Source organism: Lepisma saccharinum, chromosome 9 (genome assembly GCF_977018435.1).
Source record: "Lepisma saccharinum chromosome 9, izLepSacc3.1, whole genome shotgun sequence".
Classification (NCBI taxonomy): domain Eukaryota; kingdom Metazoa; phylum Arthropoda; class Insecta; order Zygentoma; family Lepismatidae; genus Lepisma; species Lepisma saccharinum.
This window is the reverse complement of record NC_139237.1, coordinates 39,350,719-39,494,897: the sequence shown is the minus strand read 5'-3', so window position 1 is coordinate 39,494,897 and position 144,179 is coordinate 39,350,719. Positions and strand designations below refer to the sequence as shown.

Here is a 144,179-nt window from a genome sequence, read left to right as displayed (position 1 = left end):
CTAAAGAGTGTACAGAGAGGAAAAGAAGTGAGAGGAAACGAAAGGTGACAAAGGAGAGAAGACAGAGAAAGCAAAAGGAGAAGAAGAAAAGTAGAGGTGAGAACAAAGAGAGGATAGACGAGGAGAGACGAAGTAGTGAGAAGAAAGGGAAAATATTCGAGGAGAGATGAGGAGAATGGAGCAAAGATGCGATGAGAGGAGAAAAACGAGAGGAGTGGAGAGTAGAGTAAAAGAGAGAAAAAGAGAAGAACGAAAAGACGAATGCAGTGGAGTCGGAAATCTAAGACAGGAGAGAAGATAAGAGGAGTGGAGAAGAGTGGGGTGGAGAAAAGATGCGAGTAAAGTAGGGAAGGCGATATGAGATAAAAGCAGAGGATAGAGGGGAGAGAAGAAGTAGGAGAGAAGAACAGAAGGAACTGGAGACGAGAGGAGAGAAGGGGCAGTTGCAGAAAATATCGTCTCGGTATCAAGAATTGATGCAGTGATCAAATTATCGACATGAAACATTCAATAACATTTTGAAATGTATTAGATCGGTGCGAAATGAGTTTTGGCTGAGTTCAGAGCAAAATAAAATCTTCCACGTAAGATCTTTGATTTTACTTGCGATGATATCACTAAAAGCATGAATGTAATTATAATATTTATATGAATTATCCAATTCTGGGTTCGTTGAAATGCAGATTTTGTAATTTGATATTTTCCCTCCCCCCATCGTTAATTCAAAACTTAATCATTCCGTTTCACACGGTGTGGACAATGAACACAATGGGATATGTCTAAAACTTATGAACATTTTCTGCCACCGGAGGGGTTTGAACCTACGACCATTGATGTTGTTGAATGTTATTGTAATGTTTTTGTTATTGACTGTTTCATGTCGATAATTTGATCGGTGCATCAATTCTTGACGCCGAGACGATATTTTCTGCAACTACCTCTTCTCTCCTCTCGTCTTCAGTTCCTTCTGTTCTTCTCTCTCCTCCTTCTCTTCTACTTTTATCTCATATCATCTTCCCTACTGTTCTCGCATCTTTTCTCCACCCTACTCTTCTCCACTCCTCTTATCTCCTCTCCTGTCTTAGGGTTTCGACTCCACTGTACTTTTCTTTTCGTTCTTATCTTTTTCTCTCTTTTCCCCACTCCCCTCTTCTCGTCTCCTCCTCTCCTCTCTCCTCTCCTCCTCTTCTCTCATCTCGTTTTTCTCCTCGTATCTCCTCTTGCTCCATTTTTCTCATCTATCCTCGAATATTTTTCCTTTCTCCTCATTACTTTTCCTATCCACTTCTGTCGTCTATTTTCTTCCCAAATTTACTTTTCCTCTTCCCCTTTCTCTGTTCTCCTCTCTTTTATCACCTTTCGTTTCATCTCACCTCTTTTCCTTTCTGTAGACTCTTTAGCGATGAAATACTAGAAAACCTATTATTTTTTCTTTCAGAAAGAATTTTGTCATTTCCGATTTAATAGTGATATTTTTATAATTTTATACAATAAAATTTTTGTTTTAATTTCTTTCGCGTATTTCATAAATATCTATTGTGCATGTGGCAACCCTGGAATTGAGCCTAACTCTACAGGCAACCCACCAACTCCTTGTGTAAATTGGGTTGCCTAGTTCAAAATGTCGTTGTCCTAAAACTTATGAGAGACACTGTACAAGGAACAATTTCCGAATGGTGGTGTGTTTTGTACAAACACACACATTTACAATAATAACCTTGCAAAAACCTACATACCTAATAGTACATAGGACGTAATACCAATCTTTAAAGAAACGTATATTGTATTTGTGTGATTTTGTATGTTAATTTCCAAAACTGGCAAAAAAAAAAAAGTTTACTGTTAACAAGCATTCTTACGATGTTTACACGCATGCACAAGAAACAATTTTCTACTTGTTTTGTACCTAACCTAACCTACCCTAATACACACGGGAGTGCATAAGACGTAAATGCCAAAGTTTTTTTTTTTTGTATTTACTATTTACAGGAAACATTTTATGCGAAGTAACATATTTTAATTAGATTGTGCGATATTTTGTACTTTAACTTTAAAACTGGGAAGAAAAAAATAATAGACGCACAGGTACAGCAGTATCTTTACGACGTTGATACGTATAGATCTATACAAGGAACAATTTCCGAATGGTGTTACGTTTCGTACATACATAGAAAATGCACCATTTAATAACCTTGCACGAATCTGCATGCCTGAAGATGCATAAAACGTGAACTCAAGTTGTTGTTGTTTTTTTAACATTCGTATGCAATACACATGATCTGGTATTTGATTTTTCAAAATAACTGGCCTAAAAAGGCGAGCGGCTATACAGCATTGCACCTTGGGAAATACATGCTAACAACACTAAACCTGGCCTGCCTAACCTAACCATGAAGTCATATAACAGCATAAATAAGCATGTAAATAGGTTTGGCAAGTTATAATTTGTCTCGTCCTTTTAGGCCAGTTGTTTTCATAAATCAAAAACTATTAAAAAAACAACAGAAAAACATGAGTTCACGTTTTATGCATCTTCAGGCATATAGATTCGTGCAAGGTTTATTACAATGGTGCATTAGCATGTATTTCTCAATGTGCTTATGCTGTCTCCAGCCGCTCGTCTAAAAACGACCACAGCTTGTACGTATGTACAAGATATGTTTTCCGGGTTGATATTAGCATTTTTTATAAACAAATGTATTCGTTCTTGCACTGCACTAACATATAACATTGCACAAAACTGCCCATCTCAAAGTATGTACAGCCTGGAGATTATATTTTTTTAAATAAGAATAAAACATGCGTACATATATGTGAGCCTTGTTTTGTTGTGTGTGTGTGATTTCTTATCTATACATTTACAAGACATACAAACACGTAGGTTCAAATTAACAACATAACTTTAATGCCTGGAAGCCATTCACGTACATCTTACACACTGTGTTACTATAACAACCAATCAATAACATGCTATAGAATACAAATTCTTCTTCTTCCTCTTATCATGCGTCTATCATCTCCTCCTGGAGTCTCTTTTTTTTGTTTTAAGTTCTGGTCTCACCGTATCTATCAGGAGGTCTCCTAAGTCTATTCGATCTTCTGATTTGTGTGTGCCCAGCGTCTGTATATGGTTGGTTTTGGTTATCTCTTCCCTCTACATCCTCCGGTTGTCCTTCTGGTATCGATTCAAGGTTTGGATCAGGTAGATCTGTTGATGAGGGATTTGGTTCACACTCACGTTTTCGTAGCCACCTAACGTGTACCGTTCGTGTCGATCCGTCGAACAACCGCACTTTATATATCAGGCTGTTGCCAACTCTAGACAATACCATTCCTGGTACATGCTTCGGAGAATTTACCTTCGGGGTCTGCACCCAGACTGGATCATTCGGAAGATATGCAAGATAAGTTTTGTCAAGTCTCTTCCTCTCTACTCGGCCCCGCCGTGATCCAAGAAATGGTGGGCGATCCACTCGCCTTTCCCGTTCCGTCATATATTTTTGTCTCTTGTATCGCAGTTGGTCACTTTCTCTTGATTCAACATCCTTATCTCTCATTGCCTGTGTTCGAATTCCAGCTCTCTCTTCTCTCGCCTTCTGAGCAAACTGCCTCAGATGCTCTTATTTCTTCTCCTTTTCTTGCTGGTCAAGTTTCTTCTTCAGCTGTGCTCTCAAACCTTCACTTTCCGGTATTTTAGTATTAATATCTGCGTTATCATTTCGTTCGGACCCCGTATTTGTGAACAATGTGTTACATTGTGCTAACAGTTTTCTCCAACCCGGATGAATAATGTCGAGCCATGAACGTCCAATCAACGGATAACGCAGTTCTTCTTCACACAATATAATCGGCAATTTATACAATACATCATTCAATGATAAATCAACCAAGGTTTGACCTTTCAACTTTAACTTATCATTATTCACGCCTCGTAGCGTTAGTGAAGTACAATGTGTTCGCCGATGTGGAAACAATTGTTTGAAAGACTTGTTATTGAACAGAGTAGCAGTAGATCCAGTATCTACTTCACATTGTACAATTCGCTTATCAATACACAAATCAACTACGCACGGTGCTGCTGACACAAGAACATTAGTGCCATCTATAGCTTGTGCTCTTGGCTTGAAACTAACACTCCTTGCTTTTGAACGAGTGAGTGTTGCATCTTCCACTTGCGTATTTTCAGTGTTCGATGAAATAGTGCAAGTACTATCTTCTGGAGGATGAGAATCACTAACCTCAACGTGCAATGAAGACAAACCATGAAATTCGTTATGTATGTTTTGTTCAACAATAGCGTCTAAAGGTTTAATATTAGACGTAGATATTTGATCACTTGTAATTGTCTTACTCGTAACTCCACCATTATTTTTCCTAAACTTGCATTTTACATGCCAATGACCTTTCTTTTTGCAAAATGAACATATCGAATATTTTGCTGGACAATGTCCAAGATCATGCCTTCTGGAGCATCTATCACATATCTTTAGTGCTTTTATAACTTCTATTCCGAGGAGTAACAAAGTTATTTTCGCTTGCTTGCGAGGACTGGAAACATGGTTTAAATTTCTGTGTCCCAGCAAATGCAACTATAGTGTAAATCACCAACACTGAGACCTTCTGTAAACAAACGGTCTCACCGATTCGATGTATCACTCCGCGTCAGCTCATTCATGACCGCAATCATCTGCTGTTACACTCATATTTCGCCGCACCTATTCATTTTATATAAGAGCCTCTGAATGTGAGAAGCCGCTCTCAAAACATCAGACGAATATGCAGCCGCATACATTGTTACTCTCCAGGTCATTCTCTCTTTCATAACCCTTAAAACTGCAGACACTGACACACCACTGCACTGGGATACCAACTTAACCACTTCATTTACTGGTTTCTCAGGATACCACTGACAGAACGTTACATAAATATTGAGTAGAATCTGTTTCTCACCCCTTTCAAAGGCTGTTCTTGCTGGTGTTTTGATAACAAGCTCGGAGAACACTGAGACTTTCCCGCACGCATAGAACTCGGCATGTTATTTTTCTAAGGATAAGTCAGGCAATATTACCACAGATTAATATTACTAAGTTGCACTACTTCCTTGCTGTTCACATGATTATTTTTAGAAAATAACCAATGTTATAAAATATCATTATGTACACAAATCTCTAAGCTCATTGAAAGTTACAATGCATATTACTACAAAATATTCACACTTATCTTGCCTTGCCATGTCACCAAGTTATTTTACGAAGTGCACTATATTTGGTGGAACAAAAATCGTTATTAGGATGCTTGTCAAAGTTTCCAACCGCAATAAATTTACGAACTTTTTCTCTTGTTTTGATCATCATCGTCAATATATTTATTGGACTTACAGCAATGCATATGGCTGTTTATGCCCATTATATATTTTATTTACATAAGATACAATTTATATAAAATCTACAAACAAATTTCAAATACATTCCTATCTATATCATCCTTAGATATTCAGGGTGACTGGTAATTAGATGTATTCCCTGAAAGGGGTTAAAGTAGAGACAATTTGCAATAAATTTGACCATATGATACCCCGTCCGAAAATTAGTAGTTTTCGAGATAATCGAATTTCAATTGTTTCTTTAAAAAATGACAATTTTCCACATAAAAAGGTGAATTGAGAAAAAACTGCTTATTGTATGGAACTTATTTCAGCGTTTTCTGACAGCTAACAAATAAGTGGTTCGTTGAAAAAAAAGGTTTTCCCAAATAACAATCAAATGCAAGTAACGGGTGGGTCTAAACTTACAAGTGATGATTAAAAAATGCACTCTTAGTTTACTTAGCAACGTACTAATAACAAAAATGGTATGACACGAAGCGTACAAATTACTTAAATTACTTCCTTGTGTCATCAGCTATCCAACAAGGTACAAATGTTGCTAACATTTACATTTGTGTACAAGAAAAAATACTTCATTCATCTTCATGTGAATGGAATCAATGAACAATACAGTTAAAGAACATTACACGTCTTGCTCAAAGTGGGCACCTCCGTTACGAATGCAGGCACGCAGGTTTTCATGGTCATTTGGTCTCTTAACTCGTGATGTGATGGTGTCCTTGATGTGTTGACCAGCTGTTAAGATCCTCTCCCTGAGCTGTTCTTGCGAGTTTACCGGTGTCTTGTCATGTGGCTCCAAATATAAAAGTCGCAAGGCGTCAAATCGATCGGGGGATCGAGCTGGGCAGTCATCATGCTGATAAATCATGTCACGTCTTATAGCTAGAGTCACATCCTCCAACAACAATGCCATCCCGTTCCTCAAAAAATGTTCATAAGTGATGCCATTTAAGATTTGGGGCAGGAAAAATGGCTCGATCAAATGATTGTTGACGACGCCCATCCATACTTCTGGGCGTGCGACAGTGGCTGGATGAAAATTACCCAAAGAAATAGATTGGCCGAGGTGGCCCGATTCCCTGGCCGGCTTGATCCCCCGATTTCAAGCCTTGCGACTTTTATATTTGGAGCCACATGACCAGACACCGGTAAACTCTTAAGAACAGCTCAGGGAGAGGATCTTAACAGCTGGTCAACACATCAAGGGCACCATCACATCACGAGTTAAGAGACCAAATGTCCATAAAAACCTGCGTGCCTGCATTCGTAACGGAGGTGCCCACTTTGAGCAAGACGTGTAATGTTCTTTAATTGTATTGTTCATTGATTCCATTCACATGAAGATGAATGAAGTATTATTTCTTGTACACAAATGTGAATGTTAGCAACATTTGTACCTTGTTGGATAGCTGATGACACAAGGAAGTAATTTAAGTAATTTGTACGCTTCGTGTCATACCATTTTTGTTATTAGTACGTTGCCAAGTAAACTAAGAGTGCATTTTTTAATCATCACTTGTAAGTTTAGACCCACCCGTTACTTGCATTTGATTGTTATTTGGGAAAACCTTTTTTTTTTTCAACGAACCACTTATTTGTTAGCTATCAGAAAACGCTGAAATAAGTTCTATACAATATGCAGTTTTTTCTCAATTCACCTTTATATGTGGAAAATTGTCATTTTTTAAAGAAACAATTGAAATTCGATTATCTCGAAAACTACTAATTTTCGGACGGGGTATCATATGGTCAAATTTATTGCAAATTGTCTCTACTTTAACCCCTTTCAGGGAATACATCTAATTACCAGTCACCCTGTATAGATTACCATGTTATATCATTTTGTCTAAAAAAATGCAAGTTAAATATATTCAATTCGCATGCAAGAAAGAAGCCAAATTTATGGGAAATGATTACTGGTGCAAAGAGTTAACCATAAAGGTGAAGCAATAAGTAAAAAAAGGAAGAGCATTGGGTTTAAAGTGAGACGTCATTTGCGGTAGCGTATCCCATACTAGAAATTTGCCATTGTTTTACCTTACGTAATGAATCCTGTAACAACGCTGGATTTTCGTGTGGATTTTTTTACTTCTATGAGTTTGCAATGCTTTCTGCATGCAGGTGGTTTTGTTTACAGAAGGTCTCAGGGTTTGTGATTTGAACTTTAGATTAGGACTACATTCCTTTTCACGATGTGTGAACATTTGTGTTTCCCGTTCAATTAATTCCATTTGAAGCACAATATCTTGACATTTTGCTGGAGTCAATGTAGGTTCAGACAGTAATTTCTTTCTAATGGCGTCAGACCGAACGCCTACAATTATTTGCTCTACAATGGCTTCCTGTAAGTACTGGCCAAAACTACCTTTTAGTGCTTGTTGTTTAACACGTACCATAAATCGTGTTGCATCCTCGCCGCTTTCCTGTATGCATTGCCTGAACTTAAAACGTTCCACATATTTGTTTATTTTCTGGCCATAATGTTTAAGTAGATTATCCCTGAGGGTCGAATACGATTGCCGTTCGACTGGTTTAGGTGCTAGGATAGTCTTCAGCACTTTGAATGTTTCAGGTCCTATAACTGCGATCAGTATGGGCACCTTCCTGGCTTCATTAACATCATGAGCCAAACAAGACTGTTCAAACCTCGTTAAATAATCTTCTATTTCTTCCGAATCTGGCCGGAACTCAGAGAATAAATTCAAACCGAACATATTCATAATTGTGGACAACTTAATATCACAACATCGTAGACACAATCCGTATCACACTGATTTAAACTTTGTTCTTGTACAATTATTGTAATCAATACACAAACCGTGTAATCTTGGTTCTTACCGTAGAAATTGATCAAGCCGACACAATTTCTCCTTGCATAAACCTATGCTGGAATGATGATCGTCGTGTACTCTTCGTGACGTCTTCACCCATACTTCTTCTTACGAAGGATTACCAAGAATATCCTGTACGACTGCGCCATAGATGTAAGCCTTGTTTTGTTGTGTGTGTGTGATTTCTTATCTATACTTTTACAAGACATACAAACACGTAGGTACAAATTAACAACATAACTTTAATGCCTGGAAGCCATTCACGTACATCTTACACACTGTATTACTATAACAACCAATCAATAACATGCTATAGAATACAAATTCTTCTTCTTCCTCTTAACATGCGTCTATCAATATAGTAATACGGTACATTACTATTTGATTATTCCTTTTGTGCTAAGATGATAGAATTCTAAAAATGTACCTTGTACATAGAACCGTTGATTAACGATTTTTTTGTGTTTTTTTTAATACAAAAATTTAATTTTCATATGCATCGTTATTACTCAACCAACTTTCAATATTAATCTTGCACAAAAGCTGAATTATAATAAAGAGGAAACCTATAAGATGGTCAACGATGATAATACTGATACTCGCTATTCTCTAAAGAAGGGGTTACAGATTGATAAATTATTAACAGAAACGAATGATAAATTAGTAAGAGCAGATATGTCACCCTTGCACTAAAAAATTAAAAAATGTAACTTGAATTTGTTACGACTTCGTAAAATTTTGGTCACTGTTTAGTAGTGTTTAATATTAAAAAAAGTGACCGTATGTCTTACTGAAAGATAAGTCTAGGAATATTCTTTCTTTGCATTATGTTAATTGGAGTACGTAAAAAATAATTTGGAGAGTTTGTAAGAATAACTCCCCATTACTTCGAAAGATTACGAGTTTCATTGTAAAGGTAAAAAAGGTAAAGTGTTCCCCTGTGCATAGCACCACGCCATGAAGGCGTATAGGGGGTGTGGGGGTAACGCCCCACACTTTCTTGATCCGGTCGTGAGTGGGGGTGATGTGATCAGCATCACGCCCCTGACCGCCTTTACCCCCCAGGGTTTCCCCCAGGTACCCGTGGTATTCGACGCTGGGTGGGCGCCGGGACCGCTTCCACCGTTAGAAAAGTTCCCGGATTTGAACCGGCCGGGGATCGAACCCGGGACCTTTAGCATGGTAGTCAGACGCGTTACCGACTGAGCCACCGCGGCCACCTACGAGTTTCATTGTATCATATATAATACATTTGATATTAAATGAGAGTACGACACATGCATTACCTATTTCGATCAACTGTATCATTTTATTGCATGAAATATTTCGTTTCTTAAAATATATTTCGGTTGAAAAAGCATGCATTTGGAATTGTCAAGCACACATTAGCACGTAATAAACAAACAAAACAAAATCGAAAACACAACTTTCTCCAGTTTCTGTTGCCAGGTCGTACGGCAAGCAGGAGAAAGTTCCACCTTACAAGGCGGAGGATAAAAATGCTTGGTGCAACCCACCGCCGCCTAAATCTCCCGCCTGTCGTTATCCAGCACTTTGTAAAGTGGCGTATTGAGTGGCGATGGTGCAACCGGCCCTTAGAACATGTCCTATTCCTCAAAACCAGTCAAGCAGTCAGCCAGGCGGCCATGATTTCTACCTAGAAAGTCAGTCCATCACCAACTAGGGCATTCCAACTAGATATCCAGTTCTGTGTGACAGGGGCTTAAGCTAGCCTCAAAGCAAGTGCCTACACGTCATACAATTGGAAGTATGTGATTGGCTGCTCCTTTCGAGAAGGCGTGGTTGGCGAGGTTCTACACGTGGTGTCGTAAGAAACAAGGAAAGGATGTAAGTAACGGTGCCTGGACATTGGTATCCTACTCGGCGATCTCGAAGGGTAAAGTTGACCCCCTTTCTACTCCCAGATCACCCGACGTTTCTGTTGATGCAACAGATAATCAGCCAATTCGTGGGTTAACTCTGACTTTACTCTTACTCGCGAGTAAATCGACGTTGGTGCAAACGGGCATTAGTCGGGAAATGTTCGAAATTTCCCAGAGCTCTGGATGCATGTCATTTTCACCTTAAATGATTATTTTTGTATTTCTGGAATAAAAACTAACAATTTCCGATAAGTTCCAGACACTTACAATGTAGAAAACGTCGAGAATTAACGACTTTTTGAAATGACCATTTGGTATTTCCCGACTGCTCGGTATCCCGAAAAGTCAGCAATTTATTTCCCGAAGTCTGGATCGGAACGGGAATTTTTTTCCCGACCCCTGACACCCCTACAGTTACCGCACACTCATCTTGTGAATGTTGCTTCATAGCTCCCCCCGTTCAAATTATACTGTATTTTCCAAACTAGTGGAGGTTGAAAGCCATAATGCACACAACCAAAATTGACAGGGAAATCGCGAGGACTACAGTAAACGGAAGAATGGGCCAGTTCCGAACGTCGCAGGAGTTTAACACGTTAAACGAGTTATGATAACTGGCTGTCCCATAAGTGCTTCCGTGCGTTTCATTATGCTGTCCCAAAAGTCGCATTCCGTGCGTCTCGTGCAAGAACGAGATACACCAAACGCACTGGCCAGGAGGCTGGTTCGTTCGGTGAGAATCGTCTGCTCCTTGCAGACAAAGCGCGTGCTGATGGATTTAAACTGCACTAGTTCCTAAAATGTATTATAATTTTAACAGAGACCGACATGGAGCAACATGCACGAGATGAATATGCCTTGACCGTTCTTAGAATGTGATTAAATTAGTAACAGTGTCCACAGTAGAGTTTATTTTGCCATAAGGACAGTCCTTCCGCTGACGCCATGCGGAAACTTTCTCTAAACAAAACGCTGAGCCTGCGCTTTCGCCTAGAGTGTCCCATAAGTCTGTAAAATAACTGCCTTCACCAGATTCACAAGCCCAGTTATTTTCGTTGAATGCGTTCGTTTCGTTAAGACTTTTGGAACGCATCCAATATTCATCGTAAATGGGTACCATTGGCCTAAAAACTGTTAAAAGTTCGGTGTGTGCCATACACATTTTATCTGGCAACTCTGGGTCGCGCCAATACCGGTTGTTTTGCGATTTTCATCGCTTGTACCGTTGGTCGCTGGAAGGCAGAAAACTTAGGGGATATATACATAGATATATATGTACATATATATGATCTGTTGCAGAAAGCACTGCAAGGAGAAGGAGTATCTTTTGAACCAGTGCAACCGCGAAAATCTAACCACAGAATTGTGATGTAACAGAAATAATGGCTGGAATAAGTACACCCGATAACCTTCAATGTTGTCGACTTTGCATGTCGAGGAATAGTGCCACACTCGATGTATTCGCTGAAGAAGGAAAACAAAAACATATTTTGAAAAAAATACAGGACTGCTTAGCTGTCGTGGTAAGCTGGTCACTTGTCCGTTTGGGTACTATTATAGTATGGGCGAGACACCTCTAAATCATATATTTCGCACTATTTTACATTACTACCGTACTATTTTGGAATGCGGAACATTGCTATCGTACTATTTTGGAATGCGGAACATTTCCTAAGGTGAAATAGTGCATTCTAACTAAGATAATGTCTATTTCTTACATTTACGAGTACTTACTTTACTTTTTTCGATTCTGTAACACATTATGGCGGGCGAAAGCGTACTGGTTCAGGGCGCGTTGTGCGAGTGTTTTGTCGATTTATGCAGTGTTGCAACCTCGTTCGCCGGAAAATACCTACTTTGGTGCCCGGATTTGAAATTATGCTAATACGTCGCAAACCATTGACGTTAGCCCCTCAAATGGTAAGACTCTAGTTTACGTCCTTTTCCTAAGGAATACGTGTCATATATCGTTGGAAAGGTTATTTTATAAGGAATTCAACAAAGTAAATCCCAAGGCGAGAAAAACCGATGTCCGAATATGCGTGATTGAACGTACTGACGACATTTTTCGATGGTGAAGCACATATTTAGGGGTGAAATGAGTGCTAATGGAACCTAACCTAACAGGCCTAACCCAACCTCGTAGGCATACCTCGTTCCCGTGAATGATTAGACAGAAAGTGTAAAAACAAAAACTTACTTATCCTACGGAAGCCGCAGCGCCGGTTGTCTGCTAGCACGGTTTTGTATATGGGCAACAAGGAGTGCGCAAGAAAGACGTAAACTAGAGTCTAGCGCCTCAGACCATTCACGTTAGCCCCAAAAACCATTTTCCGTAAGGTTAGGTTAAGTTAGGTTAGGCAAGCATAGTTAAAAAAAAAAATAGGTAAGAATTGACAATATAGAGAAAGACTCCAATTTTGTTAATTTTTGCTAACTAATTTTGGCCTCCTAATCACGAATCTGGTGTAAAAAACCGGGGGTCACGTCTGGAAATTGTACATTTTGATGAAACATTGTTCGTTAGCCCCAAAAACCATGCATGGGTACCCACAAAACCATTCACGTTAGCCCCAGAAACCATCGACGGGTAGCCCCATGCACCATTCACACGAGGTTAGGTTAGGCCTGTTAGGTTAGGTTCCATTAGCACTCATTTCACCCCTAAATTCATCGAAAAAATAAGGTTTGTACTAAAATTGAACATCATAAATCATTTTCTTGTAAAACAACGGCGTGGTTGGAAACAATGATAGGAGATTACATTTTCATTCGTAAAACTACGCATATACACCTATATATAAAAAAAATTCAATCTGCTTTTTTTTCCAAATTTCCAGACGTGAACCACGGTTTTTTACAACAGATTCGTGATTAAGAACACGTCATGTTCTAGTGAAAACACTATGGGGTTACGTCATCTTAACACACAGAGCATTGTGCTCTCGTGCAGAAAGCAAATGGCGGCAGCAGCAACAGCATGTCGGACAGAGATTTTCGCAGAAAACAACATGTATTCGCATTAAAATGGATCAAAACTGCATTCACGAACTTCCACAACGCTACAGAAAATGATTTCCGTAAGTACTTTCTCCTGTAAATTTGAAGAAATCCGTATCACCTATACTATAATGTTACCCTACTTTGTTTGGTACCAGTTTCATAGATCGGAGACACATTAAAATCAGATATTTTGTGTTTCGCATGGTTCGTACTTACCAATTGTGTATTGCGGAAGATAGTTCAAGGTGCCATTATGCTTTTTACACAAAAAAACTACAATTTTTCGCATAGAGAATAATTTCTGTGACTCCTTTTTTCGCTTCCATAACACAGAATATGGCTGGAAATCTTGACTACCGTAGTTGTCATGCAGTGTTTCCAACAACCTTGACCAAAAAATACCTACTATCGTGTTCGTCACTTGTGCAAATTGTACATTATGCATGGGTAGCTGACGGATAGCCCCACAAACCATTCACGGATAGCCCCACGAACCATTATGCATGGTAGCTGACCGATAGCCCCACGAACCATTTCTGATAAGGTTAGGTTAGGTTTGGTTATGGCAAGCATAGTAAAAAAAAAAAAAAAAGGTTTGAAACACTGACAGGGGCTTACGTCATCAAACGTACACAGCATCCGGTTGTGGTAGTGCATGCAAATGAAAGCAATGGCAATTGTGCATTGGTGAGATATTTCTCTTGAAAAATACATAATTTCCCGGTCAAATATATTCCACGATGAAAGAAAATACCTCGACGAACGTTGTAAACCTTGGAGAAACTCATTTCCGTAAGATTTCTTCATTTTTACAGAAGAAACTGCTTACGGAAATCACTTTCTATATCATCGTTGAAGTTCCTCAATGTGTTTTCTTTCGCCGTGTATATATTTTTTAGCGTGAAATCTTTTTTTTTCTATAAAAATATCTCTCTGACATGCAATTCCTCTTGCTTCCATTTGCTTCTATACATCAAGGATGCAAGGATGGCCCGTGCATGTCATGACGTACCCCCCCCCCCCCCCCGGTCAATGTTTCCAAACACGCCTTTTTGTTGCAAGTTTTTTTATTTTTCGAAAATTCAAACTATGCTTGCCTAACCTAACTGGGTACTACTTTTGTATAGTGGAAACACCTAGAAATAATTTCTTTCACACTTTTTTACATTGCTAACATACAATTCTACATTGCGGAACATTTTTTTAGGTGTATTAATTATTTTCTAATGAAAATAATGTGTATTTTTTTAAATTTACGAGTACTCACTGATTTTCCTTTTCCCGGTTCTGTAACACACGATGTGGTGATAGCGTACTGGTTCATAGTGCATTGTGGCAGTGTTTTGTCGATTTGAAGTGTGTATGCAGTGTTTCCGACCTTCTTCACTGAAAAATACCTAATTTCGTGGCCGGATTTGAAATTATGCTAATACCTCGTTAGCCCCACGAACCATTGACGTTAGCCCCACAAACCATTCACATTAGCCCCACAAACCATTGCCGTTAGCCCCACGAACCATTTATGGTAAGGTTAGGTTCGGTTAGGGGTAACAGTTCTGTATGGGCACAACATATTTCTTCATTTTTACAGAAGAAACTACTTACGGAAATGAGTTTCTGTAGCATGTTGACAGTTTGTGAAGGTATTTTCTTTCGTCGTGGAATGTATGTGACCGGGAATTCATATGTTTTTCAAGAAAAATATCTTTCCGATGCACAATAGACGTTGCTTTTATTTGCTTCCTCTACGTGTACCGGATGTTGCGTATGTTTGATGATGTAACTCCCTGTCAATGTTTCCAACCATGCCGTTGTTTTGGAACAAGATTTTTAACTAGGCTTGCTTAACCTAACCTTACCGGAAATGGTTCGTAGGGCTATCCATGAATGGTTTGTGGGGCTAGCTCCAAAAAACATTTACGGATAGCCCCGTGAACCATTTCCGGTAAGGTTAGGTTAGGCAGGCATAGTTAAATTTTTTAAAAAAATTCTGTGCATTGTGTACAATTTACACACATGATGAACACGAAAGTAGGTATTTTTCGGTGAAGAAAGTTGGAAACATTGCATACCTACTGATGATGCACAACGCGACTCAAGTTGAGCCCGCCATATTGTGTGTTATACAAGCGAAAAAAGGAAGAACAATAATTACTGTTAATGTGAAAAATTGAAATTATTTTCGTGAAAAAAGCAACATGCAGCCTTGTTTCAATTCTTCCGGATTTTCTTTTATCTCAGTGAAGACCCTGACTTCCATGTTGAAGAAGCACGTTTTGATTGAATATGAGACAAGTATCACCATCTTTTCCAATAAAAGAAGGATAACTATCATCTTTACCTCATATGTGAAAACATGTTAATTGAGTAAGCCCGGTGACATTTTTAACACACTGGTAGGTTTTGTAGGTGTAATTAGTCCCCTGCTATGAATTTTGTTCATCATTCTCCATCACATGATTGAGCTAATTGAATTTCGACTAATTTTAATGATATGCGTCATCAGTGATTTTTTTAAAAGAAAAAAGAACAACATGCCTCAATGGCCCCAAAAATAAATTTTGTACCTGTTTGCATCCTGACTGCAACCAGAAAAATGTCAGTTTTGGGATTAAAAACAATGAACTGCCCTGACTAAATTGGTATGTATGGTAACCTTACTCAATAAGAGCATAGTGGTTAACATTGTCACCTTGTAATCAAGTGGTCCTTTGTTCAGTACCACAGAGGCACATTACATGGTGATTTAGATTCCCCACTTTAAAATAATGCACAAGCTGACAGGACTGGTGTTTAATCTGAATTTTGTTTTTCTTAATGGCAGGGAAATTAGCTGTAGATAAATTTTGGAAAATCGGATTGTAAACTATGCGAAAAAAAAGCTCCAGTCAAATATTTACTACTCACACTTACTTTTACAGCTATAGCTCGACCACAAGGAAAAAAACCTTCCGTCCAAAGCATTCGTGCAACTTTCCTGCCGTTATCGATGTTCGGGTCAGTGTTGCCAGGTCAGATTTGAAAAATTCGGGAGATTGTTCCTTGGGAAACCAGAAGATCTGCTACAAAATCTGATGATCTAATAGTAGCGGATGAACGACGTTCTTGGAGGCAGAGGGGCAGCATAGTCGTGTGCACTGGGGGGGGGGGGGGCAAGGGGAGTGGTGCTGGAGTGGCACACATTGTTTACGGTGTAAACGTCACAGATACTTTTGTAACAATGGTGCTAAACCCAGCACCGTTTGGCGAAAATATACCGAAGATCTCCATTTCAGGAGTGGACATGTTTCAAACAAAAGAAAGTAAACCGCCTGAGGGAACGACCAATATCTTTAATCTCCTCCGCATTTTCCGGTTAGAGGGTGCGTGGAAAACACCCTCAAATTTGTTCTTTCTCAGCACCGACACAAGGGGTTTGCGATGCCTCTATAGTCGCGAGGAATTTTTATGACAGAAAATGGTAGAAAATTGTTTTCACAGATGAAGCTAACGTGCCGCTTTTCGTTGTCGGCGATTTTCCACAATCTTTCAAGTCGAATGCTAACAATAACAAATCAATTTGTCTTCTGCTGGTGTTCGGTGTACAGCTATCGATAGGGGTGGGCACGTGTCCTACACCATAATGAGAAAATGCATTACGTATGTGAAATATATTTGGTAAATTAGACAGCATGTCTTACTCAATAATCAAGATAGTAACGCTTATGCTAGGGTGCCACCTATCCTCCCCATCTACTAGAAATACACACACACACCCACAAACACATACATGTATAACATAATTTGCCCACGCTATGAAGTCAGTGTTTCTACCTCGTAAGGCAAGAACGTTTCACTGTGTTTGTGTCACATCATCCATTTCATCAGTTTTTCATTCATCGATATTGTCGTACTTACCCGTACAGGCACAAAAGCGACGTAAAATAACTAAAATAGAAAAAGAGTTTAGGGTGGGATAAAATACAGCCATCTAAAAATAGTAACGTAGTAAATGTAATAAAATAATGTCCTAGCATAATTGAGTAGCATTTGACATAATTTCACAGTGCAAACAGCACTTTTCACGGCGGAGTGGAGTTCCACTCCACATCTCCCCTCCATGTTGAAGTAAGATGAGTAGGAAATGTGTTTTTAAGCTGGCTGTTGGAGATTCCATAGCAATAGTTTATTAAGGAATTCTCCTGAGAAATCAATAGGCCTGGCAACGCTGGCAGCGCGAATGTTGCTTCCCCCTGGCCTTTCCCGCACCCGCCTGCACGATGTGCTTCTGCGCAGGTTTTTTTGCTTGTGGTTCCACTATAATACAATCATCATAAACTGCATGCAAATTATTATTTTTAAATCCTCCAGTACACATTTTATGAAAGTAATGATTTGTACTTCTCATTCCAGATATTAGAGCATGATGTGCTTCCAAAAACAATTTGTTACCATTGTATGTACAAAATACAGAGTTTTACAGAATATAAGGCTGAAGTTATAAGGACTCAAAATGAACTCCGAACCTGCATTATGGGCAATACAAAGCAAGAAGAATGTACTAGTGTAAGTATTGTATGTAAAGATATCTGTTCGGTGGTAGGTCAGAGATAGGTAATTCACTCTAAGTTCACTTTTCATTTCTCCGTGCAGATTTTCTTCTCGATTGCTTTCGCCATATGTGAATTTATCAGAGTGAATTATCATGTAAGTAGTTCCTTTTTTACCCTTGTAAATTCATCATGCGTGTGATGTAAGCGTTTCCACTTCAGCTGATGATCATGATATACATGTGTGCATCCATGGGCACTCCCAAGTTATGGTGAAGGGGTCTCCTGCTATGAAGGTTGCTTGTTTAATTTTCCTTAATTTCCAATAAGGTAAAGTTCCCGTGCATATAGAGCACCATGCCATGAGGGCACATTTTGAGGTGATGTGATCATTGCCATGCTCTGACTGCCTTTACCTCCCAGGGATGCTCCCCAGGTACCCATTGATTTGAGGGTGAGTGAGCCCCAGAGCTGCTTCATTCAGGGACAAGTCCGGAAAAATTCTGACCTTAGGTCACTCACCCCTCGGAATCAAACCTGGGTTCCCCACGTGGCAGTCAGAAGCCCTAAACTGTAGACCACTACATCTCCTTCCAATTTGGGTCTTTGTATATTACTGTTTTGTTATTGCACTGAATTCTGTGTGCAAAGAATATTCACCTGAAGACAAGAGGTGCTGTCTCGAAGAGTTACAAGTCCATCACACTGGATAACGTCCAATTAACATTGCATACTAACATTCAAAATTAAATTATTATTGTTTTTAATGTAGCTATTATTAAAGGAACAGGTAAAAATTCTGCAAAGCATAAAGATACAACAGCATGCATTTATTATCTAACTTATGTCTAGTTACGATCACTAAAATTTGAATAAAAACTGCTGGGGATGATGAAAAGTAAAATCCCTGATTATTGTTTTAATGTGTGTTTTTAGTACTAGCAGTACGCATACATTTTTGCAGTCGCTGTCAACTATACAATCTCAATCTGGTCCTTTCTTTCATGTAAATTCTCTGGAATCAAACCAACTTCATGTTATACATCAGTAAACAAGTATTTCACTTATTTAATTTTGGACATGTTAAGTCTTTCAATGGGGCAGGGCTCTTCCCAGACTCCCCCTGTGTAAATAAGGTATTTATCAGGTATAACATAAACCCATGGCACGAGAGCAGCCCTTGATGGCAAAGGCCTACCTACCAGCTGCCGGTCTCACACTCCCATGTCACAGCAGAGGTTTGCAATCATCCAACCAGTTACGGGGTTACGTGTGGTCAGCATGATGAACCCCCAGTTGTTGTTGAAGATTCCCATGAACAGGTTACACTACTCATTTGTAGCTCCCAATTTCTTCAAGATGGTGTGTGGCTGCAGGCACCACACACTGGCCAAAACCTCTGGAGAAAAGTTGTTATGTCTCCTCCAGGAAACTCAAACGTGTGCATCACTCAGCCCGAGCCCAAAGTATGATACCTTTGCACGGCCACGGTGTGGGACGAGAACAAAGTATACCTTGTTAATATCATAAAGGAGCTCTTACAGATGTCAACTCATCCTCATTACAATCAACCTTGTGATGAATATTGTGCTACTAAAGACAAGAACAGTGGGAATTCTGCTTGAATTTTTCTCCATAGACGTGAAAAACATGGAAGTTTTATTAATCCAAATCCCAATGAATTTATACATCTTTATAAAATGCCCTGATGAAAGTTTTTCATAGTTTAGCTTTTATTGTTATTGTTGGGCCGACTGGTTAGCACATCGCGCTGCGATGCCAAGGGTCCCGGGTTCGAATCCCGGTCGGGCTTGGTTGTTTGTGAATGTCCATTCATCAATTTCATCATATCATCACTCATCCCCATCTTCGCAAATTTGCCAAGAGGCACAAAACGCAAAGTAAAATAAACTAAATCAAATCAAATCAAAAATTGTTATCGTTGGAGGGAAAGAATGCTACGTGGAAAATAAAACAATTCTCTGAATCCGTTTACTTTATAGTGTCCTCTGCAGAACAATCTATCTGACAGAACGAAGATTATTGCAGATAAGATATCTTGGAAGTTGATTAGGTAAATTTCAGTTTGAAATTCTTGTACAATTAAGTATTTTTTGTAGATTAGTATATCCCGTAAGATTTGTGGCTTGTGTTTGTGGATGTCTTTTCAGTCAGAGTATGTGAAATGACAAATGTAAACTCTGCACCTTAAATGTTTTAAATATTGGGTGTGTGCATAAGTTTGTAGCGTTTTATAACACGCGTTAACAGGAATACAATAATACAGGTGGTAAGTTGAAACATTGTTATTGTAGTCTAACAATAAACAGTCACAACAACACTCACTCAGTCAGTAATGCAGTCGCCTCTATTGTCAATGACCATCTGCGAACGTTGGGGAGGAGTTCGATGCCTCGCCTGTAGAACTGCTATGTTTTCAGTATATGGCATTAGCCCAGTACACAGCACACATTGTTTTTCAGTTGAAAAATCAGTTTTCAAGAGCAGCTTCATTAGGAAATACTTCCTACTGCCGAACATGATACTTTGGTTAAACTTGAAGAGCAGAATGTGCCGGAAATGTTCAAATTTGTCCACTTGAGACTCCATTTTAATTAGTATGCAAAAAAGACCAAATGTGCTCAGAATTAGAATACACAAACACAAAACTACAAACTAAGTAATAACAATGGAATAACAGAGAAGGAACTCTTTGGTAACACAGTGTTGCCAACCCATATAAAAAATGTTACGAACTTATGCACCGACCCAATATATATATATATCAAGGTGGATTGATTTAAATCAGGTTTGAAAAAAAAATCACTGATTTAAATCACTTTAAATAAATAACTTAAAGAATAATAATTTTGTAGATCTCATAATCATTTTATGGTGTTTATTAGGATCTAAGAAAGGAAGCAAGATATATGTACTGATGTGGTGAAGCTCATACGAACAGAAAAGTAATATGGAAACTCTAAACACACTTACATTTTTTTCTTTGATTGAAAATTCAATAATTTTTTAGGCAAAATAGCAAACATTTTGTATAGAAAAATACACATACTAATGTTAAACCATAAATAGTGTCATTATCATTAAACCATAAGTAATCATGGCAGTTGATATTTTGCAAACTATGATTTTAAAATAATTGCCAAAATTCAGCTACAGAGACTTAAAAAGAATATTTTAAGTTACAATTCTAGAGTACATCTAAAATGTTTTATTTTAACCAGATGAAATGTTACTGAAATTATTATATTTTCATTAACACACTTAACAAACATTACCATGCTAGGTTCTTTTATCTATATAGTATCAGAAACAGAAAAATGTATATTTACATATATTTTTTTATTTGCTTTAATCAAACTGTTCAAATATTTGACAGGGCTGTTTACTAGAAAATAGTCTTTCTGTAAGAAAAATATCTATATGTATGATGCTAATAAATAAGCAATTTTAAGTTTTTTAAAAATAAAAAATGGATAAAAATCATCAAAATTTTTTTAATAAAAATAACCACCCTGATATATACCATTTAATTGAATTGAATTTGAATTTTTCAATATGTCGGAATCACATGGACCCTTTATATTGTTACAAAAAAATGGTGTGTGGGTGGTGATATGTAAGGTTGAAATAGAGAAAACATCTGCGTGTATCCTCGAATTTTTAAAGTTGAACTTGAAAACCAGGAATTATACTTGAATTTTATCATGGTCCTAGAGTGCCCACTTTAAAGGAGTACAGGGAGAAAGAAATGGGCGAAAAGGAAAGGGAATTAGAAAGGCAGATGAATATGGACAGTGGAAAGAATAGCACACGAGAGAAAGAAAGACAAACTGGAAAAGCCGATACAAGGACAGAATGAGAAAAGGACAATTAGCCAAACGTTGCTAAGTGAAGGGAGTTGCCGAGGTGAAGGACATGGTGGAAGTCAATATAGCACAGCTCATGCTAGGAGTGTAAAAGCAATGAAAGAAGATAAGAAAAGAATGCATGCTGACGAGGTGTAGAGAAACAAAAGTGTTTATTAATAATGTTGTTTTTTTTTCAGCAAGAAACCAAAGACAAACTTTTAGGTATAGATAACATATGTTTTACAGTTCAATATCTTCTGCACACTATTTTTTTTAAACAAAGGATTGTTTTATTGCCTCACATAACTTTGTACAATAATGAAAATATTGACTTACCATCAATAAATAAATGTTTGATGGCTGCGTATGGAGGAGGCCAGATAATAATTTTATAAAGCCGTCGTGTGTGGCAGAGTGGTTAGCACAGAACACTACGATGCCAGAGGTCCCGTGTTCGAATCCTGGGCATGGGTGTTTGTGACTGTCCCTTCATCAATTTCATTGCATCATAAATCATCCTTATCTTCACGATTAGCCAAAAGTGGCAGAAAAGCGTAGTAAAATTAAGCCAAATCAACCCTCAATCAATAGCTTTAGAAAAATGAAATTCCACTTTTACTTTCGATATTTTGTAAGTAAATAGGTCAGTGTTTGGTCATTTTTATCATATTTTGGTGAGTTAAATGTGTAATTTTGACCACTTGTCTAGTTGCCACCCATGTGTTAATGCCTGATCATTTTTTTTCAGGTTCCTCTTACTGTCACCGTGTTACAACAAAGCCACTTGCAGCCAAGCACAAGTGTACAGTATACCGTTAAGATACCTGCGGCTAACCTCATATCATTGCCAAGTGAAGGGGTCGGACAGCTTGCTAATGGTGCAAATAGCCAAGGTAACATCACCAACCTTGAGCCAAGCAGCAGTGGCAACCAGGTGGATGATGCACAAGTAAAATCCGAGGCTCCCGATTCCCCTGAGATTGATGTGGTGTATTGCAGCTACACTCCTAACAGTCTGAGCAAGACGGAGATGAAGGAAGAACCGGAGCGCATGCAAGACGTGTCTGAGAACCCTGTAGCAGCATCAAGTAGTGGAGAGGCCTCAGGCATCAGGGCCCGGAAGTTGTCCATCCTTGTTGATGAAAATGGTGCTGTTACAAGGTAAGGAAGAATGAAGGTAGTTTTGTTTTTTACATCTAATTTTCATAACTTTTTTTTAATTCCATGGATCGTGTACATTGATAAGGGAAGACTTGGTCTGTCAATGCTAAATTCTGTGTCCTTCTACTGAGCTGAGTGAGGCTAATTACATCTAACAAATCTAACAACTGTAAAGGGAGGCACTGTAAGAATTTACTTCCACCTTGCAAATAAACTTCCAGTAGAGCTAATAAGATAAATAACTTACTTTGAAGCTGTAGGGTACAAAATTTGAATATTTTCTAATCAATGTCAATAGTAAGGGGCATATGTATACACACCAATATGCATTAAAACAGGCAAAATGTGCTCTATAAATTATATGAACATGTCATATAAAATGTGTATTATGGTCTAAGACTATCTCATCTATAGACCCATAGTGATATCGCTCACCATGTTCGTCACTCACATCTCCGAGATTAAGCGGGAAAAATCCAAATGAGAATGCAGGAAATGTATTTTCAAAGACTTGTTGCACCCCATAGCCTTGTAACAGTCCAACATGTGTTCTGTCAGTTCCTGTAATTGTCAGACCTGACGTTACCCAAGAAATTGTTGCATACATCTTTGAAGGCAAGCCAAGCTGCCTTCTCAGGTTATGTCTTTCATCAAGTCGCCCAATGAAAATACCTTCTTTAATTTTTGCAGTATTAGTCGCAGGAAATTTGGGCAGTATAAATTGAAAACCCCTGCCATCTTTGTCCATTGCTTCCACAAAATTCTTCATGAAGCCCAATTTTAGATGGAGCTGTGGTAACAGCACACTGGCTTTGTCAACAAGGGGTTCATGCGACACATTTTTTTCACCCGGATTGAAGCTTTCTCTCGAAGGTCATTGTGTCATTACGTAGTGGCCTTTCCTTGTCCTACTGTCCCAGTGACACAAGAAACAGCAATATTTTGTGTAACCAGCTGCATTCCCAGCATAAGCTCCAGAACTTTGAGATCACCACAGAATTTCCATTTGTGGTTTGAATAGCCAATAAATATACTTCAGTAGTTTCATATTCTCGTAGGTTGCTTTTAACTGAACAGAATGGGCCACTGGTATCGAAGGTTTCTCGTTTCAGTTATGCAAGAGAATAGCTTTGAGACTAGTTTTTGAGGAATCTATGAATAGGCGCCATTGTTCCAGATTCTGATTTCATTCCAAATTTTGTAGGCAGCCGATTTATGTCGTTAAAATATACCACACACTCTGCCATTGAGAAAAAGTGGAAAGACCAAGCTGCAGTTTACGGACTAATATACTAGTGTTTGGTTGTAGCAGGTTTTTTCCTTGAAAATGAGACCCAACTAATTCTGCTTGCCTTTTTGAAAGATTTAGATCTCTTACAAGATTGTTCAATTCTGCCTATGACAATGGCTGTGGTTCAGGCTGTGATGTAGATGGTGTGTAATCAAGATCTTCGTGATCTATTGGTTGGTCACTACCATCGTCTGTTTCATCTTCCAGTGTCCATTCCGCTGGTGGTTTAGGAACTGGGTGAGAATCAGAATGCAGAACTGGGTACATTGCAGATTCCAAATTTGGATATGAAACGGTGTGTTTTGATTTACTTGAGATTTCTGTTACTTTCGTTAAACAAAAGTAGCAATCTGTAATGTGGTCTCTAGGTTCCCTCCACATCTGTGGTACGGCAAATGGCATAGATGGGTGGGTTCCATGCAATCAGCCTCTTGAATAGCAAGAGTAACGTGAGCAACAGTTCTGTGGTGCCTAACACTTACCCTTATCTACCTTTAATACAAAATACAACTCGTATGCCCTTTTTGCCGAACGGGGAAATGGGAAGTCTTTGAGACTTTGTCGTAAATTCACCACACACATAACAGAAAAGGATTGGTGAATTAACACACTTCCTAGACATCGCTGAACACAAGAAACACGCGAACACGCACAAACAGTATTCTTCACGTTAGGGGTTTTGCACGACACACACTGCAGGAACAGACACTGCATGATCACCACTAGCAACTGACTGATGAAAATAACTGCAACTCCACTATACCTCAACCAAGTGGGTATCTATCCCTTCCCACTCCACTGTGGATCCCTAGAAACAGGCTGTGCTGATAAGCGCCGCGACAACAATAACATGCAGTCGTGCGCTGATAAAATTGCATTTCCAGATAAAAGTTTAGGTGATAGCGAAAAACTGTTTTCACTATTGTCATCAGGGCACTGAACTCCACAGGAATCACATGTTTTTTTTTTTTTTGTTCTACAGCAATTTTCATTGTCGCACAGTGTAATAAGAAACTTCGAATTTTGCATAGTTTCTAGGACAATTAGACTCTGCAAAAGTGTGTGGCATTTCTTCGGAGCGATATGATTTTATGTGCTGATATGCCCCTGAAAGAGATATTTCCCCCAATTGTAGTTTTTCATGGCTGGTAAAGTTGTTATAAGATCAGCACCAGTGGTCAATGTAACATTCTCTTAACAATCCTACTCCCTTGCTCCCACCTTCGAGCGTATACAATCAGTTATCATTTTAATGTGACAATAATCCTGGACATGTATATGTAATATATTCATCATGGTAGTTTCAGCTCAACAATAAAATGGAATTAACTCGTGAACATTTTCGTGCGATGATTTTTTACGATTTTCGACGTGGATTATCAAGACAAAGAGTGCATCGATCAACTTACTTCCACATTTGGCGATGAAACCCCATCCTTTGCCACTGTGAAACGCTGGTATAACGAATTTAATCATGGCCGCCATTCGCTCACCGTTGAGATTCGCGAAGGCCGTCCAATATCAGTTGTTGTTCAAGAAAACATTGATGCTGTGCAAAACCTAATTCTGCAAGACCGTCATGTGACACTGTGAGATTGAGGCAACCATAGGCATTAGTTCCACCAGCATATAAAAAATATATGATCATTTAGCTTTGAGAAAGGTATGTTCTCGTTGGATCCCACACAATTTGACAAAAACTCAAAAAAGACGCTCGCGTCAATTGGTGCAAACAAATGCTCAATAAATACAATCGTGGTGCTTCAAAAGACGTATATAAGATTGTAACAGGTGACGAATCATGGATATATGCATATGAGCCGGAACGTAAACAGCAGTCGACTGTATGGGTGTTTCAAGATGAACCCAATCCAACAAAAGTTGTTCGCGCTCGAAGCACATCGAAACAAATTTTTGCCTGTTTTTTTGGGAAAACTGGTCATGTGGCAACTGTGCCTTTAGAGGAACGTAGAACGGTCAACTCTGAATGGTACACAACAATTTGTTTGCCAGAGGTCTTCGGTCAAATACGGAAAACAAACAAACGCTGTCAGATCATTCTTCATCAAGACAATGCCAGCTGTCACATATCTCGTCTAACAACCGACTTTATGAACAGTCAAAAAATCGAATTGATGGGTCATCCGCCATACAGTCCTGATTTGGCACCCAATGACTTCTTCTTGTTCCCGAATGTCAAGAATAAATTGCGTGGACAACGATTTTCGTCGGCGGAAGATGCCGTTGTTGCTTTCAAAAACATATTATGGAGGTGTCTCAAGAAGATTGGAAAAACTGCTTTGACAAATGGTTCGAACGAATGCAAAAGTGTATTGACCATAATGGAGAATACTTCGAAAAACAATAAAGCAGTTTTCAATGCCAAATTCCTGTTTTTTCATTGTTAGGCTCAAAATATAAATAGTGACCCTCGTATCACTGTGTATTGGTTAGATAGACTAAACTACATTTTAACATGGAGTTGATGAGTATGTTCACTTACGTTTCAATTTCATGGCATCTTTCACTTCACAGTCTCTATTTGATCGGGCCTCCCCGATGGCACAGTGGTAACGTCATCACCTTGTAATGAAGGGGTCCCAGGTTTGATACCCGGTGGAGGCACATAGTGGTTCGGATCCCACTTTAAACTGTAGGTCCAGTCCCGATTAGTCTTACTAATCTATATTTGAGGGCCCACTACCACAGACAAATTACGGTTATACGTGAACTACTGGGCTTTGAGTGTATACTGCTCATTTTGCCTGTTCGAGTAAAGAAGCTCTCAATTCCTTATGCCATCTAGCATCGTCCGTGCAAACTATTTGGTGCTTGAGTGAAATCCTCTGTGCAGCTCTGTATGTTGTGATATGTAAGACATTGATGTTTCTTTGTGGTTTTGTTCCATCGAATCATAGTGTATCTTCATTTTAACCCCCCTCAAATAAACTGAGGGAGGGCGGAAGCAGTACAAAGTGCTGTCTTCATGTTTACACAACCAGTGAATAGAGGTGGGTGTACTTACAAGTGGTAAGATCTTTCTTCAGAGATGCCCAAGAATTAAGGCAGTTTTAAAAATTGTGGTTAAAGAAACATGAAAATGATGATAATTTAAAGAAAAACCATGTTCCTAACACAATAAAATTTCACACCTGTCCAACTGGAGTCAACTAAAGCAGTTTACCAAACTACTTTGTTGAGGTAATAGAAATGAGCGGAGAGGAAAATAAAACAGAAGAATCGGTCACATAATTCTCAGGTAGTTTTGCTTATCATTTGAATCAGGAAATTCAGGTACTCTACTGACAAGACCCCAAACTTTTGAATTACCCTGTTTGAATCACCCCCTTTTTTCATGGCTTAAGGCTTGACTGGACTTTTGGCAGCTGAATGGGCGAATTTTTAAAAATTTTCCTCTCCGTTCAAAAAACCACTGTCATATTCCAAAATATGAAAAAGCAATGATGTGAATTTTCGAGTAGTTTGCTGTCACTGGTATCTAGATATCGTAGAGAACCTCATATTCCTGAGCTACACTCACAAAAAACTACCATTGACAGGTCTGGATTTGAGCCCGAGACTCCTACCGTGGTAGCGTGCTGTGCTAACCACTCTTTGACACAGGGGTCGGCGAGTATCTTGGCAAATGAGGCTTATGTTTCTTCCACATTTCTTGCCGGGGTTCGCAATGTGGAATCCCCTTTCACTGAATTCTGTAAAATCTACATCTGAACTATGAGGGACCAGATCTTTTTTTTACAACTGTAGGTTGCAACATTGCAATTTTGCTGCACCAGCCTGCCTTTTTCTTAACAAAACCCATATGGCCCCCTGTAATTTCCACTTTCCCCAGAGCTCAAGTTGTCGCCGAGACCTCTAGTAACAATTTGTAAGAAAAGCAGTGTTGTCAACTTACCAAAATTCAGCTCTATGTACACTGAATGGACCAAATTTGCAGGGAAGTACAATAATCATAATTTTGGGGTAAATTTGAAAATTGAATATCTCCCTCTAGACTCATAATTGTCTCATGTTATGAACAAGTTTTAATTTTGATTATTTACATGTAAAAGTAAAACATCAGGAAAAAAATACTGGCTGAAAAGTAATTTTGAGTGGGAAAATTTACATTTTCAAAATACATTTGTTAAAAATAGTAAAAATAAATATATTTATGTGTCATTCCAGTATCTCATATTTTCATATGTATGCAAATGAACAAAAAAGACAGAACTGAATTATCATCAGTAGTTTACAAGAAATTTGTTAATTGCTGTCACATGTTGGTTTTACTTGAAACTATCCATTCTGAAGTGCATAATTTTGGTGGTTTTCATTTGAAACCTACCATCCTATGAAGGTTAATCCCTGGAAATCTCTGAAAGAAGGAATTATAGACATTACTAAAACATTGGAAGGAAGGTCCAGTATTTGACTTGTAAGTACACCTTTACACTTGTAAAAATAATACAACTGATAGTTTTCACTTAATTTTATTATTGGTTCTGGCAAATTTTTTGTTCCATGGAATATTTTCATTCTTTCAAACAATCTTCCTCAGGTGAGGTAATCATCATTGAGGAAGCCAAACACTGGAAATATTATGTATAAATAAAACGAAAAAGAACTTGGCATAGTCAATAATAAAAGTAAGAAAAATATCACTTGTATAATTCATTCTTAAATTTCTTTAAGTTGCTGTATGCTTTTGATATCTACTCGTACATTTTTCTCAAGAGCTGAATGATTTGTGTGTAGCCCTGATGTACCAAAATGTGCTTGCCTGTTGGGCCAAGCTGGGTGTGCCTAATTTGTCGCTTTATCACAAACCCATGCCTTTGGAGTGGAGGACCCTATTGTATTCCATAAGGTGATTCGATGCAGATGGGGGCCTCCCTCATGGCGCAGTGGTAGTGTCATTGCCTTGTAATCAAGGGGTCCCGGGTTCGATACCCGGTGGAGGCACAAATGGTTCGGATCCCACTTTAAACTGTAGGTCCAGTCCCGATTAGCCTTACTGTGCATAAAGTGGACTTAAAACACCAACTCGATGTGGATGGTTGCAAAATGACACTCACTGATAATAAACAAAGCTGTATTGACTAAAAGAAAAGATTAAATGTATGTACAAACTTGCTAATTAAATGTATGTACAAACTTGCTGCAATGCAACGTGATGGAGGGAATGAAATCACCATGCACACTCGGCCATATTGTCTCGCGAACTGACTGAGCGTCACTCTCTCTGTTCGAGAGTCAGCATAAAAACAAAACTAAAAGCCCCTAACATCTATAACAATGTCAAACATTTGAATCATGATCTGAGACAAGAGCAAAAAATAAGAATCTGAGAATTTACAAGATACATGTCATGAATGTTATAGCGATTGATAGAACAAGAAATTGTTTTTGAAACCAGCTGCTAACAATTAAATTGTAATTACCTGTTGCATTGAAGAGACTCTCAGGATATGAGCTGGATCAGTTCTGGATATGCTACCAAGCTTTTCTGAGTTAACCTCACTCCCATCTTCAGGAACTGTAGTGAAAAAATGGGTTTGAAACCAGTTTTATTTATTTATTTGGATTGGGTCTCCTTAATCTGATGACATGCTGATGATCTTAGTTGTTGTGAAATCCATTTTATACACTTCATTGATAGAATATTCTGATAACCATGATCTTTGTGAATGAAAATTGTTGGTGTTGCTTGATTTGGTTTGTTGGATGTAGGCTTCACCATGGGTACATGCAGTACTGTAAACTCAAGTTGCCTTCAGTTCTAGATCGTCCTTTGTATTTCATAGTGTGCTTCTGATTTTTGGTGACAGTTTGTTAATAGTCGTGATGCGTTTTGAAAGAATATGCCTGATGAATATCAACAGGTTTCCAGTCCGTGGAATGATAGCTATCTTCTTCTCTTCTCCAGCATACAAGAATGTCATTCTTAAAAAAAAAACAAAGTGAAAAAATCTTAACCACAACTCAATACAATTTTAGATTTCCAAAATATTTAATGTTATCAAATCCCAGTGTGGTCATATAACAATGTAAATTCACTATACATTAAAAATTAACAAAAATTCTTGACCACAAGCATAATTTCTTGACTTTTTCTTTACTTTCTTGACCTAGCTGTTGATTTCTTGACATTGTTGACTGATAGACACCCTGAAATAGCATTATTCTTAATTCAAATTTAACATTTCTGACACTAACGTTGTTATGGATCAATAATACCAGTCTGAGAGGAGTTCTTTGACCCTTCCATTTAAACTCTAGTGGGAGACATGTTTTTGTAAATAGATTTGGTTGTAAATTACCCCCTACTTCCAGTATACAATGGGGGAACCCCCGAATGTATCCTAACCGCCACCCGCATACATTCGAGGGTATGCACATGTCCCAGTGACTCTGTGATAAACTGGGACGGCAGTTGCTCATTTTACGGTTTCCCCGTTATTGTTACGCTCCATTACTTTATTTGAAATTTGCATTTTACATAAATCTGGAAATAAAAATTTGACAATTACAGTAATATTTAATAGCATAATATATAACATAAATATAATTTAGTATAATTACATTGGTATCAGTAAGGTACAATGTTAATACATCTATACCTTTCATTTTTTACATGAACCTTCGCTGGAATATGTTTAAAATACGATATAAGTATTGTGTGTATTTATGCATTGTTTAACATATACTGGATTTCATGATTCGAAATCTATAGTTTTGAGAGCTCACGCACCCTGCATGTTACAATTTTCTTGTTACAAATGGTGCATAGGGAGCCAGAGATCGACAGTAGATCAGCATGTTGTTTAAGGCCATTTATTTGAGTTATATTAATTCAGTTGGATGGGTATGCTTCACCTCGGAGGCTAGGTGTTCCGCTGTCGGTCTCCAGCTCCCATATTTTGAAGATAGTTTGATGTGATTATGTGCGGCCAGTTCCCATTTAGAATTGTAAAATGTGTGTAGTATTGTGTGTGTAGAAGAAAGTTACCTGCTGCCTTGTATATCTGTTTGCTGAAATGAATGCACTTCAGCAGAAAGCATTTATATGTTTTTAGAGTTTATTTACTGACGTGACACTTTGTGAAGTTTAAATTACCCTGTGAGTTATTCAATTAATGGAAAATTGATCAATTCTGCTGTAAATACATGAGAAGCAAAAATAGATCCCTTGATAAAGGGAGGAAACTTAATACTCTGGGACCCCTTGATACAGGAGCAAACTTAATATACTGAGGTAACTACATAAATGTGGTATTAGAAGGGATATTTTTATTTTATGTAATACGTGCAGTTTTAAAATCAAATTCAGGATCATATTCAAAATCTTTAAACTAAAACATCATTTTATATACAGTTTTTGATCCGATTTTTCACCGCTATAACACCAAAATTTTATTTTATTTACCACTTTTCAACCCAAAATTGACCCTGTTTTGTTCCCAATTTTTGCTTTTTAATTTACCAAAAGTACGTGCATCTACACGTGGTGCATTTTGAAGATTTATCTACCACCTGCCTAGAGACGTACCTCCGAAATTATTAACAGTAGTGTCAATGGGACCTTCCAACCCTGATATGCTTCGAATTGCTGAACTTCAAGTTCCTTTGCTACTAAAAGAGCTTCGATTGACACATCTTCACAGTAACTTGTAACGGCCCTGCGTGGTCGCCACATTTAACGACCCTGCGTGGACCCCAAATTATTTAAAATATTTTGTTAACAAGGCTTGGTTAAAGAAAGCATGCTAAATGCCCTGCGAGACAAATGCATTCAGTTATCTTTTGTCTAATCTTATGCACAGTAATTGTAGCTTAATATGTAACTTGTATTGTTGAATCTCTTGTCTTGTGCATAGATTGTAAATTCTTTACTGTAACGTTTTTAGTTTAGCACACAAGTGTTAAGATTGTGTGGCCGTGGTGGCTCAGTCGGTAACGCATCTGACTACCATGCTAAAGGTCCCAGGTTCGATCCCCGGCCGGTTCATATCCGGGAACTTTTCTAACGTTGGAAGCGGCCCCGGTGCCCACCCGGCATCGAATAACATGGGTACCTGGGGGAAACCCTGGGGGACAAAGGCGGTCAGGGGCGTGGTGCTGATCACATCACCCCCACTCACGACCGGATCAAGAAAGTGTGGGGCGTTACCCCCACACCCCCTATACGCCTTCATGGCGTGGTGCTAAGCACAGGGGAGCACTTTACCTTTTTTTTTTTTATCAGCAGAAAGCAACATAGTAGATTGATTGATAGAATAGAGGTAGTACAATACAAATGGTAAAAATTATTTGAAATACAAATGAATTTAATATTGAATGAGATTTGTGGATTAGAATTTATAAATGCATTGTATGATATGTAGTTTAGAGAATAACGCCAGAATACCGATGTTTGAATGGTAGCTGGTGTGCCAGCTAGGTGTTGTGAGTTTGTTTTGAAGCCATTACTCTTTTCATTTAATCCTTATGTCTTACTCCTGGTAATCGGACGGGGCGAATACTTCTCCGCTCTGTGGCCTCCATTCGTCCAGTGGAAACCACACATTGCCTTTGTCTGGAAACATTGGTGGGTGCTTCCTCCTCCTCCTCCCCTTCCTCCTCTGCAGGAGTAGGAGGCAAGGCAGGAGAAGCAAGGGGCCTTCCAGCAGTTCTTCTCCTGGTTTCCATGGCAGATTGGATCTGTGGTATGTGTATTGGCTGGGGTGGACGCCTTCGCTCTTGCTCGAATCTTCCCAACTCCTCCAAAGACTGCGAGTGTCTTGAATCTTCCTATCTGTTGCTTACAGAGCAGGATTGTTATATCATATGTTGGAAGTTCCCTCCTCATGTTTTTGATGTTCTCACCTGATCCTAGGCAGAAGAAGACCTTATGCTCTGGGGTGTCTTCCGGAGCTTTGCAGGCAATGCATTTTGTGGAAGTTCTGCTGCCTATCCGGTGTAGATGCTTGCCGTAAGGGCCATGGCCTGTCCAAAAGTGCATTAAGCCCTTTGTGGCATGAGCAGTTATCAGTTTGTTTTGACGTAGGTTTGGGACGAAGCCGAAGGTCCTTCTTCCATTCCGGGCAATGTCCCAGGCATCCATGAATCTTTCTCTTATCTCCCGTAGAGTAGGTAAGAAAATTCCAACACGTTTGGTAAGGTTTTCCTCGTCTCCCTTCCTAAACCAGTATTTGGCTGCCCTCCAGATCCAGTGGAAGGTATCCCGTAAGGGCAAGCAATGCCTCTGTAAAGACTGTTCCGAAGGCCCCCGTTATTCACAGAAGAATCCTACGTTGAGAGGCCCTAAGCATTCTGATGTTCTTTTTCAGTGTCAACCCCTCCATCCATGTGGATGATGCATATGTGGCTATTGCTTCATAAATTGACTTGGTATATGCTTCCATTATGCTGGAATTTAGATTAACTTGGTATGATGTCAACCTGGTGAGTTTTTGCATTGTCATTTCGGCTTTGGTAGTTATTTTTTGTATGTGTCTATCGAACTTTAATCCCTCACCTATATAGGTAGTTACCCCCAAGATATTCAAAATGTTCTGCTCTTTGAATGATAGAGCCAGATAGTTTTATCGATGGGTTTCTCCTGGTGCTAATTTTACCCTTTAGAAGCAAGTATTTTGTCTTTTCTGCGGATAGTTCTAGCTTGGCTTCCCTGTACCATATTCTTAGGGCCTCTAGAGCTTCATTTACTTTGTGCTCAACCTTAGCACGGGAGTCGTCTGCACATACCATAGCTACTATGTCTTCCGCATAGGCAATAACTTTTGTAATGTTACTGTTATTACTGAGATCATGAAGGCAGGTTTCTAGTTCAGGTTCCATAAATGAGGTCCAAGCACCGACCCCTGAGGGCATCCCTTAGTTGAAATTTTGGAGAAGGTTTCCTCGTTCAAGGTTAGTTGAACCTTCCTGTTCCTGAAGTAATCTTCTAGTAGTTGGATTATTGTTGACGGACAATTCAACCTTCTGAGGGCAAGGAATAGCCACGGCCACCATAGGTTGTCGAAGGCTCCGCTGATGTCCACAAATACTGCCACCACTATCTTCTTGTCTGGTGTTTGAGCCTCCTTCTTTAATTCATTGACTGCATCCTCAGTTGAGCGACCCTTCGTGAAACCGTACTGGCGGCCAGAGCCTCCAATCATGATCAGAAACTCCTGCAATCTCTTATTAATCATCTTCTCGAACAACTTACCCAAGGTGTTGAGTAGAAAAATCAGTCTATATGACTTCAGGCTTGTTTCGTCCTTCTTCCCTTCCTTTTTTATTATTACCAATCTTCCCTCTTTTTTCCATGGGGTAGGGAATTTCTTGTTTGCCAAACAGTGCTTGAACAATGCTGTTATGAAATGGATCGTTTTTGGCAAGGACAATTTAACGACTCCAGCTGGAATGCCGTCAGGGCCCGGTGCCCTGTTGCTCTTCATTGTAGCCAGTTCACGGACAACCTCCTCCGGTTCGAAAGGAACTATAGGTGTGTTGTTCGGATATCCTCCGTTTTCCCTTCTCGTCGCTACATTATTTTCATTGTCAGTTTCCTCCTCATTATCCGGAAGGAGTCCACTAAGGAGGGCCTTTCCAGTCTCTTTCGGATCTCTAGTGAGGGTGCCATCTGGTTTTCTTATTGTTGTTATTCCTTGGCTAGGTTTGACTTTTTTGGTCATGATTCTGTATGGGAGACCCCACTTATCCCACTCCAGGTTACCCTCTACACTTTTTTTCCATCTCTTCTGCTCGAGTTCTTTAAGCTATTTGGCATATAAGCCTTTGCTCTACGATAATCCTCGAGATATTGGTTCCTATTGCTTTGTATGACAGTTTTTTGGTATAACTTGCAGCTTTTCCGCATATTGGCTCTTAGTACATCCATCCTTGCCGACCATGGTCTGATTGGGATATTTTGTCCTCTTCTCAGTGTGAATGCTGCAATGTCCATTTGTAGATTTTTTGTGAGCAGGGTTGCCCAATCGTCAATGCTTCTCTCCGGTCCTAGATTTTCAGGAAGATTTAGGTTTTCGAGAAGGATGTTTGCATCCATCCTGCTCCAGTTGTATGTTATAGCTTGATCATTTTTGTTTTCCAGTGAGGTTCCCAATTTTATATTAAAAGATATCAGATTATGGTCGCTGGTGGTTACCATATCATATACCTCCCAGTTTTCTATGAGCGCTGACATTTGATTGTTCGTTAAGGTTAGGTCTATGTTGCTGCTTGTCCCTGCTCTTCCCCTGTACGTGGGTGGATTCCCTGGTAGGTTTTCAATGTTGAGATTCAATTCTGCAATGAGGTCAGTCATCTTCTTTCCGTTATCATCAGTCTCCTTGCCGAACCAAAGGGGAGAGGAAGAGTTACTTACTGTTGAGGGTTAAAAGAATGTGAAATTTATTATTTAACAAATTGCTGAATTCTTTCTGCACGTTCGTGATACTCCGCCGCTCTTATCGCGTTTCGGCGTCGGCAGCTAGGGGTGTTGTTTTTCCTTTTCTTTATTGGTTTAGGGTCCATAATTAGTTCTTTCAATCAGCCTTTGCTGAAAGAATTTTTATGTAGGACAGTCCTTGTGCGTGGCGTTGCACGTTCTTTTTCTATGTAAGCATGGTATGCATACTTTTTCTTGGTTTTCTCTTCTACACTGCTCCCTTTAATGGCCCTCAGATCCACATCTGTCGCAGCATTGCACCCCCCTGTAGTGCCTAGCCATGTGCCCGTAGTCACAACACGAGGCACACATTGGAACAACCAGGTAGTCTTTCATTGGAAAGGATAAGTATGCCAAATGTATCTTGTTTTGATTTAGGACGAGTTTTCTGATTACTGGATCAACCTCATACACACTGTGAGATACATACTTATTTCTCGGTCCTGTCTTGAATCTGAACTTGAATTTTGGCTTAAATTCCTCGAAGGTCATATTTAAGTTCTCTTCAATGCCGTTTAGGACATAGAATTCTTCTGCAATATCCTCCTCTTCTCTTCTAGTGGGAACCTCGTATGGGTCATTCCATGCCAAATCAACAAAAAAAGTGTCATTTCTGACTGACTCTGCAATGCAAGAGTGCAGTGTTGCAAACTCCCACTAGAAATGACCGGCTGAAAAAATACACTTATACTAATTAAATTGTTTTTCTTTAATTATCCCATAATCGTCCCAACTTCAAATTCAGTTATGTTATAGTGTAACCTTGTGTTAACAATATATTTCTGTTCCAAGGAAATTGCAGATATGCATCTTCAAAAGTTCAAGGTCCAAAGGTCAAAGTCGATGACCTTGAAAAGATTTTATTCTAAATATAGTGATGTGATACACCATTGGAAAGTTTATTTCATGTCCTTTCAAACAAGACTACAACCAGCTCTCTATGTGAATTAGGGTAAGAGCAATTATCCATGAAAGTCTTGTATTTTCGAGCCCCCAAAACTCCATAACTACGCCACACAGGAAGCTACAATTTCTCAGGATTTCATATCTTCATGAAGACTACCAAATAGTAGAGTTACAGAAAATTCTGAGATGGTTGGGTTGTGAACTTTGTTGATTTGGCATGGAATGACCTGTATATTACCATTAGGGGGTTGAGTTTTTTTTTGGTAATTCGGCGTTAAGTTTCTTTTCCTTAAGTTTTGTGTTTCTCAGGATTTTATCCACATCTTCACTGGTGGGTGTTTCCACAATAAGGGCTTTTGGAGTCGACCTTATGGCTTGGATTTTTTCCCCCTCCCTAACTGGGTTAACTGCCATTGTGAAGTTGTCCCAAATGGCTCTGACGTTTTGATCATCTTGAGCTGTTATGAAAACGGTGTGTTTAGGTTTGTTTGTGATTTGTTGTATCTGAGTTGCTTTTGCTCCTAATGGTGCAGGGGTGGCAAGCGTTTGGGCATATCTTTTTTGTGGGCCCGCATCAGGTAAGGGGTTGTTTTTGTTTGTTTGCTCCAGAATTAAGCAAGCTGTTCTCAGTGATTTTACCTCCGCTACAGTTTCCGTCTGGGTTTGTCCCATCTTGGCTAGGATTTCCAAAAATTGTGTTTTCTTGTCCGCCGTGATATTCTTTTCCTTGGCAATGAGGGTGGTGATATCCAATTGGAGTTTTTGGAAAGTTCCCAGGAGTACTTCTGAAGTGTCCGGGACGATTTGGCTTAAAAATGATGTTCCGCTTCCAGAGGGGGTGGGGGTTAGTCCTGGGGTGGCGACCCGTGCTGCATTTTCCTCAGTATACAGTAGTACCAGCATGGAATGGAATAATTTACCACCAACATTCACAAAAATTCATTGTATGAAAATATCATGGGAAAAAAAACCAAAGCTAAGGCCATGTCTGAATTGGCAGCAGATGTCACACCTAGAGCACCGTTCCATCCGGGGACTCAGCCAACCTCCGTTGTCCGAATTTGCGGCAGACGTGTAGTCGGAGGGGAGAGCAGAGAGGCGCGACAGATGCACGCTTGAACTTGAAAGGATAGGAGCAGGAGGGTAGAAAAATAAAATTGGAAGGAAACAGTAAACACTTACCACACAGAAAGATTTTCTACTTCTCTGCCTGGTTTTATGTTCAGTGTAGAAATCAAGATGGCATCATAGTGCATACGTCATATTCAGAAACATCTTAGTCCAAAATAGATGCAAAAAATTTAAATGCAAGACCTGCATGGTTTTAAACTTCATGGATCACTTCATTTGCACAGCTGCACATACGAGGGGCTATCAGTTTGCTCTGACCCTAACATAGAAAGAGCGGCAATAGGGTTTCAATTTTTTTTTTATTTTTCAACATACTCCCCTGCAACTCCAATGCACTTCTCCCATCGGTGCTCCAACACGTGGATACCTTGCAAAAAAAAAAAAATTCTTCCGACTGGTCCTCCAACCATGAGTCCACAGCCCTTATCACCTCAGAATCATCAGATAATTTTTGCCCACGAATGTCATTCTTCAAATGTTTGAACAAATGGAAATCACTGGGGGCCAAATCTGGGGAATAGGGTGAATGGGGCAACAATTTGAACGATGCATCTGCAAAAGCGGCCCTTGCAATGTGTGAGGTGTGGACAGGTGCATTGTCTTGGTGAAGGTGCACACCGGGAGTCAACATCCCACGCCTCTTTTTCTTGATGGAATCAAGTAAATTCTTGATTAGATCACTGTAGTAAGTGCCAGTGATAGTTTTGCCTCTTTGTAGATAGTCCACAAGAAGGACACCCTTGCAGTCCTAGAAAATTGAGGCCATCACCTTCTTGTCTGACGTTTGCACCTTGAACTTCTTCGTTGGTAGAGAATGTGGGTGTTTCCACTACATGATTTGTGATTTTGTTTCTGGGTTGAAGTGATGGACCCATGTTTCCACCATAGTTACAAATCGGGCAAGGAAATCGTCTATATCAGCACGAAACTTGTCAAGAAGTTATTTTCTGATGAGCACTCGGGTGTGCTTCTGATCTGGGGTGAGGTTTCGAGGGACCCATCTTGCAGCATTTTTTTTCATTTGAAATTCCTGGGTAATTATGTTTTGCACAGTGCCATATGACAGGCCACACATCTCAGCAACATGACGGATAGTGACTCGACGATCCTTCAGCAGAATATCGTGGACTTTGTTAATGTTTTCGGTCATAATTTTGTTAATGTTTTCGGTCATCATGACAGTTTTTGGTGCTCCACCTGCATGTTCATCCTCACGCGACTCTCTCCCACAATTAAACTCACGACAGCATCTCTTCACCATACTGTATGAAGGAGCAGTGTCCCCTAGTGTATCCACCATGTCCTCATGGATTTTGGATACCGTCCACTTCTTCACAAAATATTTGATCACCGCTCTCACCTCAGTTTTCTCCATTCTGGCACATTGACACAACTTCACTCAGTTATACCCCTGTAAAAAGAAAACTGTACACTACTCAGACTTGCAATTCAGAAGGATCACTAAACAATAACAAAATAAAAAATCAATGATAACGTCATTCCTTCTATGTTAGGGTCGGAGCAACCTGATCGCCCCTCGTATTTATGGTGAATAAAATTTCAAGATTTCAGTAGAGAAACTGGTCTAATTTCAGAATCAAGAGCAGTATATAAAATTGCATTTTGATATCAAAATGGTGGATACCGTATTTACTCATGTATATCCAAAATTTTTGCTCCAAATACTGTGGTGTGTATTATGCATGGAATAATTTGGACAGCCAACATGAAACCGTACAGGGTCATTCCATGATTTTGTCACGCATTGTTTTTTGATGCTAATGGAACCCTATCATGTTATGTATCGTTGTAAAGCTTAAATTCTGTAGTTTCTTAATATGGCAACAGTATTCCATTCAAGATGGCAACACTAATGTGCAGTGTGGTTGAAATAAGCTCATCACAAAATGAAGGAACATTCTGATTTTATGGTACTTTGGATGAAAGAAAAGATAAGGAAAAATAAAATAATAATTAAAATGTATTACTGGTCAAATAATATGACATAAATGGAGTGTGTAAATGCCTTAATGGAAGAAATCTTGTGCTGCTAACTGCTAGTTTGAGGGTCCTGAATGGAAGAAATCTTGTGCTGCTAACTGCTAGTTTGAGGGTCCTGAATGTGCATCCTATAAATGTTACGTTACTCATGCATAGGGTTACCAGATCGCTATAAGGGAAATGTAGGACATAATGTCCCAAAATGTAGGACACAAAACACTCGCAACAAATAATACACATTTCTAGAACAATTATTAATTTAAAATTGGCACTTTCAGGTTGTTTTTTTGTAAAAAATTTGATTTCTTAATGAATTCTTAAATGCAAAATTCCCAAACTTGTAATCAAAACTAAACAACACACTTCTTACTAGTTTTAACTGGTACTTCTTAGAGGAACGAATTTTTCTCAAACTTTCATGTTTCTCAAAATATATTTTTGAGAAACTGATGAACAGTCAAACTCTTTGAAAATACGTATATTAAACCACTCTCAACATTTGCACAGTGACCCAGCAATTACCGTAACTTGAAATGGTTCAAGAAGTTTCATCTGAGATAGTTTTTAGTTCAATAACTTTGTTCTCTCTACCCCTGCTTTACAATCAAAATATTGAATAAGAAACACCTTGTTCCATCAGTATAAACCCCAAGGCAAGAAATTTCGCTCATGCACCGAACAGTGACATCATCAGAATCTGCACCGCAAAAAATATTCATAAATTGCTTCCGTTTTTGTTATAGCAGGACAAACTTTTATTTTCTTTTTGGGCAATGACTAAATCAAAATAAATTTCACTATTGAGTTTGGAAGTGCAGTCCATATTATAACTTGAATGATTTTCTTTGTTCAACCGAGCCTCCCCGATGCTGTAGTGGTAACGTCGTCGCCTTGTAATCAAGCGATCCTGGGTTCGATACCCGGTGCAGGCACATACCATAGTGGTTCGGATCCCACCTTAATCTGTAGGCCAAGTCTCTATTAGCCTTTCTGTGCATAAAGTGGACTTAAAGCAACAATTCAATCAAGCTTTGTTCAACTGAAACACGTATTTTCCTAATTTATAATATGACGCTCAAAATGTAGGACGTGTACGATATTTTTCAAATTCCTCCCGGACGCCGGACATAATGCTAAAATGTAGGACATGTCTGGAAAAAACCGGACGTCTGGTAATCCTAGTCATGCAAAAAGTAAATATTTTGAAGTTTTTACTTTTATAAAAAGTAAAGATGGAATAAGCAAAACCACGTATAAAAGTAAAGGTCATGTCCCACAATTTTTCACTTTGTAATGTAATGTACTGACACACCAAGAAAAGCAGTGCCATTCTGGCAGAATTTGAGCATGCTCTTCCCATCACATTGGATGCGTATCAGCGGTATTTGTTGGGCGAAAAATAATGCTTTCTACTGTTACAGAATAAATAAGGTGGTTAAAGAGTGGGATGCTAAACACGGTGGAAGGAGAGGGGAGGTGGCATGGGTTGGTGACTTATTGTTTACACAAGATGATATTCTCCTCGTGGTCCATATAGCAACAGGTGACTCATTGAATAGGTATAATTTCATTCACTGTTGATCGGCATAGTAACAGCTTTATGACCCACAACTAAGAAAGGGAAAGCCATTTCTTGAACTTGCATTGTACCATGCATTACATACAAGATATAACTGTTTGTCACTTTTCCCTATCAAGAACTAGTGTGCACATTATACGTGCGTAAATACGGTATAACCCTAAATTTGATTTTAAAAACTACACATATTACCCAAAAAGTAAACAGTTCCCTTCTAATAGTACATTTATGTAGTTATCATAGTATTAAGTTTATTCTTGTATGAAGGAGTCCATTTTTCGTTCTCAAATATTTACAGTGGAATAATCAATTTTCCATGGCACAGGATAATTCAGACTTCAGAAAGTGCTGTGTCTGTAAATAAACTCATTTCATGATAAAACATAGTAGAAAAATGAACCTCACACCTTTCATTAACATGAAAAATGGACATCATAGTGTGTCATTTCACAGTTCGTGTTCCCGTCAAAAACGAAATAGGCATGACACTACTCCACACTCTACCCCAAAGGCACCTGGGCAAAACCTGAACACCACTTAATCTCAGGATCAACAATCACTGCCCATCCACACAAAACTCCAACTTCACCATTGCCACCCACACCAACATCTGTTTTGGTAAATGCTGTAGAGATCATACATATAAGTTATACATGCTATTGTGCCCCCAGACTCAACTTAACTGCTCAGTAACCTATCCCCAATGCCCTTGATTCTAACAAGATATTTCTGACATTTGTCCAACCACCCTCTCATCTAGCAAAGTACTTGTGAGCTTTTTTTTCCAGCCTTGTCATCTCTCATCTTCCATAATCTGGCTACACTGAAATATGATGCCATCTTTGTTTCTACAGTGAGCATGTGGCAAGCTGCAAAGTGTATAATCTTTCTTTTTGTGTGGTAAGTGTTTACTGTTTTGTTCCATACATGAATGTGCCGGGCCCTGTGGCTGAGTGGTTAGCACATCGTGCTGCGATGCCAAGGGTTCCGGGTTCGAATCCCGCTCGGGTTTGGTTGTTTGTGAATGTCCATTCATCAATTTCATCACTCATCTTTGCAAATTAGCCAAGAGGCACAAAACGCGAAGTAAAATAAACTAAATCAATCATCATACATAAATATGTAGTTAGGAGACAGTAAACACTTACTGCACATGGGGGTGTGCCAAATATAATTTTTTTTTTAGTAAAATTTTCATTTTCTTCTTCCATTGACTTTTGTTATTGTGAGGTAAGATGTGTAAGTTTCACCTCTGCGAAAAGCCCTATCATTCTGAGAAATGAAATAAACTATTTGATCTCTCTATGACAATTAGTTCTCAGGCTACAATTTTCTTATATGTTTTAAAAAAAAACCTCCCTGGAATGTGCTAGTCCGGAGAGGCTCTCGTCCACTAAAGGTTAATATAGAATTGGTGAAATTATGTTAGCTATTTTACGCATGTGTTTACAAAATTCCATTAAACTGATTTATCCATAATAAGTTTCAATGTGGTGATGGATCTGGCTATTAATAGATTGAGGCGATTGTCACTTAATAATTCCATTTTTCTTGTAGGTCACCGAAAGCAGTTAAACACTTAGATCCAAATTCATTCAGGCAAATCTCTGGAGTTGAACCTTGCAAATCAAGTGAACCTACAACAGGGTGCAAATTGAAAGCCAGTCCTGGAAGCTCTAGTCAACTAACTGTTCCAAACATGCTACCAGCTGATGAACAGATACAGTCTAAAAGGCCTGCTGCTGCAGAAGCAGTACCAGACGATGAGCGTAAGGCTTCTAAAAGATTTAAGCGAGCGAACACAGACCCAGAAGACAATCAAGGAAGTGCTGAAAGGGTGAAAAGTTTAAAGACAGTACCTTGTGACACAGTCCCTAGCAACAACCATGTAAAAAGTTCTGTTACACAAACGGTTAACAGTGAGAGAGGTGAAGCTATTTTTGCTGAACGTGAAGTGTTACATGATGATAATCCATCAGTACCTGCATCAGAACATGAAAAACATGAGGATATAAGTGTAGTGTATGAGAACATTATGACAGAAAAAAAATCGAAGATTATCAAAACACTTTTAAAGCAGGCAAAGAAAGTCAATAGTAGAAACCACAGGAAGAGGTTGAAAAAAAAACAGCGAAGCAGCAAACGCATGTCCACCTCTGTCAGGGAAAAACAGGTCAATAAGATTGAGAATACAAATAATGTGTCACTTTCCAGTTTAAGTTCTAAGTTCAATAAAATTGAGAATACAAATAATGTGTCACTTTCCAGTTCAAGTTCTAGTAGCGAAGCAAGAGTTAATAATGGACAAACTCAAAACAAATCACGCTGCGAAAGTGGAGAAGGCACTAGGACCTCTAAAATAGCTAGAAGGGTAAGCACAGAAGAGGAGACAAGTTTGAAACGTGCAGAAGTTTCAAGAAATGGTACCGGGAATTCAAGTAATAAAAAATCTCTCAAAGGTACTGGTAATTTCAAAAAGCAGCAAAGGCAGGAATCGAACAGCAAAGACGTGTCCATCCCTGTTAGGGAAAAAGAGTGCATTAAAATTTCAAAGAAAAAGACTGCATTAATTTCCAGTTCAAGTTCTAGTAGCGAAGCGAGTGTTAATAGTGGACAAACTCAAAACAAATCACGCTGTGAAAGTGGAGAAGGCACTAGGACATCTAAAATAGCTACAAGGGTAAGCACAGAAGAGGAGACAAGTTTGAAACGTGCAGAAGTTTCAAGAATTGGTACCGGGGATACAAGTAATAAAAAATCTCTCAAAGGTACTGGTAATTTCAAAAAGCAGCAAAGGCAGGAATCGAACAGCAAAGACGTGTCCATCCCTGTTAGGGAAAAAGAGTGCATTAAAATTGCAAAGAAAAAGGCTGCATTAATTTCCAGTTCAAGTTCTAGTAGCGAAGCGAGTGTTAATAGTGGACAAACTCAAAACAAATCACGCTGCGAAAGTGGAGAAGGCACTAGGACATCTAAAATAGCTAGAAGGGTAAGCACAGAAGAGGAGACAAGTTTGAAACGTGCAGAAGTTTCAAGAAATGGTACCGGGGATACAAGTAATAAAAAATCTCTCAAAGGTACTGGTAATTTCAAAAAGCCGCAAAGGCTGGAATCGAACAGCAAAGACGTGTCCATCCCTGTTAGGGAAAAAGAGTGCATTAAAATTGCAAAGAAAAAGACTGCATTAATTCCCAGTTCAAGTTCTAGTAGCGAAGCGAGTGTTAATAGTGGACAAACTCAAAACAAATCACGCTGCGAAAGTGGAGAAGGCACTAGGACATCTAAAATATCTACAAGGGTAAGCACAGAAGAGGATACAAGTTTGGAATGTGCAGAAGATTCAAGAGTTGTCACTAGGGGAGCAAGTAATAAACTATCTCTCAAAGGTTGTGGTAATTTCAAATTAAAGGAATGTTTTGTATTGTTAAAGAGGGATAAAAGAATTGAGAAGCTTGTATCAGAACTGCCAAATGGAAGCACATCTTGTCCGTTCTGTCACAAGATATTGAAGAGTGAATTCGCATTAAGGATCCACTTGTATATAACTAGCAGTAGCAATAAAACATGGTGTGGCCGATTTAGGAGGAGTTTGCACCTGTTAGGTGTGTAAAGGCAGCATTGCCAATTATATTAATTCATAGTAATAATTAACAGTTGCAAAAAATTATGTATAGTTACTGTACTGCAAGATGCTGTATCAACATAAAAGAGTAATTAATTTGTTTTAAATTGTTGTGGAGTTCCCAATGTATGTATATTTTGAATTTTAAATCGTTGCCAATTGTGGTCTCTATATGTTGTGTGGTGTAATACATATTCCTCAGCTTGGAATATTTGTATTTAGTAAAAATTTTAAAAAAAACTGTATTTCTTCATATGCCTTTCTTGGTTTTCTATCAAGATTCATAGGTAAAGAAAGCTTCTTGTTAATAAGACAATAATATTAACTATTTTATAATGCTTGTTTGATTTTTAAATTTTTTTCTTCTTCTTTAGATTAATTAATGGTCCATTATTCCTTAATGTAAGGAACTGGGTGCCCACAGTAGAGTTTGATTTGAATAGCAAAGTGCTTATTTAAACAGTAACTTTACAAAAGCTAGGTATAAGATTGTACCTTTAAATTCATAAAAATGCTAATAAATTGGCAAAATTTTGCCCTAAATTTCAAGCACTTTATGTACATATTGAATCGGTGAAAATATTGGCAATTTTACAAGTGCGCTAATCTGCTTATATTTTTTAGTGCCTGTAAGCAGTGAAAGTTGTGGAGTTGCTGCTCCATATTTTGTAAGCAACCCAACCTTCCTGGTTTGAAAACAATGAATCTTGGAGAACTCTACAACAATTTTGAATCCTCTCTGTGTTTCTGAGTACCTCTAATTTCTCATATTTCATGGGATTTATAAACCCAGTATCAAAATATGAAAGATAACTTTGTCGTGCGAGTAACAAGATATTTGTATTCATGTCTGGACAGAAGTATGATTGAAAATGTGAAAAATATTTAATCCTGTTGACTTCATTAACCTTTAGCCTGGTTTTAAACTAAACCACTACCATGTTGCAACACTTGATGCATCATTCTTGAAAACTACAGATAATAAATCATTTCTGTCCTTTTTGTTCATTTATATCCAAATGAAGATATGACATACTGGAATGACAAACAATTTATTTATTGTTACATACTATTTTTAGCATCTCAATTTTGAAAATGTTTATTTTTCCCTCAAAAAAATTGTTATGTAACTTATAAATGGGTATTATTCTTCAACCACTACTGTTTGTTAACATTTTTTTCTTTTCAAAATTGGGTGACAGGGAATAAATGTCCTTGATGAAAAGTCTTTTGACATGGTTCACTGCATATTTGGTCCATTCAGCATCCATAGGTCCGATACTAGAAGTGGTTTCCTTTATAGAGCGACCACAAGGAAAATAACCTTCAGCGAAAAGTCTCTGCGCAACTTCTCTTTCTTCCATTCAACTCTGGCCATAAGGAAGCATGCTCCACTCTACCCCTCCCCTCCATATGGGAGTGAGATGCGCAGGCTTTTTTGCTTGTGGTTTCATTATACAGGGGCATACTGAATACCGATTTTTGTGTAAAATTTATATTTTCTTCCTGATTCTTTAACTTTCATTATTGGGAATTAAATTGTATAAATTTCACTTGCACTAATAATCCTGTCATTCCAAAAAATCTAACCGTATTCACCTAGGGTTACCAGACGTCCGGATTTTCCCGGACATGTCCTACATTTTAGCCTTATGTCCGGCGTCCGGGAGGAATTTGAAAAATATCATAAATGTCCTACATTTTGAGCGTCACATAATATTAATTAGTAAAATACGTAACAGAAAAAAGTCATGCAAATTGCAAGTCTATAGACTGCGCTTCCAAACTCAATAGTGAAATTTATTTTGATTCAGTCATTGCACAAAAAGAATAAAGTTTGTCCTGCTATTAAACAAACTGGAAAACGGAAGCAATTAATGAACAAAGTCGTGGGACCACTTTCTGATAACATCACTGTTCAATGCCTGAGCAGAATTTCTTGCCTTAGGGTTTATACTGATGGAACAAGGTGTTGCTCATTCTTATTCAATATAATTTGATTGTAAAGCAGGGGTACAGACAACAAAGTTCTTCAGGGTGTCTGCCAGTCAAGAAAGTCATGGAAGTCAAGAAAAAGTAAAAAATCAACAAATAGGTCAAGACGTCACTAAGAGGCAATAAATTATTCTTGTGGTCAAGAATTTTTGCTATTGATTGGTTGATTTAGTTTATTTTACTTCACTTTTTTCTGTCCCTTTGGCTAATCGTGAAGATGAGGATGAATGATGGTAATATAAGATGGATGAATGGATAGTCATAAACATATAGGGACAACCGACACAAGCCCCACATAAGATTATATTGGCTGTGAGTCCAGACGCCAAAGCATCGCTTGTCTGCCAAACACAGTTCAGGATGAATTAATACGAAATAGCAGATCTAATTCTTTTAAATTCAGCTTCAGTTTTCTTCTTAACTGGCCCTTTGCTAGGGATTTTCATTAAATAAATATTTATTTTCTTAATTACTAATTTCCTACTTTACCTAAGTAGGATCTAGAAAAGTCCAGAAAAAGTCAAGATTTCTGGATGTATTATTTTGGTAGACACCCTGTTATTGAACTAAAAACTAGCCAAGATGAAACCATTTTAAATTACAGTAATTGCTGAATATTTGTTTGCCATTACAGGTCATAATTCAAATGTAGAGAGTACTTTCATTACCATCAACACAGACTCAGGAGAGAATTGTTTTTTCATAAAGTCTGTAATGTTTGGTATTGGTCCCTATAATTTCAAAGAGTTTGACTGTCCACTCTAACATCAATATATAGTTTGGCTAAACCTGAAATTTTGATAAAAATTGTCTCCTCTGAGAAGTACCACTTAAATCAAGTAGTAAGAGGTGCATTGATTAGTATGATTGCAAGTTTTGAAATTTTGCCTTTAAACATTCGTTGGGAAATATTTTTTTAAAAACTTAAAAGTATCATTTTCAACTATTTCCTAACGTGTTCTATAGAAATATGTATTATTTATTTATTGAGAATGTGTTGCGTCCTACATTTTGACTTAATGTCCTACATTTTGGGACAGCATGTCCTACATTTCCCTTACAGCGATCTGGTAACCCTATATTCACCTCTCTAAGACAATTAGTTCTCTTGTTGTTTCATTCCATGGAGATCAACCAGTAAAGAGGCCTTTTTTAACCTCGCATATTTTGATTTATTTGAAGTGTAACACAGGAAGCGCTGCCTGAGGTAGGAACCTACGCAATGTTGCAGATGTACACCTTTTGTTTTTCCAAAATTACCAGTGGCGCAAAAGTGAGATTTTGACCCTTTGTTATTTACACCTTCGTGTTAATTTTAAATTGCAATATTTCTGGCACCTATAGAAGTGGGACACTGCTGCAAAGATCTCGAACAGTTCTTTCACACAAATTTTTTTTGACAGTAGTGTAAGCAAAATTTGGGTAGCAATTTTCTCAAAAAACATGTCTTTTCATTATTTTTTTTTCAAGAAATTAAATGCCATATATACACTATTACTTAATAACTACAAAATTTGAAAATGAGATCTGGAGTTGTTATGTTAGGTTAGGTATTGTATGTTAACATATTTTGATAGATAAATTCCTATGATTCAAAAGTATCCAAATGCCAAATTTCAAATGAATCAAGAAATATGAGGTTGAAGACCTTGTTGATTTGGCATGGAATGACCCTGCTTTGATTTTTTTTTTCGGTATATTTTGGCTCATGCGTGAAAAGTTTCCATCCAATGAGGCTCCCGTCAGCTAAAGGTTAATGCTCTGTCACCACTTAGCATGAACGAACTTTTTGAGCCCAAGATCTAAAGAATAAGCAATGAGAAAGGTAACCACATCACTGAAATTTAACAGTAATTTGTAAACATTTTTCATTAACAGTTATACACATTTGATGCAAGAAACTTGTTTATGCCTTGTGCTGAAAAATAAATTATAATTCACTATCTATTTCTTATTTTTTAAGTTAATGTTTCACAAACTTCTCATTCTCTTCATTAGACCCAAAAGAGTTGGAAGAAAAACACTTGCATATTACATAGTTTTGTGAAATGTTACCTGTTAAAAGATAATTCAGTGTGTTGTAATTGTAATGGTGAACATGTTTGCTTTGAGTCAACTATTGAAACCATTCAGATGCTATTCTCATGAACTTCAAAACTCTTTTCCAGTACCATTTGAGTACAATATAGTTAGAATAGTCATTAGTCTGTTACAAAATGAGTGAGAATAGTCGTTAGTCTGTTACGAAATGAACTGAAAATATCCGTGATCACTGAGTGTTTATTTGATGGCTTAGTACAGAGTGATCGATTGAAGTGTAGACTACTGCTTCAGTGTTTGTACTATCAGCAAGTGTCTCAGATCGTAGAGTGTCGATGAAGCAAGCGCACAACAGTTTCCACAATTATTTTAGAAAGTGATTTACTACCCAGATTTATGAAAGGAAGTTTTCAAACTTGTCGTCTTTGATGCACACACATTTTTGATACATCTTTATTAAGACACCCACTAATGTAAGCTGGCGAGGGGCAGAGGTGCTAGACACCGGCTTTTACAGAGGTACTGACAGGACACTGTGAAGTGATAAGGGTTCTTGTTTTGTATTGTGTGGCCTGTTTATTAGCGGTAGGGTGGTTGTTATGTATTGTACGTATTGTTTTTCTAGTGTATTCAACCGCAAAGTGTGTTATGGCTTGGCAAATGTTTTCTACTGCGCAGCGTGTATTTAGGATTCATATGTGTTAACTCAATCAATACGTGAAGTTCAAAGGCGATTTGAAACAAGATTCCCGGGTGTAAAAGTTCCATGTCATAAATAAATCACTCTTTAAACTAGTTATAGAAACTTGCATGCTTGATTCACGGACAGTCTACAGTGCCAACATATGGCTGTGGGTGCCCTCATTTGCTGATAACGCACAAACACTGACGTGGCAGTCCACACTTGAATGGATCACTGTATTTTGCTCATTGATCAACCAATGCCAGCATGTGAACATCATTTACACCAATGCTTTCAAAAGAACATAATTCATAACAAGTGAAACTTATATGTTGTGCCCCTTTATTAATTTATTCAGAAATCATGCTGAATTTCACTCCATCTTCAATAAGTACTACACCCCAGTGCCCTATGACACTTGCTGCTGGTAAGGCAAATCACAAAGTTATGCTAGCAACACTTACTTGACCCACAAATAGCTTATCCGTGACTTTGCTCACTGAATGCCCAGGTACTTTACATGCTGATGATTCTGACCAATGCTTGTGGAGTAGAGTACTACATCGGACCACTTTCACTCGCTCAAACTCTTTCGAATCTCCCACGCTTGAGCGTGCTATGCTCAAACGAACCGCACTCGTAATGGAATGATTGACAACGTCCTGTATTTCGGAGCGTAATAAGCAGCACTGTCAACCTAAATCCTATACATGGAAGGAATCCACTCTATGCAATGACAATTCTAAATAATAATTCCATATATTATTATGTAAGGCTCAAATACAATATATGTAAAACTATGCAATATATACAGACTGAAACGTAAAATGGATACACATACTGACAGACCTTCCCAAGCAATTACAAATATCGTATCACAGTGCAACAAGTATTTTCTACGTGTACATCATTGTTCACTTGCCGAAAAGGATAATCATATTCTGCGAAATAATTAAATGCAGTTATAACATTCAGTCGAACATCATTTCAATGTGAAAATAATTGTAGAAACATAAAATGTCAGTGTAGGTAGTTTCAGCTCATAATCATCTATTTCATTTTCACATATCTCGGTATGATTCACAAAACTGCATTTTAACATGGAGATGATGATTATGTTCACTTATTTTTCAAATTTAACTTAGTCTTTTACTTCACGATCCATATTTGAGGGCCTACTACCATAGACAAATTACGGAAATACGTCTACTAATAGGGCTCGAGAGTTCAAATATATTTTGCTCGTTCGGTCATTTTTAGCTCGAGCATAAGAACTATCAATTCCAGTGACGTGCACTGAGGAGTAGCTAGTCTAGCAGAGATAGGTCAATCAATCTCAAATCTCTAATTATTTTCAAATCACAATATTTATTGTTTTGTTGAAGCCACAGTTCATATGCAACACTTTTTCTTCAAGCGTTTCTCATCCCTCGGTTCGTTCAGCAGCCTAGCTCGCTCTTTCTCCGCCTCACAGTTCCAGGTAGAAACAGGTTTTCGAAGGAAAAGGGAAGATTTCTGCCTCTACGTCCCTTGCCCCCTCGCCCCCGCTGCAATGGTTGAAAGCCCGTGCTTTCAGGTCCCCCAGTCTATCTCCTATAGGAAAGATAGGGTATTGGTTTCCCTTCGATTCCCTTGTAAATCCTCTAAAGAACTAAGGGGAAATTTTTCTTCAGTATTTATGATCTCTGTATTTACACTACTTTTTACACGTTGTACAATATGCATGTATAATATAGGGATGGCCAGATCCGGATCCTGGTGGATCCGAAATCCGGATCCGGTTGGTTCCGGATCCTAAAATTTTTCGGATCCGGATCCAGAACTTTCGGATCCGGATCCAGAATTTTCGGATCCGGATCCATTTTGCCATCCCACATGCGCTTCTTTGGAAAGTAAGAATATGTTTATAACATATTGTTACATGCTAATATATATATATATATATATATATATATATATATATATATATATAGTGCGCGCGTGCGTGCGCGATTTGTAATTAATTAATACACTTACAAGAGAGGTCTAAGTCTCCCCCTCCGATTTCCATGAAACTTGGCAGGTGTAGAGAGGCCCTCCCACCTCAAATGTCAAAATGAGGAGAAATTGAAGTGGGGATCTGACCCCGAAACCACGTAAATATGGCATAGGAAGAAACAGGGTGCATAGGGCCTCTCTATACACGTGTCAAATTTCAAGGGAATCGGAGGGGGACACAGGGGTCAGATAATCCCCACGTCCTCATCTTTACATTTGAGGCGGGTTTTGCCCCCTAAAACAGTTTTTTAGCCGAAACAAAAAAAAAACACGTATTTCTTCCTTTGGGCATCTCTATACACCTGCGAAGTTTCATGGAAATCGGAGGGAAACACTGGGGTCAGATCCCCACTTCAATTTGTTCTCATCTTGACATTTGAGGGGAGGTTGCCCCATGGAATAGATTTTTAGCCGAAACAAAAAAACACGTATTTCTTCATTTGGGCCCGTTTATACACACACCTGCCAAGTTTCATGGAAATCGGAGGGGGACACAGGGGTCAGATCCCCACTTCAATTTGTCCTCATCTTCACAATTGAGTGGGTTTTGCCCTGTAAATCCGTTTTTTAGCTGAAACAAAAAAACACGTATTTCTTCCTTTGGGCCCCACTATACACCTGGCAAATTTCATGGAAATCGGAGGGGGGCACATAGGTCAAATGCCCACTTAAATTTGTCCTCATATTGACATTTGAGGGGATTGCCCCCTAAAACAGTTTTTTATCCAAAACAAAAAAAAACACGTATTTCTTCCTTTGGGCCCGTTTATACACACATCTGCCAAGTATCATGGAAATCGGAGGGGGACACAGGGGTCATATCCCCACTTCAATTTGTCCTCATTTTGACATTTGAAAGGGTTTTGCTCCCTAAAGCCGTTTTTTAGCTTAAATAAAAAAACACGTATTTCTTCCATTGGGCGCCACTATACACCTGCCACGTTTCATGGAAATCGGAGGGACACAGGGGTCAGATCCTCACTTCAATTTGTCCTCATCTTGACATTTGAGGGGGTTTTGCCCCCTAAAACAGTTTTTTAGCTGAAACAAAAAAACACGTATTTCTTCCATTGGGCCCCACTATACACCTGCCAAGTTTCATGGAAATAGGAGGGACAAAGGGGTCAGATCCTTACTTCAATTTGTCCTCATCTTGACATTTGAGGGGGTTTTGCCCCCTAAAACCGTTTTTTATCTGAAACAAAAAAAAACACGTATTTCTTCCTTTGGGCCCCACTATACACGTGCCAAGTTTCATGGAAATCGGAGGGGGACACTTAGATAACCTCCCTTGTTAGTCTTACACTTTGTAATTATATAACAGTGCATATATTATAATGTTTTATTTTAATTTGTAAAACTGTAACTGTAGAAAAATTGTATAATTTTTGTATAACATTTCTATCTTGTTCTGTGTGTTAAAGGTTTCATCCTGGAATGGAATATCTCACATTTATGTGTGTTTCCGTTTCCAATACATTCGAATGAATACATATTCGTTTCAATGGCATTTACAAAATCACCTCTGACATTTTATGTTAAACAAGTAAGATTATTTTTTTGCACGAGTGTGTTAGCCGATGCGTAGCAAAGTATTTTAGGAACAACACTTGAAAAAAATTATTGTAGGACTAACTAATGAAAAATTTCTTTGTAATCGAAGATCATAATACCTTTTATGGTGCGGTAATATTATTATGGGTTTGAGATACGAAACTTGGATCCGGATCCGGAACTTTCGGATCCGGATCCAGATCCGAAACTTTTCGATCCGGATCCGTTTGGCCATCCCTAGTATAATATGGGATGTACTTTTATTATTTATGCAATTGGAACATCTTATGTGCAGACATACATTTTATGCTTTTTTTAAAATATGGAATATATAATGATTAAATAAAAAATATTTGCTCACGCTCTCTTGCTCTCGTTTTAGTAGTGTTTCATTTAAATATACTAATCTCTTGACCTCCAATAAGAAATGGATAAGCTAAACAATCTTAAATGCGGATGTATTTATTTGGGCAATTGAACGCCCGTTCTAATTCTTGTTGTTGGATTGGTTTATTTTACTTCACTTTTCTGCCACATTTGGTTATTGCGAAAATGAGGATGAGTGATGATATGATGAAACTGATGAAGGGACCTCACAAAGAACAATTCAGACCCGAATTCGTGACGAGCCACCATTCTTGTTCTTGTGTGTTGTAGTCTGCCTGCAGTGAATAATGAAAAAATTAGAAATGAAAAATGTATCCCAGAACTCAAAAGGCCAAATGAATGTCATTGAAGAAAGTAGAAAAAAGGTTAGTTTAAAGGCGTGTTTTGTTACCAATCGCTTATTCTAGCTGTATAGATTTAATCGGAATAAGTAGCTAAGAGCTTGGAAAGTCGTGACGGACAATCATAAACAGAGAATTCTAGGCTCCTGATTTCACAGTGCCCTGCAGATGCACTGGGAAGAAATTATTTGTATTTTCTTCTCTCTTCCATCGCTTTACCTAATTTCTGCCATGACGATGAACATTGAATAAATTAAACGGGTGAAGAGTGGTTGCAAAGAAACACTCATGCAATGGCCAGGGCTCGAGTCCGGATCCTTCAGTAACGAGATCATGAGATAGGGAAATTAGGGAAATCAAGCAATGCAAAATTTTTGAAAAAACATTAATCATATATAAAGATTGTATTTCAAAAATTCAATTGAAAATTACTACTCAGGAAAAATGCAGTTTGCTTTACCGGTACCCATGTATCCGAATGATTAGCGCCTTCCTCACATGTTTGTTGTCGGCCGACCTCCGTGAGGGAGTGCAAGTGGTCCCGGATCTGTACCCGATGGAGGTATATAGTGGTTTGGATCCCACATTAAACTATAGGTCTAGTTCCGATTAGCCTTTCTGTGTATAAAATGGAATTAAAACGTCAAATCAACCATCAAATCAACCAACAGCGTGCTACAACACCAGGAGTTCAGGGTTCGAACCCCAACCTGGACATGTTCCTTTATTAATTTTGTCGTATCATATTAATTTTGTCGTATCATCTTCGCGATTAACCAAATGTATCAAAAAGTTAATCAAATCAAATCATTCATTGATTGATTGTTTGATTTGGTTTATTTTACTTCGCTTTCCGCCATATTTGGCTAATCGCGAAGACGATACGATAAAATTGATGAAGGGACAAACACACAAAGATCACCCATTGCCAAGCCGAGATTCAAACCCGGCATCTCTGGCTCAGTAGTCAAATGAAATGGTTTTTGATTTTCGAAAGTGGGTGGAAGTTATGTGTACAATTTTTTTGTAGTCATTCCTAACTTTGCAATTTTTCCTGTATTTGACGTTCTTCTTTTAGGACTACTGGGCCCTAAAAGGGAGGGGGGGTATGACCCGTTTTGCACGCCACTCATTGCTACCCCAAGTGTCGACGTCACCGCACGTCACTGATCAATTCTGTATGCCATCTAGCATTGCCCGTGCAAACTATTTGCCGCTGGAGCGAAAAATGCTCATTGCAGCACTCTATTGTGGAGCATATTGCTGCAACTTGTTTTAAAACTTAACTTACAACCAAGTAATACTTATTTGTACATTTCAAATTTCAGAATTTGTGTTGGACAAAAAACATTTTAGCATTATTTATATCATTTGATAGTGCCTTGCCATTCTTTTCTTAACTTCTCAATTAATACAGTAAAGTGTTTTTGCTGTACATCAGACTTTGTGCCCAATAGAAGAAAACTCTTCACCAGTTTGTACTGATCAGCTTTACTGATCAACTTGTCTGTTACATTTCTTCCAATTCTCTGTATTTTTAAGATAACTGTATAACATACAGGCAGGCCCGTACCCAGGATTTTTTTGAGGTATTTAAAGGGGCACTCAGCACGCATAAGGACAAGAGACAGGACAACACACAGGATTATACTGGCCATAGGGCCAGTCGCCAGAGGCCTCATTTATCTGCAAAATGCAGTCCAGGGTGTACTACGTGGAAGTGAGGTTGACAATTGGGTGAACTACGTGAAGTTCACCCCTTACCCCCCACCCCTACCTAGATGTATCTGGTATACTTAAACATTGTAGAAATTTTATGTACTGACTCTTTTCCACTGAATTCGATGAAAATAAAATTTAGCATTCAAGGATTGTGGATAATAAAAGGACATCTTCATTGATATGTGTGTGTGTTTATTGTTCACATTGCAAATTAAAGATAACTAGGTGGAGGGACAAAAAAATGAGAAACTTTAAGACGACATTAGTTTCCTAATCCTTGTAAATTAACATGTAAGTGCTAGGTTTTATTCCCGACGAAAGGAGGTGAGAAATGGAGGAGAAATGACAGGTAGGTCTAATTTGTATGTTCCAGGGGCCTAGGGTGACAATGACAACCACCTTCGCAGCTACGGTGCCATTTCTTACTAGTCCAATTTGATATAATTTTAAGATCTTATCTATGACTGTAGAAGTACGTTTTCACCCCATGCTGTTACCACCAGACCTAGAGAGAGAACAGAAGATCTATGCAACATTCACCCACAGGCTGACATCGTTCTTTGTTATTTTTTCTTTGTATGTGTTTATGATGTTATTCTTAGTAAAGTATGTTTGAAGTCCAAACTAATTGCTTATCTTTGTTGTTATACCACAAACTCTTACCTTCAGAAAATTTTAATGGGGGCAAAATTTTAATAGAACAAGATTGTTGTTGGGAAGGTGGAAGATTCCCCTTCCGCCATGGGAATTCGTATCCTGAATGTGACCACCAACGCTATGGAATTATCTTTATAATGAAGAACATGTCTGAACTTGAATTAATCACAAAAAGAGGACATTTTCTCATTAAGACTGCAGTTCAAAAAAAGTCAAAAGAGGGAGTAAATATGGTGAACTGTCCCGACCAAATTTTAACATTTAGTAGCTTCGCATAAATGGTTATAAAACTAAAATTAGTAAATATAGTAGACTGCAGACTTCTGAAGTTGTCTCTCAAGAAGAAAATCTAAATTCTTGCAAAATCTTAAAAATTATCCATGTTATTTTTGTAGATTTGCATCAAAATATTTCATGGCTCGAGCCTCCCCCCCCCTCCCACCCCTGGGTATGGGCCTACATACAGGTCAGAAAGGTAGTTCCATGTTTGTCACATGGTGTATCCATAGTATTTGATTTGTGGGGAAAATAATGGCAGTTGCAAACCAACTGTTGAAAGTAAACAATAGTACTTGCTACATTTATTTTTATTGCTTTAAACTGCCCTCCATTTACATCCATAGGAGCGTCAGTGTGGAAAGTTGAAGAGACTACACAATGGTGTAGTGGTAATACTGCTTCCTTGTAAACATAGAGGTCCTATATTCAGTCACCAGTGGAAACACTGCACAATAGTTTGGATTCCACTTAAAACTAGATCCAATCCATATGCATCTTTGTGAGCTCTGTTCTGAAAAGTCGGTGGTATCAACTTTAAGGACCAGTGAGGTTTCGTTATGTGGATGCTTCCCATTGCAATGGGTGGTTTCTTTTTTTTTTACAAAGTATAAAGGCACCTATGCGTTACTGAAATCACATTCACAATCTCACAGACTCTCTGTAAGCAGTTGCTCATTGCAACTTCATCTTGCTGTTATGCAGTAAGAGCCATCTTGGATAATAACATACACACTGCTGACATAATTCCAGTGTGAGGTATATTCTTGGAAAGGCAGTCTTTCAAATGCTACTATTCTGTTTCTGGCGTATCAAATAGTGTCATACCTTGTGATTATTAGGTATGCGCAGACCATCTGATTAAGGAACAAAAAGCCTTGATGAAAGTTCAGTCGGAGAAAGAAAACTCATACCATCTCACTGTTTTATTATATTGATGGCTGCTAAACAGGGCATACACTGTATACTGTGTGTGAACCCACCGAAAATCACGATTCAAAACAACTGCACATAATTTATTCATTTCCAATGTGTGACCAATATATTCTACGACCGCATAGGTGTAACACAACTAGGCTAATGAATGTGCGAGTCTTTATAAGAAGAAATTATCTGCAGAACAAAGTGAGGTAGCCCAATTACATAGGAAATAAACCTGCCGTAGTTGCTTGGAACTTTCTTTGGCTTGAAAATACTTTATTTTTTAAAAAGAATAATAATGTTTAATAACAGTAATAAGATTACACTAACTTTCTTTCCTCCCTTTGCCTCCTGCCGTGTGCACACACCTATGCTTGTGATCAAATGTGTAGGCCCCTTTCTAACTTGCCCTGTAAATTAAGCATGGATCAACCAAGCTGGGTAGACACATCTCATTAGAATGAACAATGACAACCACTGAATTCCCTGTGAATGTCTTTTCATCACTTTGATCTAATCATCATTCTTCCTTATTGCTGTGATTAGTTGAATGTGGTAGAAAAGCAATGTGAAATACTGAATTATGATAGAATAGCAAAATATGAGGACCAACAAAGATGAAGCCAGTGTAGATTAACTTGGTTAAGAACATTTTGGGTATGGAGGAGGAGACTGAAGCAAAGAACCAATCTGCACTGTTGAGAAGACTAAAGCTACAGAAAAATGTTCATGTCATAGGAAGGAAGACCAATATGAAATATTTGCTGAGTATCCATATTGATCACTGTTGATACCAATAAGCAATATTTTACTGATCCAATATAAAATTATATTCCTAAATAATCCTAAATTAATGAATATGACCAGGAAATTGCAAGAGTTTTTGCCATAGGAAAAGGATCATGGTACATGATATATGTTTATATATAGAAGAACTAAATGAAAGAATTTTGCACTGTTTTACAGACAATTATAGTAGCTGGATTGGCAAAAGCATCAGAAGTTATACCACTGTATAAGCCAATACTGATTAATTTAATATGCCCCAGTGGCATATTCTCCATGTTGTTGCATTTACCACCGTAAAACAATTTTTATTCATATATCTCGATACATTCAGCTTTAATATATAGGCAATTGCTCATTATACAGTATATCATGAAAACTATTAAAACGAGCTTCTAAACTAGGGATGGCCAGATCCGGATCCTAAAATTTTTCGGATCCGGATCCGTGGATCCAGAATTTTCAGATCCAGATCCAGTACTTTCAGATCCGAATCCAGAACTTTAGGATCCGGAATTTTCAGATCCAGATCCAGATCTGGTACTTTTGCATTCGGATCCAGAACTTTCGGATCCGTTTTGCCATCCCACATACGCTTCTTTGGAAAGTAAGAATGTGTTTATAACATATTGTTACCTGCTAATATACATATATATATATAATATACATACATACACACATATATATATATAGTGTGTGTGTGTGTGTGCGTGCGCGATTTGTAATTAATTAATACTCTTACAAGGGAGGTCTAAGTCTCCCCCTCCGATTTCCATAAAACTTGGCAGGTGTATGGAGGGGCCCAAAGGAAGAATTACGTGTTTTTGTGTTTCAGCTAAACAAAACTGTTTTAGAGGGCAAAACTTCCCTCAAAGGTCAAAATGAAGACAAATTGATGCGGGGATCTGACCTCTGTGTGCCTCTCCGATTTCCATGAAATTTGGCAGGTGTATGGAGGGGCCCAAGGGAAGAAGTAAGTGTTTTTGTGTTTCAGCTAAAAAACTGTTTTAGGGGGAACCCCCCTCCCTCAAATGTCAAGATGAGGAGAAGTTGAAGTGGGGATCCGACCCCGAAACCACGTAAATATGGCATATGAAGAAACAGGGGCATAGGGCCTCTCTATACACCTGCCAAATTTCATGGAAATCGGAGGGGAACACAGGGGTCAGATGATCCCCACGTCAATTTGTCCTCATATTGACATTTGAGGTGGGTTTTGCCCCCTAAAACATTTTTTAGCTGAAACAAAAAAACACTTATTTCTTCCTTTGGGCTCCTCTATACACCTGCGAAGTTTCATGAAAATCGGAGGGGGACACAGGGGTCAGATCCTTACTTCAATTTGTCCTCATCTTGACATTTGAGGGGATTTTGCCCCCTAAAACAGTTTTTAGCTGAAACAGAAAAACACGTATTTCTTCCTTTGGGCCCCTCTATACACTTGCCACGTTTCATGGAAATCGGAAGGGAACACAGGGGTCAGATCCCAACTTCAATTTGTCCTCATCTTGACATTTGAGGAAAGGTTCCCCCCTAGAACAGATTTTTAGCCAAAACAAAAAAACACGTATTTCTTCCTTTGGGCCCCTCTATAAATCTGGCAAGTTTCATGGAAATCGGAGGGGGACACAGGGATGAAATGCCCACTTAAATTTGTCCTCATCTTGACATTTTAGGGGGGTTGCCCCCTAAAACAATTTTTTAGCCAAAACAAAAAAAAACACGTATTTCTTCATTTGGGCCCCTTTATACACACACCTGCCAAGTTTCATGGAAATCGGAGGGGAACACAGGGGTCAGATCCCCACTTCAATTTGTCTTCATCTTGACATTTGAGTGGGTTTTGACGCGTAAAACCGTTTTTTAGCTGAAACAATAAAAAACATGTATTTCTTCCTTTGGGCCCCGCTATACACCTGCCAAGTTTCATGGAAATCGGAGGGGGACACAGAAGTCAAATGCCCACTTAAATTTGTCCTCATATTGACATTTGAGGGGGTTTGCCCCCTAAAACAGTTTTTTAGCCGAAACAAAAAAACACGTATTTCTTCCTTTGGGCTCGTTTATACACACACCTGCCAAGTATCATGGAAATTGGAGGGGGAAACAGGGTCGGATCCTCACTTCAATTTGTCCTCATCTTGACATTTGAGGGGGTTTTGCCCCCTAAAACAGTTTTTTAGATGAAACAAAAAAACACGTATTTCTTCCATTGGGCCCCACTATACACCTGCCAAGTTTCATGGAAATCGGAGAGGGACACTTAGATAACCTCCCTTGTTAGTCTTACACTTTGTAATTATATAATACTGCATATATTATAATGTTTTATTTTAATTTGTAAAATTGTAACTAGAAAAATTGCATAATTTTTGTATAACATTTCTATCTTGTTCTATGTGTTAAAGGTTTCATCCTGGAATGGAATGTCTCACATTTATGTGTGTTTCCATTTCCAATACATTCAAATGAATACATATTCGTTTCAATGGCATTTACAAAATCACCTCTGACATTTTATGTTAAACAAGTAAGATTATTTTTGTGCACGAGTGTGTTAGCTGATGCGTAGCAATGCATTTTAGAAACAACACTTGAAAAAAATTATTGTAGGACTAACTAATGAAAAATTTCTTTGTAATCGAAGATCATAATACCTTTTAAGGTGTGGTAATATTATAATGGGATTGAGATACGAAACTCGGATCCGGATCCAGATCCGTAACTTTTGGATCCAGATCCGAATGGATCCGGATTTTTCAGATCCGGATCCGTTTGGCCATCCCTATTCTAAACCAGAATTTAAGTACATTATTTGAAGAACATATTTGCCTCATTCTGCATGGCTTTCTCACCTGGATCCAGGCTACCACAAGTATCACATACCCATTGGCCTATGCTCTACTGCAGCATCGTCCCTCTTGTTCCATTCAAGGACTCCAGGGTATACAATCTAAACCTTTCTCATTGTTTTCTGACTTTCAGGACAATAATATTGATTGTATATACTGATGCCACTCCAATTAGCATAGAAGTGCTCAATGATGGCTCTGTTCTCTTTGGATATCATTGATGTGAAGTTTACCCAATATTTTACATGCAATTTCTTGCCACTCTGGTGGCTCTTTTACTGTTATCAGATTACTCAGTTCAGCTTTTCTGTGACAATATGGCTGTTGTCCATTTTTTAAAGTGCCGAGTATGACCTGTTCCTGATTTATTGTACCGGCACATGTAATTTATAAACATTGTCATTTTAATGTAATGTATGTAAACACTGATTTAAATAAAACAGATGTGGCTAGCTGCCTTCATCTGATTCGGGGACCGCAGCCAATGGCTGGCGACACTCTGGTCACATGAGTGCTCCCATGAGCACTTGTGTGCTGATAGCACCGTCAGTCGAGCTGTGATCCGCGGAGCGGATGGACGCGTAAGCACGCTTCTGACTGCCAGATTTTCTCCATGATTGCATGTGGAGGGGGATCAGAAGTGAGTGGCTAATTAAGAACACACAGCCAGCATGATCAGTTTCACCACTGCAAAGAGCATTGGCAGGAGAAAACCACTTGTTCCTTCCTGCTTTCTGTGCCATGCTTGGCAGAGGCAGTGTTCTACATGAAGCGGATTTCCCTTGGTGCAGGGAAATCTAGTTTCAATTTTAGGTAAAGAGGGATATTTTATGAAAAATATAAAAATTGTCGGAAAATTTGAAGTTGTCAGATTTCTTTTTCTTCTGTATGACACATTATACCTTAACAGCGTAAATGACTGTAGATGTGTTCTGCCCATCAACATGAATCAATCCATCACAAACATACTGCCCCCTAGATATGCTCCATGTCAGCATGTGATGCAAATTTCAAGCGCTGAAGTGGAAGCATTCTCCAGATCAAGACTTCAACCTCCCTCTCAACTAAGCATCTGGGGCTGTGTTATATCTAACAGAGTTCAACCATTCCAGAAGTATTTAAAAATTGTGAAGAACTTACCGCACAATGCTGTTATGCTCATGGAGGGTTGCTATTGCCGAAATGATAAAATTTAAGAAAATATTTGATTACATTACATGTTTCTTAGAGAAGCCAGGAGAATGCACAACCTCTATTTCAGAAAAACATTAGCTATAATTCCATGTTTTATAACTCTCTCTCTCTCTCTCTCTCTCTCTCTCTCTCTCTCTCTCTCTCTCTCTCTCTCTCTCTCTCTGTGTGTGTGTGTGTGTGTGTGTGTGTCTGTCTGTCTGTGTGTGTCTGTCTCTCTGGTTGGTTGGTTGGTCTGGTCTGGTCTCTTGCCTTGTAGAGCAACATTAAAGCGATAAAGCTGATTTGATTGAAAACCCCTTTTTTGCAATAACTTTCATATCTCTACATTTTTTGCTACCTACCTAATAAAAGAGTTGTCCTTTGATGTAGGAATTTTGATAAAACATTAAAATGCTGACCAAGGCAAACTTTTATAGTATAAAAAATATACATAAAAACGTAACGTTTCCACCGTTTCGTCTGAAGAAGGTCCTATTAGAGGGTGGAAACGTTACGTTTTTATGTATATTTTTTATACTATAAAAGTTTGCTTTGGTCAGCATTTTAATGTTTTATTAACATGGAAACAAGGCTTAACAGTGTTACCATTAGAAATTTTGAATCGCCCTATATATAGAGAGAGATTGTTAAAAGACAAATAATATTATTTCATGGACTTAGTATGGTACTCATTTTGGTGCCACTGTTGAATTCTTCAACCTTCAAAACACAGGTGAAATGCTTGTTTTTTAGATTTTTGGCAGCCACATGACCAGCATATTTAATGTTATGTGATAAAGTGGATCTTTTTAATTTCTTATTTTCTTAATAGAGTTTTAAACTGCAACTTGCGTGAAAATAAAATGCAATGAATGATAAATAACTGTAGTGAAGTAACAAAGTTCAGGAATAGAAATTTTCACCATGCCTGCCATTTTGATACAAACAGGAGCTTAAAAACTTGGGGTTTGGAGTGTTTTAAATTCAGGAATGAATGCATTATGCACACCTCAAAGGGCATGTTCTCAGCTAGAATTGAAATATTCTATCACTCTTCCTTTCTTTCCAACCATACTAATTGAGTTGTATAGATGTCAAGCAAATAACCACCACATTAAATCAAATGTTTAACGTTAGAGAAACAGATACAACTCCCTCATGTTTAACGTTAGAGAAAAGATTTAGATATCATTCTAAAGTTCTTAAAATGCTCTACAACAATAATGTCATAACGTTTAATATTGCTTCATAATTATTAAATAATTTACGCTAAAATGTTAAAATGCAATGAAAATCTAATTTTATCCTGTTTTTGTTAATATATTTCAGACAATGTGTCGAATAGAAACAATATACTTTATTTTATAAATTCTCCAATCGATTCTTTTTAATTTGGTTGGAAAATGAAAGTTCTATCATTATTCTGTGAGAAGTTATACGAGCGTACGTGGATATTGTACATGCTTAAAGATTACACTACAAATTCTGACTGCGGCCATATTAATGACGTCGTATCTCCAAAATCGTAGCCAACGTATTTTTTGTTTGCTAGGTCCAAAATCCGCAAAGGGATTCTTTGGGACTTTTTGTGACAAATACACCTCAAGTAGTACTACATATTCCAGCAAGTTTTGTTTCATTTTTTTTTTGATGTCCAGGTTTTCCTCCAAAAATGCCTAATTTGACTGTACTAAAAGTATGGAATTTTGTAACTACACATAATTGTGTTGTGATTGGCACAGATGAGAATGCTACAAGATTAAGCTTTTCCATAACTGTAGCTACTCTGTTCTCCCACTCACACAAACAAACAAGATTTGTGATGATTCTGAAATTTTAGGACAGATTATATTAGTTTTTAATTTGCCTTATGTTTGGGTTATAGTTTTTTTTAAAAAAAAAGGATAAATCTGAAATGTTCTGACAGGGTAATCAATAATTAAACACTTTGTACACACCCTTCCTTCTAGGTTCTGTTTTGACGGTTGGGAACAAAATACCTCAGGAATCAGTGACAGCATCAGTCACAAACTTGTTCACCCATACCACTGTCAATTTTGCACGTTTTTGAGAGCTGTTGGCAACCCTGGCATAGAAGGATTTACTGAGAGGCAAAATTACGAGAGTACTTCTGGTTGGAAAATATATATTTGTAAAGATAGTTTTGAAAACTGCAACAAGTGTTGCAAACTCTTTTATTATGTTGACAGGCTTAAGAAATACTTCAATGTTGATTCCTTCAAAGAATTCAGGTGCAAAAGATGTGTCGGGGTGGCAGAGTCGACTCTCTACTGTTTGTTGAGTTTGCGGCCAAAGAAAGTGTCATTGTTCATGTGCAATGTGTGTTTGAAAACAACAGAGTGGAAAGTAAGCACAAGCACCAGCACCATAAATAAGAAATACGAGTGTAAGAGATGCATAATGGAATTCAAGACAAAAGATAGCCTGATGTTCCATATGGATCTGCATTTTCAATCAGAAAGTTGTAATGCTCAGCATGGTGGTCCGGACATGATGATTCTGTTGGACTCGCAACGAAAAGAACGATCTCGGCCCTTACCGTCCTCTGCCTCTCCAAGAACGGACATACTAGTTCGTTATATGTCGGACATGGTGTACAACTGTGTTTGTGGGAAATCCTTCAGGTTGCAGAAACAGCTGTCCAATCACAGAAGACATTGTGGTTTTGGAACTATGTACCATTGTGAATGCGGTAAAACATGTTACAATGAATTGGAATACAGGAGGCACTATAAAGTTTGTGATCCATGGAAACTATTTGGTTGCAAGTGTGGGAAATACTTTAAGAAGCAGCAAGAACTAGTGATTCATAAGCGCAAGTGTCCCAAAGCTGCATAACCATGCAAGCCATGGATGTATGAACAGTTCAGTTAATGATAGAAGTACCATCATTAACTAAAGCTTTGATCACAAAACAAAGCACAATTTTGTTTTTCATAGTTCATAATAATACTAATGAGTTACACTGTACCTTTAGTTAAACCAATTAAAGACTAGGAAAGTAACCAATTATTTCCCTGTGGATGTGTACCTAAAATGTTTGTAAGATTATGTAAAGAGGTTGTTTTTTCCCCAATTTTAGTATGGAGAAGTTTGTTCAAAAAGACCCATGTTTGACCATAAACATTTTTTTTTTTTGTTATATGTGAAAATTTACAAAACAGACCAGTGTTTGTAGTTGCAATATTTATAGCAGTAAGCATATTTATTTTATTTTGTTACCTTCAGACAACATACAGCCTCCAACGAGTGTTTGCAAAAATAATATACTAATTTATTTTCCATCAAACATGATAACTTGAAGTATAAGATCTTCAAGAAGAAGAATTTTGTAAAATATATTACAATAATAAAAATGTTTTGAAACTGCACATAAGTTAAAATCTATCTCCATATGGTATAAGATTAGTAATAAGATAACATTCAATAAATCACATGGATAGGCAAAGATAATGTTTTCTGCTAGTTACATAATTGATCTGCAGAATTTTTTTTTTACCCCTCTCATCCATTTCCATAGCATTTGCTTTCCAAGTATAGCTGCACCCATTTCCTACTTTCAGTCAATAAAATTTTAAACTCCTTCCGACAAGCATCACTTGAGCTATTTAACATAAGATGTGTTATAGATTTGTTCATAACTTCAGCACACATTCTAACACATTTTGGATTTATTGTTTGCATAATTTTGTTGGAGGTGAAATTTGCATAAAGTACAAGTAAGAAATAATATAGTCAGTATTTTGCTAATTTATGTTTTAAAGTTTATGATACATCATACATCAATTTTCCTCTTGCACTTAGACTTTTAAACCCACATGGAAGAACACTGAAACTACATTTCTATATTTTGCATCATTGTCATGTACAATCTTCCCTCAATTGAAAAGAGAAATACATTAGTGACAATTAATGCATAGCGATGCATTGCTAATAATATCAAAAACTTAGTATTGAATTGTGAATAATTTCATACATGAAATTACCACAAACAATATGTAATCTTCCATTTATTTTGCAGTGGCTTTGTCGTGAGGTGAAATTTTTATTTAGCTTTACATGTACTCTGAAATAAGGCTTACAGTATATGTAAAACAATATTGCTGATATTATGGTATATTTTTCAAATATCATCATAGCATTTACTTTGTCTAACATGTATGCCATACAGAGAAATGTTAGTTATATAACAAAAACATTAAGGAAAAGCCCAGTTACACTGTTTTCACAATGATCTTGTGTGATGAAGTAGAGTAAGCTATTCATTCAGAAGAAGAATTACTTGCATCAATATTTCATTTGGCAAACTAAACTGAACAAGCAACTTCTTGTGTGTCTTAAGAGGCCAGTATTCATACTTAAAATGTTTGTTATTAGTTTTTTATATGTAATATATTGTCATTTGTCACTCATTGATTATGTTTCAGTATCTGTTAATTTTACACAGAAAGTACATATTTATTAACAGACTAAATGCATGTTATATAGGTTGAATATGGTGTAGTGGTAAAGTAATAAAAACAATTGCATTGCACAAACTTGGCTGAGAAAAATGTATTTTCAAATGCATGGATCATGTAATGAGTCTTACCAAGTTTTTGTTACTTTAAAATTTATTTAAACAGTGATATATGTTTGTGTGTGGTGGACAAATTGCAGTAATATAGAACTGTTCAAATTTGTGCAAGTTCTGATTGGCATTGTAAAGTGATAAATATATATTTATCCAGTCATTATTTGATACTAAAATAAAAATCACAAAGTTCAAGTATAAGAAGTAATTTTCGTAATTTGCATTTGGTTATCAAGTTTTCAAATATTTTTTTTTATTTTAAAATGAAATTGAAGTAAGTAAAGTTTCCCCGAAAAGTGCAAATCTGTTACAAAAATTCATGCACACTGAATTAACCTATGAGAACATTAGCTTGGCAACGTGACCAATCAAACACACAGAATAAGATTGAGCATCTTATATCGAGATGCCATCAGCGACACTGCCATACTTGTTAATCTTTGTTTATTATTATTATTATTATTATTATTACCAAACATGGATAACTTTTGACACTGAAGAAAAATTGCAGAATTAAAAACTAGACTAGCAATATCTGATGAGTATGCAAACCACAAGTTGAAGAAAGAAGTGGGAAGGGATTCTCTGGGATACAGGGAAGAGATGGGGCTCCCCAATGGCACAATGGTAACGTTCCCACCCTGTAATCAAGGGGTCCTGGGTTCAATACCCGGTACAGTCATGCATGCATGGTTCAGATCTCACTTTAAATTGAAGGTCAGTTCCGATTAGCCTATCTGTCCATAAATTGGACTTAAAATGTTGATAAAACTACAAATAATATTGATGTCCTGCCTTCTAATGTTAGGGATGCAGATGCTATAAACAAAAAAACAATTTCGTTGAACATAAAACCAGAACAGCTGTTCGCAGCGTTGCCAACCCCTCAGCTACGAAAAGTGCTGTTCGAACTGTGAAATTATGCTAGAACTCCACCCAATTGTGCTAGGGCAGTATTATTATTATTATTAACAATATATTTTATTACTATTTTAAGATGTTATATTGTATCCCACCCTAAGATCTATTTATTTTAAATCACTATTTTTGCCTTTTGAGTAAGTACGACAATGAGGGTGAGAGAAGAACTGATTAAATGGTCTATGGACTATGGGATGGGAAAAACATAATTACATGTCCATATCTTACCAAGGGTCGAACTAGGGCATGCTCAGTAAATTTGTAAAAATACGTCACATATTTTTCCTAGCAGATGGGGAGAGGGAAGATGACATGACACAGTTAAGCGTCGTTACGTTTCAATTACTGTCGGGAGGGGGGGGGGGGGAGGTCGATGTATAATTCACAAACATCTTTCATATACTACTGCATTTTTTTGCGTTACATGGAAGAACGTATTAACCCATTCCCACCTCCAACAACACCCCGCAAGACACACACACTTTTGTGCTAATTTTTACAACTTTCAAATGCTCATACAATGCATTTCTATGTAAACTAACAACATTTCCAAATAAAAAAAGAAAGGGAAAAACCCGCATCTTTCCCATTCCTTTCTATATTTCTGAGCATAGGACTCCCCATTTCTGGTTTAAATCCCCACGGTCTTTTTTTTCCCTTTCGTTCGGGAGTTTCACAGTTACTTATTTTGCTCCTACTCATTTTTCGAAATTGTTCACAATATATTTTACAATTTTTTAAAAGAGCAGGAAATAAGCACTCGCAGACACACTCAAAAATACACTGAAAGACGCCGGCACGAAGAATTAAAATCATACGCAGGAACAACGCTTTTTGCGCTGGGGTTGGGGAGGGGGGGGGAGACGGCTTCCGCCTTCCGAAAATGTAAGAACCGAACACAAGCTGAAGACAAAGATGGTCAAAATTTGCCTACAAAGGAGGGCGGCACATGAGCTTTCTTTTATCAATCCAAGTTTCTACTAAACTTTCCTCCCGAAAATAGAGGCACTGCAAATAGCTGACTCCATGTGTCCGTGCTGAGAAAGGACAAACTTTTGAGGGTGGGCCGCCCACACCCTCCTCTTCGATTTTATGGCAGGAAGATGCGGAAGAGAATAAAGGCGTTGGTGGGGGACGGGATCCCTGGGCCAGTTTACTCTTTTGTTGGAAACATATGCAGTTACTTTTATTTTTACTTCAGAGATCTTCCCTTTGAGTTCAATATCTACCGACGGTTTCAGATTATGCTAGAATTGGCTGTTATCCAAACACAGGGTGCTAGGTGCCAAAGAAGGTTAAATTATTCTAGGGTTGGCATTGCGTTTTTGTTTTTTTAAAATCTAACCAAGTGATCTGTGGTGTTTCTAAATATCGAAACAATGAAAGTAAATACTAAATAGCAAATTAGTTTACCTTTACTACATGAGACTTATTTCCAAATATTGAATATTTTTTTTTTCTATTTATTAATTGCGTGAACCCATAGGATTCACACGTCAAAAATCTATTGGAATCGAACCCGATATCCACTTTATGCACATTAATAAGGCTAATCGAAGAAAATAGAGCATGGTGCCTTCTTAAACCAATTTCTCAACAATCATACTGTGAGAAGTACAGAATACTTTGGAAATTGAAGTAAAGTATAACTAAATATATAAAACAACTGATATTTTCTTAACTAAGGTTTTAATTCTTAATTGTTTTTTAAAAAAACACATAGAAATATTTTACGTTTTTACTTCTACATAAAAATAAATTAAAATATAAGTTGCACTGCCATCTATTGACGGTTTTAGTAAACACATGGATTATTTTCCCAGATGAATATAATATCATTATTATGTTTTGATTTTGATCTACACGTTATTTGTAGATATTCTGTGCAAAATTGTTTTATTTGTGAGGACGGACAGTGGCGTGCCAAGGATTTTCGAAAGTGTGGGTTTACGTATCTTTTATTATTTTGTAATCAGTCCTCATTTTGCCGTGTTTTCCTGCCTTTGCTGTACTTTTCTTAAGAACACTAGGCCAAAAGGGGGAAGGCTTATTTCTCCACTTGGGCACGCCACTGTGTGTGGGGGGGGGGGGGGGAGAACGAGAGCCCCTGGATCAGTGGCGTACGCAGAGGGGATGTAATGGGGTTACAGCCTGCTTTGAAATTTTGAGAAAATTATTTTCAAATCAAAGCACTGAAGAACTAGGGAAAATTCAGAGTGGTAAATGCAACCCCCCTTTAAAATAACCCACGAATACCGTTTTTTCGAGAGTGAAAAGTTATAAATATACCAAATATCTTATTGTGCACACCGCCCCCATAGAAAGCAGCTCTGTACTATCCATCTTTACAATTCCAGCCCCTCTCGCAAAAAAATCCTGCGTACGCCAATGCCTTGGATACTTCCATTGACCCCCCCCCTGGTATCAAATTCTCTGTACTCATTCCCATGTTGTTCCACTATCTACTTGGTATCTGGGGGGTGGGGGGTTCGAACCCGTCCGTCGATCATCCCTAGAAATTAGCATAGTTTATTTCACGTTCGAAAAAAATGTTTTGTCAGATCTGGAGCTCGTTACTTTTATTGTTAATTGAAGAAATAACGACCAGTTAATATTCGAACAGAATAACCAAAGTAAAAACAGCGTTAGATCGAGACAGTTAGTGTAAAATACAGCAACCAGGTCATGTTTTCATACTTTACCATTTGAACTAAAATAATAAATGGTTCTGCAGTTTTCAAAATTCCAAAAAGTGAGTTCTATCAGTTCTATGGGGTGAGGCGAAACAACAGAACTTTATTACTAAAATTTTCCCAAATATTTATATTTTTCTTGTACAAGTTATGCAGAAGTTAAAAACAAAATAAAATAGTTATGCATTTCAGTACACTAACTGTATGAAGTGGATATTCACTAATTCGGTGGATCGATTAGAAGTCTCTCCCCAACGACATAATAATAATAAAAAAATTGAAAAAAGTGGGTTTATTTTCATTGGTTTATAATAGTTATTATATCATAATAATCAAGACAATAATAATAATAATTATTATTGTTGTTATTTCTACTATTCAAGTTTTATCAATGGCCTGACAGCTCCTATAAAATATTCTGTCGACGCCCATGCATGTGATCTTTTGTCTCAAAAAGTGTACAAAACTTGCCTGTATATTAACACATGGCTCTAAATATATTTACCCTACTGATTTAAAAGATGAACTGAAAGTACTTTAGGCTGTCATAAAACACAATAGTGCACGAAAGGAGACCATACGAAAAATAACATTACATGTATTTTTTAAAAAAATCCAATCATATCATAGGCCTTCAATGGTAAAAATATGAGCCCAAGTCTTCAAGGCATTTCCTTCTTAATACTTGTTAAATTTAAGATACGTATAATGAAATTGCAATTTAGTGTCGCATTTTTTAAAGTTTTGCTGTGGTAGAGACATCTGTTTGTTCAATAGTGTAACATTATTTATTTTATTTATTATTTTATAGTTTGATGTTTTACTTACGAATATGTTGATTTTGATTTTCAATGACGTAATGACGGGGGGAGTGGGTTCGAAAGGGAGCGGCATTTGCCGGTGTTGCCCAGGGCGGCAAAATGGCTAGCGCCGACATAGTCAAGAAAGGTATTTGTTAATGTTCTACTATGAAGGAGTGAACGTCTAGAATCCGTCGGATGATCAACTGCAGAGCAGATTATTAAAATATGACGTGTCTTTGTGGCCGCCAATTGTATAGCACACTACGTACATACGCGTACAAGTCTCTCATGTACACGCACAACGAACGTTTAGATATATTCAATTATTTTGTAAATGGAAAAGTGAGGGAAAGATAATTCTATAAAACTAGTGATATTATTATATTATAAAGTATGCTTAAGTGAATCTTTGCCAACAAATCTGCAGAAGTAATGACACGTAACAAATGCTAGTAAATATAGTGTTTAGGGAAAACCTATGATATGTCATGCCACTTTCACTTGCACGAATTTACTTCAAGCAACAGACTGAAGCGACAAGCGATATCGGGATTTCGCACAGAAGCATTCGATCTAAAGCAAACCATTCACCAGTCAGCTTTTTTCGGAATTATTCCCGACATTGGCCTTTTTTGTCCTTCATTGACAGGGCTATTATGCAAAGGAAGCAACGCGAATCCAGTTTCTAATAGTGGACCCAATAATAATAATAATAATAATAATAATAAAAATGATAATAATAAAAGGTGTAAAATACATTTTTCTATGACTGCATGAGAAGCAAGATATGAAATCTTACTCTGCCCCCCCCCCAAGAAAAATCCTCCGGGGGCCCTGGTTATGGCGCTAGAGGAGAGGACACCATATGCACATAAGTTTATCTGTGCCCTATCGTAGAAACTCACATTCATAGTGTCCGCAACAATCATCTTTATACCAGTGGCGTGCGGTGCTAAATCAGGCAGGGGAACAGGTGACCTGTACTTGCCCCCTCCCCTCCCATACCTGTCGTAATATAATACAGTAAACCAAGTAAAATTCAACCCTTGTTGAAATGAACCAAATAAACATACGAGACATATGTTAAAAATTTTCAGAAGTGACATACATGAAGCACGTTAAAATTATGAAAATACCAATGTTTAAGCAAATATGATATAATGTAAACAAAATATTAAAAACAAAATTGTTGATGCGCAACAAAGGAAAAATTAATAAAAGCAATTTATGATTGATCAGAAAAAAAAATGTTTTGTCGAAACCGATTTCATCTCTCCATTTGTAGATTAAGTTGACATTTTTTTTCTAGAGTTGAGCATTGTAATTCAAACGTCCTTAATGCAATAATGGCAATCAGATGGCCGAGTTTCTTCATGACGTCCGCTAGTTTGTATAAATTGTGACAAAATCCGAACTGTTCCAAACTCCCTTCTCGGGAACAAACAAGGACAACAAAAAGTTTACCTCTGGAAGCGTATCCAGTTAATCATTTTACAGAGTTGTAGTAACTTGTTTGAAAATGCCTTGTGTACGATTTGGTTTTAGTTTCTAATTAGGTTAGGATAGGTGTATGTCTGCTGTATTTTCTGTAAAGTTCAATGTAGCCTACTAAAGCTATCGTCTTCAGCCGGTCGATCATATAACATTCGCAACATTCGCTCAAGGAATACATTCGCTTTCTTGTCCTGCGCTGCGCTTGTCTTGCTGGTGGAACAGGTGGATGCGAGCTGTTCCCTCGGAAGCTATTTCGCAGCGTTTAGCCAAGGCATTTAGCAGACGCTTAGACTCTAGAACATTTTTCCAGTTTGTTATGAATGGCAGACGCAATTTTGCAATGAGATTAGGAAACTATAGACTTACTACACTCAAAACTATCACCACGACGCAATTAAACTTTAGCACATAGCAAAAACTCGAAGGAAAAGGAATTCGCTATGTCTCTCGTAGAGAATAGCTTGAGAGTTCAGCTTCCGCGGTGGGAAGTGGCTCCATGAGGATCGTTTACCTTCGCGCGTGGTCGGAAATACTCGGCGTCAGAGCAGAGGGTGGGACGACGAGGGTAGGTGAAGTAAACAAACTTCCAGTCAGGGTGAAAGTTTTTCTTCGGCGTGTTGATTTCGGAAGAAAGAAGTGTTCTTATTATGTTATTATAGATAATTTAAATAGCTAAAAAGGGCGATAAGTAGAAGGGAACAGCCTGTTCCCTCTGTTCCATGGAGGGACCGCCACTGCTTTATACTCTTCCATAAATTGTATTAATCGAGAATTATTCCTTTGGTCGGCATTGCTGCTACAACCATTTTCGTCTTCTTCTTCTTCTAAGAGAACCAAACGCAACTAGCCTAATCTAACCACTACAGATTATTTACAACCCCAAAACGCTACCAGCCAATGGGAATGCTTGAATAGGTTGTAGCAGCAATCACTACCTATTCCCTTGACGACAGTATCCGCTTTCCCGTCTAGTAGATCTAGTGCTTCTAACTTATGTTCTCTTCAGTGGCGGCGATGGGGGGGGGGCGAAGGAGGGGAGCGGTTGCCCCCCACTTTTTGCCCCTTTTGCTCCCGCACTATGCTAAACCTTATCTACCAAGGGGAAGTAAACTGTTTCCCCCCCAGTTTTGGAACCTAATCCTTAGTTTCTATAAAACTGCCATCTTTCTCCTTCCAATTACTTTAATAGTAAAATTAGCACTTCAAATCACTACTTGAAGAAAATCACCTGAAAATCATGTTTAATCCTCACAAATATATTGCTTAAATATTTGCTGCAATCCATCGACAGACATAATTGCAAAAAGTTATTGCATATCTTTATCATCTGACCATCATTGCATTAATTTCTACTGCACCATTGTCCACAAAAATTAACACAAGTTTATAAAAATCAGTGTCCAGGCCTACGCACTATGCAGGAAACTAAGGTTTTCTGTTACCAAAATTGGAAGCTATGTTTGAGCGTGGTAAATTCGCATTTCGGCAAATTTCTATATAAGCTGCAAAAACTACTCTAAATACATGAAATGTAATACTACATGTTTAGAGCGTACTTTACAATAAATAACTCTGCCGTCAGTGGTAAACGCATCGTTACCTTCTACCCACTGTTCGAGCAATGTGCTGTTACTTCTTCTGCATTTATTGTCACTTCCGCAGCATTAACAGATAATGCTCAAATAACGCAACCCCAGTGTTGTCGTTGGAATGTGGAATTGTGGAATTCCTTAAGGGAAAAAAACATGCATATATGCAAAAATCCGCCCCCTAGTCATTAGTGACGCTAGGTTAGGCTGGGTTGGGTTAGATAGAAGAAAAAGAAGAAGAAAGAGTGTTGTGCTACTAATTTCAACCATAACAATTACCGCTGCTCAATCAGGAAGCTTACATACTCTAAAACAATGATTCTTCCAGAAAGTTCAAGAGACTTCTATTAAGTTCTAGAAACTTTCATAAAGTTCTAGAAAGTTCTTTAACATCCAGAACGTTCTAGAAAGTTCCAGAAGGTTCAATAAAGTTCTAGAAGGCTTCAGAAAGTCAAGTGCTACTAATTGCAAAATGCATATACTACTAAAATATGATTTTAGAAATTTAGTGTTATGGGTGACTTTCTTTACAAAATTCAACACAGTTAAATCCTTTTTCATTAACTTTGGACAAAAGTTCATTGATTTGTGACACAGGAAATCAATTATTCTACAGAAAGTCATGACCCTAGTACACATGCTTGGGCAGGGTTCAAATCAGGGACCTCTGGCACAACGGCGGTTGGTGTCTCTGAATTAGGTGAACCGCTAGTAGGTGAAAATAGAGCAATAGAAGAAATTAGATCAATAGTTTACACATACTTATTAGAAAATGGAGATTCTAATAAAACGCACACCCAAATTGATTAATTACCCCATTTTTCTCCTACTATACGGATCGTAGTTCAACTGGCTCCATCTGTTCACCCATCGTCTTTGGGAGTGTGTGGCTTTGTGAGTGTGAACAAGTTCATTTGCGAATCAAAAGATGTAGGGGTAACATCCTTCTCCCATTACAGCGTTGCCAAGCGTATGTATGTTTTTGTCAGTTGTTTATATTAGCTTGTTTGAACTGTGTTTGGGTATCTTGTGTACTAATTTTCCGTGCTTTGTGTACTATTGTGCAACTTTTATCCAGCAAGGACACTGATCAACTCTCTCCCCCCCGTTTACAGTACGTTTGGCAACATGCTGTGTATCCGACGCTCATTTGTTTCGTTCCGCCGGCAACTTTCGGTGCCTTGTGACACGAAAATGCCCGATGTCAGTCGAAGAGAATTCAACTGAAAGCTGATTTGTTGTTTCCCTGCCACCAGCTGGAAATGCGAGCAGTATAGCTCGTCACTGCTGCTGATCTGCCGGCCCCCGTGGCGGAGTGGTTAGCACATCGCGCTACGACGCCAGGGGTAAGGGTTCGAATCTTGGCCTGGGCATGCATGTTTGTGAGTGTCCATCCATCAATTTCATCATATCATTGCTCATCCCCATCTTCGCAAATTAGCCACAAGAAGCGAAGTAAAATAAAGCAAGTCAATCAAAATCAATCAATCAAACCCACGGAAGCAAGACAAGAGAGAGAGAGAGAGAGAGAGAGCTATATAAAGAGGGAAAGAGTATAAGAGAGGGATAATGTAAGGGAAATAAAGTATCGAGAGAAAGTGAGTAGGTAGGTGAGAAAAGGGGGAATGGAAAAATATGTAAAAGAAAATAGAGTGCATTGACGACATAAACTGGAGCGAAAACATAGGAAAGAATGACCACGAAGAGAGGGACTAAGTACGAAAAAGTTGATAATGCTGGAAAAGAAAATAGAAAACCAGAAAGAAGATACAAAAATGGTACAGAAAAGATTTGTAGATGAAGGGAAGAAGGGACACTGGCTCGTGGAAATGCAAAGTTAACCAAGTATTTTACATGCATGTTACGGCACACTGAGTTTTTTTTCGGATAGAGACCTGGAATTGTAAAGGTAGGTATTAAATGACTGCGTTCTAGGGGAGCGGGATACACAATAAAGTATTTTGTAATTACCGTTTTTACACTTGTTTTGAAAGGTGTTTAAAGATGGAAATTGTAATGAGGGGTAATTTAGAGGGGGGGTTCATTTACCACTTTGATTATTTGAGTGTTTCTTTACAGCTTTTTTAAAATATATATTTATGGTGCACTCAGTTGCAATTTATATTAACTTTCTATCTTTAAGGATGATAAAATATTGAAACTTACTCGAAAATAAAATTTAAAAACTACTAACATTCACATCATTAACTCTTGCGGCAATTTTTAACAGTGTTGTTTTTTTCTCAGGAATCCAGGCAAAAGAAATATCGAAACCTATAACCTGCCGCAAAATTAGTTTGGTATTGAGAGCTGAAGGAACACGCGTCACGGTGTTGCCATATCGTGCGGTACGGTACACAGTGCAGCCGTCTGACACTGTGTCGAGGAAAACGTGTTATCAAAAGGAACAACAATGATGAAATGTGTTATTGTTTTATCTCTTCATTTCCATCTCCCTTACAACATGAACGAATTAACGAATCGAGCATTGTTTACAGGTTACCTTTTCAATCCATTCTGAAAATATTGAATATATACACTTTCAATAATAATTTCTTTCAGAAGTCCCCGTTAAAGTCTGCCCATCTTTCAATTATACCGCAACTGAAGTGCACAAAAGTGCAGTTGGTGTGGCGTCTGACTTTCACGCGGGAGACGCGCGGTGGTTTGTGGAACTTTTTAAAAATATTCCGAGCGGCAATCCCATAATACCCTCAGAGGTATCATCAGTCCATTCTTTATTCACACTGTGATTGGCGTTTATCCAGGTTTCGTCAAGCCAAACGATTTCGTCAAAATGCTTCGTAACTTCCCTGAGAAAGTAAGGTTTCTCCATCAGTATTTCGCGTCGCGTAGATTAATTTTTTTTGTATGAGAATCCCAGAGATTTTATGACTGTCCTTAAAGATGTTTCCCCACCTTGAAAAAGTCCTGAATCTTTCAAACGAAACGCGCAGTTTACTGATATTCCTCTTTTTTCCTGGGGTTTCCAATTTTCAAGCCTTGCATTGATTTATTTCCACCACATTATATCCCCCCCCCCCCCGCTAGTTTAACAACAGTGTTCTTAGACACGCCGACAGCAGCAGCAGTCCAGTCCAGAAGTTTATTTACAGAAATGATTGGACCTGCATTGTTTTTCTCTTGCTCAAAATATTTGCGCACAGAACAAACGATCTCCCGCGTTTTGCCTTTGAGAGGAATTCCTTTACCGAAAGCTTTCTTTCTTTTAGTGCATGGCCTCTTTCGTACATTGTCATCTCGAGTATTGTCTCCTGTGTTTGATATTCTTCACACAAGCAGAACACAGAAAATTATGTACAAAAAAATTACACACTAAAACAACACGCTATATACAACAAAGAATACGCTAAATTCAATAAACACTACACTAACAGACCGGTTAAAATATCACAGCAACGCAACGCAACAAACAAACAACAGTCCTCTCCCAACAACTTGAAAACTGATCGCAGGAACAATCACCCGATAAGCGGCAACACCGTGATAAACATTTTCTGTTGCTAGGTAACCAGGGCTTGTGTGAAGCACTGGGAAGATTTTGATTGGCTCGCATGCCAGCAACTCACCCTCTCGCAGTGACGTAGACCCGGTTTCTCCACGTGCTTCGCAAGCGTCAATACCAAACTAATTTTGCGGCAGGTATAAGTTGGTTAATTCGTGAAACAAAACTTTCATGTTGCCAATGTAGCAGTTTCTGTTTATTTCCAGGAATTTTAATAACTTTTATCGCATTGTTGCATGAAGACCAATCACAAGCACGACTCCTGCATTGTTGCAGTTCTTCTAAGCGTCAGGTACAGCAGCCAGTAGCCAATGCTGAACAGGGCAAAAGACAGAGGGAAAACCACGATCGCCACGTTGTCTCTTTGGCCAGAAAAATACCTGTAACACCTTCTCCTCAAGCAAATTCTTGTCACCAAACGACGTGTTGTGCCGTAACAGTGTTTACTCTGCTAAGGAGAGACATACAAAGTATTAGATTATGTATTGGAAAGTCTCAGTTAGAATTCAATCATAGATGAGTTCGCAAAATATTGCACTATAATGCAATATTCATATTGTACATTAATTTTGCACCAGAATTTTGTGAATAGATGGATTTTAACCCTGAAACGGACAGGCTGGGTATGAGGTCCAGGTGGTAATAGTTCTCTAAATCCACAATACAAGGTGAGTCAAAAGTCAGGTTACAGAGGAGGGTGCCCTCCTCATTTCGGGTTAATTTCCTGGTGCATGGATCGGTCGACGTGGTCCCGTTGAGTGGCCACCGCGGTCTCCGGACCTGAATGGATTTTTTTTCCTTAGGGGGTCATTTGAAGGCGCTCGTATACACAGTTAAGATTCAGAACATCCAGCATCTGAAGGAACGCATTGTGCAATGTGCAGACATGATTATGCAGGACATTCTGCAAAAGGTTCTGGAGAACTGGAAACATCTCGTGCACAAATGCATTGATGTTCAAGGTACACACATTGAATATATATACTAAAACTCCCTATAAATCTCTATGTAAACTGAGTTTTGACTCATTCTAAAGAACCCCCAACATACAAAACTGTAGCTCACGAGCGAGTAGCGACAGTCTTAGCAACTTGGAAATACATGCTAACAACAACAAACCTGACTTGCTTAACCTATCCACGTGCATATAATTGCAGAAATGAGCATGTAAATAGATTAGGCAGGTGCATACGTGAGTAGGTTAGGTAGGTCAGTTTTGATGCTGTAAGTAGTTCCAAGTTGACAAGGTTGTCGCTAGCCGCTCGTCTTCTGGTCTTTAAGCCATTCTGCTACAATTTCAATTGTAATATACTACATGAGTACAATATATACCATTATATTGTTTTAAAATATAGTATGTATACGTTTCAATAAAATGATGGTTCTAGCTCCTCTGAACCGAATATTTCACCTCGGGCCTGAGAGACTAAACCCGTCTGATTATGTTAGTTTTCCCCAGGGTATATAGGTATATAGTTAAAATAGAATGCATGGAATAAATTCATAAATATTCTGAAGATCTTTTAATTGTTACAGTATCGTAAATTAGAGTATTGTAAGAGGTTCGACATGATATCAGCTCTGTTATCATTTTCCAAAAACAAAATCATTGTAGACAAACCAAACTCCATGGCGGAGTGGTTAACAGGTGCGCCGGGTTCGAATCCTGGCCTGGAAATGGGTGTTTTTGTGAGTATAAATCTATCAATTTCACCCACAACAGAAATAGGGAGAATTAATTGTTACAAGGCTAGACTCGAACACAGGAAGAGATGGATAAAGAGCGAATGAAAAATGGGAATAGCGATAGACAGAAATTATGAGAGGAAGAAAGAAATTGAGACAAACAAAATATTGAGAAATGGAAGAAAAATATAGAGAAACAAAGAAATCGAGAGCGGAAGGAAAAGGAAGAAAAATATAACGACAAAGGAGGAAATAGAGAAGAGAAGGGAAAATATAAAGAGGAGGAAATAGAGAAGAGAAAGGAAAAGATAACGACAGAGGAGGAAATGGAGAAGAGAAAGGAAAGATAACGACAGAGGAGGAAATAGAGAAGAGAAAGGAAAATATAACAACAGAGGAGGAAAAAGAGAAGAGAAAGGAAAATATAACGACAGAGGAGGAAATAGAGAGGAAATAGGAAAAGATAACGACAGAGGAGGAAATTGGGAAGAGAAAGGAAAATATAACGACAGAGGAGGAAATATAGAAAAGAAAGGAGCAGATAACGACAGAGGAGGAAAAAGAGAAGAGAAAGGAAAATATTACGACAGAGGAGGAAATAGAGAAGAGAAAGGAGAAGATAACGACAGAGGAGAAAATAGAGAATAGAAGGGAAAATATAACGACAAAGGAAGAAATAGAGAAAATAATGAAGAAAGAGAGAGAGAGAGAGAGAGAGAGAGAGAGAGAGAGCAAAAGGAAGCGCGAAATGGAAAATGGAAAGAGAGAATATTAGTGGCCATGAAGCAGGGGCACCTTGAAATTACTTCATCTACCCTCAATGCCCTTTTGCACCAATGCTGATTTACTCGCTAGTAAGAGTAAACTTAGAGTTAACCCACGAACCGGCTGATTATCTGTTGCTCCAACAGAAACGTCGTGTAAGCTGGGAATAAAAGGAGGATCAACTTTACCCTCCGAGATCGGCGAGTAAAAGTGGAGTTAACCCAGACGCAGTGCAGTATTGCTGCCATCTGCAACAAGTAATGTATCTCTTTAGATTTTTAAAACTAAATGAATCTGAAATGGGAAGTAATATACTCAAACCATGCATACAAAAAGCTAGAAATATATAGTACGTTATTAAATATATACTTTGGAAGATGGTTATGTGCACACCTTGCAGTACAGAGTTTGTAAAATTGCAGGTGCAATACAAACATAAACATACACCTAGTAGCCGGAGAAAGTGGGCGAAATCTACTACAAACGTCAGTGTAAAACTACTTACTATGATTGCAATCTGCAATAATATATAAAAATTTATTCATGTAAATATTTTTCCTCACCTTTATCAACTGCTTACGTAGCATATCCGCTCGGTTTAAGAAATATTGACCCTGGCAGACCTTGCCAGCTCCTGCTCAGAAATGTGTAGGGTAAGCCTTTTACAGGAAATGGTAAGAAACACTGCCCTTTGGCTAGAGGTGACGGGAGGCCAAGCAAAGGCTTAAATAGGTGCGCATGAGAGCGACACGAGGTCTTTTTACTTGGAATCATCGGAGAATCAGGAGCTATTGGTCTGTTTCCTAAACCGATCAGGATATAAGCTATCCTACACCCTTATCTGCCATTCGCATTGCTCAGATCAGTATAAAACCTAATCATGAGTCTATATTAATGTTATGTTAGCCTGGACCGTTCAGGGCTCTCTCTACCATCAATAGTACTCATCGGGAGGGGCAAGTTGCATCCCTATTTAAGATCCCCGCGTTCATGATGGAACGCTACGCTTAAAATTTTATCGTGGCAGTCACTTGTCACTGTTTACAGATAGAGGTACCAATGCCCTGTTACCTTCATTCTTTCTCTTTATTTTTCTGTCATTCAGCCACACCACTCCTTCTCGAAACAGGTAACCAATCACGTGCTTCCATCTGTATGACGTTTACGCACTTGCTTTGAGGCTAGCCACTATCATAGAATAAAGCCAGGATTTTCTGACTCTCGCAGCCTGCTATGCCTTTCAGATTGGTGCAATGAAAAATGATCCTAACTCAAGGGTTATCCTGACCCGTGGATTTTTAAACTCGCGAGTTTCTGCAAACGGGAATGAATGATAGGCTTCTATAAGCAAGTCAGGCCTGCTTTAGTGGGAAGCATTTCCTTTAATATATTTGCTTACATAAATGCTTGGTAAAAGCTTCCAAAATCTTATAGGAGATAGTACTTGACACAGAAGCATTTCATGTAACATTTCGGTTAGGTTTTGCGATTGTGAAATCTATCTATATAAAAATGGATGTATGTGTGCCTGTGCGTGTGTATATTTGTTTGTTCCAGCATAACTCTCGAGCGCCTGGAGCAATTTCAATCAAACTTGGTACACGTATCATTTGCAATCTGGAAGTAATATTTTGGGGTAGGACACCCCTGGCACCCATAGGGGTGGGGTGGGAAGGGGTGACATGTAAAAATAATCGAGAACTACCGATATTAAATTTCACACAAACAGACATCCGTGACTCTATGCAATCCGCACAAGGATAGTGTTTTTCGGGTTGTCTAACATTCAGGCTGTGTTGCGAATGGAATCCATAGTTTTCGTGACACTCCCAATGCGGATCAACTCCAAGTTCATCACCTATCAGCATGGGGAGTGAGAGGGGGTGAAAAATAAAATGCCACAAATGACCTAGTTTAGTGTCGAATCCATAGTTTTCGGAGTCGCTAAGCTAATTGGTGACATTCACGATCACATTTAAAATTAGTTTCATTTTATACTATAGTTAGAATTCATTTTTTTTCCTGTCTAATACAAGATTGGGATAAATAAATACCCGGGCAACGCCGGGTAATCAGCTAGTATAACATATACAGCATTAAAGGCAGACCGAGTTACACCATAGGCTACATGGCTAGTGCGTTTACAATTGAAACAACTGAAATATTCTTCCATATGTGTGTATAAGAGAGCCATTGATTTGGACATAACAAACACCTTTTTATAGGAAACGTTATTCTTCTCGGCTGCATAGTTATCGGATTATTAAAGTGTGAAGTGATATGGTGTTTACATCTCACACGGCCGCCATTACGCTGCACTCGTGACCTAGAGGTCGCTTCTGATTTCTTATGCTACGGATTCTGGCGTTGAGAAATGCCATGAATTATACCATGGCACCTTAAATGATAAGAGTTTCCATTTTACGCCGTAGCATTGTGGTCATGCTGTGAATGTTAAGAAAACTGTTATCGTCTAAAGTGACCTTACAGATGACTTCATTGTCCCCGACGTGTGTGTTGGCCCACCTGTTGTGCTCCGAAGGCGCCGTTACCCCGCGTGCGAGGCAACCCGTTCATCACTCCGCACATGACGACCCTCTTCGAAGCAGCATTCCTATTCCTCTCGAACAGGATGACCAGGAACTCCAGCAGGGCCGCAAACACAAACACGATGCACGTCAGTAGCCACACCTCCACGGACTTCACGGCTACCGAGGGAGGAGATTGCGATCTGCAAGTGAAAAATTAAACAATTACGCTGCAAAACTACGAAATGCTACACTGAAAGGTCTGGAAATTTGAAAGAAGCGCGCGAATAGTGTGTAGTATTGTCTCGCGGCGGTAGGTGTCTCTCCATGCGTCCAGTGTGGAAGTGACGTCACGCATCTTAACCCAAGTGTCCATGGGCACAAGCACCAATATTTTTCACCAATATTGCGTGGAGAAATGTATTTTGAGATTATATAAGATATATTTTACATTCTGATTTAATTCTTGAATTTTTTGAAGGAAAACTCGGATATATTGATGCTCATATTTTAAACTTAATACGAATATGTCCGACTCAGTAAATCGGAGATACATGACTTCACCTTACTGCAAAGTATTAAAAGTGGAGATATGTTGGTCTGACTCCAATGACTCCAAACAGAGCTCTTCGGAGAGAATTTACTTAAACAAAACTGAAAGCAGTATTTTAGGAGTTACGTTCGTCTAGTTTTCATACGACAATTAATTGTTTCATAATTCATAATTTATAGAGTTGTGAAAAGGCCCGTATCCAGGATTATTTTCAGGGAGGGGTCAGATCCGAAAATGTGGACCAAAGAGAAGATCCGAAATGCGTTGGATTAATTGAGTTAGGTCGTTTGGCTAATCACGACGATGATGATGAGTGATGATAAGAAATTGATGAAGGAACATTCACACAGAACACATGCCCATGGTGATTCGAACCGCCATGATGGTCGGCGAATTGCTGTTGAGTGTTAGATGTCACCACCAATGTTATGGTAGTATTACAGCTAGAGCTAAGTGTACACCCAACGGCAAAAGTAATAGTAGACCGGTTGTCCATTACTCTTCATTCTGTCTGTTTTCCAGTGTGTGATGATCATGGATTGAAAAGGAAACGCCACTAAGCAGATATCAACATCTGCTTCGTATCAACAGAATTCCATTCCTTAAAACAACACGAGATATAGGGGAAGAAAAGAATGAAAATAGTTATGGACAATTTGCCTACTGTTATCTTTGCCGTTGATTGTACAGATTTGCAATGTTATGGTCCAAAGTAAAGGGAAATAACTGAACCCATCGATAGACTAAAGTGAAATTACTCAATGTTGTAGACTGCAGACTTCTGGAGTAACGCGTTCATTTATGCACACAACCTGAAAAATTGTCAATGTCATTTTCTTAGGTTTTATAGGTTCACATTATAATATTTCAGAGTTAGAGGGGGCATGGCCCCCATGGCCCCTCCCCTGAGTACGGACCTGGATGTGAACGTAGAAGACGGCAGAGATGCGTTTTGTTGGTACTGGGTTTGACCGGAGTGAATTATAGGTTAGGTCTGCTATTTAGAAGAATGATAGTTTAATTGATGATTGTGATGATGATGATGTCTCACCTGACCCCTTCGAGCACGGTGATGAGGGCGAGCAGAGTGGTGACGAGGAGCACCATCCTCCCCGGGATGGCGTCTGCAGGGACGACGAAGCTCCCCCAAGAGACGAACACGAAGATGGTGCTGGGGAGGTAGACACCTAGGATGTGACTCTTGATCTCTCGTCGGAGGATCACCCTCACGGACAGCATCGAGAACTTTCCTGCGGGGAAACGCTTCCTGTAGAAATCTTCTCTTATGAAGGAAACTGGTTGTTTACTTTCAATAGAGATCACATGATTCTAATTAGAGAAGGCTTTCTTAAGTCCGCTTTAGACGCTTTAACATTTTGCTAGCATAATTGCTACGTGAATGCTTCCAAAAATCTTATAGCAGATAGATCCTTATACGGAAGCATTTCATGGAACTTTTTGGCTAGCTTTTGCAATTACAATATACAATACATACAGCACGAAAGGCACGTCGAGTTACACCATTTATGTTGAGTGCATGGTGGTTACAATTGAAACAACTAAAATATTCTTTCATACGTGTACAGTAAACGCTATAAAGTATATGTATTTAAGCAGCGCCATTGTTTTGTACCTAAAACAATTTAATACGAAACGTTATTCCTCTCGGTTGAAGAGTTATCGTCTTTTAAAAATGTGAAGTGATGCATTGTTGACATCTCACTCAGCCGCCATTATAGCTGCACTCGTGATCTAGAGGTCGCTTCTGATTGGTTGTTCGTGAAAAATTGGATTTTGTAATTCTTGAATATTTGAAAACAAACTCTTGGTAAAGTGATGCATACAATTTGAGTGGAATACTTACAGATTAATATAAGGGATCCCGGGTTCGATAGCCGGTGGAGGCACTTAGTGGTTCGGATCCCACTTTAAACTGTAGGTCCAGTCCCAATTAACCTTACTGAGCATAAAGTAGACTTTTAACACCAACTCAATCAATCAATCACAAACTAATATTGATCAATATTTTGAACAACTTTCATTATTATCATTTTCAGGCAAGGGTATTGGTATCGCCAGGAGTCTGTAAGGGACATTTCAGACCGGAGCGACAAGCGGGACGCAACGCATGTCGCTTGGAAACGATGCAATCAAGAGCAACGTTTCACAGCGTAGCGGCAAGGGAGGCCGCACAAGCCTGAGTTCGATTGGTGAAACCTTGAAGCGACAGGTATCGGTGTGAAATGTCCCTAAGAATATCGGCATGTGTGTGGGTATTGGTTCAAAGTGGTATCGACTTAGCAGTAGTCAGTCCCCACACATTCACGATCTAGGCCATCTTTGGAGGTGGCGATCAGCACCACACATCAACCTCCTTTATACCCCAGATCCAAGGGTGGGTAAACCCCAGAGTCGCTTTATTTAGGGACATTACTGAAGAAATTCACACCTGACATCACACATCTCATGTCTACCGCGTGGGAGGCAGGCGTCCTGTCAAGTCCTGCCACCGCAGATATGCTTATGTAATATATATGTATAACATAATGAGATAAGTTACAGTACAACGCTAGTGTTCGTAGAATTACACACTTAATTTTCCACTAACATGTGCAAGATTTCATTATTATTTATAAATGTATTAATTTTCCTAAATGTTAATATAAGACTGCGTTAATTTGAATAGTTATCGCATATAATTTTTATGATATGTTCCTAGTTTGATTTATTATGTTTTATTGTATTTTCAATTTATTTTACATTTTTCCTATGTAGTTATTATTTTCATTTTTCACTTTTATCTTTGTCGGAAGGTTTCTTCTGAGGGCAGCTCATGAGACCGAAAGACTTCTCTTAAATAGAGGCCTTTTTATTTTATCATATTCTACAATATAATGGTTTATGTATATGTACTATTGAATTGTATAAAATTGACGATTTATGGAACCGAGGTTATCCAGTCGGTAGGACGTTTAACTGCGACGCGGGAAATCCGGATTTGATTCCCGGTGTGGGTAATCCCAAGTGGAAAGTGTTTCAGTAATATCTGTGACTAGAGCGGCTCTGGGGTTTACTCAGCTTTAAAAGAATGGGTACCTGGGGAAGGAGTAAAGGCGACCGGAGCGTGATGCTCATCACATCACCTCCACGAATGGCTGAAATGTGTGATGCGCTATCTCCCCACACACTTACAAGGTATGTTGCAATGTGCAATGTGCTAAGTTTTACCTTAGCTTAGCATAATTTATATGTGCTCATTCTAAATATGCTAGAAGACATATGTACAAGGTATTATACTCATGCTGGAAACATTTGCTTTAATATTCCCTTTTATGCAGATACTCAAAAGTTGATGTCACAATTGTGTTGCTAATTTTAAATTCTGTTTGTATTAATAATGGAGAGCCGCGTAGTGGCAACGCCTTCGCGTTGTAATCAAAGGGTGCCTGGCTCGAAACCCGGTGGAGGCATGTAGAGGTTCGGATGCCGCTATAAACTCAACATCCCGTCTCGATTAGCCTACCTGTGCATGAAGTGCCTTTAAAATCCAAACAAACTGTATAAACAATGCATGGATCCCACTTTAAACTGTAGGGCCAGTCCCGATTAGCCTTACTGTGCATAAAGTGGACTTAAAACAACAAATCAATCAATCAAATCAAGCAAAAGCTATTGTGTTTTTCTGTGTTTGGTAAACCACATTGATATATTTGTCGTGACTGATGTATTTTGCATTTGTGTCATTGTTTAGCGTACCACAATGGTACTTCATAAGCTTTTGGATATTTCTTGCGAATTCCATGTAAAGATATGGTTGCGTGACTTTCATTTCACCCTGCCTTCAACTCACTTGTTTGTTTTTACATAGCTACCTGAACAACCTTGCATGTACATCTGAATATTTGTTTCCACAGTGTCCAGTCCAGTGATCATTATATGTTTGTTACGCTGGATCAATATAGTGCAATATGTTTATTTTGAGAGTCTTCACTTTTACGAGATGTATCGATTGTGACAAGGATGTATTGCGTTATCGAATCGATTCCTATCTAGTGCATTCGGAAGTGGTCAAATTTTTATGTGATGATGATGAAATTAACTACCCCCTGCACATTGAATTGAATTATTGTTTCAAGTCCACATTATGCACAAAAAGGTTAATTTGGACTTGCAGTTTAAACTAGGGTCCGAACCACTGTGCCATGTGCCTCCACTGGGTATCGAACCCGGGACCTCAAAGCTATGACGTTACCAAAACACCACTGGCCCGTAGCTAGAATTGATCTCCGGGGGGGCTCACGGGTTATCGGGGGTGGTGGGGCTTTGTAAACCACGTATTAAAAAAGTATTAAATTAAGGGAAAGTTATGTGTGTGTGTGTGGGAAAGGGGAGAATTACGTTAATATAAAACATAAAATTTATACATCATACCATACATAAAAATAACACAAATACTATAGTTATTTTCTATATCTTCTAAAACATCTCTTCAAGGGTTAAATGATTGTTACTGACATCATGCTTTACTACGTACTCCATACTACTTTTGATGATACAGATACAAGAAAAATGCACAATATTCAATCACAGTGCCTACCGTGCATTACATTCCACCCTCGGCCGAAGCAATAAAACTCGCCTTCGTTCCCAAAACTTGGGTATTGTTGATCTTTGACGCAGATGTGGAAGGAATGTTATACAAATAAAGAAGCTCCCCTATGAAAGAACTTTCTAAAGTCTAAAGAATCTTCTGAATTCTTCCGTTACTTTAGACTTCTGCTCATAAACAAGATGAGCGAATGTAATAGTTGCTCTTCATGCTCTGTGAATTTATTCTTCACCAAGCTGTGAGCAAAATAATATCAGCTGTCTCTCTTCACTGCAAATAAATTATACAAAATAGTTTTACAGAGGGCTGACTGCAGTGCCAGGGGCGGGGGAAGGGCTCATCCCCCATGCCCTCTGCCTAACTACGGGCCTGCTACATCATCGGGGAGCCCCTTACCCATTGTAATAAGCTGTAAAGGCATGTGGGGGTGAATGTAGGGCCCCACACGTTCACATCTTAGTGACATCGCTATTTAACCAATTGCGACGTTATATGAACGTTTGATAACCCTGTATTGGTTGATCATCCTGTGAGGAATACTGCTCTCATTCGCAGATCGAGTTTATCGCGGCACTTCTTTGTTGTAGAGCTATCAATATAATTTATAGAGACGCTGGGCATATCCAAAATGCATGCGACATTTTTATTGAACGGGACTGTACCTATTTGTTAGAGGCTGGTTAAATCTCAGAGACTCTATGCACAGACATTACTGAAAACGTTTTCACCTGACATAACTCACCCCAAGAGTTTAACATGGGTCGTCTGCGTGACAGACAGCACGACATCTCTGATGACACCCTAGGATGAGATTTAGTGTCCATTTAGAAGTTAGTTCTCAAAATAAAATTCGAAAAGAAATCCAATACAGCATGAGAATGCTCTTACAAAGCAACTTTCCCAAAATACATGAGTACTGAAGTATTATCTGGAAAGGAGGTACTAAAATTATAAGGGGGGGGGACTCCCTGCATTCAGGGCTAAACGCTTTTTGCCCTGGTGCATTTAAATTGAAATAAAAACCAGGGCATCAGCTTTCTCTGAATTGCGGTTTCCCGTTTATCTATTCACAAACTTTATTTGGGCTTACATGTATGTAAGTGAGTACAATATGTTACAAAACGTAATTTTATTCCCAGCCTATTCAGGAATTCAGGACAGGTCAGTTACACACTCAGGTTTGTACTACCTATTATTATTTTGATCTTAACTCTAATTGCAAATAGGGATTAAAGATTATGAGAATAGTATATTGGTTTAGTTTTGTTTCAGTTCTAGAAATTGTTTGTTTAGGTTTATCTATGATTACACTGCCCAACAATGAAAATGCTTCGGAGATAAAAGTAATCAATTCTTACTAATTTGAGGGTGCTGATAACGAATATGATATTAGTTTTTGAAGATTGGTTCTAGTTTCGAAGAAATACATTATCGCCGCATGTGCTCCGGCGTGCAAAATAAGGGTTCATGACAACAGTGGCTCTCTGCATATTTCAATAAACATCCATTGTTTGACGGTTAGCTTTATCAAGAAATTTCACGCCAATCATAAAGAAAGCCTACCACTTGTACTTTGGTTGTAAAGTGGGATGATGGACAAGAATTGGGCACCACACATTTGTTGTAATATGTGTTCGACAAATTTGGAGGACTGGCTGGGCTACATGGAAAAAGACCATGCATGGCGTTTGCAGTTCCAATGATATGAAGAGAACCGACAGATCATACTTCAAACTGCTTTTTTTGCATGGTTCCTCCAATTAAAGGCCTATCCAGAAAGAAAAAAGTTGACTATCACTTATCCCAATATTCCTTCAGCTATTCGTCCTGTGCCACATTCTGAAGAACTACCTGTTCCACAACCTCCAGCATCGTACTCCAGTGATTCATCCGATGAAGAGCAAGCAAGAGGCGGCCAAACTCGACACAGGAATGCCAAATCCTGTTGCAGATTCCTCATCATCCATCGATCCTGACTTCACAGCCAACATATCATCATCTAATCGCCATCTGATCACTCAACATGAATTAAATGACCTTGTGAGGGACCTGCGGTTGTCAAAAAGTGGCGCAAAACTACTGGCATTCAGACTCAAGCAGTGGGGAGCTCTTGCTGAAGATGTTAAAGTATCCGTGTTTCGAACATGTCAGAAACCCCTGGAAGAGTATTTTTCAGTGGAAGGTGACATAGTGCGTTGTAAAAATGTGACTGGTCTTATGAGTAAACTTAACATAGAACATAATCCCGATGAATGGCGGCTGTTCATAGATGCATCAAAACTAAGTCTGAAAGCTGTGTTAGTGAACAATGGAAATGTGTTGACATCAATCCCAATCGGTTATGCAGTGCACTTGAAGGACACATATGCAAAAATGGAAAAACTGCTGAAAGCCAAAAATTATAATGAATACAATTGGAATATTTGTGGCGACTTAAAAGTTCTAGCCATACTTCTTGACCTGCAGCTCGGATACATAAAATACTGCTGTTTTTATGCGAGTGGGATAGCTGTGATAAGGCTTCCCACTATATAAGGAAAGACTGGCCACTCCGTAAATCTTTGGAGCCAGGAACAAAGAACGTTCAACATGTTCCTTTGGTAGCTCCCAGCAGGGTTTTACTTCCTCTTTTACATATTACACTAGGTTTAATCAAGAACTTCATTAAAGGTATGAACCAAGCCAGTGATGCATTCAAGTATATTCTGCGTAAGTTTCCACGAATCAGTGAAACTAAAATCAGGGAGGGCCTTCAGACTCGAGAACTCCTCAATGATACTGAATTTGACGCACTGTTAGAAGATAAGGAGAAGATTGCATGGTACTCTTTCCGAAACGTGGTGACAACGTTTTTGGGAAACGTGCGGTCTCAGAATTATAAGGAACTAGTGGAGCACCTAATATATTCCTACCAAGCAATGGGGTGTCATATGTCACTAAAAATACATATGTTACACTCCCACATAAACTTCTTCCCAGGAAATTGCGGAGCAGTCAGCGATGAACATGGAGAACATTTCCACCAAGTTATATCTACAATGGAGAAACAATATCAGGGCCACTGGAGCAAGTCTATGCTTGGATAATCGCCAGAGATGTTCCAGAACCACAATACAAGCGACAGGCAAAGAGGCGCCGTTTGTAATATCCATGTAAGTAATGTTTTTATGACATTCATTTTGTACACGTGTTAATTTCCTATTAACACCACATCACACATATTTCTTTTGATTACACTTAAACTCGAACCAATTCAGCATTTTTATTATTATTTTCGTATTCAGCACCCTCAATTCCATAAGGAAATGTACTTTTCATTTCCGAAGCATGAAAAAAGTTAAAATTTGTTGTCCAGTGTTATTATTACAAAATGAGAAATTGGAACATGTTATTCCGTTTAATGGATAAAACATTATAATTGGAATATATAATATCCTGTAATACAAATTACTGTATGAGTTTATATATATATATATATATATATATATATATATATATATATATATATATATATATGCAGGGTGACTACAGGGTGACATGTAATTAAATGTATTCCCTGAAAGGGGTTAAAGTAGAGACAATTTGCAATAAATTTGATCATATGATACCCCGTCCGAAAATTAGTAGCTTTCGAGATAATCGAATTTCTATTTTTTTTTAAAAAATTACAATTTTCCACATAAAAAGATGAATTGAGAAAAAACTGCTCATTGTATGGCACATATTTCAGCGTTTTCTGATAGCTAACAAATAAGTGGTTCGTTGAAAAAAAAAAGTTTTTCCCAAAAAACAATCACATGTAAGTAACGGGTGGGTGTAAACTTAGAAGTGGTGATAAAAAAACACACTCTTAGTTTACTAGGCAACGTATTAATAACAAAAATGGTATGACACGAAGCGTACAAATTACTTAAATTTCTTCCTTGAGTCATACTTCCTTCCTCGTAGTTTGGGTAATTAGATTAATTGTGAAAGTAGTTTATTTTATTTTTTCCAAGGGTTACTCACCAAAAGAGCGATTCAGTACTTGTGGCGTTGGTATCCCACAAAGAATCACCGTGTGTTGGGGTAGCTTAGTTTCTTTCCTCCCGCTGTCGAAGCCGAACTCCAAAGGGGCTCTAGAGAACCAGTGCATCTGTATGTTCTCGAACTTCTCCCTCGCTGGAAAAACATTGAGAGTTAATTTTTCATTAATTCCAAATTAATTAGCTACTCGCAGGATGTTTTCTCCAAAAAGGGGGGGGGGGATATTAAGATTTCACATCTTGCCCTTCAGTAAAAAAAAAACTTGTAGGATTTGTTGTTGTTATTACTATTATTGGTATATTATTATTTATGAGTTGGTGTTTTAAGTCCACTTTGTGCACAGTAAGGGTAATCGGGGCTGAGCCTAAAGTTTAAAGTGGAATCCGAACCACTATGTGCCTCCACCGGGTATCGAATCCGGGACCCCTTGATTACAAGGCGACGACGATACCACTGCGCCATCTGGAGCCCCTTTATTATTATTATAACTTAACAAATCATAAAATACAAATTGATTTGAAAATACTTCCACGTTGTATACAAGTACAAGTTCAGACTCTAGCTTGGTCGTCTTCTAATCAAGACTTCCCGGGTTCGATACCCGGTGGAGACAGATAGTGGTTCGGATCACACTTAAAACTTTAGTTCCAGTCCCGGTTAGCCTTACTGTGCATAAAGTGAACTTAAAACACGAAACTCAATCAATCAATCAACAAGTTCAGACTCGAGTTTACTATTTAGATAACAACTGGATTAGCTTTGCTTCCTATCCGTGAATATCTATCACTTTGTTGATGAACAGTACCTTGTCTCTGTATACTTTTTCACAATGAAGATATATCAAACAGAGAGCATTTAAGTCTTTCCTGGTACCTCTGGTCCATATTTTTAGTGCCGAATAGTACTGTAAATAAAAAGTAATAATTGAAAATGTCGGTGCATGAATTACCAAGGTGAGATCTCCGCTTTTCGTAATCCCGAACATCCGAGAAATTCCAAAGAATCTTACTTAAGCTAGGTAAATTCTTGATATTTTCTACACTAGTATAGTTTTTTTTTAATTAACAGTTTTTATTCCAGAAGTGCAGAAACAACCACTTGAAGAGGAAATAGTGTGTATACAATTAGAGATTTTTTAAATCGAATCGAGAAATTTCGAAAATATCCCGCCCCGAAATTTTTTCGACCTTGTCGGGAAATGGAGAAAATTGAAGACTAAAATTGGTAAACGCTGTAAGTGCCACAATAATTCAAACACCGTTTTCCACATTAATCTGTGAAATGTGCCATGCTTTGTAATGTTGTAAACGTGAAATGTGGCTGGTAGCCCTCTAAGTAAATTCAAAGGGCGTGTAACGAGATCACTAGTGTGCACGTTCTTACGGGCTGATGTGCTGAACGATGCGATTTCCCAACACTTTCACTTTTGGCACTTACCACATTTACCACCTTTAGTCCTCAATTTTCAGTCCCTAATGTCAAAATTATTAATATTTCCTTCACAATTCCATCCCGATCACCCTACCGCAGTGAACATGATTCTAATGTCTCTTGTGAAAACGTTCTCATGTTATTTTGTTGAACGTGGCAGTTAATTTGGAAATGTAGCGCTGTATTTCCATGATGGGTTGTACAAATAATCATGTTAAGTGATTCATTCATTCATACTTTATTGGTTTTAGCTGTTATACCAGCTCTACACCAAGTGTCCTAAAAAAATATGTCATGCATGACACTGTTACACAAATTACAAATTTTGAATATATACAGTTTTCTTATACATAATTTATCTACATCATTATCATACAAATTTAAAATTGATAATAAATACAATTGTTATATCTGGTGACTATATCAAGTTACACATTTTGAATATTTACAATTTTCATATGTCTATATTAATATCATGAAAAAATCTACAAATGATAAATACAATTGTTACATCTGGTGACGATATTAAACAGGATAAAGAAGTTGGAAGAGGTATTCCTTTCTTTATTAGATTCTTGAATAACATCTCCCTTTGAGTGGTATAAAGTGGACATTGAAATATAACATGATGAGCATCTTCCTGATCTAGATTGCACTTGCACATAGATGAATTTACTAAAATAATTTTATATAAATGGTGATTTAAACGTATGTGACCTGATCTCAATCTTAGTATTAAAACTAAAAACTTTCTGGGTATATTAAATGTATAAAACCACGGAGTCTTATTGTTTAAATTTAGTACACTTTTATATGAATGACCCATATATGTAAATTTTTGTTTGACCCATATCTCCCAATCTTGTTGAATTTTGTTTTTAACTCTTGGTAACATATCTGTATATGATAATAATATATTCGTTCTGTGATCCATAATTCTTGCTTCTTTAGCATTTTATCTGCCAGTTCATTATAATGAAACCCTGAATGTGCTGGTATATATGCAAAATGAATTGTCCTTCCCTCTGTAGATAACTTACCATACAATCTTATTATGTAAAGTACCAATGCTGATGCCTTATATAACTTTTTATATGAAGATTGCACACTGTACAAAACACTTTTAGCATCTGTTAATATTAATATCCTTTTATCTGGAATATTATTAATGTACATCAATGCACGATATATTCCATATGCTTCTGCCGAGAAAATAGAACACTCTCCAGGTAGTCTAAACTTTTTAATATTTCCATTTGAAGAGTCAATAAAAGCACATCCTACTTCTTCTTTATTTTTTGATGCATCTGTGTATATGAATCTATAATTCTCCCAATTTTCTAAATATGATTGAATATTTGTATAACTTGTTAATGAAACATTCCTTACCGGTATTTGATCATATGAAATTTCATAAATTGGATGTTTGCTATGCGTTATTATTGTAGAAAATAAATCTTGAAATTCTATTTTACATTGTAGGAAAGTTGAATATTGTCCCTTTATTTTGTTCTCTTGATATAAAATCCATTGGTCTTGCATAAGTTTATTTACTGGATGTTCTTGTGTTTCCCAGCACTTGAAAACGAATTTATTTGTAATCCATTTGCATCTATACTTAAATGGTTTTTCTATGGATTCTAAATAAACTCCTACATTGGGAGCTGAATTCATGAGACCCAATGATCTCCTCAAGACTTTTCTTTCTAAACTATCTATCTTAGATAGAATTCTTTCTGTAGCATTTCCATATATGCTGCATCCGTATTCTAGCTTAGGCCTAAAAAAAGTTTTTGTAAAATAAAAGCATTATTCTTGGGTGAGCACCCCAATTAGTATTTCCTAAAATTTTAAGCATGTTGAAAATTTTTTCATCTTTAGCTTGTAAATACCTTATATGATCCATCCACATTAATTTTCTATCAAAATTAATTCCTAAATATTTTATTTTATTTTGAAATGGAATACCAGCAATTTGTGTCAACGTATTTGGATATTTATGTTCACTTTTGTTATTAAAACATACAGCTGCTGACTTGTTCTGTAATATGATAAAGTTCATTCTCTCCAGCCAACATTTCAGTTTATAAAAATTATTTTCTATTGTCTGAATACCTTCATATGGATTACAAAATGATCCTAATATACACAAGTCGTCTGCATACTGAATTATTTTTATTGTAGAATTATGAAATTGAAATATTCCTCTCATATATATATTAAATAATAATGGACTCAGTGGACTTCCCTGAGGTAATCCTTGTGAAGTGGTACGGGGCCCACTAAGTGTGTCCTGAAACCAAAATAATATTTTCCTATTTATCATCAAGTTCCATATTATCTTCAAAATTATTTTCGGAGTATTTGTCTGATTTAACATATCAATTAAAATATGAGGATCAACGCTATCATATGCACCTTGTATATCTATAAAATGAGCAAATGTATATTGTTTCTTATACATTGCATTTTGAACATGCAATGTTAATGTTGATAATGCATCAATACAACCCTTGTTTAGCCTAAAACCGAACTGATAGGGATAAAAATATTGTTCTTTCTGAAAATACCACTCTAATCTTTTTAATAATAATCTTTCAAATATCTTCTCAATTGTAGGAGCCAACGTAATAGGTCGATATGATTCAGCTTCTTTCGGATCTTTAGTTGATTTAAGTATAGGTAGTATCAGATGTGTTTTCCAGTTTTGTGGCACATTTCCACTTCTCAGAATATTATTATAAATATTTACAAGTACTTTTAATGCATTGTCTGATTGATGTCCTATCATTTCATACGTTATTCCGTCGTATCCTGGAGCTGTTGATTTTATATTACTTATAGTATCTCTTAATTCTTGCAATGTTATTTTTGAATAAATTTCATCACTGGAACTTATATTATTTATAATCTCGGGTATTTTATTTCTTACATAACTAGGTGTAAACTTTTTTTCAAAATGTTCTTGCCAAATTGTTGTTATAGGTGAAACTCTAATTTTATGTCCTTTTTTAAGAAAATTTATTTTTTTCCAAATTGTGTTTGTTTTAACAGATGGTGATAATGATTCACAGAATTCTTCCCATGCTTGCCTTTTTGCTTTATTAAAGATACGTTTTGCTTTAGCAATTACTTGTTTTAAATTTATCCAATTATTTGGCAAAGGTTGTTCAGCAAATATTTCAGACAATCTTATTCTTTCTTCCTTTGCATCTTGACACTCATCATTCCACCAACTTATAGTAGGAAAGTTGTTTTTATTATTAATTTTCTTCCGTTTAGCTATAATATCCATTGCATATGTTATTAATTGTAAATAACGTTGACACGTTATGTTTTGTTCCTGTTTAATATCTTCCATTGAGATATAAGAGTCCAAAATTATAGAATATAATTCCCAATCGATGTTTTTAACCTGCCACCTTCTAATTGGTAATGAATATATTTTAGGTACTGAGTGTGCATCATTTAACAGTGTAATGAAAATTGGCAAATGATCACTACCCCTATTCACAAAATCTACTTCCCAAAACAATTTATTTATTATATTATTTGACACAATAGTTAAATCTATGCCTGTTGGTGATTTACCATTCCATGGATAATGAGTAGCTGACCCATCGTTCATGAAATGTAATGATCGATCACTAATCCAGTCCAAAATACTACATCCTAATGCATCTCTATAATTACAACCCCATGCTTCATGATGAGCATTCATATCACCTGTGATAATGACATTGTCGTGGACATAATTTCATAAAAGTGTGTTACTTTAATATGTTGAGATTTATAACTCGATGGAATATAAATTGAAACTATTGTACACTCTAATGTGTTCATCTTAATTTTCACTGCTATTAATTCTACATTAAATAATTTTATCAACCCTAATGATTCTGGTAATGTTACTCTCTTAAATTTTATACTTTCATGTATATATAAACCTACACCTCTTGTATCTTTAGTAAGTAAATTAGATATTAACTCGTAATGAGGTATTTGATAATATTGATGCTGTCTACCACGAAATTCGGACAAACTCAATATACCTGGATGAAATTCATTTATAATTTGTAATACTTCTAATCTTCTAGCTGTAAATGAATTTATATTCCATTGCACTATAAAAGACATACCTATTGATCCTCTTCTACAAGTTTAACTTTCTGATAATATTGCAATTATCTTTCCTATAATTTGTTGCATTGAAATTAAAATCTTCTGTTTCTTCCTGGAATCATTTAAATCACGAACTGATTCAATCATGTCTGGTAAAAGGTCCAACAATGACTGATATATTTCCTTTTGTCTACAAGAAACTGATTTACGATCCGAATATCTTCTGCAATTTATATTGTCCATATCTTGTTCTTGCTTACTATAAGGGGATTCTCTCAAATATACTGGATATTTATATTTTATTTGTTCTTTTTCTGTGTCTGATGAGGATGAAGAATCCACGTTCACATCCTTTTTGTTTTCCCGTGGGAGTTGTACAATACGTCTTGTAGCCGTTTTCATAATCTTCTTTGGAGGTGATGTAACAACTTTGCTGTATTGTACTCTAATTTTATGACCACTATTCTCTTTTGCTATTTTCTTTTGTTCCGCCATTTGAGTTACAAAACTCGCACAATAACTCTCTCTGCCCTCCTTGCAACTATCACTTGTTGGTGCATTCTTCTCATTCACATAACTCTTTTTGATGGGAGGGAATTCCAATCCGCTTCTTCGAACAGTTTCATGTTGAAATTGATCCCTAAATAATTTAATTTTTTGTTCACATGATATATTTTTTGAATTATTTCCCGTCACAATACCTTTTGCTTCATAGTATGAGATGTTTCTCTCGGCCATAATAATTTGAATTTGCTTTTCATCCTGATATTTTGAGCAAGCACATTTTGTTGCAAGCATTATGATCTCCTTTGCAATTTATACATGTTTCACTCATTTCGCAGTTTCCTTCGTGATAATCTTGGCCACATTTATAACACAATTTTTTACCCTTGCACTGTTGACCTGTGTGAGCAAATCTGAAACATCTATTACATTGCAACACTGGTTTCACACGTGGCACTACCTCAACTATTTGTTTTCCAACTGCTATGTATTGTGGTAAAACTGTCCCCTTAAAAGTTACACATAAGACTTGAGTAGGTTCAAGCTTAAATGACCCATCATTCCGCCATATTTTCTTCTTCATTCTTTCCATCTTAGTCACTAGCACTGGGCTTTCTATACTGCTTTCCAAATACTGCATTTCAAATTCTGTGGGTATTCCAAACACAAGGCCTTCCTTCTCCACTAAAGATTTAGGAATTCTGGCATTTACTCCTAACTTGTCTAATAACACTTTATTTTTCACAAAGTTATTAGCTTCTTGTGACGTGTTGAATAATGCTCGAACTCTATTTCGTCCACTTTGATCTACATACTTTACTTTCACATTATTATCCATCAACATATATCCAACTTTAACTGGATGCAAATTTCCTAACTGTTGGTTTCTACTTTCTATTATCACTAAATAGGGTTCGTTGGCACCTATGTCATACTGGTATATTTTTTCTTCATGATTGGTAGTGTGTTCCATCATAGAACTTTTGTTACCCATTTCATTTTGTATTGTATTGTTCTTTCTTTTATTCGGCCCATTTACTTTGTGTGAAATGTCCATGACATCATTTACATCATTTTCTTCATGTTTTGAATCAGATATTATATCAATATTATCACTGGTTATAGTATTATTGCATATAGCACTATGTCCGTCCTCAACAATATTGCTTCCCTTTTGATCCATTATGATAAATAAACGAGACAGTTAAAGCACATCTCTAATACAATCCAAAGGGATATTGAACGTCTTAAATTGTAATAGATTTGATTATTATCAATCAACTTTTGTCCTTTTCTATCACAATAGATAATAATCTAAACACTACTTAATCTTACTACACAAGTCCTTCAATTAAATGCACATAACATTCCAATTGTTCAATTACAGACATAAAAATATCCTCCGGCCTCATGTTAAGTGATTTAGCTGAGTTATTAATTAGAATGACATTTGTTAGTGGCTGGAAGTTGCGAGAAAATAATCTCTCGTTTATTGCAAGATTGCAAGGAAAAGGCAAATCCATAACCAATTGCAGCAGTTTACGTCATTATTACAAACCATCATGGAAGTACAGAGCCACATTTCAACCTGGTGGCGGAAAACTGAACTTTTTTTTGAAAAACTAAATATGCTGACCAAGGCAGTAATTTATTTTATTAAAAAACATAAACTAACGTAACGTTTCAACCTTCTAGCAAGGTCTTCTTCAGACTCTGTATCAAGTACAAAAGTAACCAGATACAACAAGAAGGGTAATATATATACACAAACATTACTCCCTCCAGACTATTTAGAAAGTTGTTTGGAACTTTCTAAATAGTCTGGAGGGAGTAATGTTTGTGTATATATATTACCCTTCTTGTTGTATCTGGTTACTTTTGTACTTGATACAGAGTCTGAAGAAGACCTTGCTAGAAGGTTGAAACGTTACGTTAGTTTATGTTTTTTAATAAAATAAATTACTGCCTTGGTCAGCATATTTAGTTTTTCATAATCATGGAAACAAGGCTTAATGGAGTTATAACTTTTTTTTATCACCATCCTCTTCCCCATGGTCTGCATAGTGGATTCACCAAATTTCAGAGTTCTACGATGCCTCAAACAGACTACAGAGGGCTCTGAGTTGGGTAACTTTAATTCTGGCCACCCGGTATGTAATAAAATCTCGCTCCAATTTTACCATTAGAATTACATTAGCTTTTTCTAGATGTCACCGTTGGCCCACTCAGTGACGTGTTTGTGATTTAATTTTGGGAAGTAGATTTTTTGGGTATACAAATTTCAGTCAGGAAAGTAAAATATTGCCTTGCGGTTCTAAGCACCTTAGAACATTGGTTCTCCATAGGCGCCGACTCCATGGGGCTTGGGGGGCTCGAGCCCCCCCAATGTTAACGATGTGGGGCAGAGCCCCCAAATAATTTTGCTTTAGAGGATCTAATGTATTATTTTGCTTCTCTTGTAAAGTTTACTCAGAATTGTGCCACATGAACTTAACTTTAAATACACATTTGAAATGTTCTAGACCATCAATTTGGGGGGCTGAGACCGCTAAACCATCAGCTTTGGGGGGGCTGAGACAGCTAAACCATCAACTTTGGGGGGGGGCTATGACCAGAGACAGCAAAACACATGACTTATTACTATATACTAAGTATGTAATTATGAGTATTGTTAAAATTTTTACTAAAAAGAGTTTCAAAAGACGATGTGCATGAACTAGGGTAGTGGATGAGACTTTTGGGCTACAAATGGTTCTAACATGACATTCAGAACGAGATCATTGATATATTAGGGAGATCTGTTTTGCGCTCCGTGGTAGCAGGTATTAAAATTCGGGAATATTTTGCTATTACGGTTGACGAAACTTGTGAAATATCCATTCGTGGACAATATTAATATTCTGCATTAGAACTGTGAATAAAAATTTTGATATTTTTGAGAAATTCATGGGTTTTACGTGATTCCGAACACTGAGATCAAAACTTAAAAAAGGGAGAGAGTGAGTCATTCATTAATTTATTTCAGTGATCAGAGCCCCCCCCCAATAATTTTGACAAGTCGGCGCCCTTGGTTCTAACCTACGTCATTAAATCCTACTTTAAATTTTTATGACGTAATTTAAAAACTGTGTATTTACATTATAAGAAAACCCAAACTCGTACACAAAAATAGCTATCGAACTAATAACGCCGAAAACTTATCCAAATTTCCATTACCAGGTTCAAACTTAACGTCCTGTACCTATACAAGTTTCTTGCGAACACATATTCGGTGAGGTTGCCCACAGTGGAGGATCCAGGATTGGCAGTTGGGTGGGGCGATTTTCGCCAGGTAGATTACAGTACCTTACCAAGCCAGGAAACTATCCTGACATATGTTTTCAATGGTAATGTAAACAATGATGCTTCAAAGAGAAGCTGAGTTGTCGCCTGACGTCTCGTTGGTAGCGTTCGAAACAAGGGTTTGAGAATTCCACTTCTAGACCCGTTTTTTATATATAATTATCGTAATTAATTCCAAAACATAAAAATATGCATCGTAAATCTGTAAACAAACTGATGACAAACATTACTGTCACTCATTACATGAAGCATACAGGATGCTTTAACCATCATCCTGAGGAATTATTGTTACCTTGGCAGACTGCGATATTCTTTCGGACAACAATGAGGTGAGACAGAAGTACTTCATAATTTAAAATGTAAATATCAAATACACTTCCTCCATGTTACTAATAATTATAATATATCAAAAATGTGTTTAGAGTTAAAATTATTTTAACAAGAATCAAATATGGGTACTGTACCTGATGATATCGGGACAGATACAGAAACTAGAAGATTTGCTGTCTCTAGGGGAACTTCAACTTCTTTTTTTTGGCACACGTTTTATCACCTTAAGTTACTTTCATTAGGCACAGATCGAAAAAATCGAGTCTTCTTCTATATTTGCACACAATGATTTATATATATATATATAAAAAATCAATCAGAAATGAAGTGTGTTCAGTACACCATTTTCACACGATAACTTATCGAAGGATAGGAGTTAACTTCTATTGTTTTAGGAAGTCAAGGCGGCGTGGTTTCTTTTAGGAGAAGCGTGTTATTATTTCCTGGGGGTCAAGAGCAACGTCACGATGAGTAGAGTACAACACACATGTATTTGCCGTTGCGTAGATACCAATTTTCGTTTCGTCTCTCTCTCTCTTAGCATCACGTGTTCTACCCTGGTCGCCAACCTTCGCTATTGTTGACATATTGTCATTCCATTCCTGGACACACTCGCGCAAACATCATTGAAAACAATTGAATAGCTCTCCAGCTCGCGGTTCACATCGTTCGGCAGGGACGGTAATGTGGCAATATACACGGCGTAGTGGTTGCTTCTTTTATGCAGTGCATGTTCATTGGCTATCTAGTAACTAGTGTTGCCAACTGTAATAATGAAGCACTATTTCTGTCACGGAAGGGGAAAGGCAGGTAAAGTGACGGTGAGTTTTGTTAGATTGGAAGCACCATATTTTTATTTTATACTAAGTATTCGACCGGTTTGACGTTGTGTGCGGGTGCTTCTGAACTGTAGACAATTTACCGAACCCATAGCTGTGTTCAATGTTATCTACTGATTATACAGGGCTAGGATTTATAGGTAAATACATACTTTTAGTTTGACGAAATATCGCTGAAATTTTGTGATATCTTTGCGAATAGTAACGTTTGTAGTGATTTAAGGTACATTTTATTGTCAATATTTTTCCATATTTCTAACTTTAATAAATACTTACTTTTACATATTTAAGGAAAATATACTTAATTTTACATATTTCAACAGGTTTAATTCACAAATTGTTCATATTTCATGATTGTGGAATTGTTCAAAATAAATAAATTATGTGGCTCCAACAGCATTTCAACTCTTGGCTCCGGCACGTGTTCTTGTAGAAATTGCATAGAGGAGGCTGTCATTTTTGCTGCTTAATGCGATGCATATTGTTTTCTGTGTTAAAATTGCCATGCTTTGATGGGTGACCAAGTTCATAGCAAGGCCGTCGGAAGGGGGGAGGGCGAACCGTGCCACCGCCCAGAGCGGCAAAATTTGAAGAGAAGAAAAAAATAAGCCTATTGAAAACTGTGGTCGAGCGAGATATTCTTTTGCGCTTAATAGTATTGAAATAGCATAAGAAGTCTCATTTTTTATTTTATATTTTGATGTTTTACTTAGGAATACTTCAATTTCCCGTTGCTGCGTAACGTGGAGTGGGGGGGGGGGGGTCGAAATGGAGCGGCATCTGCCGCCACCATCCAGGGAGGCAGAATGACTAGCGCCGACCCTGGTTCATAGCAAAAGAAAAATCCGCGCAGCTTATCGTCTAGTGGCAGTATATGTACTTGTTATTGTTGTGGAAGCCGGCATCCTTTGTAAATGTACAACAAAGGCAACCGGCTGTCGCCGATCACAGAGAGGTAATAATAATACTGCTTGAGGAGAAGTGTTGTGGTCCAATTGTCGCGGTTTAACACGTTGGCATGCTATTATCTGCCGTTGCAGTTCCGTACCAGTGTATACGGGTTTTGGGAGTGAACAGTTAGAACGCCACCAGTGCATTAAGGCAATGAAAAATAATATATATTTTTTTACTTTGTTTTAAATCACTCAAATAAGGAATCGTATGAAGAAGTCTTCTTTGCAACATTTTTTGTAATTTTACGTATGGGTTAGTTCATATTTTGCAAGTTTTTAGTCCATATGTATGTAGCTACATACAAAGCCACTTATTAGTACATATTAATCCTAGTCCTGGTATAATGCATGACGTTTAAAACTCAACGTTAGATAGACCTGAATTCTCTAATTTTCTTGTTGTACGTAACAGCTGTGCATCGGCGCACTGCAGCGATTTTTCTATTTGCTCCATTAGCAACACTGCTTCTTGAGTTGTGTCGCGCATCGCACGGCAGAAATATCTGTGCTGGACTCTATGTAAAAGAGCCAATCCTCTTAATCTTTCCTGACTCCTCGTCGACCTTATCGGAGATTTTAAGCGCCTGAGAGCTGAGAAAGATCATTCGGCTGTCGCTACGCTAATTGGGAGAGTAAGAAAGATTTTATATAGTCTATTAATAATGGGGAAAACATCCTTGTCACAATTATTGTACAAATCAATTAGAGATGCATCTCTAAATTTGCACTCAATTTTCCTCTGCCATGCTTGCAATTCAGCAGAGAGAAGACGCTGGAACACGGGTTCAGACATAACAAACAAACCACTGAATATTTTACTTAAGCGCAGTATTGCATGTTGGGTCTCTTCAGATTTTCTCTGGCTGGAGGGAAGATAACTGCAAGTTTGTATGCGTCTAGAGTAGACTGAGAGAATCGAAATCGTAGGTCTTCAGCTATTTTCCAAAAGTGGGATGTTAATTGCCACGTGGAAGTAGTCTTCAGGGAGAGAGCAGGATGGGTTGCTGCTATGAATCTGTCTTCTAGCAACACGAGGAATTCTGACATCGATGTCCAATCAAGTACCGACCACATCTCTAAAGAGAACATGAAACCCCTGGTTCGCGGAATGGCGTCGATCCTGAAGAACATTAAGAATGTCCTTAACAAAATTTGCAGCTTCGTTCATGTTCACGGTCTTCTTTTGACAAAGCCTACTCATTGGAAGCGTTATGCCGAACACGTCATCCAAAACAATCAATGTTGTTAAGAATTAAACATTACATATAACTGACAAAAGAAATGACCTTTGCGGCCGTTTGAAGCTCTCCCCACCCTGATATAAGATCAAGGCATTATATTATCCGCGATAACCCAACGCGAAATTCTGGTACCGCTTCGTGCCTTTTAACCCAGCGAGTTTCACAAAGCGATGTTAATTGCTTGCCTCGCAACACAAAATTTCGCTTGGCCGAAGAAGTAAAGAAAGTGTGCACTTCTTTCATTATTCCGACCGCATTCCTCACACTTTGAATTCTGGATGTTTTCCCCAGAGACAAGTTAAGTGCATGATTAAAACGAGAACAACGAACAGAATGCTCAGAAAGTGTCTGAATTTCTTTAACTGCGCCACATACCTCGGAGGTCATCATGGAACACCCATCTGTACCAATTCGCACACATATAAAGTTGCGATTTGTGGGACACATCAGTGGTTTCATCGAATATTATAGAATATTCTCCTGCATGGCGAATTCGGTCTACAATTTGACTCGTGATCTCATTACCACATGCTTCTATTAGTTCGTTTTGTACAGTTTTGCTTATGTACGTTGCACGTGACGATGTTGAAGTCAAATGTTGCTTCAAATTTTCATCCCCGGCATCAATACAAAATTGCAAAGATTCACGGAAATTGCCTTCATTGCAAATTCCACCTTCATTTTCATGTTCGGAGACTTTTCCGTCACCCTGTGACCTCTGAAGGGAAAGTTTTGACGTGCAAGCAATATGACAGTTTTCACAATAGGTAGTAACGTTTCCCTGTTTTCAGATATTTGTTCTAAGCGTTTCTTCTTGACTTGACTTAATTCCTGTTGTTCCCTGTGGAACATAGGGCATCAACAAAGCATCTCCACCTGGTCCTACTGACGGCAATTCTCTTCACTGCATTCCAGCTCTTTCCTTCCTCCAAGGCCTCAGCGTGAACAGATCTTCGCCACGTCGGTCTAGGCCTCCCTCTTTTCCTTCTTCCCTGCGGGTTCCAGTCTAGTGCCTCTCTCTCGACAGCCTCATTTTCCTTCCTCAACGTATGCCCTACGCAATTCCATTTTCGATGCTTTATTTGTATGGACACCTCAGTTTCTCCAGATTTTCTCCAAAGTTCTTGGTTTTGAATCACTTCTGGCCAAAAGATATTCAAAATTTTTCTCAGGCAGCGATTGATGAAGGTCTGTAATTTAGAGGTAATCGTTTTGGTTACTTTCCATGTCTCAGACCCATATAACAGTACAGACATAACATTACTTCGAAAAATACGAAGTTTGGTCTTCATAGATATCTTCTTGTTTTTCCATACTGGATAGAGCCTCACAAAGGTGCCATTTGCTTTTTGGATTCGTTGAGAAACATCCTGTGCAGCCCCTCCGTCTTTTGCCACCACACTACCCAGGTACGTAAAGCTATCCACATTTTCAATAATCTCTTCACCAATATTAAACGGGTCTGTTTTTGTGGAGTTAATCCTCAGTGCCTTGGTCTTCTTGGAGTTAATCACAAGTCCTGCTTTTTTTGCACTTTCTATCAGATCTGCTAGTTTTGTTTGCATATCACCATGTGCTTCAGATAAGAAGCACAAATCGTCTGCTAAATCAAGGTCTTCTAATCTGTTATTCAATCCCCATTGGATACCACGTCTTTTCCCTCCTATTACATTTCGCATCACTGCATCGATCACGATCAGGAACATTGTAGGTGATAATATACAACCTTGCCTCACTCCAGACTGCACATCTATTGGTTCAGATACACGGACTACATGTATAATCACGATAAGTTTCTCGGATAAGATGAAGAATTTTTGTGGGCACTCCATATCGTTTCACTTCCTTCCACATTGCATTTCTGTTGACCGAGTCAAATGCTTTCTCGAAGTCAACGAAAACTGTATAGAGACGAGATAACCATTCTATACATTGCTCCAAAATTATCCGCAAGGTGTTAATTTGATCAATACAAGAGCGATTTGGTCGAAACCCTGCCTGTTCTCTTCTGAGTCTCAAGTTAACATGCTTCTTAATTCTGTTTAGGATAACTCTAGTGAAGATCTTACTCGGAATGGAGAGAAGTGCTATACCTCTCCAGTTGTCACACTTTGACATATCCCCTTTTTTCGGTAGTTTCACCAACAGGCCACTCCTCCAGTCCTTAGGCATCTCTCCCTCTATCCATATCTTCTCAAATAAGGGCTGCAACATATTTGCTGTGGTGTTTATGTCACTTTTCATCACTTCCGGTGGTATGTTGTCGACACCAGCTGCTTTACAATTACGTACCTCTTTTAGAGTCTGTTTAATCTCTCCTACTGTTGGAACATCCGTCCTAATTCTTACACTGGGGCCAACATCCCCATCATTATCATGATCTTCTTCCCCCTGGTCTATCTGAGCATCCACAGAACGATTAAGGGTTGCAGAGAAGTGCTCCTTCCAACGTTTCAGTTGGTCCTCAGTATTCGTAAGGAGGGTACCATCTTTACTTCTCACTGGTCGATTTCTCTGCATCTGTTTCCTTGACAGAACTCTTGTGATGTTGTATAGTTCTTTAAGATTCCTCTTTTTTGCTGCTTCCTCCACCTGCTGAGACAGATTGTCTACCCAGTTTCTTTGATCCCTACGAACACTACTCTTTACTTCTCGATCCTTCTCTGTATACTTTGTTTGCAATTCTGCCTTCCTTGCCCTTGTCCTGCATGAGTTCATTGCCTCCTTAATTACTTTTCGCTCATTATTTTTTTCTCCCAGGTCTGCAGAGACATCCAATCTTTTTTCCTCCTATCCTTAAAGCCCAGAACCTTTTCACTTACTTCTGCGAAAGCAGATCGGATTTTTGTCCATTCTCTTTCAATTGTTTCATTCTGCTCACTTTCATCGGTCAATACTTGGAACCGATTTCTCAGTTCAATCCTGAAGGTTTCCTGGAGATTCTTATCCTTTAACTTACTAACATCATACCGCTTCCTTGTCTGTTCCATTCTCTTCTTCTGAGCTTGAATTTTCATTTTAAAGTTAGCCACTACCAAATGATGATCACTCCCAATGTCTGCACCTCTCTTGTTTCTTACTTCCTGTAGCGAACGTCGCCACCTCCGTCCAATTGCCACGTGGTCTATCTGGTTTTCTGTTCTATGGTCTGGTGATACCCACGTTACCTTATGGCACTTCTTGTGAAATATAGTACCACCAAAAACATGGCTAGCACAGAAGTCCACAAAAAGATGTCCATTCTCATTTCGCTCTCCTAACCTATGCTTACCCATGACATGCTCAAGGCCTTCGTTGTCCTGCCCAAGCTTTGCGTTTAAATCTCCTCCAATTATTATGATATCCTTCCTTTTTTGCTTCTTTATTGTTTCATTGAGCTGCCTATAAAACTCTTGTGTATCTTCAGGCTCTGCTACTTCTGTGGGTGCATAACACTGTATCATAACGATGTTTCTGATATTGGTTTTGAAATGTGCCACAATTATCCTCGCAGACACTGGATACCATTGAATAAGGCTTCTTTTTGCTTACTTGTCCATCAATATACCCACACCATCACGACTCACACCTTCACCCTCAGGTCTTCCGGAATATATGAATGTAACTCTTTCATGGGTATTTACCTCTCCAAACTCTGACCATCTAACTTCACTTATACCTAGGATGCTCAGACAATAGCCCTTCATGCAGGCCACTGCCTGCCGTAGTTTTCCACTCTCCCGCAGGGTTCTTACATTCCATATTCCAATTCTCGTTGTCCTTTTCAGGCCAAATGTCGTCGTCTTAGAATCAGTTCGGCTTCCTCTTGTTGATGTCTCTTTAATAGTGTGATTCAAAGTGTGCGGGTTATTGGCCCACAGCACCCGATCTTGGTGATGGGGCTGCCACCTGAGCCTCCAAGCAGGCAAATTTTCTGGCGGGGTATTTTCCCCATGTCTTTTAGGATCCCTCCTCTCCACAAGACAGTGGCCTTTTCTCATATTTATACTCGATGAGAATGAGTGCCTCTTCCGCCAGCTATGCCGTTCCAAAGGTCTCCTTCTCCGCCATAGTTGCCGTTGAGGTCTTCACCGTAACCCTGGCAAGGGGCCCTTACAACGTACTACCAGCCGGTGCCAGCTGGCCCAAGGGTTTTTAAAAAGAGATGTTACTCCTCCTGATTCCTGGTTCTTCCGCCTCCTTCGCCGTTGAGATGGCCATCCATCTTCTTCCGCCATTGGAGCCGTTGACCAGTAGGTTGCTTCTTAGTCTGACTCTTTACCACTCTTTTCCCGAGTGTCACATTGTGTTTTAACCCCCCGACTTGACCAGGTACGAAAATGGGACAAAATTTACACGGGTATCCCTGAAGGTGATCTGAAATGACAGGCCACTTGAACGATTCCAGGTGCTTTTTGGAAGCGTATCGATGGCCATCTTTGTCGCCTTTCCTTTGGATATTTATATCCAACCGGTGGAATCCAATGGCGCCTTAAAATACTGTCTTTTGAAAAATCATATATCTGTCCCCTCAGGAATTTTCCAATATCAAGAATATCAATGTTTTCAACTCGCTGAGCTATTACACTTTCCGCGCAAATTGCATTGTCTGCACTCAATCTGGTCGAGTCTGTAGATTCTGCACTGTTACATAAAATCAGCGGCGGCTCAAGGGGGAGAGCCGCCGTGCCATGGCACTACCCTCAGAAGAAACGCATACCTCGCCCAAGTATTGTTAAATTAATACATTGATAGTTTACAGACAAGGAGATTCGAATCTTGCAATCGGTCAAGCTGACGTGACGACCACCCCAACCTCCTCACTGCATCACCAGCTGTTTCGTAGTAACTCGTGAGTCAGCGGTCCGCGCCGACGTCTAACCAAGTTGACAGACGTGCAGAGGGTTGAAGAAGTCTCAGCGAGGAACATTTCCACCATGAGCCGGGAACAAAGTGGCAGGGTGTGGGGGTTAGTCCATAAGACACCAGCCGTGCCCGTTTTCGCCTGGCACGGCGATGGAACTCTCGCAGTGTTTGACACAGTTGCCACCTTCAGAGATAAGTCGCTAAATACGACGGATTTGTAAGACCCGTTGAGGAAGCAATTCGTGAGACACTGACCACTGACGTTGTAGCGCCATGTGCTGGATACGAGTGATTTTTCAGTTGTCTCTGTTACATAGTTTAAAAATTGCTGTCAATTCCAATTTCTTTGAGGGGGATAAAAACATTCCAGGCAGGGATAAAATAATTGTCTTCTGCCGGGGATAAAATGTTTTGTTGGGGAAAATCCCCGGCATCCCTCCCGTTAATTCGCACACTGGTCTTCAGTTTGATTGGCATATTTTCATAGAAGCCTACTAAAAGTTGATTGGTATTTGATTTAGTGGCTAAAACATGCATTCATGTTTCATGTTTTCTTTGTTTTCAACATTACTCCCTAAGCACCCCTAGATGATCCTGGCGTCGCAGCTGCCAGCACGATATACCAACCATTGCACCATGCGGGTCTGGCAAGGAGATTAAGTTCGAATTCTGGGAAAAGCATGTACTGCACAGTCACCCATACTTTGAATTACTTGCTTTCCTGCATGACGTTATGCGTGTTGCCCAGGGGTCCCTCCAAGGCCAATGGCGCATCCCCCAAATCATATCTTTCGTGCCCTCAAACAATATCGTAATCCCTACAAAGTATTTAATTACGACAGCGTGTCTACCGAAAGTAACTTTTTTCTTAGCTTTTTGTATACCAACACTAAGCATTATATTTTAAGAAGTGATGTTATTAATGAATATCGAGAATAACGCTTAAGTCTTGTAATGCAGCTACAGTATTAGACTTTACATTCACCCCAGTAAAACGCCAAACATGCATTCTCGCAACACATCATTGCCAGCGAAGCGAGCAAGACATTTTTTTCATCCATTTATTTGCAGGCCACTGTTAATTTAATAGCGTGTCAATACTTTCTAAGGATCCTCAGATATTTAGTCTTTTCCAGCTTCACTTTTACACGTTCAGGGCCGAAGACGTGTGGATACCATATCGTTAAATACAGTCTCCAAATTCTAATGTTCGAACTCTCTCTCCACTACAGAAATCCCTTCACAATCTATCAAGAGCTTCATATCTCTCCATTTATATTTAATACTCAATTCTACCATCAAAATTTCCATGCCATAATCTAAGACCTAGAGTTGGATACTCCCCCCCCCCAAGTCTAATTCAGAATCCCCTCCAGAACCCACGTGTCAGTTAAGGCGTAATATGTAAGAGTTGGATATTTCTCCCCCACCCTTAGATAATGCCCTTAAACACTTTCTTTTCTTTATTTACACTTTCTTTTGATTAAATACATATATTTTTGAAAAATATATTAATGTTTAATTTTACATTATTTGAAGGAAAGAACTCCCTCCAAGAATCTCGATGGCGCAGCCTGCGCCATAGCCCCCCTCCCTTTTGGCACCCCGGGTGTTGCCTAACTCAACGGCGGAGACCGAACTTGCCTTTGAAGATTTGCTATTGCGATTCTGAATGTTAGCTATAGCTACTGAGTTGAGATGATTGATTGATTGATTTAATTTATTTTACATAGCTTTTGTGCCACTGTTGGTTAATTGCGAAGATGAGGATGAGTTATGATATGATGAAATTGATGAATGGACACTCTCAAACACCCATGCCCAGGCCGGTATAACCATATGCAAGGTGTACTAGTGAAAAGAAAGAAATGTTTAGTTACTTTGCCACCAGATTGCTTTAATTTGAAAAAAGGGGCGTGGCTGAAATTCCGGAGGTCTGAGGAAAGCAAGCCTCGTATGGGAGCAGGACTTCCCACTGATTAGCAGAGGTTAAAACATGTTGAGTTCTCTTTGAGTGATGAAAGGGGTCATCTCGGAATGGAACAAAGTACAGGGAGTAGTTGTTTTGTAGTGGTTTAGTATTTTAAGTTTTTATGTAGAGTATTTAGTTGGGATTTTTAGTTAAAGCACTGCACACTTTGTTCTATTCAGAAATAGGTCTTTTGGGGGGAAAATGAATATTAAAATGAAATTACCATAATCTCCTTTTGGTTAAATAGCGTGTAAGGAAGTCTAAATTATGTAAAGATTTAATTGGATAATTTGATTGTTTCTTTATTATTTATTGTATTTATATTGGGGGTTTATACTCTTATAATCAAGCCCTTCAGACATTGTGTTGTTAAATAAACCTCTTTAGTATCAAGCCTTTTATGTATAATTCCTAAACCTACAATTTTACGGCTTAAGCCTTCCACTGCCATACCTTTATATGTCTGCTAGGTTAATCTACCGACCTCAGTTGCAAGCCTTGTGTCCTAATGAAGGACAATATTTCTTAGTGAATATTTGTAAATGACGTGCAATAAGAAGCTGGTCATACCGGGATTCGAATCCAGGTAGCGCGATGTTGAGTTGAGATGAAGTCAGTCAGCTGCCCACTTATTGATTGGATGTTTCGAGGTTTCAGACTCGATTCTAAGCCAGATGTGTTGCGGAAATAATCTCACTCTAACATAGAGAAACTTAAATAAGAACGAAAAAAATACATATGGAACATCTCAAACGGCTGTGCTCCTTAGAGGCAGTATTCAATTTTCTTATAACTCTTGTCCAGTCTTACGGCGGGTGACTTACATGCTGGCAAGGGAAGTGGGAAGCGAGGAAACAACCACCAGCGCGATAAGAAACACAGCAGCCTGTAGAACGTGGTGCGAACAGTACCTCCTCCCGCTACGTCGTAACTCTCGTAACACCGCTGTTGTCTGGTTGGTCTGCTGCTTGGTTGTGCCTCTAATTTTTAAATTTTAAAAACTAAGAAATGATACCTATTTAAATTTTTGTGATGCATAAAAAAATTACATGTTTGATTTCCAGAGGACCAGCACAATATGTTCAAATATAATTTATTGCACTTACGTATGAAAATGCTTAAGTGGCAATGCTGTATATCAAGTGGGTAAAGTGCAAAATCGAAGTTGCAGCTCGTCACAATCTCCACTCTGTAAAAATAATGTAAATGCAATTTAGAATGCAATATGTAAGAAACTTATAAAGTAGAATAAGTAGAATAAAGGATTCTTAGAATAATAAACACAAAGTCATTAAATTTGTGAAATCACTAGGGCTGAGCCGATAGCGATGTATCGGTATTAAATATAGGTTGTATTTTCTTCGCCTATACCGTCCGATACCAATTATCTTGAGCGGCTAGACGAGAGGCCAAGAGAAACAACTAATTTTTCAAGATTTGTCCCTTTCAAATGTTCGTTCAGCCTTCCTTGTGACTTGGGGGTCGAACACAGGAAGTTCCTTGTAGATTTCCGAGAAATGCTGTACCCTCCTGAGAAGCAGATGATAAGATCAAAGGCAGGAATAAAGTGATTACATTGAAGGCATGTAACTGCTAGTTGGTTAACGCTATGTGCAAATAAAATAAACCATTCACTGCCAATTCTTGCAGGGTAAGAACATGGACGTATTTAAAATCAGCATTATTATCATGCTGGGTTGATTCTGGAGTTCTTGGGAAAGGGATGAATGCCACTGTGGGGAGGGAGTGTTGTGGATTCCCATCCTTCTGTGTAAATCTTTTGTATGACCAAGGCAGTTTATTAAGATTTAAAAACACTTTACATATAACATTTCAACCGTGTATCAGGGTCTACCTCAGACGAAGAACTAATCTAAAATGATGAAATACGCAAATATAAAGTATTTATACACATAGCAGGGTGTTTATACACACGAGAAACACATCATGTCCACAGTCCTTATTTTGGACTATTTCTCTAAGAGAATTCGAAAAAGGCAGGAGGGGTGGAATAATGAATAATATACAGGTAGTTCTAGCATAGATTTTGCAGTGAAAATGGTAGTTCCAGTCTTGCTATACTTGACCTGTCAATCACCTGTCAGACCCATTAGTCAACTGTCAAGAAGCGATATGCATGTAAATTCCGTTAGAGAAATCATCCAAGATAAGGACTGTCAACATGTTGTTTTTTGATTTGTCTAGACACCCTGCTATGTGTATAAATTCTTTCTGTTTGTGTATTCCATCATTTTAGTTTATTTATTCGTCTGAGGTAAACCCTAATAGAGGGTAGAAACGTTATATGTAAAGTGTTTTTAAATCTTAATAAACTGCCATGGTCAGCAACTGTAGTGTTTTAATAAAAGCAAGGTGGTAAAGAAACCTGCACAGAACAAACACAACACATTAAAAAGGTAAGGATACACTAAAAAGCTTCCTCACCCACAGTGGAAGAGACCTTCTCTTCTCAAAAAGTTAAAAAAACATTTGCTTAAACACTGTCGTCATCTCCCAAAGTGAATGTAAACCGTTGATAAGGTTTTATATTGCTTAATACTAGTAACCAATTATTACAAAACTGTACCTAGATTATCTTCGTCTACTGACATTACAATATGAAATAACTGTAGTCATGAAGTAAGTCTGGCTTTAGAAGAAAGCATTTTCCTTAGCATTTTTCTTAACATTTATGACATGGCCAAAAAGCTACCGTGTAAAGTGAGAAATCATTATGGCATTTCAGATTTCATGGCATTTCTCAAGGATTGGATCGGTCCTATTTCCTTAACATTTTTCGTAGTATAACCAATCAGAAGCGACCTCTAGGTCACGAGTGCAGGTGTAATGGCGGCCGCGTGAGATGTAAACAATGTATCACTTCACATTTTTAAAAGCCGATAACTATTCAACTGAGAGGATTAACGTTTCATATTAAACGGTTTTAGGTACAAAAGAGTGGCACTGCTGAAATACATACTTTACAGTGTTTAATATACACGTATGAAAGAATAAATTAGTTTTTTTCAATTGTAAACACCGTGCACTCACCATAGATGGTGTAACTCGACGTGCCTTTCGTGCTGTATGTATTATACATTGTAATCACAAGAGCTAACCGAAATGATCCATTAAATGCTTCCGTATAAAAGTACTGTCTGATACAAGATTTTTGGGAGCATTTACATAGCATTTATGCTAGCAAAAAATGTTAATGGAAATGCTTTCGTTTAAATCCGGCCTTACTCTTGAAACTTTCCTGGCGACGAATGGTGAATAAATTCTCTCGGGTCAATTCTGGAACAGTTTCCAAGCTTTCGAGAACTAACGTCACTCTTATCTTCACGGTAGAAGTCACTCTCATTATCACTTCTACTCTGTAGATGAGAGTGACGTTAGTCCTAGAAAGCTTGGAAGCAGTTCTTAAAACTTAACCTGTTAGCCGGAGGGAATTTATTCAACTATAATTATGTATTAATAATGAGCTGAGTGAGATTTTATAATCATTTTCTGTATTTTTCTACCAAGCTCGTGTACAAGTATCCGAAAGCATGTGTACAACACAGGTTACCATAGTTTGAAAAATCCTGATTTAGAATAAAGTCAAGTAATTACTTTTTAACGTAATGATTAATATAACTGAGCTTCTTTCATAAGTAGTATTTTTTGAATACAGTAAGTTTAACTTGCAAGGACGCCCTCAGTTTTTTTTCTCAAGGGGTGAGAGCCCTTCATTCACAGAAACTTATTATTATTATTGTCATTATTGTTATTGCTATTATTATGATTGCCATTATTTTCATTGCTTTTGTTATTATTATCACTTTACAAATCATAAAATTCAAATTTAATTGAAAAAACTTGGCGTAGTTTTCAAGTTTAGATCCGAGTCTACTATTTAGATAGAAACTGGATTCGCCTTGGTTTCTTTCCAAAAAAACAGCTATCACTTTGTTAAAAGTATAAAGTAGAGACCACTTAGAAACTCCAAAGGATCTTATTTAACAGATATTAATTCTTGATATTTTCTGCACTATAAGTGTCTGAAATTTCTTGAAGTACAGGCCGTGTCCGAAAGGTGCAAGACAGTATTTGAAGCGATCATTCGAGTAGTATGGTCTTGCAGTGCGGTCTTCAAGTCATGGACTGGAAGTGAAAGTCTTTGGAATTGCACTTCGACTGCAGCGCCAAATACGATAGGTAGATAAAACTGAGGACACGTTGTTTTCCCAGCGTTTGAAACAGATGAACAACGAGTGTGGATATCACGTAACCTAGTCACTAACCATCTATGCTGCGTACTTGCGTGCTTCTGTTCTTGGCGCTTTCGAACTGTACTAGGTGACGTCACTTCAGTCAAGACCATACTTCAAGTATGTACTTTGTACCTTTCGGACAGAGCCTAAGAGTTTTCATTCCAGAAGTGTAAAAATAATCACTTGTAGAGGAAATTGTGTGTATAATCCAAGATTTTCACCGCATCAGGAAATTTCGAAAATTTCCCGTCCTGGTCGGCAAATGGAGAATTATTGTTGGAACTAACAGCCTGTAAATCGCAGAGAAAATATTATTTGTAATAAACTATCGCTCCAATATCACCTTTCGAATTACATGAACTTTTTCCAGATACACCCACAGGCGCCCTTGTTTAACGGGTTACTTTTGAAAAGTTACTCTACGAACAACGATTGTTATGTAACACTCGGTTTAATTTATTAGCTTTTACATACCCTAGTATGTAATACACCCTCTTGTCGGCAGTGATTCTCATGAAGACGCTGTCCTCCAACACCTTCTTCCTCTGAAGAGAGACGAGTTCCATGATGTACAGCTGCGCTCTCCAGAAGTGCTTCTGGTCGTCCGTTTGAAGGTCCACGCTTTGCATCGTTGAATTTCGGAAATCTAGTCTCGGTTCCTTCCACGTCATTGTAACGGTTGTCCTGAACGATAGTTCCTGTTTCGAGGTGAAATAAGACCAAACTATAGTTCTCGTCCAGTTTTGCGGCGGGCGACCTACATGCTGGCAAGGAAAGTGGGGAGCGGGGAAGTGACCAATTGAGCGCGATGAGAAACGCAGCAGCTTGTAGAACGAGGTGCGCGTAGTACATCCTCTGGCGACGTCGTAACTTCTCGGCACCACGCCGTTGTCTGGTTTGTCTGCGCCGTATTTCCCGCTCCCCACTTCCCTTGCCAGCATGTAGGTCGCCCGCCGTAAGACTAGAAATCTGTCAATTCGATATTTCATTGGTTACACGATCTTTTGCAAACTGTCCAATCAGATTAGTTTACAGTGCTATGAAGTTTTTCTTGAAAGGAAGGGATGTTCTTCTGATAAGACATCCAAAACTGAAGATTAAAATTGGTAAACGCTGTAAGTGCCACAATAATTCAAATACCGTTTTCCACGTTAAACTGTGAAATGTGCCATGCTTAATAATGTTGTAAACGTGAAATGTGGCTGGTAGCCCTCTAAGTATAAATCAAAGGGCGTGTAAAGTGGTAACTCGTGTGAACGTTCTTACGGGCTGATGTGCGGAACGGTGCGATTTCCAAACACTTTCGCTTTTGGCACTTACAACGTTTACCACTTTTAGTCCTCAACTCATCCTCACCACCACGTAGTATACAGCCAACAGCAAAGATAATGATAGGTAAATTATCCATTGCTATTTTTATTCCTTTTTTATGTTGTTTTAATAAATGGAACTGTTGATTCGAAACGGATTTGACCTTTTACTTATAGACGTTCTTATTCCAATGCATTATTACCACATTGTGGAAAATAGACGAGATGAAAATGGTGGTGGACAATTTGCCTACTGTTTCTTTTCCTGTTTGGTGCACACCCCAGTAAATGAAATTTGCAGGCCAACGAGGCACTGGTGACTGAACCTGAGCCAGTATAATTACAGATAGACGTATAATCCTCTATGAGGCTGAGTGGAATCAGCGATAGAAGAAAACAGGTATTCCAAGACAGGCGTACGCACATCCTCTGATTAGCGGGGAGGGGGAAAAAGCCCTGATTAAAGTTCAATCGAAGAAGTAATCTAATTTTATCTCACAATTTTTTTTAGTATTGATGGGCATGGAACAGGGGCGTATATAGTCTGTGTCCCGACCCCCCGAAAATCACTGTATTAGAAGAATTCAAACTTCCGTTGCACCATTGTTCTTTGGCCCCTCTTTTATTTCCCCTCTCTAGTTCAGAGACTATTGTACAAATAGATAAGGATTAACAACTATGCATAATTTATTCATTTCCAACAGTGGCGTCGATTAAGGGGGCGTGGAGACGGCAGTTTGCCCTCACACTTCTTGTCCCTGCTCTGTGGCCTCTTAATGCTAAGCCTTGCCTAGAAATATATAAAAAAAATAAACTGATTTTGCCCCTCCCTCCCCACTATTGTCAACCAATCGCCGATACCGATTCCCAATGTGTGGGCACTTCATTCTGCAAACGCATATAGGTAACACAACTAACCAATAAAGTGTGTGGGTGTGTGGGGGGTGTTAAAAACAAGAAATCTGCTAGAGAACGAAGTTGGATAGTTCAGTTGAATAGGAAATAATACGTCCCCTCCGTAGCTGCTTGGAAATTTCGTCGGCTTGAAAATACTTAATTTTGTAAAGCATAATATTGTTTAATAACGGTGATAACATTCCTCTACACTAAATTTCTAAGTCATAATATTAGGAGGGGCTAAAGCCCCTTCTTGCCCCCCCGTGCGTACGCCTATGTTCAAAGAAGTTGTATGTGTTGGAGGAAGTAGTATATTTTTAAGAAATTGTAGATGCACATTTCTTTTTTTTTCTTTTTTTTGTTGAAATCGAAAGTAATATGTAAACAAAAGTAATTATAAAAGTGTTATGTGAGTTATTTTTTGAAACTACAAGTATTTTTCTTGTTAGTGTGAAATGTTCTTAATATTTTTTAGCTGTTAGTTTTGCACCACTATATCTATGTTGCAGTGGTATCTGAGTTACATTGTGCTTTTGTTTTGTGTGAGAGCGGTATAGAAGATTTTAACAACAGAAGGGTTCCATTGGGCTACGCTTCGGACCGGAACCTTCCTTCTCGCACAAATTAAACTCGGTACAAGTTGCGTATTGTTTCATTGAAAAAAGGTTCCTGGACCGAATTGAAATACTTTACAGATAAAAAGGTTCTTTACGGTCCTGAACCCATTTACGCTTACTGATTTTCTCTCCTGGAACGGAATTGAATTTATTTAAAATTCCTGGACTTTTAACTACCCTGATTTATAGCGTGGCAATGTTGAAGTTTCTAGAGTACTGAACAAGAGATGGAAAATATTGTACATGTTTTTATAGTTGTTGGGATGTTACCTAATGAAGGTTTTGTTCCGCAACCTTAACTGAAGCATTGAACGGGTCTATGGGTAATTCTGTTTCCGTTATTTTCCAAGCCGGCCAGCAACTTGTATGTTAATATATTGTTATATTTATGTGTGCAAACTGAGGGTAACTAAAAAGAGAATTTCAGAAATAATATCATATGATAATGAAGTGGATTTATAGTGCATAAATCTTCACAGCAGCCTGCAGGATTTAAACAATTACGCTTGATGCTACCATACAGCGTTCACGTAACAGCTGAGTGAGATCACACTCACACCAGTGAACACATTCACGAAGATGATGGGCCAAGTGTAACCACAGCCTTCTGTGGTGTAACTGTTCTCTGTGTTTCATCAAAAACTGCACTCCAGTTCTGAAGATCACCCTCTAATTGGCGTGGAGGTCAGTGCAACATCCTAAATAACGTGCATTAACAGAGTCTAATGTATTTATGCCTTCTTCTTCATCATCTTCTTTCTCCACCCCTTATGCCATTACAGCGTCTGGGATGCCTCAACCCACTGTTTCCATTCTTCTCTCTTTTTGGCCATCTTCTTTATTTCTTGGAGTGTCTTCCCTCTCTTCCTTCCTAATTCTTCCTCCATGTCTTCCTTGGTCTTCTTCTGGGCCTTCTTCCTTCTGGTCTTGCCTCCAAGAACAGTTTGGGCTTCCTTTCCTCTACCATCCTGTTTACCTGGCCAAACCATTTCATCTGTCTTTTGATGAGATGTTTTTCAATTGATGTTTGTTCCAGCTCATGCTTTATCCTTTCATTCCTTACTCTGTCTCTTCTTGTTTTTCTTACTATCTTTAGGTAGCACTTCATTTCTACAGTTGATACTTTACTAAGTTCCTTTCCTTTCGTTGACCACCTCTTACTTCCATACAATAGTATTGCTTCTATGACTGATTTATATATTTGTAGTTTGGCTCTCGTTCCTATTTCTCGTTTTACAAATATTGTCTGGTTCGATTGATAATATGCATTATTTGCTTTTCGGACAAGTTTTGAGACTTCTGGCTTTATTTTCCTATTTTGATGAAGTATTTTTCCAAGGTGTTCATAACTTCGGACCTGCTCGAGCTGTTTTTCATTACAGTTTATGTTTATGTTTCCTATTTGATCTTCTGTTCTGCTCATTTTCACTACTTTACTCTTACTTTCAATTACCCCATCCGTTTTTCCTATAATGTTTCTGCCCATTCTAGTACCGCTCTTTGTAACATTCCCTTGTATTTGCAATGCCGTCTGCATACACCAAAGTTCTTTTTCCACGTCTCTACCTTGGTTTTCTCTGTTCTTCTTTTGCCTATTTTTATCACTTCATGGGCTCAAACTGTCCCCTTCTTTTACTCTTTTATCCTTCGTAAAGGTTTGTGATGTTTCGCTGTTCAGTCGAACAACTCCTGCTTTCTCATACATCGACTTTACTGCTCTGAATAATCTTGGTGGGACATTTCTCCTTTTTAGCATTTCCCATATTACCTTCCGTGGCATCATGTCGAAAGCAGCTTTCAAATCGAGGAATGCAAGATGTGACCACAAGGTGTAGTACATGTAAATTCCGCCATTGTGTGAGGGCAGGATTGCCAAGTGGCAATAGCTGACTGGTGGGGTCGAGTGATTCACGTCAGACACTTGCTGTACAGACTGTGAGCGGTGCACGATGTTTGTGTGCAATCCGTGTTTCGAAGTGGGCTGGCTGTTGGTACTCGTAAAGCTGTAGTCTTCGTGTACTATGTTTGCTTGTTTTTTTTTAAAATAAATAAATCTGTTGTTCAGCATATGGGCTTTCTGTGCAGTGTGGTGATAAAGGTTTGCTTCTTTTCCTCTGCTCAAAAATCTGTCCGATATGGTCCGAATTGAGAATATATGGTCTTGTGTCTGTTTCCCTGGGTGGAATGCCGCTTGTTCCTCTTCGAGGGCAAACTCGCAATCTTGTACAGGCAAGCACTCAGAAAAAATTATTTAACTCCTGCAGCCTGCTGTGAACATTTATAAGGTGGGTTTTTTTTTAGTATCGTGTATACTTACTTCGTTACGTTCGTTTGTGTTAATCTGGTGCACTTGCATTCTAAAGTAAACATCTGTAGGTACTCCTGAAAAAAAAGATAGAAGTTACTTTCTGAAATTAAGCATTCATTACTGTAACATATGTACAGATTGTTTTGCTTTGCACAATTTTTTGTGGAAAATATGTATGGAAGTTATTTTGAGGAACATATGCTATTTTTGACTGGATATAGAGTTTTACACGAAATCTGAATCTGCATCCGTCAACTAACGAATTCTCTGAATTGTGTAATAATGTAAATGTTACATTTATTTGTTATAGTAATACTAATACTGTATTTTCGCATCCGGAGCCATAGATGTTCAGGTGCAAGCGGAGACAATAGAATTTGGCGTCACTTGCACTAAATTCGGAATCCCCCTCCCACTGGCTTGGAACAAATTTGATTCTCCTATTACATTTTTATATTCATGTGCAAAGATAAACTCCAGGGCACCGCATGGAATAAGCCCATAATGAAAAGCATGTCAATTTTCTCTCAAGTACTCACAGTCCTCTACTATCAAACTGTTAGTGGCGGAACCACAGGGGGGGCAGGATGGCATTGCCCCCTTTCAATTCAAATTTTATGCAAATAAAATACATTTCGTTGAATTTTCTTGCTCGCTTCTCTCGCAAAACCTGCTTTTCTTAGTCTCACAAGTTCAGGGTTGTAGCTAGGGGTAACGGGAATCGGCTCTGAACGCCGAACGATCTAAATGAAAAAAAGGTGTAAAAAGGAGAATGCCATGTCGTCCCTTCAAATTGTTTGCGCTCTATTAAGTCAATATTGTTTTCAGATTGCAAAAAAATGGATCTAAAACTTTTCTTGCACTCTTCGCTCGCAATATGGTTGTTTTCTGTAATGCATTGTAAATTACCAGGGATAGAAAACTATGACTTCTCTTAATTGATTTAATGTTAAATGCATGAACAATTTTTTTGAGGAAAAGAAGCGGCCACCTTTGACACAAAATTTTTATATTTTTTGTTGTTGGTTTATCATGAGGTGGATGAATTGATTATGTAATGTATTTAAATTATGTATGTTGTTTAACTTTGAATACGTTCACAATTTAGTGTTAGCATGTTGCATTGTATTTTCTTATTTTACGTTGCTCCATGTTACATATGTGTAAAACATATGCTGTTCATGAAAGTTATGCATGTTGTATGTACAAAAATATTTATATTCTGAATGCATTTATCATGCATTTTCTGTCTTTCAAAAATACAGTTTGTTTGCTTGTTTTCCATTATTAGTTAATGTGAAATTGAACGTTTTGAGAAAAATCTTTTGCGTAATTTACGAGTATAATAACGTATTTGATACTACTACTACTACTACTACTAATAATAATAATAATGTCATTATTATTATTGGTACGTTTATGCTGGTATTTGCCCCCTCCCAGACAAAAAAATCGTGCTTGCGCCTCTGACTATTGTAGACAACAATTGTCCCGCAACAATAAGTTCCATAGGTAATTTACAATGCGTTGCTGTGCAATTGAGTAGAATTTTTACGGTGTAAGAAGAGCATTGTTAATAGTCTTTGTAATAAAAGATGTAGTAGCCAATAATAAGTTCATTTCATGGAACGACTTAATAACGTTCCTTTGTATTTTTTTTTACTACGCAGCATCAAGTCATTATCTGCATTAATACGGCTTATAAGGAAATTGTGTAAGTTTTGATTATAACCCTATTAAAATAAAACAATAATGACAAAAAATACCTTTTTCGAAATTTGGGTGCAAGTATTTGTCGTAATCGCTTGGAAGATAGAGTTTCCCTTCGTCTTGAAGGCCTCTGACGTGCAGGAAAAATCTACAAGACATAAAAAAAATAATTTTTAAATAATTGAAGACTAAAATTAGTAAACGCTGTGTCAAAATAATTCAAACACCGTTTTCCACGTTAAACTGTGAAATGTGCCATGCTTTATAATGTGGTAAACGTGAAAAGTGGCTGGTAGCCCTCTAAGTAGTTCAAAGGCCACTAGTGTGCACGTTCTTACGGGCTGATGTGCGGAACCATGCGATTTCCCAACACTTTCGCTTTTGGCACTTACAACGTTTACAACTTTTAGTCTCGAATTACAATTTCTGAGAAATCTCTTCATACATAAGGAACCTAGGCCTCTTGAGGTAACATTTTGATTAGCATGAAATTTTCTATTAATTTGTAAAATACTAGTAATGCTGGGTAATTTGAATATATACCAAGCCTTAAATACAAAGTTACAATTTGCGTCTCATTTGCCTCATTATTTAGTCTTAAATCAAGGGTTGACAACTAATACGTATGACATTTACATATCCTACACACATTTTGCAACTGAATTGAACACCAAAGTCCAGATATAATCCTCTTACATTACATTGCAAATTTCATTTTATAAGTTGACAAGGAAAATTAAACGAAAAAAACAAACGAAAAAAATAATTTTTGAACATTCTAAAAGTAAACTCTGCCCACCGATTTTTCAATATTGACCTGTTCTGAAACTGATAGGCTGAACGAAAAATATAGCTAACAAATTTTGTATGTCTTATAATATTTTTTTTTACTGTTAGGTTAGGCCATGTAAGATGATTGTTTCCCATATTTTGGTCAAAATCATATTTTTTCCCCATTTTGTGGTTATTTTCAAAGCCATTCTCTTTTCCAGAGAAGGTCCCTTTTGTAGACGGAGGATCATCCACACCAAAACCTGGTTTATTATCCGCAAATCATGTACAGTCACCGGCAAGAAAAATGATATACCTACATCTTCAAATCGTTATGGGTGCTGCCTACATCTACGGCGGTGGCAGAAGTTGTCAATGTAAATTTGGTGTTAAAAATCCTCTTATTTCCGTAGAATTTGGCAACGGATAACACCTTACAGGGAAGCAAGTATTTCAAGATCTAGATATCTTATCTTTATTGCCCGTGACTGTACTTATAAAGTATATATTAGATAGTAATAAGGGGGTTTCGGTGGCCGAGCACGTTCATTGGTCGATTTTCGATTTCTCCACCGAAAGTCCCGGGTTTGAGTCCTGGCGTAGGCATTATTTTCATGATGGGGTAAGACAATTGAATCGGCAGGTTTAAGAAAAGAATGAAGACCAAAAAATGGCTAAATGAGCTTTTGTACTCGACATCATCGGAAAGCGTCGCTCTACACGTGAGTGCGAGGAGGAAGATATAGAACCCTGAAATCAACGTAAGGTGTAAGAAGGAAATGAACCTCGGACCTATTACAATCCCACATTACCAATCAACGAAAAAAAAGTGAATGATTTTAGGAAAATCATCCCCTACATTCCAGACGACAAAAACCTTTCTACGACAACATGGTAACTGGGCCTACAACTTCTCACCACGATGAAGATCAGTCGGTGGATGAACGACTGTTTGTTGTTTGACTTGCCTTCAAATTTTCTAAATTTGAGCATATTCATTCCATTGTGCACTTTCGTGTTGTAAACTACACGATAATATATTTTCTTTTCCATTGTACACTTTATTTCCGTTTTTCCCCCAGCAAAAACTTCATACGTTTTAAGAAAATCCACCAAATTTTTTACATTTTATACAAGTTCTGGCTACATTCTTTTTAACATACTCTTCTCTACCTACACAGAGTTCTGACGTTCCAGTACGATTTTTTTTGTTTTTGGACGCATACTCTCCCACTTATACAGTTTTTCTTGATTTCCCACAAATTTACTTTTTGGACTTATTCCCTTCTTAAACCTGCCGATTCAATTTCACGGTGGGCTAGAGCCCGCCCCCTTCCACTTGGTGGTGACGTGCTTGCTTATTTTTAGAAAATGTAGCAAGACCGAGAACTATGGATTATCGAAAAGAGACCAGACTAAGACCAGTAAGGCTAATCGGGACTGGGCCTACAGTTTAAAGTTGGATCCGAACAACTTGTGCCTCCACCGGGTATCGAACCCGGGACCCCTTGATTACAAGGCGACGACTCTACCATTGCGCCATGTGGGAGGCCCTTGTAGATGCTTGTCTCGTAATATATGGTGTAATCAAAGTAGTAATGTGGCCTCCCTGATGGCGCAGTGGTAGAGTCGCCGCCTTGTAATCAAGGGGTTGCGGGTTCGATACCCGGTGGAGGCACAAGTGGTTCGGATCCAACTTTAAACTGTAGGCCCAGTCCCGATTAGCGTATTAAATTTAGTTCAGTCTTTTATGTTATTTCATAACCCAGTGTCTCGAATCAGAGCGAGTGAACAGCCAACTAACTCTATGTCTCAGCTCAATTTTACAGAGGTTGGTATAATTTCAACGGGTGTCTAAGGATGTGGTTTCATTCTCGTCTCGGTGTGGTCTAGCTCTCATCTCGAGTTTTGGCCTCCTCGATACGTCGTCGCCTTGTAATCAAGGGGTCTCGGGTTCGATACCCGGTGGAGGCACATAGTGGTTCGGATCCCACGTTAAACAGTAGGTTCAGTCCCGATTAGCCTCACTGTGCATAAAGTGGACTTAAAACACCAAATCAACCAACCACTTCGTGCTTTTAAACTATCTTTTTAAGGTCTTATTAAGAAATATCATTTCGCTATACCCTGTCTCACTTATCTCTGGAGCAGGTGAACAGGAACGGCGTCAGAAATTTTCGACCGGGTGGGCAGAATATCCATATTGTTAGATTAGGGTGGGCAGTATAAATGTAAGACCATATATAGTGTATATGTGTATATAAGACGTATGTATCAACCTCTCTCTTACACTCCCGATTTTCCTCTTACTTCTTTTCCCTTTCCTTTTCTTGTTTTCCTTTTTATTATTTTCTAATCTATTGTCGCATATTGTCCATTTCCTTTCGCTTTGTCTCTGATGGACACAATTATTTCAAGGAAGTGTTTACCCATACGCAGCCATACCCCGTCATACATTCTAATCACATTCTTTCATGCACTAATACAGTGAAATAAATGGGAATTAGGTTTAAGCTTGTGTTGCAAACACAAGGCACATACTTAATTTTATGTATTCGGCGACAATGATAGAAAGTGCGATGGTAGACAATCGTGAAGTTTCTCTTAATTTAAATCCATGTTCCTGAGCATAGTATTTTCATCGTACGAGTTTTTGACTGAAAGAGTTTCCTTACTCCTTGGGGGTAACTTTTCTTAGCTTACAAGGTTTATACAACCGAGAAATCTATCTGAATGTTTGTAGTAGCAGCGATTGGGTGCCAACATTTGAGGGGCATGGACAATATACTTTCTCTTGGTAGAAAAGGCTTAGCATAAAGAGGCCATAGTGCGGGGGCAAAAAGTGGCAAAATTTGGCGAGGGAACTGCATTACCACTTCCCGGTCCTCCTAATTGCCGCCACTGAATGTTTGTATTAAAATGAACGTCTTATTAGGAATGATTTAAAACACACACGGAAAACAAATTCTTTGTTCATTGTCCATGAAGTATTCCTAGGCTAATCAAAGGCTATTTTGACAGAATATCACTCACAAACAAGTAAGATCGAAAAATCTGTTCAGAATTGAAGAGATTATTAGCTAAGTTTCTGAACTTCATTTTCTGAACTGTCATGTTACTAATGCGGGAGAAGCCACTCACGTATGGTTACATGAACATATTTTTTGAGGTAACAAAATGATTTAGGACACAATGAATTCATCGAAGTTGATCACCGTGCCAGTAATAATTCATCTATTTTTCATAGATGACTTGGGTTGAATAGCGTGACCATTTCGAACACACTAGTATGTCAACCTCTATCCTGTGCAGCATACCCTGGAAACTTTATTCTATCAGGGCAACGAGTCCCTGGCGCCTGGAACCACTTTCAAAGTAATAATTTATGAGGGCTTATATTTTTAGTGTCAGCATGTGTTTGTTTTCGCCCCCTTCGTTACTTTAATCTAATCACCATTGAACATTATCGTCGTCATTATCAAAATTAGCAGAGAAATGACTTTAAATATGACAAATCAACCACAACTTACTCTTCCAAAAATGGAGTTGCATTAGTTCATACCTCTTAGAAAGTTGAGGTGGTAGTTTCAATTGCACAGCGTTTCATTAGTGGATCAAGGCAGCTAATTCCGTGAACAATGATGTTTTCCGAAAGTCTCAAATATTTGTCTCAGGCAATCACCCTCCTAAAATGGACGCATCTTCTGTGGTGATAAAATTCCACGTTTGGTGCGAGTTCTTTCTGTATATTTTTCCCCAAAGGCATAACGCTGTCGCATTATAATGAAGAGGTCCTGTGTTCGACTCCCCCCTCCTCTGGTGAAAGCAGAATGCACACTGGTTCGGACTACACGTTAAACTGTAGGTTTAGTCCCGATTAGCCTATCTGAGCATAAAAGTGGGCTTAAAAACAAACTAACAAAATCGTCTTCTAGATACTTCGTGACATAACTTTTTTTTTCTTTACTTAAGCTGTATCTACAGATTCTGTTGACATTTTCGGCTGATTCATATGGCAAAATTTATGTGTGGGACGAGGATTTCTAAATAGGATATGCCACTCATTAGCAGTTGAATAATTCTATAGCTTTTTCCATACATAACTGGTTTATTAAAATATATTCACTTCAGTATTGTAGTGATTATTGCGATTCCTTTTATTAGCAGAATGAATATAAAGTCGATATTTCGCATACCATATTGATATTTGAAGATAACAAGTATATACAAATTGTAATGAAATAAAAAAGGGACGCTTCTGGAATTTTAATGCATAGCTAATTAAAACTATATTATACTCTCTATCATACTTAAACCCGAAGGTTTGTGGCTGCAGCAACAGAAGCCTTCATCTGTCTCTATTCGGGGCAAGATCAATCCAATCTTTCCGATCCTTGCAGATTTCTTTTAGGTCCATCTCAACGTTATCCCTCCATCCTCGCCTTGGCCTTCCTACTGGTCTCTTACCATCAGGTTTCCCAACAAGAATCCTGTAAACTATTCTTTCCTCTGCCATTCGTGTCACATGGCGTGCCCATCTAAGTCTTCTTGATTAAATTATTCTAATAATAATTATAATTGAAAATAATGTATTGTGTTGCAGGAGGAAGTAACGCTAAGATGCTGATTTTATTTGTTTATTTGGAAATTATTTTAACCATACCAAGGCCGGGATTTATATACGTTATGTGGAGGCCCGGAGCTGCAGTCCTCAAGTTCAACCTAATTTCTGATCTAATCTTGATCATACCCTGCATAATTTTGAGCCTCCTAAGCCTGATAATTGCTTTTAATCATGGAAGTATTCATTCGATCACAGTTTTTGTTTCAATAGCTCTAGTATTTACTTTCACTTTCTAATGACAAAATTGACTTTTTATGGGTTATGTGAATAGCATAGATAATATTCACGAGTAAAATATACATGTTATGAACACCAGAATACGTACACTTATTTATTGAATCATTCCTATATCCCCAAGTATATGTACTTATTGAATTTGATTGGGTGGGCAATCGGGTGGGCACAGGAATTTTTGGGTGGGCGCTTGCCCACCCGTGCCCACCCCTGGCGCCGTCCCTGCACGTGAACGAGAACATGTCTCTGCGCAAGTAGTGATGCGAGACAGCTCCACCAATAAACACGTGACAGGAACGGGCTAACGTGGAAGAGGGGAATGCGGCTGCAGTTACCAGCCTTCGCAGGAACGTGTACTGCTTCGCTCTTCCCACTCGATTTCCTCCTCTTCTCTGGCGCTATGCGTGGCCTTGCTCCAGAGATAGTTGGGACAGAGTATAGGTTTTCATGGTAGTGGGTAGTGTCCGTGACTGTACATTTGTGCACTCATTTCCGTGTAGGTTATTCGTGATGTTGCTACCCCAGAACATGGCATTTATAGCAGACCGCGATATTGCCGCCTGGTCAGCGTTCGGCAAGCTCGGGAAGAACAACAGGTTAGGCCAAACGCTGGTTGTGAATTTTAATTTGAGAGTCCTCCAAGTTCACTCATTCCAAAATACAAATTATTTACGTTTATATGAAAAGCAAAATTCAATTATTCAATGTGAAATACTGGAAGAACTTGTCGTAAGTCAGGTGGTTAACCCGTTAGCAAGTTCCACCTGCGATCCTTAACTTCTGTGAAGGTTGTCCCATTGATTTTCACTCTCAACATTGCTATAATACCATTTAGCAGCAATTCGGAATGACTTCGTGATGTTAAATAATAGAGAAACATTTCGAGCACATTGTTCATGTACGTCATTCGTGTCTTGGCAACCCGTTTTTCTAGGCAAATGCCGCTTGGTTGAAACTGCGACTCACTTGACATTGAGGAATCTATATCACGCACACGGCGTACCTAAAGTAATCGAAGCTTGCCTCGTATGCGGTGTAATGTTAATGCTTACCAACGTAACGCATTACGGTTTTTCAGGGCTTCCATCATGGATTCATGTCACAGGCGCGCGTCTACACAATTTCTTCTTCTTCTTATGAATGACTTGTGGAATTGGATAATTTGCGATATGTTCTAACATGCCTTTAAAGGGACTCTATAGATAAAGGCGGGGACGCGGTAGCGGTAGGGGGCGTTAGGTCAATTACCCCAGGGGTGGAACCCGGAATCGGTTGTCAAATGAATACATCATACAAATGAAATAACATATAGCAAATTATCCGAGGGTATGCGCTTATGTGATGGCGCCTAAAGAGAACAGGACGTTATTTATATGAATATCGGTTCCCCCGTTTTTCTTTTCACTTTTCTTTATTGTTTAAATTTTACAAGTTGTTTTGATTCTACAGGAGTCTTGTGCGGACATTCTGCAGGATCAAGTACCAAGCACGGGAGTTGTTCGGTAGTCCTGGATGTATGTAATAATGCATATATAGGGAAATATAATATATAGAAGTTATGTAGAAAGGAAGGTAGCATTAGATGATATTAAGAGTGGGTGATTACAGTTAAGAGGACGATTGAAATGACTTCAATAAGAAGGAACTATTCTGGAAGCTCCAGGAAGGGTGGGCCCTGGGATGCTTCAGGATAGCTATGTGAAGGTGGGTTAAGGTGTAGGTGGAAGAAAGTAATTATTGTTGAGAGAGTGTTGAAGTTAATGGTTATGTGTGTATGTAATGTTGCATGGTACAAAAATGTAAAATTTAAGTTAATGGAGTATTGTGGGTACTTGTCTGGGTTTGAATGGACACTCACAAACATCCATGTCCAGGTCAGGATTCGAACCCGAGATCCCTGACGTCGTAGCGCGATGTGCTATCCACTCCGCCACTGAGGTCGGCAAGGGGGGTTATGAATATGGCAACACGGGGGCAGTCGGGAACAAACGAAAGGGAACAGTTCCATCTACAGTGACTGCGAGAGGATAAAACAAATGACTGTTCACTTTAGTTCACGAGTTGGCCACGGTCTTTCTCATCTTGGTGCGATAGTGGTCATAAAACTGGATAAGATACACACATGAATTCGATCTTTTCGATTTTGACCGAGGGAACGCAGCGTGATAGCAAAAATGATTGAATAATAAGTTCATGTATGTGCGTGTTGTATGCTAACGTCGAATAAATAAAGAATATATAAAGAAAATAAACCTTAGAACTGAAATGTAACATGGACGATAATAACAGAGAAATTGTGTCTAAGTATTCAGATCTTAATAGCTACTCGGTGCTTTCATTATATACAGGGTCCAATTTGTGATTTCCATTAAAGTGTATACATATCATGGGTTTCTCGAACAAGTACCGTACAGAGAGACTCTCTGATACCACTACAATAAATTTAGCGAATTTCGAACAATAGTTAGGAAGGAAATTATTGATGCATACAACAGTTATGTTGCCAATTCGGAAATAAATATTGCAAAAGATAGCACCCAGTTTTGGTAGTTTGTTAGAAATAAACGCAAGAAAAGCAACAAAGATCCTGTACAGTTCAAAGATAAAGTTTTATCAGACCGACGTTCAGTAGTAGAAGCTTTTGCACAGCATTTTCAGTCGGTGTACAAAAAAGATCTTCCTAGATATGACATGAAAGTATTGCCTAACCATAAACAATATGAAACTCTGGATAATGTTAATATTACAGAGATACGAATTGAAGACATAGAAAAAGCAATTAAAATCATAAAACCTAAGAATTCAGCCGGACCGGACAAGATACCGCCCTATGTACTTAAAGGTTGCAGTCATGTGTTGAAATACCCATTATATATCTAATTTTCAATTTAATTCTTGCAAAACACAAATTTCCTGAAAAATGGAAAGCCACGGCAATTTGTCCACTTCCCAAAACCAATAACACTAATGACGTACAAAACTACCGACCAATAAGTATGCTATCAGCCCCAGCTAAAATATTCGAAAAAATTATGCACTGGTACATATTTATCCACATAAAACCTGTAATATCATCGTTTCAGCACGGCTTTGTACCACGTAGATCAGTGTTGACCAATCTCTCCGATATTACCAATTTTATAAGTTCAACCTTGGATGAAGGAGGTCAAATATATACAGACTTTTGCAAAGCGTTCGACTTGGTTAACCATGATATCCTATTTTGTAAATTAGCATGCTTCAATATTTCTGAACCACTGCGCCAATTGTTCGCTTCCTATTTGCAGAACCGTAAGTAGTACGTGACGTATAAAGGCCACACATCTTCAGAGATAAGAGTCACCTCAGGAGTACCTCAGGGGTCTAACCTTGGGCCACTCCTTTTCACATTACTTATTAACGACTTGCCTGATTCATTTGAAAATTCACACAAATTGCTGTTTGCAGATGACCTGAATTTTTACAGGAAAATAAGCAAACAAGATGACAGTGTTCAACTTCAAAATGATATTACAAAGTTAGAAACGTGGACAATAAACAATGATTTAACACTAAATATCAATAAATGCAATTTTGTAATATATACTCGACAGAAAAACCCAGTTGAATTTCAATATCAAATATACAACCAAGCAACAAATTTTACAGTCAAGGATTTAGGGGTTATTTTTTATTCAAATCTTACTTTTAATAAACACATAGAACAAATAATTAGTGAAGCGTTCAAGAACCTTGGGTTTATTCTTAAAATGGGGAGGGATTTCAAGAGTATAGAGACACTAAAAGTTTTGTATTATTCATATGTAAGAACAAAACTCGAATATGCATCTGTTATATGGAATACAGATAAAGCAAAATACAGTGTAGCAATTGAAAGAGTACATTCGAGATTTCTTAGATTTTTAAAGTATAAATTTCAGAAAGTTTACCCCACATTTGAACACTACGAAAATCTAATATATGAAAGTCAGTTTACAAAGCTGTGTCACAGAAGACGTTACAGGAAATAGTATTCTTGTGGAAGTTGTTAAATCACGAGATAGATGCTGAACATCTACTCTGTCAGATTAATTTTTGAACCCCGTCGTCGAAAACTAGACTCAAGAATGAAGTTTTTCTTATGAAGAAGGCTAGATATGAAATTGAAAAGACATCTCCATTGTGGAGAATGTGCACCAGTTACAATAAATTGCTAATCAAGAATAAGACCATTGACTTCGTTTCTATGAACCTAAGGGACCTCAGTAAAGCCACTATTAACACAATGGCAATGTCTTAAGCTTAAACACATAATTTCCTAATGAATTGGTGTTATACAGTATATGTGTGTGTGTGTTTATGTGTATGTGTGTGTATGTATTATGTATATATATATATATAAAATTAATAATTTAAAATATATTTTCATTATATTTTTTCATCTACTTCTATATTATATACGTAACTGTATTCACTATGTATTCATTATATGGGCTCTGTAATTAGGTATATATACCTGTTGAGTTCAATAAATAAATAAATAAAAAAAGTCTCAAATAGTCCGTTCTAGTCTTCTTGTGTGCCAACTTCGTAGCTTACAACACATACATAAATTATTTTTTTAAAAATAAAACAGTACGAATTTGAAATATACAGGGTGTTTCAAAAGTGACGCAACAAAATTTTTCAGTGCTTATAACATAGAAATTTACACAGGATTCTCTGCATTATAAAGCATAATCCAATAAGATATTTTTACATGAGTTTACACCAAATTCTAGTAATTAATGAATGGCCCAAGCCAGAGAAAATTATTTTTCAGAATGACAATTTCGGAGGAAGGAGGTGTTATAATTCGATGTTTCTGACTAGCAACATACTATTCAGTGGTTTTCAACTAGCAATGGTCATGTGCAATACATAATAGATTCAGAAGCTGTGATTTTATAGGTAAAGTGGAAAAGTGACATTTTAGTGTCATATAATATTGGTTAGCAACAATAGCAGTTCAGAATTTTTGCAGCAGGCAATGGAAATTACTAACCGTTCGGTGGCCGAGCCTATGGTACTTTCTGATTGGCTAGCTCATCTGTGAAGATCCGGGTTCGAGTTCCTTGCCGGGCGTGTGTTTAACATGGACTGCCAATAACTCAAACACGGGATTAACATAAAGAGTAGAAAGGAGATGCTAATTTTCGAAGCCAAAGCAAACAATTCTTCGATACTATATAAAATCGATCGTTTTGCTTTAATTTATTTCGCCACTTTTCACTGATAGCGAAAAAATGAGGATGAAAGGTGATAAGATGAAATTGGGAAAGGTTTAATTTGATTTCTGTTATTTAGAATAATTTTTTTTGCGATTTTTGACTAATCGCGACGACGAGGATCAGTGAAATTGTGATTAAATTGATGGGAACTCATAAAGAATACCCAGGATTCGAACCCAGGACCCCTGGCGTCGTAGAGTGCTGTGATAACCACGCCGCTAGGGAGGTCGGCAAAATTGGTGAAGGGACAATCACAACACATTCCCTACAACCCTAGACTTAATGTAAGTTAAACGCTTTAGGACAGGGATGATGCCGATAAGAAAGAGACCGAGTGAGGCTTGTAAAAACGAGAAGAGAACGAGAACACGCCTTCGAGACTTGTGAAGACTAAACCGCTAACTAGACATCTTCAGTCAAACCAATATCTACCTGATTATGTATCGATAAGTCATATATACACACACACACACACACACACACACAAACATATGTATATATATATATATATATATATATATATATATATATATATATTGTTTATAGTAATTCCAAGGCCAATCCATTATAATTCTCAGTTGTGAACCTGTGCTGATTTCCAGATAAAATATTTTCTTTCGAGTAATTAGATTAGTGTCGAAACCAGAAGTCAATCAGAAGGAAACTCCATTAAGAAAAGTTGTTGGTTTAATGACCTCTATACGTTCTGTTCATTTGTGCGGTCACACGCCGTATATGTTGTTTACAAGGTCCAAGGGGGCCAGGCCAGTACCCAGGATTTTTTTGAGGGAGGGGCCAGATCCGTATTCATATATAAATATACACAGCGGCGGTTATTTGGGGGAACCTTGCGGCAGTCGCCCCTGACTTTCTTGCCACTTTTGCCCCCGTCCTGTGGCCTCTTAATGCTTGTCTGCCAAGAGAAAATAAATGTCCTTGCCCCCCTCCCTACCCCCCCACCCAATCGTCGATACTGGCCAGATGTATTCCGATAGTTCTGAGTCTCGCAAATGAAAAATGTTTTCAAATTTTCTTTATTTTCTTATACCAGAACCATTGAACAGCCACGATGATCCTATGCTTAGAAAATAATATATTTATAAATTAAATTATACATATTAGCAATTATTATTACAATAAAGAATTCTAAATGTGAGTTGAGCAGTTAACCCATCCATAGCCCACCACGAAGGATCTTAGAGAGAGAGACATTTCCACCTGGTAGCCAATAGAGGAGATTGTGTACCAAAACTGGGGGGGGGGGGTAAGGGTTTGAGTATTTGTTTTAGGTCCACCTTCATGCACAGATAGACTAATTGGGACTGGACCTACAGTTTAAAGTAGGATCAGAACCACCATGTGCCTCTACCGGGTCTGGTTAGATAAGGCTTAGCATTAAGAGGCAATAGTGCAGGAGCAAAAGTGGAAATAGTGGGGGGAAACTGCCCTCTTTGCCCCCCCAATCGCCGCCACTGCTGGTAGCCTTGCATCAATGGTTATAAAACTAAAAGTACCCAATATCGCAGACTGAAGACTTCTGGAGACTGTCTCTCTACACAACAAGCACATTCATTTATTTAAGAAAAAAATTGAAATTTTTACAAGTTTGAAAAATCGTCGATGTTATTTTCGTAGCTTTTTATAGGTTCACATTTAAAAATTTCACGGCTCGAAGGGGGTGAGGCATGGCCCCCTCCCCTGGGTACGGGCCTGAAGGGGGCTTTTTGCCTCTTTTGAGATATTTGGAATAACTTCATGTAATTCGAATGGTGAAATTGTAGCGATATTTCATTACCAATAATATTGTTTTCTGTGATTTCCAGGCTGTAAGTAACAGCAGTCAACTGCCATGTCTAACAAAATAACGACAGAACGTATTCACCAGAGACATTCAAATCATGTTGAGGTGCCGTAACAAGAAGTGTTGGACGGGATCAGGAAAGAAACGTTTTATAATCCCGACATTCGAGACTAAGAAATGTCGCCATTTCCAGGCCACTTCGGGAAATTTTTGAAATTCGGCGAAAATCTCGATTTCTACACACTATCTTCCCATCAAGTTAAGGTTTTTGCATAATAAAAATATTTTTTAATAAAATATTGTAATTTCAAGAATACAGAAAATACATCTCATCTCGCCTCGATAGCATCCCTAATTTAGGACTATAGAAATAAGAGATATTTACGTGGTCAGAAGAGCCCGTGAGAGTTCCATCCATCGCTTGGCACCGGCCATGAGTAACCGTAAGCCTTCGATGCTCGTGCTTTATGACCAGTGAAACTAACCCGCAGGGATTGATCGATTATCGTCTCCAGGTAGTAATAATTGATGTGGATATGGTACGAAACTCAGACTGCAGTAAATTATTGACGGGGTAAAAATATAGCGTGTCATGTGTGTAACCTTCAATAACAGAAGTCCATCTGTCACAACTTGTATGTGCTTAGAACTTAAGGTGGAAATTGAGCAGAGAAACTTCTTGTTTCTTCAAACAAAACTTTTGTAAGTCGACAGCAGTGTTTAAAAAGTTACATTCTAAAAGTGACTGACTTAGAGTTGTATAATTATTGTTATAGACGTTTATCACTAGGAGGACGGTGATTTCCTAGCTACCAAATAGTACCAACCCATCATCTTGACGGGTACAGTTTTTCCTTGCTATATTTTTCAGTGCTTTTATTCTGAGCCGGAAAGAAGTCCTGTGTATCTTTATTTCTTTTATTTTCACATCATATTACCCATTTGTTACAAATTCCGCCTCCTACAGTGGCTGTAATCAAGGGTTCGATACCCGGTGGAGGCACATAGTGGTTCGGATCCCAAAGCTGTAGGTCCAGCATAAAGTGGACTAAAAAAAAAACAATTGATTCAATCAATCAATCCTACAGTGGCTAATTGAGGGGCACATGAGGAATAAATAGTCCGATCAGAAGGACTGTGTTATTGATATTAGTGTTGCTCACGGGACGGGACATGTCCCGTGAGCAACACTTTCCTGCTTATAATACCAACTTGATTAACAAATATTGATTTGTTTTAGTATATACGTATATAGCTATGTGTGTGTGACTTTCTTTCAAGATTCGAGCGCCGACCTGGGCATAGGTGATTTCTCATTCAATTATGTCCTGTAATAGCCGAGATTAACCTAAGTTTTAACCAGTCTTAAGAACTGGGAAAAGTGTTGAATGTGGATGGTTTTAAAAGATCACGAATATTTTCAGGACCACAAGACATCATCTGTAGTACGGGCAAATTATTCTAATCGTGGTCGTTAGTGACAACGCTAATTATTAAAAGACATTCAAAGTTGATTCAAGATTTGGTTGGTTAGTTGATTTAATGTTTTAAGTCCACTTGATGCACAGTAAGGGTAATCGGGACTGGACTTATAGTTTAAAGTGTCTCCACTGGGTATCGAACCCAGGACCAAAGGTGATCGAAGAAAACTCGACACTACATGTCAGTTGTTGTGGATTCATCGCGGTTTCTTACTATTCAGGGACTTGAATTTCGAGATGATGAGTCTGAGGAAACCTTAACAAAGGGAATTTCTTCGATACTCTTGAAGTTAATGAGGGGATATTATTTGGAAATGTATTGAACGTGAACCTTAAAATGCAAATTACACTTAAAATTTGATTCAAAACATATCGCGGGCAGGTAAAAGAACGCATATTAGGATTTGCCACTCTTCAATCATTAGATGCAGGTTCGCTCTTTCTCGTACATATCAAAATCGAAGAACTTCTTCCCACGAACTGCATAAGTGCCTGTAATTGTATAGCACAGACATACGTTGGAATGGTAGAGTATGAGTAAGTAATGCCAGGGTCAGAATATTTCTTGAATTATGAGATAATTGAAACCTTTGTCTGATTTTTTATCCTGTGATAACATTTCCCTGAAAGGTGAAACACAAATTTTTCCCAAAACTCTTCAGCGTTACGAAGATGGTTGTCCTTAAAATCTTTGAAAAGGCTTGCTCGAAACAGGATGCTGGATGCAAACTGCCTCATTTGGCTGTTCTTGCAATTGAGAAGAAATGTCAAGTCCTGGACGTACCAAGGGTGGGCAATGTGTTCTCCAAAGCACATACAGCAGAATTCTCCTACGGGGGAATAGCACTTCACTAAGTGCCTCACATTGTTTCCAATACTTAAGAAGATTAATTTCTTCCAACGTAACGTTTATTTTCCAAGAAAATTAAACTCTTCGAAGCATTTTTTCGTCATTTATATTATTATCTTATAAGTTAAATATTTATATCAGTAGTTTCATTTCAAGAAAGACGATGAATTATAAAATTATGAATGTCTTCCAATACTGAAATAGGCCACTAGAGACAACGCAACTTACCAATAAAAAAGAATTAATGTCTTCATTAAAACGAATCATGTGGAGATAAACTCGTAATCAAGAAGTAAATTTAGGCAGTAAACGTCCACTCTAAATAAAAGACAAACACAAAACACCATACATGAATATACTAATAATTATAATAATAATAATAATAATAATAATTATTATTATTATAAGTATTATTATATATGTATATATGTGTAGTGTTTTCGGACGTTTTAATGTGACTGCCCCCTTACAATATTTTGTTGCGAGGCTTCCGCCCCCCGCCCCACAGTCACATTTCCCTGACGCCGTCACTGGTTGGAAGTAAATTGATTAGGACGAGGAAAGTAACATTAGCTGTTGACAGTGTTGCACCAAAGGACGTGATGTGTGCTACTGTTTGTATAAATGATAGGAAATTTAAGCATAAATTTATAATTGTTGAGACTTGAGAGTTGTTTCCTTCATTTGATCGTAGGAAGAGGTTTTCTGAGCCAGAGTGGGATTATTTTACACATACATGAGAAAGGGTGGTTGTTTAAAGATAGAGACGTATTTTGCACATTTTTTAAAAGTTCAGATAAAACGAGAATTTAGCCTTACTGTTATGAAAAGAAGTAACGCAGTACAGGGAAAGAATAACTCTGCACATTTCTCGCACCTGGTAGGATGCAACACACATTCACAAGGTATTGCAGGAAATCTATGAACGAGGATGAAGAGGGATACGTGAAATTTGACTTGACTGCGGGTGAATTAGTGGATTCGAATATTCTTAAGGTTGATATTTTTTTTTTTTTTTTTTTAAGTCCACTTGATTCACAAATAGGCTAAATTGCGAACCGACCTACAGTTTAAAGTGCGATCCGATCCACTTTGTGACTCCATTGGGTATCGAACGCGAGGACCGTTCATTACAAGACATCGACGTTATTACTACCCCATCGGCGAGGCCCCCAATTTACACAAATATGTTGATTCCAATAACACGTTATATGCATAATCTGATAATGATGCACTTTTGGTGCATCTAAACATATTTTTTTCAACTATAGCATGTCTAAGAGAATCAAGTTGGGATTTTTATAACTTCAGGAGGCACGGCTCTGTAAATATGCGATATAAACTAAATGCAGGTTTGCCTTCCATACGTGGTGGTTTTGTTACGTTTCTTCGCTTCTTAAAACATACACTTTTGCAGGAACGGCTTCTTGCATCCTCCTGGGGCCTTGCTCTAGCTAAACAAAAAAATATATTTGTTTAGCATAATCGAGGGTTCCTGCCGAACTTACTAGAAAACAAGGATTCTATTGGGATCATACGGCTTTGCATGACAGTATCAATGAAGATTTATGTACAGAAATATTAATTAGGAACTTTTTTTTTTTCGTAAACTGGATTTAACATCCTTTTTTTGTTATTCAGCAAATTTTCAATTCATCACATTTTTTTACATTAATTTCCTAGCCAGGACAGCTGTTTTTATGCAAATTTTGACGATCTTAACTACACGTAAGCTAGATATTAGCTAATATTCGTGCTGTTATATTACTATCCTTGTACCATCTTTGTAACATTGCATGTAATAACAATAATAGAATTAATTAATTTACATATTCAAGTGAATAGACCTATGAATTATATTAATGTAGTAATTTAAACATTTGCTTAATTGTTGTCGTTAATGTTATTATTATAATTTTTTCTGAAACACTTGGCTCGGACACCTTCCCCGACATATGTTTCTAGATGTGTGCCTGCCGAAGGATACATTAGATCAAGCGGTGGTGGTACCGGACTTAGAGGCTAAAAAAACAAACAAAATATGTGCGTCATAAGCTGAGCGTAAGAAACAGCACAATATCACAAAGAAACACTTTTTAAAACTTATATCATAGAAGATGTTTAACAATATTAAGAACAATAAATGCTTTCTATTTGTAATATACTAAGTATTGAAATTTTAAATAGTCTTTTGTGTTCGTACTACACATTTAAAAACTTTTTTGTTGCTCCCAGCGCCAAGCTTAGAATTTAAAGAAAAAATGTACATTTTCATAGTGCACGGAAGTTCGACATTCAGAAAGAAAGAAGGTCTAGTGGAAAACATTTGAAGACTTCCAAAAGGTATAGCAGTAATGAAAAAGAGCACTCACTTATGTACGATGCATAGACAGTTGTATGGAAGCGAGAAAAAACACAAGGTAGATTTCATAAGATACCTAGCAATCAGTAACCAACAAACTGCATTTTTAATATTAATGTCCTCGTGATTAACGAACCTTATTTATTCTCACCACGCAATGGGTAAACTATTTGGAGCTTTATCCCACTTTCCGGAAAAATATTGTGTTTCTGCTACTTTTGACTTTTGTTGGCATGATATCCCGGATCACTTTTACGAGACGAGACTAGACAAAACGAGACGGGACGAGATGAGACGAGACAGAACCCTTCGAGACGGGACACGAGACGGGACACGAGACGGGACAAACTAATATTTTCGAGACGAGACACGAGACGAGACAGCATTTTCACGAGACGGGACGGGACAGACCAAAGTCTCGTCTCGTCTCGTCTCGTGGGCAACACTAATTGATATTCAGTTAAATCATGGAAGACGTGGAGTAAACTTAACATTGTCAAAATTATTATATAAATAAATCTTTTAATACTTTTCCTTGACCTGACCATTTAGATTACGTATGCTTTTTTCATTGGTGGGAACTTTAGAAAAAATATAATTTCTTTATTCTACCACAAAAATTAGAAATACAAGAACACTCACTTGGAAAGGAAGAAACATCAATCTGCCGACACACATATATTGTCATCATCTTGCACATCTTCATCTGCAGAATAATTTGTAGACAAATTCTTAGGTGGCATATAATCAGCGTATATTCCGGCATTGTAATTGGTTGTGTCCTAATTGCGAACAGTCCTAATTGCGAAAACATAACAGGGAGAAATAATTTCATGTCCTAATTTCGAACACATGGAGCTGATAAACCTGTTTTCAAAAACAAATAAGGGTAGTGACCCAGCAAAAATAGCCAATCCGATTTACTTATCATCGTCTTCTACTGTAAATCCCTCCAAGGTTATTTAAGCCTTTCAGTCTGCCAACATAATCAGACTTCCATTCCGGTGTTAATGTCTCGAAAACCTCTTAGTGGATGTGGAACTGCTTCAACAGAATGCACCGGACAAATAATGCAGTGAAGGGATGGAACCACAAAATCAACGGTGAGCTAGGTATGCCACATTCAAGAGTATAATACCTTATGAAAAGCTTAAGCTGAGGCAGAAAAGTCTAATGACGTGCTTCGTAGTATGTAAGTGAACCTGAAAGGTCTAATGCGGAAGAAGAAATATGCTTTATTGGACGAAAGAATAGCAAGGAGCACTAACATGTATAAGGAAACTGGTGATATTCCTCAATTTTTGAGAACACTGTAATATGTTTCGAAATTTAGGTAAAGTTAATAATTGTATTATTAATTGACGAAGCTATTTCCAGTTACGAATTGTGCAGTATGTAGTCGTATGAAAATAAGTCATACTTTTATTATTATCTTATGTATACTTCGTCGACGACTTTAATCCTGTCGAATTTTCTATGTTCCAACTGTGACCCACAAGAGACTTACCAGTCTCAAGTGTGAAACTGAGTCTCTAAAAAAATCGTTAAAAGGGCACAGAAGGTGTGAGAAATTGTAGGTCCCAAGGCAGAAAAATGTGTTCGCAATCAAGACACAACCCTGCCAGGTTATTCTTGTTCAGGCAGCATGTGTTCGAAATTAGGACTGTTCGCAATTAGGACGACACCGGGCAGAATTGCGCTGGTGCCACATATGGGAAAAGCAAAGCGAGAGCGGGACAAAAGTCGCTGGTTCCCGCGCACTAAGTGGCAACGTCAACCGGGCTGCGTTGACAAGTTCGAGCGTCAGACCGACTTCTGACCTTTCGAGCAAATACTATGTTTGTATCACACGGATAAAGACCAACTCTACAACGAGATCATTTATTCTCTTAAACCTCAGAACACACGGGGTTGTGCTTCGACGTGGCAACAGCGCGAACTTCTGCCTTCCGCTCAATTTCGTGGTTGTGAGTTTAGTGGGGTCGTGACGTATAATTTTCGTGCATTTACGACCAAGATGCGAGCTTTCTTTTTTGGAAGGAGTGGAACTATTTGAAGCCATTGGCCGATTCAGTGGGAGGATTCGGGTCCACGTCGTGCCCCTACCAAAAAGGATGACTAAATATTAGAAATACTGTAAGTATTGAATGCATTACATTACATTGAATAAAATATGTTCGAGCAATATTTTTCCAAATAGTAAAAAAATGAAACAAAGTTCAGCACACATACATTATTCGACACCACACTCGTATTAACTAGACACTCCGGAACTCGGCACGGAACTACACAGAATCGGGGTCTTAATGGTTGCAAGGCAATAACGTTAACTGATGGACACCTAGAGTCAAGTATTCACTGAGGAAATGAATTACAAGCTTCGTGGAACGAAGATAGAAAGTTTGTAAGTACTGCTTCTGTTTCACATAAATCTACCAATGTTATCACTATGGCTAGGATTTTTATGACCTAAAAATTACCAAAATATGCAAAATAAAATATGCTCTTATGATCTAAAATTGTACAAAATATGCACTATAATTTGAAAAATATGCCCTTATAACTGGACTGTTTAAAACATCAATATCTAAATGCTGAGATATTTTCACATACGTACTATTTTTAGTTCACTTTATGGGCTCTGAGTTGAAATGCCCAATGAATACTTTCTCTAAATTCTCAAATAAAAATGAAAAAGATTTTGCTGCAGTCAAAAAAAAAACCTCTCGAGTAAACATGCGAGTAAGAACGAATTCACTTCGAAAATGACTGTATATTTCTTGCAATTCAAAAATATGCTGAATATGACCGAAAATCCATCAAAATATGCTCTATCATGCAGAAATTGTCAAATATGGCAAAATATGCCCTTAAAAAGCACCTTAATTCAATTAGTTTCTTCACAATATGAATTTCTATATATTTAGGGAACACATCACCCTTACCAAGAAAAATATGCTAAGTCATGAAAATCCTAGCCCTAGTAATCACTATATAATCAAAGCGTCCTGTGTTCGTTTTCTGGTGGAGGCACTACAATGAATTTCACTTTGAAGTCCAGCCCCGATTAGTTTATCTGACCACAAACTGGACCTGAGTGTCTTCATGTGAATCATAAACCCCCCACACACTCACTCTCACACACACACACATATATGGATGGTGTGCAGTGACGTTCACTGAGGAGTAGCTAGTCTAGCAGAGATAGGTCAATCAATTTCACATTTCGAATTATATTCAAATCACAATATTTATTGTCTTGTTAAAGCCACAGTTCATATGCAACACTTTCTTTTCCACGAGCTTCTCGTCCATCGGTGTGAGCCGCGGGCACAGCTGACAGCTGACTGGATACCCTAGCTCGCTCTTCTTCCGCCTGACCAGTTTCCAGGTAGAAACGGCCGGCCCAAGGAAAAGGAAGATTTCTACCTCTACCTCCCTTGCCCGCTCGCCCCCCGCTCCAATGGTTGAAAGCCCAGGCTTTCAGGTCCCCCAGTCTATCTCCTATACGACAGATAGGGGATTGGTTTCTCATAGATGTTTTGTAAATCCTCTAAAGAACTCATGGTAAAATTTTCTGCAGTACTTATGTTCTCTATTTACACAACCTTTTACACGTTGTGTATAATATGGAATGTAGTTTTATTATTTATGAAATGGGAACGTGTTATGTGCAGACAATAATGTTATGCTTTCTTTCTTTTTTTTTTCAAGTATGGAATATATGTATAATGATTAAATTACAAATATGTGCTCGGGCTCTCTCTCACTCTCGTTTTGGTAGTGTTTTATTTAAATATACTACGTACTCTTGGCCTCTAACAGTCATAAATACAGATGTATTTATTTGGGCAAGAGAACGCGCGTTCATATTGCTGTTGGTTTGGTTTATTTTACTTAGCTTTTCTGCCACATTTGGTTATCGCGAAAATGAGGATGAGTGAGGATATGATGAAATTGATGAAGGGACCTCATATGAACAATCCAGGCCAGGATTCGAACCCGTGATGAGTGTGCATTCTTGTCCTATGTGTTGTACTCTGCAGTGAATAATGAAATAATTTGGAATAAAAAATGTATCTCAGAACTCAAAAAGCTAAATGAATATATTTGAAGAAACTACAAAAAAGTGTGTTTTGTTACGTGTTTTGTTTCTGTGCACAAAGTGTACTTAAAACACCAAATCAACCAACCGTGGGGGGAGTGGTTATCACAGCGCGCTACGACACCAGGAGTTCCGAGTTCGAACCCCTATCTGGGCGTGGGTGTTCTTTGTGTTTGTCCCTTC

General features: G+C 38.0%; 2 protein-coding genes across 2 annotated transcripts; one reads left to right on the top strand and one right to left on the bottom strand.

The window, feature by feature from the left end:
• The first annotated feature begins 11,346 nt into the window (after positions 1–11,346).
• On the top strand, positions 11,347–45,739 carry LOC145992015 (uncharacterized). The gene is made up of 4 exons (XM_083128027.1): positions 11,347–11,623; positions 17,496–17,648; positions 22,250–22,662; positions 42,568–45,739. The coding sequence occupies exons 1-4, from the start codon at positions 11,483–11,485 to the stop codon at positions 44,618–44,620; spliced, it is 2,760 nt and encodes a 919-aa protein (XP_082984153.1). The 5' UTR covers positions 11,347–11,482; the 3' UTR covers positions 44,621–45,739.
• Positions 45,740–77,808: 32,069 nt separating this feature from the next.
• Positions 77,809–116,306, bottom strand: LOC145992394 (glutamate-gated chloride channel alpha-like). Its single transcript, XM_083128774.1, has 6 exons — positions 116,152–116,306; positions 112,528–112,610; positions 91,825–91,977; positions 84,259–84,457; positions 82,653–82,857; positions 77,809–78,123 (listed from the first exon to the last, which is right to left on the bottom strand). Exons 1-6 carry the CDS (start codon positions 116,304–116,306, stop codon positions 77,923–77,925), a joined length of 996 nt encoding a protein of 331 aa, XP_082984900.1. The 3' UTR covers positions 77,809–77,922.
• Positions 116,307–144,179: the final 27,873 nt, after the last annotated feature.

Bases quoted from the DNA above. Each gene is read 5' to 3' on its own strand.
- LOC145992015 (XM_083128027.1), top strand. From the start codon at position 11,483: ATGGCTGGAATAAGTACACCCGATAACCTTCAATGTTGTCGACTTTGC. The intron at 11,624-17,495 runs GTAAGCTGGTCA...TTCTCATTCCAG, and splicing joins AGGACTGCTTAGCTGTCGTG to ATATTAGAGCATGATGTGCT. The intron at 22,663-42,567 runs GTAAGGAAGAAT...TTTTTCTTGTAG, and splicing joins GAAAATGGTGCTGTTACAAG to GTCACCGAAAGCAGTTAAAC.
- LOC145992394 (XM_083128774.1), bottom strand. From the start codon at position 116,306: ATGCAAAGCGTGGACCTTCAAACGGACGACCAGAAGCACTTCTGGAGA. The intron at 112,611-116,151 runs GTATGTAAAAGC...TTATTTTTACAG, and splicing joins AGGGTGTATTACATACTAGG to AGTGGAGATTGTGACGAGCT. The intron at 84,458-91,824 runs GTGAGTAACCCT...GTTTCCCCGCAG, and splicing joins AGTACTGAATCGCTCTTTTG to GAAAGTTCTCGATGCTGTCC.